The following is a 119,012-nucleotide window of genomic DNA, read 5'->3' on the forward strand; positions in this document are numbered from 1 at the left end:
ACGGTCTGTCACGGAGTCACAGGGGCGGGGCTGCAGGACCTTCGGGTGCCCGTCGGTCCCTACCCTGAGCCCAGCGCCCGCACGCTGCCCTGCGCCGGCTTCCTCTGTCCGAGGTGCTGAAGCCCCTTCGGGTTCCGGCTTCTCCCTCCGGGGGAGCGGAGAGGGTGGTCCGCGTGAGCGTGCCCAGGGCTCATTTGGCAGAGCCGCTGCTGGAGCCTAGGGGACACTTTTCCTTTGACCTGTCTGCCCTTGCGACGTTCCAGAAATGGGTCTGGGTAATGACTTGTCACTACCGGTGTGTTGGCCACCCACCGGAGGGCCCGGGAGCGCGCACCGCGCCGGGAGGCGGGTTTACGGGACGCTGGAAACGGAGTGGGTCGCGCCCTTCCGCTCGCCCGCCCTCTCCTTTTACCGAAGAGAACTGGAGCCCTCCCCCAAGAATAAAGCGGCTTTGTGTTTCTGTACTTAATTCACAGCGCGGAGCTCGGGCCGGATGACCTTTACCGTCCTCTCCGAGCGCGTGAACGGCAGAGCAAAGCAGTTTAAGCGGGTCCAGCGCCCGCGGGGAACGCGTGAGCTCACCTCCGCGGATGCCGCGGTTAGCTGCGCTGAGAGGGGCCCTGGCGCACTCGCAGACGGGCTGTCTCTGCTCAGACAGAATCCGCGCCTCCTCTGCCCTGCGACGGGGCTGCGCGGTGGTGGAATCCGGCTGCAAATACGTGCAGGTCTGAACGTTAGGGCGGGGCTTAGAGTCCCGACCGGTGTGGTCCGCCGCCTCCGCCACGCAGCAGCTCCGCCACTCCGCCTTCTCGGTGCCTTCCTGCGGGTTGGCTGGCCTCTCCGTGATGCAGGCCGTGGTGCCTGCCGGCTCAGCAGGTTGTTGTGGCGACCACACGAAGTCACACACACACGCGCTTTAAACTGAGCTGAGCTATGTCTAAGACATCAGCTCCAAGGAAGCAGAGATTTTTGTCCTATGCTTCCTGCCGTGTCCCCGGAGCCTGGGGCAGGGCCAGCTCAGCGCAGGTGCTCGCAGAGCAGCCGCCTAGTGACCGCTGGTGACTCGGGCAGCTCCAGACCCAGGCAGAGCGCGGCGCAGACTGCAGGTGCCCCCCCGCAACCAGGCGGCCGTGGGGCCTTCTCCTCCAGGACGCGGGAGTGGTGACGCCTGCACTGTAAGCTGTGCAGAGGCCCCCGGCACGTGACGGACGGTCAGAGGCTCGGGAGGGCCACGCCTGAGTGTGCTCCCCGGGGACCCCAGTGGGAAGCCAGTATTGACCCCTGGGGCGGGCTTCCAGCCTCCCAGCAGCACTGGCAGCCCCGGGGAGGACTGGGGCCTGGGTGCTGCTCGGGTGCTGCTCGGGTGCTGCTTGGGTGCTGCTCTCCGGAGGAGGCCCCGGTCTCCTCCCGCTCCCCCACGCAGGCGCAAGAGCAGACGTCAGCCTTGCTGCCAGACGGAGCTCCCTGCAGGGGGCCCCTAATGAAACTAGTTCCCGTCCAGAACCCTGCTGAGGGCTAATCAGGACGTGAACAAAGATGTTCGCTCGAGAGACGTGACTGGAGGGTGTCACAGCCGAGGAAGGACACGGCGGCAGCCACACCGTCCTGCTCGTGGCGGAGGGTCTGCCCGGCTCGGTCACCCCCACGGGGCCCTGCCTGGCCCGGGCTCGGGGTGCAGCGGGTGGCCGCGGACAGAGCGGAACCGAGTGACCCCTACTCTCTGGTAGAGTGGGCGTGCCTGTAAAATCAGATGTGGGAAAGCGTGTGCCTGAACATGGGTCCTTTTTTGCCTTGGACACCAGGAAGCTCACAGTAACCTTCTACATGTATTCCAGTCTAGGTGTCCGCACCCGTCTTTTCTGTTTCGTCTCTTTCGGTGTTTGGGGGGTGTTATTTGAGTCTCATTTTCCCGTGCTTCGTGGACATGTGTCCTCGGGTGGGAGCCGCCCCACACCTTCTGGAGAACAGTCAGGGGGATGAGTAACAGGTGCGCGTCTCAGTTGTCTCCGAGGTGGGCGGAGGGAGATCGGGGCGCAGGCAGGGGGCCGGGAGTCCAGGCGGAGCTCCGCCCGCCCGGCTCTGACGCGGGCACCGAGGGCTCAGTTGGCCTTCTGTGAGGAAGCCACTGTCCCCGCAGTGGGCGTTCCTGACAACTTGCCTCGTTTTGAGAGTTTTTGTGCCGATTAAGCCAATGGAAGCTCCTTCCACGCTGTGGCACTGCCCTGGGTGGAAAAGCAAGGGACCGTTTCACGTGTACTCGGATCCCCGGGAGCAAGCCCCACCGGAAAGCTCGAACTGGCCAGAGCAGTCTCATTTCGTCACTGGCCGCCACACCAGTCAGGAGTGCAGCTTCCTGACAGAGAGAGACAGAGAGAGAGAGAGAGAGAGGGACAGAGAGACAGAGAGACAGAGAGAGAGACAGAGAGAGGGAGAGAGAGAGACAGAGAGACAGACAAGAGAGGGAGAAAGAGAGAGACAGAGAGAGAGAGAGAGAGGGAGAGAGAGAGAGACAGAGAGAGAGGGAGAGAGAGAGCTCACGAGAGGGAGAGAGACAGAGAGAGACAGAGAGAGGGAGAGAGAGACAGAGAGACAGACAGAGAGAGGGAGAGAGAGAGAGAGACAGAGAGAGAGGGAGAGAGAGAGCTCACGAGAGGGAGAGAGACAGAGAGAGACAGAGAGAGGGAGAGACAGACAGAGAGAGGGAGAGAGAGAGAGGGGCTCCTCCACGGCTTCTGCCGAGTCCTCCCACCCAGGAGCTGGAGCTGGGAACTGGAGGAATTCCAGTGAAGCCTTTCATTTTGATTTCTCATTAGATCCTTAGAATATCCGCAGAAAATTAAACGGCGCTGCGGACCTCCAGCCGGGAGATGTATCTGATTTAATGTTTTGAAGGAGACTTATTATCTTGTCAGGACTAATTCAAGAGTGCACGCAGGAACAGCGGCGTCAGCACAACGCGGGCCTGGGGACCACAGTCAGGTTGCACGGCTGGCCTTGGCGGTCAGACCGCTGAGACGACGTTTCCCAGGCGCAGCCCCTCCCCGCCGGCCCCGCAGCCCCACCTGCCGAGGCGTGGGGGCTGCTATGAGGGGCCCACGTACGGGTCCCTCAGGCCTGCCTCACGTGTCCACCCCGATGCTGTGTTCTGATCGGGTGCCTCCCAGTTGCTGGTGTCCTCAGCTGGCCTCGTTCTTGAGTGGAAGAGCCAGGTCCCGGGGAGAGAGCAGACGGCAAGGGTGGGTGCGGGTCTGGCGTCTTCCTCCTGCCTCTCCCCACGCTCCCCAGTGGCATGAGGGGTGGGCGCTGCAGCCCACCCCTCCTCTGGCCCCGGGTCCTGACGATGCCCAGTCTCACGGCTCAGGCTGGACCGCGGGGCTGCGTCCTCTCTGCGTCGGGGAGGGGGCTCTGTGGCCCGGGACTGCTGGGCGTGGGAGCCCAGGGTGAGTGGGGACAGCAGTGACACGGGCTTAGAGTCCCCCAGCACCCTCACTGCACTTGCAGCCCGCCCCGCCTTCCGGGGGCAGGCCCCAAGCAGGGGTCTTCCTTCCAGGGCAGGAGCTGAGGGCCCTCTGGAGGAGCGGGGGCCAGAGTCTCACTGCCCAGCCCCAGGGGGGACGACAGGGACACAGGGCAGGTGACAGCCTCCCTGGGGAGGGGCTGGGCTGGCCCGGCAGGAGGGTGTGAGGAGGGCGACTCTGAGAGGGGCCCGGGGTCAGCAGGCTGGCGTCTGGAGAGGACTTTGGGGGCAGAGCAGAGACGTTTAAGGGACGCACTTGTGAACTCTGGCCACACGCTGTGAAATGGAATCTCCCTTGTGCGGGCACCCAGCCCCTGGAGATGTAACCTGGGGAGCTGGTTACACCCGCCACCCGGCACTGCGGTCTGGGCGGAGTTCCGGACTCCCGGACAGCCGAGCCCTGCTCAGGGTGGGCACGAGCCCTGCAGCCCCCCAGCTCCACCCGCCCCTGCTGCTCTCCCGCGTGTGCTCCGGGGCGGCGTCAGGTCTGCGCACCTCCCCCCCCCCCGGCCCCCCTCCATCTCCTCCGTCTGCCTTCGGGGCGAGGTCCACACTTTCTGTTGGGCTGTTTTTACTCTCTTCGCTCGTACTGCTGGTCATGACTTTAAAAGTCCCCTCTCCCCCTCGAACCAGTCAGTGCATGCCCACCCACTGAGGGCGTGCCTCCCAGCAGGCAGAGTTCGGGGGGCCTGGGAGCGCCCGGTGGCCGTCACCATGCGGTGTCGTGAGCGAGGCAGACAGTGACTCGGCAATCTGGGGGTTCAGTGGGCGATTCCACGGGTGGCAGGTGTCGCAGGAGAGGGGGTGCAGCGCCCCCTAGAGGGCTGAGCCGCAGAGTTGGCTTCCCCCAAAGGGCGGGAGAGGAGGCGTCTGCGAGGAAGGGTGTCTGTGTGCCTGAGGGGCCCTGAGGGACGAGCAGACATGATGGAGGGAGAAAGGGGAGGAAGAACGTTCCAGAAAGGGGGTCAATGAGCTCACAAGTTTGTAGGCAAGAGAGACCCTGGCCCGCCTTGTAGGACCTGGGCCGACTTGGTTAGAGTGCAGCAGGTGAGGGGGGTGGAGGCTGGACACTCGGCCACGCCCTATGGTGGTGGGGACAGGCCAGCACAGCGCGCAGTGTGTCAGCTGCAGGGTCACTCCGATCGCCTGGCCTCCCCCCCGCCGGGGGGGCCCCGGGGAAGGTCCTGACCTCTCCGAGTCAGTGCCGCCGGAACACCAGGGGATGTACCTGACCCGCTGGCTCAGGACGTGTGAGGACAGCGTGAGACAACCCACACAAGCCCCTGGGCACAGGGCCTGGCACCGGTGACCGCAGGGCAGACACTGCCCGCGGCCTGCAGGCCACGGCGCGGAATCTGGGTTAGATTTCAGGTGCGTGGGAACCCCCAGGGGCCTGAGGGAGCACTTCCTGCTCTGCCCTTGGTTTTGAAAGCGTTGTTCTGGCAGCAGGGGGAGGGGGGGGCGGAGGGGGAAGGAGACACTCTGGGAAGGTCGTGGCCGCTACGTGGGGGTGCCCTCCGGTACTGCAGAGGCTCAGGAAGGCCCCAGCTCAGGCCCGGAGCAGATGAGAGCCCCCCCCGTTATGTGCATCTCGGGGGTCGGCAGGTGGTGTCTGCCCCCAAGGCTGGCGGTGGGCACTGGCTCCCCTCGGAGCTCCGTGCAGTGTCAGGCACCTGCCAAGTGGTGACGGGGCAGCCTCTCGGGCTCCGGGGCCCCTGGGTCGTGCCTGGAGTGTGGTCCCTGGAGCCAGCGGCTTGGCACCGCTCCCTGCGTCTCCAGCATCCGGTGGTGGGCGGTCCCCGCCCCTGCATTCTGCCCCATGGGTCCCGCACGCCTCACCCAAGCCTCCAGGGTCGGCAGGCGCCTGGTGTTCTGCGTCCCTTCTTCCCTCTACACAGACACTTGGAGCCATTTCTGCTTCGAGAAGCTGCCCCCAGTGGCCACAGAGGTCACAGGTGCAGAGACAGACACGACCGCAGGGCTTCCGACAGGACTCGCTGGCTGAGCCGGGCCACGGTGGGCACGCTGCCGGGGGGGGGGGGGGGGGAGGGGTAGAAGGGGACCTGCTGGAGGGAGGTTTGGGAGACAGACTAGGGCTCTGACTGATGGAGTGGGAGACTGGAGAGGAGCAACAGCCGACTCATAAATTATTGACTCGAGAAACTGCGTGGTTGGTGGTGCTATTTTGTAAGGCTATCAAGACAGCAGGTGCAGCCGTTTAGGTAGAAACATTGATCATTTCATTCCGGGCGTACTCTGTTTCGGGCGTATTTAGAGCATCCACACAGAGACGTGGGGAAGTCATCGGATACACGGATCAGGCGTTCAGAGGAAGGCGGGCTGGGCTGGGTATTTAGAGTCCATTGTACGGAGGTGGTGATTAAAGGCTCGGAAATGCCGGCAGGTGCCGAGGGCACACGCAGAGCGAGAGATCAGGTTTCCGACAGCTTTCTGGGAGGGAGAGCGCCATGGAGTCATCGCAGGGAGGGGGGACTGGAACAGGAGCGGCGGGGCGGGCAGGGGGACCTCGGGAGAGGGAGCCAGGCAGAGGATGCACGAGGGCACGTGGGACAGCAGCTGGAGGTGTGTCAGAGTCACAGCGGGGAGGCCAGTGGGACGTGGCAGGGAGGACACCGGGCGGGAGGGCCTGGGGAGGCGGAGGCCAGGGCTGGGGGCGCCCCTCAGCCAGGAACGCTCCACTAACAGGGAGCGCAGCAGCTCCCCCCCATCTGGAAGGGCTCCCTTCCCACCCTCTCTCTCTCTCGAGTCCCCCCAAACCTCAGATCTTTCCATGGTGTGGACCCTTCACGCAGGAGAAATGTAACCACGAAAAACACGACTTAAAAACTCCAACCACTGAGTGCGGAGGTTCGGCTGTGGAAGGGAAGGGTGGGGGCTGGGAAGGAGCCGGGAGGAACAGGAAGGGCAGGGCTGCGGGTCGAGTCAGGCTGCTGGGAAGACGGCGGAGCCCAGGGCCAGCACGCAGGAGGGGGCGCTGGGCTCCAACAGGGAGGAAGGAGGGCAGAGAGGTAGTTACACAGGAGCGTGAGTGGCCCGCAGCACACCATTTGCACTTCTGTTTGGGACATGCAGTGGCGTCAACATTACTGAGCAGTCCTGGTAGCTCGAGGTTTGTCCGCACTGAGAGTGGACAGCGAACAAAGAGCTGTGGACTGTAAACGCCACCGGGGCCCTGGGGGTCCACGCGGAGCACCTGCCCCTTGCACACGGGGGCCTTGGCCTGGGGACCCCGGGCTGTCTGGGCAGTGGGGCGGCACCGGTGCTGCCGTGGCCCGAGACAGGAGGGTCACCACCGCCGCGTAGGCCTTGCAGACACTTCGTGCCGACACAGCTCCGCGGGGCGAGAAGCCACGGACGCCCAGGAAGGAGGAGGCGGTGGGGGTCTGCGCCGCGGGCAGCGGGCAGGGAGCAGCACGGGTGGCAGGGGCGTTTCCGGGCGCCCGTGTCAGGAAGGCTGCCTCTCCCACCTGACGGGCGTGCTGCCTGCAGGGCGGTCGGCACTTGGCCCGAGGACCCTGGTGGGGGGGCCTGATCCCGGAGAAGCAGCTGGCTGAGTGTGCGATCGATCCCTGGAGGGCGGGGGGCGGGAGACTGCTTCTCAGGAGGGTGTCTGGTCTCATCTCCAATCCTTCAGGGACTCAAGCTGCACCTCAAAGGCAGGAATCGCTATAAAAGGAAGGTCATATTTCAGAATAAAACCCAAAAAGGCAGGAAATCGCCTTTTTGAAGCCTACGGTGGTTTGATTTTTCTTCTCCCAGAACAGCTGTCACTCAAATCAGCCCACACACGCCGCTCATCCAAAGCACCCCCCACGCTGCCCCTCGGCACGGTGCTCCACCGCCCGGGGTTTTATTCATCAGCACCTGCCTCCCGGGGGTCCCGACCCTGGTCCGGCTCCGCGTAGCTCCCTGTCATCCCGTCACCCCGCGTGCCCCGTTCACACGGGGCTGGGAGAAGGCCGGCCACGGGGCTCTCCCGAAGGGGGACAGCGTGCTGCCCTCTCGTTCCGGCGGCGGCGGTGGGTGGGGCGTCTGCCCGCGCGCGCAGGGATTCGCCCTCCCTCCGCGGGTGGCAGCAACGCGTCGTAACGAGCGGCGTTCAGCAAACCGGGCTCCTGTCCCCGGTGACTGCTGTGACAGCCGCCGCGTGGAACCGTCATTCCGGGGTCCCGGGGACCTCCTCCGGTTTCTTGCTGCGGACTGCAGGTCAAAGCGGACTCTGCGGTGCGTGAGGTCGCCTCTCGCCCGGACGCTCTCTGTCGCCCCCGCTCCCCTGGGGGACCCTTCCGCGCGCTCGCCGCCGGTATTGAACCCAGACTCCAAGGAAGCTCTCCGACCTGATTTGTTTTGCCGCCTCTAGTTTTACTAACACGGTGGTGGGATTGATCCCCGCGTGTCAGCAGCTACACGGGCGCATTGATGGGGGGGAAGTTTCAGTTTAAAAAGCTTCACACTCGTCCCATAGGGTCCCGAAGAGTTAAAACATCTCAGGATGTCTTAAAACGAATGCGTGGGCGTGTGTTTTTTCTTCATTTGTTCCGGCAGAGCAGAGCTGAAGGTCAAATGCGTGAGGAGGTTTGGGATAAAGAGCGTTGCTGGAGACGGGAACAGGGGAGACCATTTAAGTCTCTACGTCTACAGAACCGGTTGAACAGACACAGCGGCCTCGCTGAGCAGCCGGCAGTGGACAGGGGGCAGCGGGCTGGGGGGTCCCGAGGGGCAGGGGAGTGTTGTGTCGGCGAAAACCGTAAGAAAGAAAATGTGGGATCTGAATCTTCATGAAGTAACCACGTAAGCAGGGAAAGGTCGTCCGCGTAGCAGAAATGCTGAGACACGTAGGAAGACTTTGATGGAAGTGTATTAGTGCCGGGAGGTTTTAACCCAGCCCTCTTGGAATGTGACAGATGGATTAAACAACACATTAAAAGGTATACACGATGTGAAAAACACGGTCAACGCACTTGAACTGTTCGGTATCTTATGGTGTGTGTGTGTCCACAAACCGTTTGTGAAAAGTCGGCAACCAGGTATGGGGTACCTGGTTGCCGAGGAACAGACAAAGGCCGAGGTCAATTCTCCGGCTATAAGCTTGGTAGGCCATAGTTTAAAACCACAGTGCAGTAAAAGAATAATAAAATCATAATTTGTAAAAAGCTGTCTTTAAAAAAATTTGGTGTTCAGAGAAAAAAAATCACCAAGTAATTAAAACGTATTTGAGACTGAAGATATGTACAGGCATACGTCAATTTTAGTGATCTTTTTCAAAAGCTGTCTCGCCCCGGCTGGCGTAGCTCAGTGGATTGAGCACGGGCTGTGAACCAAAGTGTCTCAGGTTCGATTCCCAGTCAGGGCACATGCCTGGGTTGCAGGCCACGGCCCCCAGCAACCGCACATTGATGTTTCTCTCTCTCTCTCTCCCCCCCTCCCTCTCTAAAAATAAATAAATACAATCTTAAAACAAAAAAAAAGCTGTCTCCCGGTTCTGCTGGTTTTCCCTCTTGTTTTCCTGCTGCCCGTTTCACTCAGCTCTGCTCTGCTCTGCAGCGTGCTCTCCGTCCTGCCAGCGTCAGCTTTAGCTTGTCCCTCTTGTTCTGGTTTCCGTGGGTGCAGCGTCAGGCTCTGGGTTGGGGGTCCTCCTCCCTTGTTAACGCTCGCATGTGCGGCGACCGGCGTCCCCGCGGGCACCGCCTGTGCCCTCAGGTCGGGCCTGGGGCACTTTCCTTTTGCTGTCCACGTCTCATTGTATCCCGGTGTGACCGGAGAGCACGTGTGACGCTAGTCTTCTTGTGTGTGTGTCGTCCAGGTGGCCCGTGGCCTCACGGGCGGCCGGCCCCGGGGGCTGGTCCCTGGGCACTGGTGGGGCCGCGCGCCGCTCCCGGCTGGGGAGCGCTCTCTGCAGGGCGGTCTCCTTGTGTTCACGCGCTGAGTCCCGATTTCATTTCACTGTCCGTCCGTCCGTCCGTGTTCTCTTTGAGCTCATCGCGCCTCTCCGTGGCAGCCGTTGAAAACTCCTTGTCAGGCAGCTCAGAGACAGACACGCACTTCTGTAGGGCCTGCTGCCGGAGGTTCTGTGCATCGGGTCACGTTCGCCCGTTTCTCTTTGTGCCTGGGGACGTGGGTGTTTGGACCGGGAGCCGCCCGCCCAGCCGCTGTGGGCTGGCTTCGTGCAGGGGGGCCCACTCGCACAGTCAGCCTGGCTAGAGTCCTGGGGGCCCTCACACCTTCGCGGGTCTGTTCCCCTCGTTGTTGCCTGGAGACCCACACGCAGTGGTGACCTGCAGTGCCCGCCTCCGTCAGGGCGGGGGTCGGGGTGGGGAGGCGGACACTCCTGGAAGAAGAGCCCTGGAGTGTGCGCGTCCCCCCTCCCCCCACCCCTCCCCACCCGGGAAGGAGCAGTGACCGCGCTGAGTGACAGGCCCTGAGCGGACCACGGGCCTGTCTGTATCCAGCTCTCCCGGGAGCCGACTCTGTCACCCAAGCAAGTCACTCGCCTCCTGAGCTCCAGTTCCCTCGTCTGTAGGACAGAGAAGCAGTGACCACCAGTCACCCCAGACCGCCCTCTTTCAGCTAAAGAAACAGAAAGAGCAAGGCTCCTTCCCGGGGTAATTATGGTACAAGCCCTAGAAAGGAGTCTGATGGGTCAGCCTTGGGTCTGGGCCCACTGATGAGCCAACCAGCGGGATGAAACCCTCTGATTGGTTAACCCAGAGTCATGTGACCGAATTTCTACGGTGAGCGGGGCAGTGCTGAAAGGCAGCCCCTCCGAGGGCAGAGCGAGTTGGTCCCTCAGGGGGAGGGAGGCCTCCCGGCGCAGCACCAGGGAAGGGGGCGCAGGTGTAGACGGCAGACCCTGCGGGGGAGACCACAGCTCACGCTTTTCTGCGCACAGTCTTGGGCGCTGTGAGCACACAGTAGGTGCTCAATAAATGGTTCTTCCTTTACCTTGGCGATCGCTGAGCCTGACTCATACCGAAAACTCCTTTTTGCTTTTTGGGCAGGAGAGCCTGGGGCCATACCTGTGTCCTGAAACACAGCGCAGACGGTTCTAGAACCTTTCTCTGACTGTTCGAGGGTGTGAACAATGTTCCTCGGGCTCCGTCCGCCTGAGCACACTCAGGCGGGCGCACGGCCTTCTCTATACACGGGGGGGCTGGTGGGCCCAGAGGTGTTGTTTTCGATGGCCTTCCCATGGACACCGTGTGGGGTCTCTGACTTCCCTGGCTGGCCAGCGAGCGTGACATTTCCGTGGGGACCCCTGTGCAGCCACAGCCGCAGCCGCAGCCACAGCGGGTCAGGGGCCCGGCCAGCCTGGACAGAGCCCTCCCAGGACACAGGCGGGGTTTGCTCTGCAGCTTATACGCCCTGGAGACGACGTGTTTGCTTGCCTGCAGGTCCGCTCTGCCCAGATGCCGAGGCGGCCCTCGAAGGTCAGGGATAATCTGACCAATATGGAGGCACAGACGGAGCCCGCCTGGTTAAATGTCACCAACACCGGGAGTCGGGGCAATAACGGGCTCGGGGAGGAGGAGGCCTCCCCCGGCTCCCTGCCGGCGGCTCCAGGGCTGCCCCCCCGACCCCGGGGGCTGCCAGCCAGGCTCGGGGACGCTGGCAAGGGCCCGCATCCCTCGGGTCCCACCGTGAGGGGCGAGTTTGGGGCAGGGGACCTGTAAGTGATCCGGGTCTCCAGTCAGCTTAAAAAGTACAAGAATGCCATTGGGAGGAAGCACAGGTTGAGACCCTAACAGGCCGCCTTTTGTCGGAAACAGAGAGGGACAGGGTAGGTGTGCACGTGGCCGGGCGCCGGGTAGATGGTGACTTCGTTACTTCCTGTTTCTCGCATGGAAAAGACGTCTAGAGCGGGGGGCGCCTCCAGGGGGTGGCTGGGAGAGAAAGAGCACTCGCGGGGCTTCTAAATACCCAGGCGGCTGCTGAGGAAGAGGAGGGAAGGGTGTGCTGGTGACGCCCCCACCCTGACCACCAGTGCCACGGACTCACTGCTGAGCCCTCTGTCACCTCGCCCTTCATCCATGCACTCGTCACGGCATCTGTCCTGATCTTACACGCCCCGCCCCTGGCCACAGCTGATTGGTCAGCGGCGGGCCTCTGACCCAGGCTGGGCCAGTGGTGGTCTCCCTACCCCCCGGCCACGGCTGACTGGTCCGGGCACGGCCCTCCGATCGGCGTGGGTCTGCAGGCCCTTCCCTAGGGACTCACGCCGGAGCCGCAGAGCTCCTCGGTCCGGCCTTCCCAGTGCATGCGGTTAGGGAGGGGCTGCTGGCGGCCACACTGGCCCGTGCAGGGCCGGGGGGCGGGGCTGCTGGGGTTCGGCCCCCTCTGCCCCTGAGGCCCAACCCGACCCTTCCGCGGCGGACAGCACAGCCCTCCTCGGAGTCCCTCGAGCCCATACATGTCCTTTGTTGCTTGGGCAGTTCCGGCGGCTCCTGCCAGTTACGGCGACACGAGGCCTAGCAGCGCAGACAGTGAAGCGGCCCCGGGAAGACAGAGTTGGGGGGGGGGGGGGTGGCCAGGGGCGGGGGGAGGGGCATTTCACGGGTGCAGAGGTTCGGTCTGGCCAGGTTGGGGGGTGGGGGGCTCGGGGGACCGGCTGTGGGACACTGTGGGTGTGTCTAGCACCCCCGACCGGCGCGCTGGGAAACAGTTACAGAGGCGGGCGGGGCATCGCGTGCGTTCTCCCGCAGTTTTTAAACGCCGGTCCTGAGGGGCACAGAAGCAGCCCCCCCCATCGCCCCCACATCTCTGAGTCGGGGTCGGCGTGGCCGTGGACTCGGCCAGCCCGTGATCCTGCTGCTGTCCGCTTTCCACCTGAGCTGTGGACTCTGCCCGCCCCGGTCGGCAGCCCCCCCACCCATCCAGACCTGGCCCCGGTGCCCCTGGCTTCAGTGACGTGGGGGCCGTGGGGCCAGGCTGTGACAAGGAGTCCAGAAGATACATGGGGTCCCCCCGAACCAAGTTCACACGCTCCTCCTGCGCCCTGAGGAGCCCCGTGGCTCCCGCAGCCCCCGGCCACCGGCCTCGGCTGCCACAGCACCCACAGGGGGGTGGCAGGGAGCGCTCCAGCCTGGACCTGGGTCTCATCCAGAGGCGGGGGGGGGTGGTTTCATCACAGCGAGATTTTCAGATCCTTTCCTGGGGTGCCGGGGGCGCTTCTGATGGACACAAACTGGTCCCCAGTCCATGCAGCACGCTCTCTGCAGCAGGTCGGCCAAGTGAGGGCAAGGAAGGGGGGCGGGGCAGCTGTTCCCACCTCGGGGAGCTTTCCACCAAAGGCCCCGCTGGAGGCAGGGTGGCCCCTGGCTGTGCCGGAAGGGCCCGTCAGACTCAGCGCACAGCTTTGTCCTCCAGACCCCCAAATACCCCGGGGGTGTGTGTGTGTGTGCGCAACACCCTCATCCACACCGGAGAAATCCCTTTCTTCTCACAACGGGCCGTTAAAAATGCACAAATCCCCCAAGTCCTTCAGAGGGAGTGGACTTGCAGAGACGGAGCTCTCCCGGGGGGCGAGAAGGGAAGACGGTTACGGAATCCCGTGGGGAAGGTTTGCGCGCTCACCGGTGCGGAGAAGCCGCGGGGCGGGTCGCAGCTCCGCTTGCATAAACCCGTCTCCTGTTCTGAGCTGCACCGGGAGGTGGTGAAGGTGCAAGGGGTGAGTTCCATCAAGTCCTGACTGCAGACATGTGCACCCGTGGCAACACCTGCCAAGCCAGCCCCGCGCCTGTGCTCACATTAACATCCCGGGTGGCAGAAAAATGATGGGATTTTACCAAATGGGAGAAGCTGTTAATAGACGCAGAGTTGGAGTCGCTCACCCGGCGGCCCCGCGGCTGTGCGCCAGACTGGGCGGGGAGGCGCGATCCGCAAGGTGTGCTGCATGGGGGTGGGGGGGCCAGGGCAGCTCCCTGCTGAGCCCGCGCCCCAACGCGCAGGCAGGGAGACCTCCGGTCCTCTCTGCTGGGACCCGCCGTCCCACCGGGGTGCAGAGGCTTCCCTGGACACTCTCGGTGCTGTGGGTTCTCCACAGGCCCATGGCCTGGCCTTACCGTGATTCTCTTTTTCTGTTTCTAAAAATGTGTGCGTGCACCTCACAGCCACTTCTGCGAACACGGGCTCTGCCGGTGCAGGAGGGCCGGCTGCTCCGGAAGGAGTTTCTTAAGGGCCATAGAAATGGATCGCCCTGGCTGGTGTGGCTCAGTGGACTGAGCACTGGCCTGTGAACCAGAAGGTCGCCAGTTCGATTCCCAGTCAAGGAGCATGCCTGGGTTGCAGGTCTCCCATTGGAGAAGACAATATTACAGGTCCCCAGTAGGGGGTGCTCAAGAGGCAACTAATCTCTTGCACATTGATGTTTCTCTCCCTCTCTTTCTCCCTCCCTCCCTCTCTTTCCCTCTCCCTTCCTCACCCGAATGCGAGGCCAGGGGGAGGCGTGGGCTGGCGTGGCGGAGACGAGCCGGGTCTGTTTCCTAGCGTTCCCCAAGTCCACGTCTAAGGGCTTTGCAAAGAGCAGAGCACGTGCAGGGCGGGGCAAGGGTAGGGCTCCAGCTGCGAGCACTTGAAACACGGAGTTCAGTCTTGGGTCATTGCTTCTTCATTCTTCCTTATTTGCCATACCAACAATTTACGTTTTCCCCTCCCTGTATGTCTATCATTTTTTAAAAAGATTTTATTCATTTATTGTTGGTCTTTGCCACCATCTGGCAGGGAGTCCGGGACTGAAACCACGGTGAGGACCCCGGGCTGGGCTGAGGGGCTGAGCCCCCGGACGCAGCTGTGCTTCGAGCCAGACGCAGCCTCGGGCCCGCGTGTGCTGTGGGCCCTGGGTCCCCGCTGCCCCTTCTGACGCCCCAGTTGGAGATCCCTTACCGAAAGGGCCCTCCTGTGGCCCCGCCTCCTCCGCAGCAGGCCCCACCCTCTCTGAGTGCGCTCCTCGGCTTCTCCCCAAGGGCTCCCCCCCTCCCCAATTGTGGGCTCTGAACGCTGACTCTACCGGATGCTAAGCGTGAGCCCGCAGGTCCCTCGGGCTCTCTGCGGTCCCCTGTCTGTGGGAGGGGCGTGTACTGCTATTCATCTCCTCGGGGCGTCGGGAAGGTTGCACGAGTTAGTGGGTGTCGTTGCCTGGAAGGGGGCTTAGCACCCAGTGAGCTGGTGGTGAGCATCAGCCTGTACGTCCCAGGAAGGAGATGCACAGCAGCCACCGCCGCCTGGGTCTCTGCCCACAGAGCCCGGCAAAAGTGTTAAGGAGTGGGACAGGTCCTGGGGGCGGCCAGCCGTAGCCGTGGCTGTGGGGAAGGCGTGGGCGCGACGGGTGCAGGCTGCCGGGCAGTGCTGCCCGCCCCGGGGCCTGCTCGGCACTGGGCAGGGAGACGCACCAGGGGACAGGGCATCCGCCGGTCCCCTTGTCCTCTGAAATTCTCCGAGGGGGTGGAGCTGAGTTCAGAAGTTTATTTGCGGGCCTTCTGCCTGCAGAGCGATGGGATTACACGCCCTGAGAATCCACTGGCCACCGTGGACGCTCCTCTTCACCTTAGTTTCTGAAGTCCTCAGTCGTTCTCACGGAAGGAGGCGACGGTGGACTGGGGTGGGGGGAAGGGGCCGAGGACCTCTGAGGTCTAACCATCCTCCCACCGGGCCGCGCCCGCGGTGAGGGCACCGTTCGCCTCTGACCTGTGGTGGGGGGGCCTGCACATGCCCAGGATTCATCTTCCATCTCCCCCGTGTCTGAGCCCACACAGCCCTTTCTTCATGGACCTGCTGCGCGGCTTATTGCCATAGAAACCGCTGCCTGTGTCAGAGCACCTCGGAGGGGGTGGGAAGGAGGCCTGAGCTGCTGCCATAGCAACGTGCCTCTCCGCAGCAGCAGCCCTCGCCGGGCGCCCTCTCCCAGTCCTCAGACTCTGGAGGGGGCAGTGGTCCTGGGGAAGGAAGGGGAGTTTCCCCGGCCGGGACAGGGCGGAAGGACCCAGGAAAGTTCACCTCGGAGTCCTGAGATGACCCTGTGGGCCAGGACCCACGGGAAGCCGTGCTTAGCAGTGAGGCCACTCGCCACCGTGGAAAAGTACCAGTCCTGGTGGCGTTCCCGCTGACGCCGTGTGACTCAGCTGGCAGGCACAGCGGCGCGGTCAAGGGGGCCGGCCCGGGCACCAGGCTCCCTGCCAGCAAACGCTGGCTTCCCCGCTTGCTGACCCCGGGTGAGTGAGCGAGCGAGCCTGGGCTGCGGCGTCATCTGTAAAACGGCAGTGACGGTCCCTGCCTCTCGGGGCCCCTGTGGGAACCCAGTCACTGCATTTACGAAGCGCTCTAGCTCCTGTCACACGGGCCCCCCAACAAGTGTCGGCGGTTGGGGCCACCATGCGTGAGACACAGGGGCACTTGCCCAGTGCCCCTGTGGTGCCCGCCGCAGTGCTCCACGGGGGGAGGGGCAGGGGCAGATCTCTGACGGTGCTTCGCTACAGCGTGGCCTTGAGTCCTCGCCGTGACTGTGCGGGCAGGGGCCGCTGCCCGGGCTGAACGGGCAGGCGGGCGGCTGGGGCCTCGCGGCCTGGCCTCCAGCACCGTCTCCAGGACCTCCGTCCTCCTCTGGGTTCTTCCGTCCCGCCCCGCCCCGCCCCACCCCGCCCCACCCTGCCCCACCCCATCATGCAGAGGAACGCCAGGCCCCACGGGAACCTCAGGCCCTGCACCAGGACAGGCAACAGGGCAACAGTGGCGGGCTCCCCGCACCGCGGTGGGCACAGCGCTAGGCCTTCCCGGCTGATCCCTGCGCAGCCCCAAACCACTCTGCTTTGAGTCAGGGGCCACCTCCCAGGGAGAGAGCTCGGTCTGGTCTGGGTGGCGGCTGCCGTTTGCAGACCCCAGCTCAGGGCCCGGACCGTGGGACATTTGCCACCGGGACGTGATCTTCTCCTGTCCACGGCACACGCCCAAGTGGGAAGCACCAGCCCCGCAAGCCTCTGCTCGTGGCCCCACCCACTGGCATCTCACTGGCCACAGCAGGTCACACGGCCCACTCCCTCCCCCAGCGGAGACGAGAGGAGAGGGGTGGGAGGAAATGTTTTTGAAACCACGGGATGCCTCGTTTCCCTCCCCACCCGGGCCTCCACGACGGTCGGTGTCAGTGACTCTGTGGTCAGGGAGTGGGGTGCAGGCCCGAAGGCCGGGGCCGGGCTTTCTGGACCCGGGAAGCAGCGGCGTCCCAGCTCCCTGTCCCCCTGACGTGGGCCCTGCACAGGTCGAGTCCCACCTCTGATCCCAGGTGCTTGGCCCACGGAGGAGTCCCATGTCCCATCACCAGGGTGGCCACCGGTCCACCAAGACCCTGGAGCAACGACCCTGAGCACCGGGGGCGGGCGCTGCCCCCCAGCTCAGCTCTCTCCCCGCATGCATTACAACAGGGCTCTCCCTAATACACCCGTCACGCCTCCATGGCCTTCCCGGACTCCAGAGCGTCCCAGAGTGCCACTCGGGCTGTGCAAATGGTGGCCGAGGTCAGCGGCACGGGAGTTGGGTGTGCTTCTGCGCCCACCAACCGTCCGTGTCCGGGCACCGGCTCTGCGCGGGGCGCGGTGGCGGAGAAGCGAAGGCAGGGCGAGCAGTGGGACGCAGCGCCCACCCACCCTGAGCTCGGAGTCTGGGTGACACGGACCAACCGTGTCCGGGCCCCAGTGCGTGCATGTGTCCAGTCCCATGGTCTCTGAAAGGGTCACGTTAAACCCCACTGCGGAGGCCTGGGGCCGGCGTGTTTGAGAACATACTTCTGGAGCCTTAGATCTCAGGGGGAAATGTGAAACTGTGGGAACCCGTCCGTTTCCTGACGGGAAGGGTTGAAACTCCCCATCCGCGGCCCCCCCCCCTTTCAGCTGCCTTCTCACCGCATGACGAGTGTCGTGCGTTGTCAACTTCCGAGCGCAGATGGACGGGTTGGATGCGGGAAGCGGGAGCCCCCGGGGGCGGCGTGCGCCTAGCGCTCAGGGGGCGTCTCACCGTGCCCCTGCCGCTCCTGCGTTAGCAAACCTCTAGGTGCATCGCTTCGGAGTGGAGACGAAGACGCGCCCTCGGAGCTGATGGAAAGTTCAGGGGTGCCGGAGCCGCACGGAACAGGCGCAGTCTGCCGCTGGGAGCGCGCTCAGTGAGGCGGTCCCGGTCGTCCTCCGCGGGGCGGACACGAGACTCCCCCGCTCGAAAACGGCTAACGTTTGCCTCCTGCAACTCCGAACCTGATGTTCCACCGTGAATTCTGGGGACACAGACCCCCAGCCCCCGGCCCCCTCATTGTTTATTTGCTCCACACTGACCAGCCTGCACTTCAGGAGACGCTGTGCTGGGTGTGAAGGGGTGGGGGCGGGGAGCCAGGGAGGAGTGAGACTGGGGTGGGGGGGCAGTGGCTCACACCTGCGGTTTCCAGGCCGCCCCGCACAGGGGGGCTGGGCAGGCGGAGGCCACGCCCCACGCCCCCTCACCTCCAGTCACCAGCGCCTGGCGCCTAGGTGCGCTGATGCGGTGTGGCCAGGTCATCCGGACTTTTTAAGGAAACCAGAAACCTGGGCCTCTGATGAAATCCCCTGATTGGAAAAACCCGTCTGTTGGCTTCGAGGTGACTCAGGGGCCCACCCCGGTCAGAGCCAGGACCCCTGCCCTCCGGGAGCAGAGGCAGCCCTGGACACAGGTCACTGTGACCCGGAGCAGAGTGAGGCCACCGGTGTGGCAGACATACCTCCGAGGGGCTAGAGGAGCGAGGGCTCTGGGAGAGGGCGGCGTGGTGCAGGGGGGCTCCCTGGCCTCCGGCTCCGGAGGCCCAGCCGGGCTGCCCTGCAGACAGGCCCTCCCTTGGGGGTGGGGTGGGGTCCAGGCGTGGGGCTCCACCGCCTCCCCCTTCCCTCCGGAAACCTGCGGGCCCGCCGCATAGTGTAATGAGAGTTTTCCCTTGTTCGAACCTGCACTTACGGCTCCTAATTGAATAATGACTTTCCCTCCGCTGCTCTGAGCCGCACGGCCCGTCCACTGCCCGCTGAACTGAAGTCCAAATTACAGGCCTGTCAGTCGCCGGGCTGTCTCCCGCAGGCAGCCGGCACCTCGCCCCTGCCCTCACCTGTTAGCAACTCTCTTTGTGGTGGTGTCTGATGTCTCCTAATAATCTCTTCAGCTCCCCGTGCCTCTCAGAATATTAATGAGTCCCACCCTGTTCTGGAGTTCCTGTCTGGCTTTCCCTCTAATTGCTGGCTAGAACATGAGTCTGATTTCTGTAGAGTCCCTTTCCCTCCTCTTCGGGGAAGGAGCCGAGAAGCACCTCTCTCGGGCGCCGTCGCTGTTCTTCTCCGAAGGGCGAGAACCTGCAGCGGGGACCACCTTCCGGGTTCCAAAGTTTGCAAACAAGGGGACAGGTGGGTCCTTCCTTCCGGGCTCCTTAGTCATCCTCTGCCTCTCGGTCACACACTTCGGTGACAGTGTGCATGTCCTGGGTGCTTCGTACGTGTTGACCCTTTCATCCTCACAGCCACCTGTGTCCCCGTTTTGCAGATGAGGACACCGAGGCAAAGAGGCCAGTGACCTTTCTCAAGATCCCCCAGCAAGTGCCAGCTGCAGACTGAGACCCGCAGTCTGGCCCCCGGACCCACGTGGCTGTCAGGGTTTTCCGAGGGACAGGGACAGAAGCCCAGCACGCATTAGCTAGGCAGAGAGGGAGGGTCTGTTTCCCACCAAACCGACCCTCGAAAGACCAGGCAGGGAGCTGCTGCTCCCCGGGAGCGGGGGCCGGGGACATCCCTGCCCCCCTGGCTCGCTGGCTGGAGTCCCCGGCTGCTCCCGTAGTTCCTCCGAGCTGGCGGCTTCCTCGGGTGTTTTTTAGCCGACACCCTGACACCCCCCAGCTTCACGAGGAGAAGGAGGTGCTTGACCCCAAGCTTCAGTTGAAAAAACAACAGCAAAGGAACAGGAAAGGATGCTCATTGGCCACTTTGGGTGGGTCCACGTGCTCAGTCCGTGGGCCAGTCGCCGGGGTCAGCAGGGCGAGGTGCCCATGCAGCCTGGGTGAGGTGCCCATCCCTGGAGAAGGTCACTCTCCCCAGGAGGAAGGTCACTCTCCTGAGGAGGAAGGTGGCTCCTGGTGCGTCGCCTGCAGAGCTGTGGCGTAAGAGGAAGACAGGACAACGCCCCCGGAGTTGGGAACCCGCGCCGTCAGGGCAGGGGGTCGTCGCTGCTCGCTGCACGTCCGCAGGAACGAGTCACCTCCCCTTCCTGCGTCTCTGCATCGTGTTGTCACTCCTGAACTGGAGGGAGCAGAGCTGTGGACCCGGGACACCAGGCCTGCCGGTCAGCAGTCCGCTGGACTGAGGGCCGGGGTCTCCGTGCAGGCGGGACCAGGGCCATCCCCTGTGCCAACGCCAGGGCCAGCCTGCGCTGCTCCGTCATGTGGGCTGCGGCCCTGCAGACACGGGAGCCTGAGGCGGGTGGTTCCGTGTGTCCCCAGACAGCATGTTCGGTCACTGGGACGGCGAGTGAGGGCGTCCGGTCCCTTCGTCAGGTCGGGCCGACAGCCGCTGAGGAGCGTTAACACTCGGAGGAAGGGAGCGGCGGGGCCGCGGGTCTGGCGGTGAACAGCAGAGCCTGCCTGACAGCTCGGCTTATGGAACCTGACAGGATTGTTCCGGGCACAGAAAAACACGTTTGACAGCACGTTTAGAGCAGAGACGTGTCTGTGGCACTTGCAGCGTCAGTCACCGCCAGCCTTCCTGTGCGGTGGGGGCGGCGAGGGAGGGGACGTCCCTCTCCTTCCTCCTTTCCACTTTCCACCCAGGGCCTCGGTCTGCCCCTGCAGCGGGCTGCAAGCAGCAGGCAGAGCCCTCCCCCTCTCGCTCCCACTAGTCCCTGGGGCGCGCTGCCTTGGCACCCTCGTGTGACGGGGCCCGGCCGCTCCTGGAAGGCCACGGGCCCTGGGCTGTGGAGGACCCCGAGCTTTCCAAATGGCAGTCCTGGTCCTGAGAGCCTCTGCAGCAGAAACCAGGATGTGTGTCCTGGAACCGCCGCCTGCCGAAGGCCTTCCAGGGCCTCGAGAGGGGCTTCCTCTCCCCGAGGGGCCGGGCGGAGAGGGCCAGTCCTGGAAACGCAGACGGAGCATGCAGCTCGACATTCAGGCTCCCTTTTCTCCACATCCGGGGCTGCGGGCTGTGCAGAGCCTCCGTGGGGTGCAGGGCACATGGGGAGAGCGCCCCTGAGCTGGGCGGGGCAGCAAAGACACCGCTGGCCCAGCAGCAAAGGGCTGTCCGGCCCCCTCTCAGTGGGCCGCAAGAGGACGGGTCTCTCACGTCCTCCTGCAAGGGGGTGGCTTCCGTCCCCGTGTTGGGGGCGGAGAGCACTCTCCAGGGCCAGTGCTTGCGTCGCCTGTTGCCGTCCCTTCCGGAATGAGAGCCCCGTTTGAGGGCTGGTTCCGTTTCCCCACTGCTTTGCTGCACCTCTGGGCACAGCTGTCCTGCCTGAAACCTGTCATCGCGTTCCTGAGTGATGTGTGTCATCGGTAAGCTTCCCGCTCGCTCCGCGGGGAGAGAAGCAAGTGTTTGCTGCTCCCTCCCTCTCGGCGTCCGCGCCTCTCAGCTCCGGCTGGGAGCTCGACTTGGGGCGTCTGACGCAGCCCCCCGTTGTGCTGTTTGCTCAAGGCAGGAAGTACCGCCTCCATCACACTCCGCTGGTGGCCAAAGTCAATGGGATGCGTTCTTTCTTTTCTTGTTTTATTTATAACCTTTGCTTAAGGTCATCCTTAACCTAAAAAGTGATTACCTGTCACATCAGATTAGTCATCTATCCATCCATCCATCCATCCACCCACCCATCCACCATCCATCCATCCACCTAACCATCAGTCTACCCATCCACCCATCCACCTAACCATATGTCCACCCATCCATCCATCCATCCATCCACCATCCACCCAACCATTCATCCATCCACCCACCATCCACCCACCCATCCATCCATCATTCACCACCCACCCACCCATCCATCCGTTTGCCCAGCCGACCCTTTAACAAACATTTTGAAGCGTGAATACTGCATGCCACTCAGGGACAGGTTTATTACTCTTCCCAGCTGCAGTTAATATTCAGATAAAAACATCAAGTCAAAAGCCCATCTCTTTTATATTTTAAAGCATCCCAGTGCCATATGGAGTCAGACGCACCACTAAACATGAGCGGTTCTGAAAGCAACCTAGGACGCAACAGCCCAGGCCACAGTGAAGTGTGTAACTGCACTTCTCTGGAGACGGGGATCCCAAATCTTTAAAAGTGGTTGTCATTGGTAGAAGTAAAGTAGGACCATTTTTTAAAAAAGAAAAACAGAAGGAAGGAAGGAGGGAGGTGAAGCGAGGAAGGCGACGTGAGAACGTGACAGATGCGCCCCTCTGCCAAGGTCCCTTTGCTTCCCACGCCCCCCTCGGACCCCCCCCCCCCCCCCCACAGGGCACCATGGTTCTGGGACGAGATCCGCAGACCCTCCTGGGTGCATTTATGTAAACATACAGCCGTATGATACAGTTTATATTAAAATACACAAAATAATGCCACAGATTTCTCCATGGGCAAGTGAAAACACACGCATTCTCTGATTTTTTTACGACAAGAAATTTCAAAGATTTCCCATAACCTCAGAAGCCGTGGACAGGGTGCTCGGGTTCATTACTCCTCGCTTTCGGGCATAAACCTGGGAGGCCCTGGTTGGACCTGGGTGTGCCGGGCGGCAGGGCCAGCTGGGCCTGCGCTGGGGGGTTGGCGGAAATTTGGAGAGCTCTAACTTGCCCGGATTGATTAAAATATAAAAGCACCCTCTTAAACAGAAGTAACTGCGTTAGCAGCTAACCTCCCCCCCTCCTGCCCCCTCCCGGGGCTGTTCCTCAGGCGGGGCCGGGGAATCGGGAATGCTGCCTTCCATCACCTCGGCTTCACGGCGCCTTCCCCCAGTGGCCCACTTGCTCTTCCTGGCTCACGCTCCCTGAACTGAGAGCAGAAAAACTGCCCCCCGGGGACAAATAGAGCGAACAGGAGAGCGTCTTAAAGCACAGGGCCTGTCACTGTACGAAGCCCACACTGGAGGTGGCGGCGGCGGCATGAAACAGGGTCTAAGTCACGATGTTAAACTCGCCCCAGCGGCAGGAGGGGTCCCGCAGCTCCTCCTCCGCGGCCCCGGTGGATGGCACATTGCTTCTGCCTCGCTCCGCTCGCGCCGGTAGCTAGGGACTCGTTTTCCTGTGACGCAGGCGCGCGTCCTCCGCCCGCCGCTCCAGCGTCATCACCAGTTCTGCGTCATCACAGTTCTGCGTCATCGCCAGCTCTGCGTCATCACAGTTCTGCGTCATCACCAGCTCTGCGCCCCAACCGTGAACTGAGGACGCGGGGGTGTCCTCCTTCGGCGACGAGGGGGCCCGGCGTTGACACGCAGAATCGGAAGTCTTTAAGCTTTGAAAATGTGTATCAGAGCGATGAATCGGCAGGGTTTACGGTACACTCAGGCAGTGCATGTGAGTGTGAACGGTCCTGGGAGTTACCCCCAGAGTCCGCATGAAATCATTCCTCTCGACATCGGGTTTTCCAACCAACTCGCAGGCCTTTTCTTCAAGATGCCTTTTTGGCCCTGGCTGGCGTAGCTCAGTGGATTGAGTGCCAGCCTGTGAACCAAACGGTCACTGGTTCAATTCCCAGTCAGGGCACATGCCTGGGTTGCAGGCCAGGTCCCCAGTAGGGGGCGCACGAGGGGCAACCACACATTGATGTTTTCCTCTCTTTTTCCTTCCTTCACCTCTCTCTAAAAGTAAATAAATGAAATCTTTAAAAAAAAAAACAACATGTCTTTTTGGAGATGAATGATTGTATTTGGGCTATTTTTTGTTTAACAGTTTGTATTTATTATAAAGAATTGGAGCAATGCCAAATCTGCAGGGGAGAAAGTAAAAGAATTACTTCAATCTAATCCCTAGAAATAGATATCATTAAATAATGTGGATACTTTTTAAATTACAAAAATATTATTCCAAACACCTCTTTCTTCTTGTGTATATACACGTGGGAGGCAAGATGAATTGAGCAGACTGTGTTTCTAGGAAGTGGGTCATACTGTACGTGCTATTTAAAAATAAATTTAGCCCTGCCTGGCGTGGCTCAGTGGATGGAGCGTGGGCTGCGAACCAAAGCATCGCAGGTTCGATTCCCAGTCAGGGCACATGCCAGGGTTGCAGGCCATGGCCCCAGCAACTACACATTGATGTTTCTCTCTCTCTTTCTCCCTCTCTTCCCTCTCTAAAAATAAGTAAATAATTATTGCCCTGGAGCCGGCACCTGTTGGGAGGGGACCTCCTGCCGTTGCCCTGGTTCTTTCCACGGACGCGCTCAGGCTGCGGCTGTCTGGTGTCGGCTCGTGGAAGTCGGGGAGGGCAGGAGGCGTGTCCCTCCCCACCCGAGGGCCTGGGACGGAGGCGCTGGCGACTCTTCCTCAACCTCTGTGGTCTCAGCGGTCCCCACGCAGTCACACTCAGAGGAGGAAACGGAAGAGGAAGAGGAAGGGGAAAAGTGCTGTGGAGGGTGGCCGTGGGAGGAGCAGATCCAGCCTGGCAGGGGACAGAGGGACCTTCTGCCCCTGAGAGCCATACCTTCCAAGGGGTACAGCTGGGCAAAACCAGTGGCAATACCCAGAAGTGGGGCTGCTGGACAAAAAAGAGAAGGAGGAAAAGAAAAAAGAAATGTGGTGTGGAGCGCCCGATCTCTGGAGAGGTGAATCGGTGTTGAAGGGATGGCTGTGACAGGCGGGGTGAGCTGCAGGGGAAAGGGGGTGTCCCAAAAGCACAGGGTTTGAGCTGGCCAGGTGGGGGGGAGTCGGGGCAGGAGGAGCTCCACGCTGCAGGGCCACCGCGGTCACATGTGCGGTCGCACACGCCTGTCTCCCCTCCTCCGCAAACACTTAGCACGGAGCGGGCACGTGGTAAATATTTGTCGGGTGTGTGCGTTAATTGCTTTCCTCGGGAACGAGGCGGCTGACTCACCGCCTGCTGCTTCGGAGAGAGCATGCGGACAGCTCCTGCGCGGGGCCGCTGGCACAGCCGCCAGACTTGGGGGCGGCGGAGTCACCTGTCGGGGCCGCACGCAGCTGGCACCTGGAGGGTCCTCCCTCCTCGCGGCTTCTGATCCATGCAGGCTGGTGCGGAGCCAAGCGCCCGCCTTCCCACAAGGAGATGGGGGACATCCCTAATGACGTCGGGGTCAGCAATCATTTTTGGTCAGTGCCATCTCTCAGAGGCCCTGAGTGCTGAAGCCGAGGACGCTGGCAGGTGCGACTTCCCGACACACAAGTCCAGCTTCACGTTTATGTGAATCCAGAGCTCTCTGCGTGGGGACCCGGGACCCACTCGAAGGGGAGGCCTGGGTCTCCGTGTGTCCCCAGCAGAAGAGGAGCGCTCCCAACAGCCGGGACGCCCCTGAGACGCTCAGCCTGCGTGCCCCGCGTCTCGCAGTCAGACCTGCCTGTCTCGGGCGTTTGAAACCTGCCGTGTGCCTTTCGAGTAGAAAAAACGTGACCCGGGTAGAACCCCAAAGACGTTTTACAGCCCTGTGCAGTCCCGAGGGCACCCGGGGTCTGCACTGGGCCTATAATCCGGCTGCCAGCTTCTCCTTGGGACGCCCACCGTGACGCCACCCCCGCACCCGGCCCTGGCGAGCCCAAGGACACCGTCGGTCCTCCAGCCCCATGGGCTGGCCATGCTGGCCGTCCTGAACCACCATTTTTCCATCACCAGAGGTCACCGGAGTGACAGCTTCCGGTTGGAAGGGTTGGCAACTGGGCAGGGAAGGGAGAAGATGGAAGGGCCCCCCCCCCCACCCCCCGGTTGAGCACCTACTGCGGGCCAGACAGCGAACCAGGCCCATCCATTACATTTCCCCCAGCGCTCACGGCACCCGTCCTTAGAGATCAGAGCAGGAAGAAGGGAGAAAAGATGTTTCCGGTGCCCACGGGCATCCGTGGTGGCGGCAGACCTGTGCCTCTGCCCACAGGTCCTGGGCAGAGGCCTTGACTGGGTCCAGAGATCTCCCACTGTCTTGGGGGAGGCGGGGGGAGGGGCGGGCGCAGGACCGACACCACAGCCCACCCAGGTCCAGGCCACTTGGCTGGCCACACGAAGAGAACCGAATGGAGAGTGTGTGCTGCCGGGAAGGGCTGCAGGCAGCAGGTGCAGGAGTCCTGCCCGGGCTCCGCCCTCGCGAGAATGACAGATCCCCCTGGAGCCTGGAGCGCCACCCCGCAGGGCGCAGCCCGGGCCAGACGCTGCGGCCCGCAGACCCCATTACTGATCCTGCCACTCTCGGGTCTTTTTTCCACCAGGGGACGCATCCGTTTCTGTTTTGTTTTGTTTCAAATTGAAAAGAGCTAAATTGATAAGCAACGAAGCGTGTCTTTTGCAGTCTTTCGCGGACAATTGCTCACGCTGGCAAGAAATGTCCGAGATAAGAATGACGAAAGTAATAATAATGGCAACAGTGCCACTGTGACCTTTCCGCAGCGCGGAGGAAATCGCTCTTCGGCAGGGACTCATTTCTCCGGCTTTCATGTGTGTAGCCACGGGGAATAAGGGCGGCGCCGCGCCCTGCCCTCGGATCCGGTGCTCCCGCCTCTCGTTCCTGTTTCCTGGTAAATCAAACGGGTGCAGCCTTACAGGCTTTTCTTACTGTCCTAGCTGCTGGGAGCTCGGTTTTCAAAGCCTCAGCTCTTCCCCTACACCTCCCCCCAAATCTCTAAGTCGGCTCTCCCTAGGAAAACTTAGGTAAACGTTGTTCAAGGAGATAAGGCCTTCTGCACATAGTAGGTGCACAGCTGCAGGAAGTGGCGGTGCTGACAGCCCCTCCTCTTGGTCCCAGCCCCACGGAGAAGACGGGGGATCTGGGGAGGTGTGCGGACCGCTCCCTTGCCCCCAGCCCCCAGTCTGGCTCTCTCTCTCCCATGCTCGTCACCCGAGATGGGCACTGGGGGTGCGGCCCCGCTCCGTGTCCCGGGAAGAGCTCTCTCCCACCGTGCGCTGTGTCGGGGAGGGAGCGGGGCCCAGCCCAGCCCAGCCCTGCCATAGCAGCCGTGTTGGGGGTAGCCATAGCAGCCTGCGTCCGTCAGCAGAAGGGACGGGTCGCATGGGGCCACCCTGCAGGGAAGGAGACACACACTTGCAGAGTGGAGGCCAGGGGCCCGGCACACTGCCCAAATCCTCCGAACTCTCCAAAATGCCCACAGACTGAAATCATCGCGGCTTTGTCCCTTTTTTCTCTTTTCCCTCTTTGTAAACAGCTCGCTCCCTTCCTGCTTCTGCGCCCCGACCACAGCAGCCCCTAGTGGCCGCCCGCGGGAGTGCACAGGGCTGCGGGCTTCAGGAGAACTGGGGAGTTGCGGCTGCTCTTCTCTCTTTATTTTAATCCCTTCCCTCCACCGCCCCCCCTCCCCCCCGCAACCTGCACCGTCCTCCCCTCCGACAGTGGCCAGTCTGGGGTCTAAGGGACTGTCCTCAGTGCGGCCCACAAGTCACTAGGAGCCTAGAACCTCCCACCCAGCAGCCCCGGCTCACCTTCGCCCTCGCCAGTCTCATTTTTATTTCCAGGGCCGAGGTGAGCCTTCCGGTCGGTCGACACCTGCTCCTCCCAATTGTGGTGGGGGAGGCATCCGGTCAGGGAGCCCCTGGGCGGGTGGGGGGTGATCTGTGCGGACACATTGCCTGTTCCTGGCCCAGGGTGGCCGAGGAGACAGAGAGGTGGCTGAGGAGTGGTTTCTGTCCAGGAGAATCAGCTGCCAGGGAGGGAGGGGCTCAGGATGAGCTTTCAGTGTCAGGAGCAGCAGCCAGCCAGCCGCCTGCCCAGGTGAGGAAAGGGGCAGAGCCCCCGTGAGCGAGCCTGTCCCCCCTGGGAGTGACCTCACCCAACCCCAGCACGACCCCGGGTGACAGTGCACCACTGGCTCTAGAGAAGCCCACTGAGACAGCTGCCTGGGCACGGCGCCCCAGGCAGGCGGATGCCAGCACCGCGACCGACCGTGGACGCAAAGATAGCTTTTCCTTGGAGGGGCCTGAGAGCCAAGTCCCCGTGTCCCTTGCAGCTCCTCTTCCTGCAGCCAAAGGCCAGTGCAGAGCCCCAGCCTCCTCCCCAGTCCCGGGCCCACTTGGAAAGGCTGGGGATGAAGGGAAAATGGATCTGGGGGTGCCCCCAGAGTGCGGAGCCTCTGCGGGGCGCTCCTTTCTCCAAGCCCAGCATGCGTCAGACTCACGCCAAGAGCAGCCGTGAGGCCCGACCCTGTCTTCAGGGCCTGCAGACGTCTCAGCGAATCCGGTGGGACTGGAACCGGGCTGGGTGATGTGGGCGTCAATTAACGTACTCCCGTAAGGCCGACGGGAGGGGTCTTTGGATTAGACTGAACAAAAAGAAAAGGAAAATGCAGCCCCTCTAGCTCCTGCTCTGAATCCTAGGCCCCTGCCCAGGGCACTTCCCCCAGGACTGACTGACTACAAGGACCCGGGAGATGTCAGTCCCAAAGAAGAAGCCCAGAGCTCTGTGTCTTGGAGAAGGTGTGAGTTAGTCTGCAAGGGGACAGGAGACCCTGTTCGCCCCGTGTGACCTCGCACTTGGTGGGGCGTGCCCCGAGCCCTCTGAAGGTCAGGCGTCAGAGCAGACTGGCACTAGCAGGTTAACCAGGCCAAGTTCAGGAGGGGAGAAGCCCTTCCAGGGGACCCAGGGGACCCAAGAGCCTGAGGCCCCTCCCCTCCTCATGGCTCCTCCTAAGTCTCCAAATGTAGCACTGTGAGCTGTTTCGAGCTGTTTCTACCACTCATCCTGCCCCCAGGCTACACACACTGAAACAGCTCTGGAGAAGCTCATCTGTTTGCAGGAGCTCACCTGTCAAGCCCTCTCAGCTTCCAGGTCCACGAACCCCCTCCCCGTTCCGAGGGCCCCCCCGTGAGCTCCTCCTGCACCTTCACTCCAACAGCCCCGCTGAGAGCAGAGCTCCCCAGGCGCAGCGGTGAACCCTGCCCTTCTCACCGGCCTGCCGCCGCCCTTCACCCGCTTAGCCACTGACACGCACTAAGCACCCCCACCCCACCCCCGCCGGCCAGGCACTCCCCCAGCGAGTGGACACAGCATGGACTGTGACAGACCTAAGCCCTGCTCTGGGGGACCTGGTGTCTAGGGCAGAGCTCGGCCGGGAGAGGGAATGGTGTCGGCTCTGCAGGCCGGAGGGGCCGCGGGCAGCTCCTGAACACGGGGATGTGGCTGCAGCCGGTGACACTCTGTCTGCAGAACCGGGTTGTAGGGGGAGGGGTTTGGCCTGTGGACCCCTGCGGAGGGGAGCTACAGCGCCCCCAGTTTCCTCTGTGCACACTCCCTTCTCCAAGTTCATGTTTGGGGGGTGGAGCTCACTCCCTGTGTGACCCAGGCTCAGTCCAGGTCACAGTGATGACGTCAGGGACGAGCCCCAGACCAGGGAGCCTGGGCCCCAGCCATCCTGGAGCCCCTTTTCTCCCTCCACACTTTCCCTGGCGGCCCCATCCCGCCCCCTGAGTTTCTGGGGTCGCCTCTGCGTAAACGGCACTTCCGTCTGTTTCAGCCCTGACCCCAGCGCCGGGCCCGTACTCCTCCTGGCGTCTCCGGTGAGATGCTGGCCCCAGCCAGTTCTGAGCCGCGGTTCATCGTCAGGCGGGTGCCTCCGTGCTGGGGCATCTCACCTCCACCGGGTCACCCGGGCAGGGAGGCGAGTGTCCCATCGGCCACTCCTGCCCAGGGACCCTTCTGTGTCTGGGCCAGCGTTCTCCTTCCTGGGGTGATGCAGCGGCCTTCTAGATGCCCCCTGTCCCCGGGTCCTCCCTCCGCTCCAGGCCACACCCCCAGTGGACGGAAGTCGGAAGAATCCCTGCACCGGCGCTCACCGGCTCACCAGTCGCCAGTCCTCTGATGCCCAGAGGGTGGCGGCCAGGCCCCTTTGCACAACATCGTATCGTTAACTAGGGGCACTGTGTTCCACTGCTGTACATTTCAGTCGTACACGGAGAGTTCTAGAAATCCGCCGCGCAGCAGCATCAGGGCCATTCCCAGTCCCGCCCACGACCGGCCTGTTCGGCCCACCCACCACCCACCACTTCCTACGCCCTTGACCGGCCGCCAGCCCTTCTAGAGTTCCGTCCGCTTTCCCGGAACCGTCGGGACCACTTCCGCTCGGAACGACCCCCTGGCGGTCTGCCTCGCAGCCCCCCCTCGATTCCTGGTCCTCCCAGGACGCGCCCGCCCCTCCTCTCCGCGTCCTCGGACCTGCGCGCCCCTCCCCCTCGTCTGCTGCTGCCTTGAACTTCTCTGGAGGCGTCGTCTCAGCGCGTCGGGCGACACACGAGTCATCGTGACCCAACTGCGTTCTCCCCCCCCCCCAGAGGCCGCGCGCTGCTGGAGCCCGGCTTCTTCTGTGTGATCTCTCCGCCGTGTCTAGCATGTTCCTGATGACAGCTTCGCTCTGCGTTGTCTGTGCCTTAGAGTTTCCTGCAGAAATTTATTAAAAAAAAAACAAAAAAAACCACAAAAAACCACAAATGCCAGGTCCCACAGCCAGCGACTGGAATGTAACTGGTTGGATGTGAGGTCCCCGCCCCGGTGTGATGATAAACCGTCCCAGGTGCCTCTGACCGTCCCAGGTGTCTCTGACATGCAGTCCACCTTCAGCGCCCACCCACGGCCTCCGGAAACGGTGGGCTGATATTTGATTGGTGGACTGGAGTCCGGGGTGGGGGGGGCCCATTTCATAGTCAGCTACTCCAAGTTTGTTGGGCCGCCGTCTCCAGGTGCCCACCCCGGCAGACTGAACCCTGCTGTCCGGGCCAAGGAGGGTTGCGTCGTCGGCGGTGACGATGATGATAGATTGCCCCAGACAGCCGCGCTCCTAGTCTCAGCGGCAGGCCGTAGCTCCCCGGCAAGAAATCAGGTCAGCCCCGGGTTGGTCTCTGCAAAGCCCCCCCCCCCATTCTGAAGAGGCGCCTCGTGACTCCCAGCAGGGCTCTTTGCCAGCCGGCGGCCGCCTTCTCGCCACCTCTCAGAGAATGACCCAGTTCCGCCCCTCCCCGGCCCCGCGGTGTGAGGAGCTATAGTTCATTTGTCATTTCGAGGGGCCTGACACAGCGCAGCTCTTGTCTTAACGAGGCCTGGCTCCCCGGGAACGGGCAGGGACTCAGCAGGAATGCCTGTGGCCTGAGACGTCCCTGCAGGGGAGGGCTCGCCACCAGTTAAGAGACGTGTGCTGAAGAGGCTGGGGTCAGGCTCCGAGGTCAGAGCGGGGCCTGACCTCCCCAGCAGCTGGGTGGGAGGGGGCATCTTTGTCCATGAGGCGGCCCCACAGTTGCAGCCGAGCCGCTGGGGGCCTGGAGGCTGTCTCTGCCACTTTGTGGCAGAGATGACTAAAAACTATCTCGGTTAGAAGCCACATGAGATGTGAGACGCAAAAACCAGGCATGAGTTTTCCTCTACCTTCCTTCAGCTTCCACGTGAAGCCGGAAGGAACCGGAGAGGGCTCAGCGGGGCAGGAGCAGAGGGTCCTGGGCCGTGTGTGCGGGAGGCCTCTGTGGCGGGCATGTCAGCAGACCAGAGGCTGGTGGTCAGGAGCCCGGCCCTGGGGTCGTCGGCAGACTGTGTGCAAGCCCCACGCTGGCCTCACGCCATTGCTGTCACCGCCCTCGGCCTCAAGTTCCCAGCCGGAGGGACAGGGTGACACTGGTGGGCACCCGTGACAATCCCGGATGCTCTGGGGCAGGGCGGAGGGAAAGTGGCCTTCGTGTGATCCTGAGTTTGACCCCGACCCTTGCTCCGGCAGCCTGGCCTCTGTGTCTCGCAGCTCCTCAGCGGGGACATCGGCCCCTCGCCCCCCAGGCTGGCTGCCCCCCACCCCCGGGACAGAACACCGTCTCTGTCGGCGCAAGGCACGAGCCAAGGGGCCCAGCAGGGGACAGGGGGGCCAGCCGGGAGGTAGTGATGGCAGGAAGTCACCGTCCTCTAAGGCCTGCGGGGCGGCGGGGGGAGGTGGGTCTGCAGAGCTCAGCAGCCAGGCCTCCGGCAGGGGCTGCTGGGAAGCCCCTGAGTCAGTGGAGGGAGGATTGGGGTAGACCCCCTTCATCCTCCCCGCCCCTCACCATAAACAGCGGGACGGGGAGCCCCTGCCTTGTCCCCTCTTCCCCTCCCTCCCGGGGGGCGAGGGAGTCTGCGAAGTGTGGTTTCCCGTGACGCAGGAACTCGATCTGAGGGAAGCGGGAAGTGGATGGGCATGGCCTCCCTCTCCTCTTCCTCAGCCCAGAATTCTGACCCTTTGGGTGACAGTGCTGGAGGGCGTCTCTCAGCGGGAAGCCCCCAGAGCCCCGTCAGAGGGATGCTGGGACCCCCGCACCCGGGGCTGAAGAACATGCGGGAGCGCGGGACCGGCGGTGCCACCAGCACCGGGGCATTCAACTGCCTTGTTTCCTCTCTTCGTTTGTCCTGGCAAGCGCCCTGGTTCCTTTTATTGTTAGTCTGGGGTTTTCTTTCGTGTGCCTTATGCGTCTCTGGAAGATGAATTTCAACCACACCTGCAGGTCTCGAGGGGCTAATCCACCCTCCAGACTCTCTGGACGGAGGACACCTGTTATTTCCCACCAGCAGCACCCGGCCCAGGCCTGGCTCTCCACCGCGCTCCGTGGTCCCGCCCCCCACCGCCCCAGCCAGATGTTGCCGGGTTGCCTTTGCTCGGAGTGAGGATGCAGAGGAGACGGGGCACGGGCCAGCGACCACTCCTCAGTCCCCTCGATGGGGGGGTGGCTGGGTCCATCGTTTCCTACGCCGCCCCGCCGTGTGGACGGTCTGGGACTCGCCGCCACAGGAGCAGAGACGCACGGTTGACTGGACGTGCCCGAGGGGGCCGGCTCCCCGTCAGTTCTTCTGCGCGCCCGGGACACGGCTTCCTGCTGCCGGGGCAGCAGGCCCGTCACAGACAAGGACCACATGTGACGGCTGCGTGTCACTGGTGGCACGTCCTCAGGATGCCCACCCTGCCCCGGGGGAGGCAGGTGGGGGCGGGAGCAACGTGGTGGGACCCACGGTGTCTGTCCCCGGAGCTCGTCGCATCGGCCCTGCCGCTGCGCAGCCCCGGTGCAGCCCTGCCTGCCGTCTCCCCCAGCCAGGCGCCCCCAGCCCTCCCCCAGCCCTCTACAGGGTCCCCCCTGTCCCTGGCCGCTTCCTGGCCCCCACTGGTGAGCACTCTCAGTTCTAACCTCTCCCCACGCACACTCACCGCCCCCTGTCTTTGTCTCGGGGAGAAGGGTCGGAGCGGGAGTGATCGGTGGGACACGGAGTAAGTGGCCGGGCTCACGTGGGCCCTCGCCCTCCGGCCTCTGGCCTCTGACCCTTGGCCGTGCGCTCTGCGGCACCTTGGGCTCGTCTCCCCAGCAACACCATCGGCTCGCCGAAGGGAAGGTCACTCTTTCCTTTCCTCTGTGGCTCGGGGCCCAGAGCGGGACCCCGCTGTGCGGGGTCGGGAGGACGGCCTGGACCGGCCACTGACTGGGTGGGGACCCGGGACCCCCGTCCACCCCTGTCACTCTCCGGACACACTCGAGTGAGCGGGTTCTCCGCCTCCTGATCTGAGCAGCGAGGGGCTGGACCCGGGGCGAGTGCGCCCTGGGGTGGGAGCCCTGTGTCCTCCCCACCTGCCCTCTGGGTGACGTGGGCAGACCGGAAGGGCCGTGCCCGCCCTGTGGGCCGAGTGCAGGGCTCACTGATTGCACGCAGGCCGGGGGCTCGGCCGGGGGCGGACAGCGAGAGCGCACGCGTGTCCCCGTCCAAGTTCCGACACGGGGCCCACACGCCCATGCCAGACGCCGGGGGAGCGGGGACTCGGGGCCGTGGCAGAGCAGCCCGTCCTCTGCCGAGACGCTTCCAGGGAACGGCCCGGAGGCGGGGGAGCCCTTGGAAGAACAGCAGCGGGATGGCCTTTCGGGGCGGGTCAGCGTCCCGCTGCCTTTTAATGACCAACCGGGGGGACGGGCACTCGCCGTTTACAGAGAAGGCCCGCCGCCAGCTGGCTCTCCGGGTCATCCGAGCGGGTCCCGTGGAACCTGCCACTGGGCTTTTTTCGGTTTCTCGCCGAACTCTGTCATCGGTCTTCCGTGCTAACAGTCCAGGGAGTGACTGCCCGTCACACGCTCAACACACGGTGCACGGGCGTTAGACGCGAGGGAACGCGGCCTCTTCCCTGGGACAGCAAGGCAGGAGCCCCACACGCACTCTGTCCTCGCGGTGGGCCCAGGGCCGCTGATCGCACTGGCCGGTGCGGAACTGATGGGCACCGCTTTCCAGGCACGGGGGTGTCACTGACAAGGACACAGGAGGGACCCTTGGGGTTTGGGGAGGCGAGGGGCAGTTTTGTGACCCACCGGCTCTGTCTGCCTCTGTTCACCTGCCAGAGCCGGCCCCAGGCCCACCCAGTGAGGTCGGGGGCCTGGACCAGGTGAGGCGGGGATGACAGCCCTCGTCCCTCGGGCTCGTCCAACACGTCCCGCCCTACAACCAGCTGGTGTGGCCCTGCTGGGGCCTTCAGAATTGGACTTTGTTTTCCGCTGCCAGCAGCATGGCAAACGCCGACTCCGGCTTCTCGGCGAGGACCTCGGGCTTGTCGAACTCAACCACCTGGGAGTCAGACAGGGGGAGCCCACGCCGTCAGAAGGTGTCCGCCACCGCCCTCCCCGGGGGCCCAGGCCGCTGACCCCCCCGCCCCCCCACCGCACCTTCCCGCAGTCCAGGACCAGGACGAGGTCGCAGTTGAGCACGGTGTTGAGGCGGTGGGCGATGGTCAGCACCGTGCAGCCCTCGAAGGCGTCCTTGATGGTGCTCTGCAGCAGGCTGTCGGTCTTGGAGTCCATGGAGGCCGTGGCCTCGTCGAGCAGGATGATCTGGGGAGGGGGAGACGTGTCAGCCTGGCACCGAGCCAGAGCTGTGCCGGGAGGAGGAAGACGTATCGCCTTGGCTCTGCACATTCCTTGTTGTTGTTGTTGTTTGTTTGTTTGTTTTTATGGGGGAGGGCTGGGAAGGAATGAGCCGGGGGCCCGCCGGAAAGCCGCCTCACACCACCTTCGCCTGCGTCAGAGGGCCTGCCCGGGCGCGGCGGGCTGTGCAGCCCTCACTCCTTCCCCAAAGCGGCTGGCTCGGGCCCCGCGCACTGGCCGGAAGCGGCACCAGGGCCAGCTACCACGGGTCAGCGCGGGGCGAAATAGCAACGCTTACGTCGGCCCTCTGCCGCCGCTGCCGCTGCTGCCGCCGCCACTGCCACAAGGTCGTGCACATGCCACGGCGTGAAGCAGCGGGCATGGGCTGCCTCCCGGTTCTGGACGCCAGCAGCCCCGACGCCCACAGCGTGTGGGCGGGGCCGCGTTCCTTCAGCGGGTGTGCGGGGAGAAACCGGCCAACGCCGAGTCCCGCTGCTGCCTGCCCCCCCAGGCGTTGCTCTGACCCCACTGCCGTGGTCAAGCCTCCTTGCCTTTCTGGCTCTCCGGTCGCTCTCTCACACAGGCCGTGGCCTGCCTGGGTCACCCCGGATAGTCCCCACGTCTCAAGACCCTCAACCTCATCGCCTCTGCCGAGCCCCCATTTCCTGGGCGAAATAACGCAGCCACGGGTCCCGGGCACCAGGAGGTGGACGCCTCTCGAGGGGACCGGGGGGGGCATCACCCTGCCTCCCCCAGTGCTGGCCTGTGGTCAGAGGGTGTGAGCCCAGCACTTGCCCTGCTCGGCCTTGGCCAAATTGCTTAACTTCCCCGAGGCCCCGTTTGTTTCCTTGTGGGGAGAAGAGGTCACAAAGCTGACCCCTTCTTTGTGAAGAGCATGAAATGCAAACACAGCACAGAGCTGCCCGGCAGTCAGCACTCCGGGGGGGGGGAGGGGGGCAGGCCGGCCCCCTTTCAGCCATCAGCTCGTCCGGAGGGTTCAGAGAATGAACTCCCTCCAGCCCCACCGTCCCCCTCCTGGACGCCAGGAAGCAAGGACGTCTGAGGTGTTCCCATTCTCAGATCCTACCTAGCCTTCCCGAGTGTCCCGGGGACTACTCCTCAGGCCTCGGGACTGCTCGGGGACAAAGGGGAGATGTTGAGAGGGACATTCCTCAGGCTCTGACCACCCAGGAGGACAGAGAGATCACCTGAGCAAGACCCCCCAGCGAGAGACGCGGGACAGGCAGGTGCCCTCGCTGCAAATGACGGTGGTTACTCGGTTTCTACCTCTCACAACTTTGTCGTGAAAGAGGGATCGGTTTTTAAGTGGCTCGATTGCGCTGTCTTTGGCGGAAGACAAAAACGGGCTCCACCCCCTGGGTCGAGTGGCCCTGCGGGGAAACTTCCAGAAATCGACCGGCCCTTCGCCCGTGCTGTTCCCTTACTTTCGAGTTCCGGAGGAGCGCTCGGGCCATACAAAGCAGCTGCCGCTCCCCCACTGAGAAGTTTTCTCCGTTTTCTGTGACTTCTGCCTCTAATTTCTCCGGGAGCTTCATTATCTGGAAAACAGAGCGCGCGGCGCTCACGCGGGAGATCTATGAGCCGGACGGGGTCCTCTACGCACCCCTCCCCCTGCGCCGGCAGCTGCCTCACTGCACCGCGGGGAAGGAAGCGCGAGGCAACGATCGGTTCCGAGTTGCCCGCGGGCACCAGGAAAAGACCAGGGAGGGGGCGGACGGCAATCGTTTAAAACCGCAGCGTGAGTTCTCCCCGCCGACACCTCCCGAAAAAAGACAAACGAGGCTCAGCGGGGGCTGGAGAAACACAAACAGTGCACGTGGCTTCCCGGGCCCTACTTCCTGGGCCAGAGTGGAGGTGGGAGGGGCAGTTTTCTGGTCGCCCAGAGAGGAGAGACGGGGTCCGGTTTATCCAGCAGGACACGTCCAAGTGGTACCGGGACATGCTCCCCTCGGAACCGAGTCCTGGGGGGAAGCTGCCCCACTGTGGGCCACACAGGTGCCATGATGCCCTGCGGGACCCAGCCACAGCCCTTGCAGGCCAGAGCCCCGCCCACCAGCCCACCTGCCACTCCGGAGCAGGCCACGCCCCTCACCTTCCTGAGGCCTACTGTTCCCAGACGCAAACCAGGCTGCGGGCAGAGCAGTAGGGCAGGGCCTGGGCTCCCAGCCAAGTGGACGTGGGCTCGAGTCCCCACTCCGCCCTTCACTAGCCTGCACCTGCCCCTCCTGGGTCTTAATTTCTGCATCTCTAACAAAGGAGGCAGGTGCACCAACCTCAGAGGGTCAGACCAAGCAGGGTGATAGTTACAGAGGTCTTGGCTGGGTCGTTGCTGAGACCCAGGAAACCTGACCTACTGCTTTTTAAAAACCATGACAAGTTAACAAGGATCGTGTCTTCTGATGCGTGTGGGGCGGTCAGATCAGCCCGGCCCCGTGCTGGCCGGGCATGTGCCCGGCCGGGGGTCTCGTCACAGACAGCCCCGGGACCTACTGTGTCTCTCATGAACGTCCTTTCCAGAACCTGCCAGAGCATCTCGTCTGTGTACCGCTCGAAGGGGTCGAGGTTGTACCTGCAGCGAAGGAGAGGAGGGGGAGCTGGATGGCTGAGGGTGAGGGGCCGGGGCGGGGCGGGGCAGGGGGGAGCCGGCCGTGGCTGTGACCCGGCAGCCCCCGGGGCAAGGCTCCCTTAGCCCAGGACTGTCGCCAACCCCAGGCCCAGAGACCCGGGGCCTGCCACTCTGTGACAGCATAGAGACCTCTGAGGCGGCCCACAGGCAGGGCCGCCCAGACTCGGCACTGCGCGAGGCGCTCGGGGAGACCCCCTGGTCCCCTCAGTGGCCCGGGGCAGCCACGTGCCGCTGACCTTCTGCGTGGTCTCGGCAGAGAGACAGGGACAGGGAGCACCGTGACGGGCCGTGGCACTCACCCGGCCTTCAGAGGCACGGGCTGCGCCTGCCGCTCCCGGGGCTCCCGGGGGGCACGCGGCTCGTCGGCGGCGGGGTGTGAGTCTGCACACGGAACGTTCTGGGCACAACCCTGAACACGGCCCCGGCGCCCGCAGGGGAGACAGCCCTCTTGGGAGAGGCCCGGCCGTTTACGGGACCACGTGAGGAACCGGCTTTCTCCTCGAGCCTGGACATCGGATCCTCAACCTTACAGAAGCTGCAACGCCCTGTTCTTGCACTTGAAGTTCTGTTCTGATGCACCTGCCGACAGGTGGCTGCCCCGAGGCCTCACTGGGGAGCAGGTGGCAGCCCCTTGGGCCGCTGCATCTCTCAGGGCCAGCAGCCCCGGACCAGCAGCCCCGGGCTGGCCACGCCGTGGGCGCGTCCCGGAGCCCCCGGCCAGCCTGGCTTCACTCTCCAGAAAGAGGAGTGCACAGCGACCGCAAACAGCTACCTTACTGTACCTACAAACAGGACAGGGTCCTGGGGGATCACGGTCAGCCTGGTCCGGAGGTCCTCCAGGCCGACCGTGCGGATGTCCACCTGGTCGATGAGGATGGTGCCGCCGGCGGGCTCCACCAGGCGGAACAAGGCCACTCCCAGCGATGACTTCCCTGGGGACAGTGAAAGCGAGAACGAGGCCAAGGTCACATCTAAGTACAGTTGTGTCGTCAAGGGGCTTCTGACGCAGTGCAAGTGTCTCCGTGAGGGTGACACGGTCCCCGCGCCCCTCCCCTCGGCCGCGGCTTGCTCGCTCGCACACACGCAGCACTTCCTCCAGGTCCCGTTTCATGGGAATGACCCTCACTGAATTAATTCAAAACCCACGTGTGTTTGCTTCCAACTGCACACACCCGTTCAACCTGAACTCCTAACCTATAGTAAAGAGGTTTGATACAGCCAGTCTGCCCCCCCACACACCACACACACACACACACACACACATACACGCACACACCCTGCCCTCCGGGGGTCTGCAGCTCCGCGGGCGGACCCAGCGGAAACGCAAAGAAAACCGCGGGAAAGAAAGGCAGGCGGAGCCCGTCCTCACCGGAGCCTGTCCTTCCGACAATCCCCACTGTCTGCCCGCTCTGGATGTCCAAGTTCAGCCCGTCGAGGACGAGGGGCATGTTCTCTCTGTACCTCATCTGGTAGTCTCGGAACGTGATCTCCCCGTGGCTGGGCCAGTCCTGCGGGCAGGTGCCCGCTGGGAGGGGCTGCGCGCTCTCCGGGACGCAGGTCTGGAAGCAGAATGCCCACGATGCGTGAGTTCGCACTCGCCCTTCCGACCCTTCACTGCGTTCGCTCACACGCGTCTGGGGTGCGTGTCCAGGGGGAACTAGACCCGTAAGGACCCGGCACGTGGGACACTCACACTCACGATTTTAAGCTAAAAGCACATGGCCTATGTGCGGCAGGGGGATGGCTGGGCAGAGGGAAGCCCAGTGGGTATTCGCAAGGGGGTCACATCAATCTGTGGGCACGCGTGAATCCATATTCATCAGAGCCACGCACCCTGGGGGGGGTTGGTCGGTTCAATCAGACGCTCGGGGTACTCACAAAGGAAACGTAATCGATCACATTTTAAAGTGCCGTTTTAACTGTTTTAAAGAGCCGGATTAAGTCTGTCAAGGGGCCAGCGCTACTCAAGGGCCTTTAAAGGTGTCTGCTGGGATCGGCAGCCCCCTTTGCAAAGCGCGGCAGGGTTTGTGAGGGGAGCAGAAAAGCCTTTCAGGAAACGGCCCCGGGGACAGGTTTGAAAGGAGAGCCTCGCTCTCCGCGTCAGGGACTCTAGGCTGCGTGGTCGTGAATACGGGGGTTTAAGGAGAGGGGCGTGGTCTGAGTTCGGTTGTGAAAAAGTTCCCTTTCGTGTGCACTCTGCCACGGGACGCGTGTGCGCGCGCGGAGCTTACCGAGATGTACTCCCTGAGCAGCTCCACGGAGGTGAACTTGGCCTGGGTCTCCGTCGCTGTCCGGACGCACACCTGCAGCAGCCCGCTCAGCTGCGGGACAGCGGCCAGCGCCGTCAGGGCCCCGCCCGCCTCCGCGGTCGAGCCCCGCCTCTGCGGTCCAGCCCCGCCCCGCCCCCGCCCGCTGGCTCTGGATCCCGCCGCCGCCGGCAGCCGACAGCTGGCCCGCCTTCCCAGCCAAGCGCCCAGAAGTGCAGCTCCGCTGGTGGGTGTTTTGCCGGTAAACACTTCCTTTGTTTTTAGAAACAAATGGTGAGCTCGTTTTCCCTGGCACTCCACGGGGTGAGCACAGCCCCCCGCCGCGCCACCTGCCACCGCCTCCTGGTCTGAGCAGCAGCTGTGAGCGGGGATGCCGCCCGGGGCTGCTGGGTAATGGCCTCGGCTGCCCCCCCAACCCCCACCCCGGGGTCTCCACCCTCCCTGCTTCACCCCTCCCACGGCCGAGAGGCACCCAGAGGACCAGGGGAGGAGGAAAGCCACCCAGCGCATCTGCTTGCTAGGCCCAGCCTGGGGCAGGTGGTTTGGTGAGGTCACGCCCTTAGGCCCAGGACCCCCAGAAGCCTGCCCTGAGCGTTGGGTGCAAGAAGTTGTGTCAGGGCGAAGGGTGTCCCCCAGAAGGCCCGTCCACGGGGGCGTCCCTGGGACTGCGGACGCCACCTCACTCGGACAAAGGATCTCTGCGGGCATCATCAAGGGTCTTGAGATCATCCTGGGTGACCTAGGTGGGTCCTAAATGAGAAGTGTCCTTACAAGAGACAGAAGAGGAGACACAAGAAACAGGACACGGGAGAGTGAAGCCGGGGGCGGGGGGGCCAGAGAGCGGGTGACGCAGCGATATGCCAGCGAGTGCCGACAGCGCCCAGAAGCTGGGGCAGAAGGAGCAACGCACGCCCCCCCCCCACCTCCACCCCCGGAGCCGTCAGAGGGAGGACACCTTCCGTTTGGGCTTTGCCGCCACAACCGTGAGGATCCACATCGAGGTTTCAAGCTGCTGGGTTTGGGCTGGTGCCACAGCCACTCTGGGAAGCGTGGCCGGGAGGCAGCCGGGAAGGCACCAGAGGGGCTGGGGGGCGAGGCCCCGGGGAGGGTAGCCGGGCGAGGTTCGTCTGCAGCAGTGGAAGCTCCGTCGCGCCGGGAGACGGCGCCCACACACGTTGTGAAGTTCAAGGGCATCTGCACCTCACGGCCTTGGGCTGCTGTCCACGGGTTTAGAATTGGCCCCCAAGTGTTTCCCCTCTGGGGGGGTATCCATGTCCCTTTGCATTCCCTTGCTGCTCTGCGGGGCTTCACCCCAGTTCTCATCCCCCCGGGGAGCCCGCTCCATCCCCGGGGGGATGTGGTGTCGCTCCTGTCCCGCGTTCTCCGAGGAAGCTCCCGCTCCGCGGCCCCCCAGGCCTCCGTGTGCACCGGCTCCCCCCGGCCGTACGGTGACGACTGCACACAGCTTCCCGGGAAGCTGGCGGCACCCCCCGAGAGGGTGACCTCAGCGGGTGAGGTCTCGGAATAAGAAAATCTCTCCGACATTATCTGCTTCGTATTCTGCCAGCATCAACAAGCGAGAACACCCAGCAACGAGGAAAACCCGTTTTTCCCACTTAAGCTAGAGTCCTGAGAATGTATTTTTGTTTCTTCTTCCCCAAATACCACTGAAATGGTGTCAGAGACTTTCAGAAAGGAAGAGGCCCCCGCCAGCAAGGCCGTCGGGAGCGCCGGCTCTCAGGACGCTGGGCAGAACGTGGGCAGTGCGCTGGGCCGGTGCCAGCAGGCCTCCGGTCCCCCCCCCCCCCCCCCCGCCCCGCAGCGCTCAGCGGGGGCTCCGGCAGCAAGGAGGGGCCTTGAGGAGGCTGATTGACAGGCTGTCCGCACACAGGACCCCTCTCGGACCCATCGACCCCACTCCCTGCTTGTTTCTCCAGACCCGGGGCGGCTGGACTCTCTACCCCTGGGCCAGCACGCATGGGTGTGTGTGCACACACTCCTCTCTGAAGAAGCTGGGTGCACGCCTGGGGCTCAGTGGGGCTCCCGGCATGGAACCCGAGAGTAAACGCCTTCAACTGTAGCTCCCGGGCTGCTCTCCGGTGGGAAAGCCTCCCCCACTCCCCCACCCACCGTGACCCGACTCCCGTCAGGAGAGAGCCCTCAGGGCCCGGGCAAAGGCGGAGCAAGCCCCGGACACCCCACCAGGCCCCGCCTCCTCCAGCACACCCGGACCCAGCATCGCACAAACAGAGGCCGCGGCACCGGAGGCCGGGGACCGGGCAAGCGAAAGGAAGAGCCGGCCCGGGAGAAGCCGAAGGTAGTCCCAGGAGAGACGGCAGTTTAAGGCAGGGCGGGGCCTCTGATCAATGCGCTCAGATTTAGAAGTATATGGGCATCCATTCAGAAAGGATTCTTTAAAAACCCGCTGAGACAGAGCTCCTGGAAACCGGGTATGTGAGCATGAGATCTCCAAACTGAAAATGCAGAGGAGTGGCTGGACGGCAAAGCCAAGGAGAATCCCCAGAATAAAGATGGGAAGACAAGAGCACAGGGGGTTGGGGTACAAAGAAAGGCCCCGGGAAACTGTGGGTGCAAGAAACTCACGCCCCCCAGCAGGAGTCGGAGGCGGGAAGTCAGGACGGGGGTGGGGTGGGGCGGGGAAGGGCACTGCCCAGAGGAGAAGAGCGGAGAGGGGAGCGTGTTCCCGGCTGGACGAGCTGACCCCGGTGCGGAGGGACCCGCAGCCGTGTGCAGAGCACAGGAGGAGAGCGCCCACCCGGACAGGCCGTCCTGGGGACTCAGCGCCCGGAGAAGGGCAGCGGCGGGAACGCCCCCCCTTGGGGAGAAAGAACTCGAGGCGCCTGGAGAGCGTGGGCCTCGGAGGGGACCAGACCCCGACGGCCGGCTCTCGCACGTGACGGACGGGCGACCCCAGGCCTGTCTTTCCCACCCCCGCCTGTCTCCTGTAACACGGGGATGTGGCGGTGCCTCTGTCGTGTGGCGGCCGTGGGGACAAATGACTTGCGTGTGTTAAAGGGTTGAGAACAGTGTCTGAGACACAGCAAATGGCACGCGACTCAGTATTGTTATGTTTCCAAAGAAAAAACCAAAGCAACCCGAAAGGGAGGTCGGCGATTATCGGCCACAGGCAGCAGGGCTGCCTCTCCGGCGTCCTTCCCCTTCTCCCCATGGGGGGCAGCCGTGCGACCTGGGGGGAGGACCGGGTGTGACTCCACCCGCCCCTTGGCCTACACCAGCGGCCCCCATCCCACCGAGCCACGGATGCGCCCTGGGGTGCCTGAGTTCCCCCAGTACGGGTATAGAGCCCAGGGCGTCTCTCTTCCTACCGTAGCCCTGGGAAGCTGCCGCTCACCACACCACAGCCATGACCAAAGTCACCTCGGAAGGAGGACACGGGGGGGGGCCATGGCCCAGCCACGCCGAAGCCCACCCCACCGCCAGACCCTGAGGGGTGGGAACCGCGGAACTCTCTGTATCGCTTAGACCCCATCGAGTTGGGTTCTCCATGGCGCCCCCCCTCCCTCACGCCCAGCCCCCCCCCCGCCCCAGCTGTCACCTGGATGATGTAGGACAAAGACAAGCCCTTGGACGAGGTGCTGATGGTGGGGAAGCTCAGGATCACCAGCAAGGCCACGATGAAGGTGACGACGTTCATGAGCACGTCCATCCGCAGGGCGAACCACCGCAGGGCGCAGTTGAAGTACAGGAGGTGGCTGGAGTTCTCGTCGTTCAGCACCTTGAACCTGGACGGGGGAGCCGGGGAGGCGAGGTCGGGGCGGGCGACAGCAGGGCGGGGGCGGGGCTGCCGCAGAGACAAGGCAGCGGGCGCTCCTAACCGTGGCCGCTGGCGCGCTCTCACAAGACAAGTGTGCACCCATGCTCCCTAAAACCTGCTGTGGTCGACGTCGTTGGCCTGCTCGTGTTTGGGGACATCCCCGGGGGCCGTGCGGCGTGCGCCGGGTGGGCCCTGGCTGTCTTTCCCAGAACGGGCACCTAGAACCCCAGCTGAGAACAGAAGGGGTGAGCACCCCTCTCTCTCCCTTCCAAGGATCCCTGCCTGTCCCGGTGTCAGCCACCCCCAGAGTCCTTGGGGAATCGACTGTCAGTTCCTTAATCTGTCGGACAGGGGTGGGGGCGGGCCGTGGAGGAGGTCGCCGTGTTGGGGACGACCCATATCTGTGGGGGTGGAGGACGGAAGAGAGGGCACTGCATCGGTTCCCCTCCCCAAGTGAGGGGAAGAGGCCCCCGGGCTGTGGCTGTGAAGCTGGGGTCCCTTCCAGAAGAGGACGCTGACCTGTCGTGCTTCTCCTGTACATCCGCCGCGGAGGGAGAGCAGGGCGGAGGGACAGAGAGGCGGCCGCCCCTGGAGTTTGGCCCCAGACCCTGCCCCGCCCTGCAGTGCCTGGTGTGGGTGCAGAGGGGAGGGGCCCCAGTGGCACAGCTGTGAACGCCTCAGGCTCTGCCGCTGGCTCTGTCCTCGGTTCCCTGGAGGGTTCTGTTTGGGAAGCACCTCCTCCGTAGCTACTCTTCCCCAGAGCGCAGTTAGAACATTCTGGCCAACACCGTGGAGTTCTAATCGTGTAGCTACAAAGCCTACCAGTAACCCAGCTGACAGTGCTAAGCGACTTAGAAGTCACCCGAGGTCTTATCTGTGAGGCTGGTTGGATTGTGCAGAACCCGGGCTTGGGATCACACTGGAATGCGACCTCTGACCTCTAGTTACTGCTTCTGCATCTTTGTCTGCTGGCAAAGGCCACAGGTGTCAGGAGCCCCGGCCCCCCGCCAAAGTCCGTGACAGGCAGGAATGTATTGAAAGAGGGCAGACCCGCCCGGCACGCAGGGCCCCGCCCTCCTCCAGGGCCCTGCTGGAGGCCGTGGTGGGGGAGACCCGCTGGACTCTGCTCCCCGCGTGGACAGACGCCGGGAGGAGCCCCAGTGTGTGACGCGGGGCTGCTGACACCCGACGGTCAGGCCACCCTAGGAACAGAACCGGCCGGTGCCGACCAAAGCCAGGGATGCCGAGTCCATGCCGAGATCTGGGTGGCGAAGGGCGGAGAGAGAGAGGGAACTGGATGCAAACTTAGAAGTGTGTGTTAGGTTTTTAAGGAAAGAGAAGAAAAAAAAAAACACAAAAAACTCATTGCTTCAGTATCTCTGAAGAGCGTAGCAGGCACTCAGTGCGTGTTGGATGCGTGGATAAATAAATGAGTAAAAAACAGCAACAACAAATCTGTGTGCCAGAGACGGCTATAGGTTCACCAATTTCTTTTCCTCTTGCGGGCACGGTGGGACTACATTTCCCAGCCTCCTTTGCAGTTAGCAGAACCCGTGTGACCGAAAGCTGGCCAGGGAAATGTGAAGAAATGATGGGCCTCTTCTTTGGGGTTAGGCCAATAAAAATTTCATGCGGGTCGCCCACCCAAACCTCTCCCCTTGGCTTCCAGGCGGACACAGAGGGCCCGGGAAAAGTCACAATGGAGAGAATCCCTAGCCCCGCCCCAGGGACCCCCATTCCACTGGGCCTCGAGGAGGGATAAGTGTGTTTTGTGCGACACTCCTACAACCCGGAGCTGCTGGTTCCCACAGCGAATCCGCTGCGATTGGGACCCAGAGGCTCCGTGTGATGGTGCCGTGCGTCCCAGGTCTGGGGCTGGGAGGCTCCAGAGGGATTCTCCAACCTGCTCCCCACGTGCCCCAGTGAAGGAAACCGGCCTGTCTGCTGAGCAAAACGTAACGTGACCTTTAAACGCGACCTTGACGAGGACTATGTAGTCATGGAAAAGACGCCACTTAAAAATCAAGCAGGACAGAAATGATCGCACGTACTTGGGAAAGAGGAAAAAAGACCGGAAGGAAGAGTACGTTCGTAGGATTTGGGTCGGGGGCCTACGGGGGCCTTTTCCTTTCTGTTCCCCGTTGTCTTCCATCCCCCTACACTGACCGCACCTTACCTTCACCCTGGAAGAGGGGAGCGCGCCCAGCCCCGCACTGAGGCTGCCGCGCAGTGAGCCCCGCTCGGGGGCCCCAGGCACCAGCAGGCCGGGCGTCTGAGGGGCTTCCCCCCGATTCTGTGTGGCCCCAGACGTCCCCCCTCGGCCCCGGCTGAGGCTCGGGCGGGCGGCGGAGCCGCCGCGGACGCACCTGCTGATGCAGTCGCCCCTCCGGCCGTAGGCGTGGATGACGCCCAGGCCCTGCATGCTGGAGGTGATGTGCGAGAACCAGGGCGCGCGGCTGATGTTCTCCACCTTCTTGAGCTCCTGCACCCCTCTGTGGAAGACGCTGCGGGGGCAGCAAGAGGGTGGCCCGTGGGGTCTCGGAGCCGGGCTCCCCTCAGCCCACGCAGATGCGGCCGTGCGCATCTCGAGACTAAGGTCAAGTCCGCTGGCGGCGAACTGGGGGCCGGGGTTGGGCCTCTACTCTAGGAGGGCCGTCCGGGGTGTGTGTGTGTGTGTGTGTGTGTGTGTGTGTGTGTGGTGGGGGGGGTCGTCCTGTAAACCAGGGTCTCACAATGGGAGCCGTTCCTCCCTGTGGTCTCGTTCCGAGTGCTCCTGGGAGCAGGAGTGGCTCGCCACCCGCCACCCGCGGCGCCATTCTCGTCCTAAAGACCAGGCCTTTCATGCGGGGCAGCCCGAGACAGAGCCAGCCCGTTTCGGGGTCCAGCCAAAGGAAGGGGGTCTTTTCCAGTTCTGGGGAGAATCCGACACTGGGCACTTGCCTGCCCGTCTCCCGAAGGGGTTTTGGAGCAAACGTCACAGGAGCCTCAGGAGCTGCCCTTGAACCTGAGCCCTCCGCAGGCCGCCCCCGCCCCCCGGGGGGCCCACGCTCGGACAGAGTCACCCAGACGCGTGTAGGTTTTGCCGGCCCCTTCGCAGGGGACGGGCGCCGACCCACCGGAAGAGAACGCAGAAGCCCACGGCGAGGCCGGCCAGCACGAGCAGGACGGCGGGGAACACGGCCCCCAGGATCAGGAGCACGGACAGCACCGTGAAGAACTGCTGCAGGAAGTTCTCCGTGTGGAACGGCAGCCGCACGTCCAGCTCGTCCATGTCCTTGGAGAACTGGTTCATGAGCCTGCCGCTGGGCGTCGCGTCGAAGAAGCTCATGGGGCTCCGCAGCACCTGCAGGTGCGGCCGGGGAGCCCGTGGGTGGGGGCGTGCGTCCGGGCGGGCCCGGCTGGGGTGCTGAGCGAGGGCTGGCCGTCCTGCCGAGGCCCAGTGAGAGGGGCCAGACGCTTGCCGGGGCCCCCTTGAACAAGAGTGGACACGGGACTCGGCCTCCGTGTGGAGCTTCCCTCCTCTGAATCCAGGGGTGCAGCCTGGGGCCCCTTTGGAGGATGGAGGGGTTTTGGGCCCAAGGCAATAAACAGCCAAGTTCCACTTAAATGTGGGCCACGCCTGAGCACGCTGGCCCCGAGCCATCCCAGCGAGCGGAGGGGTGCAGGGCACCTCTGAGGCCCTCGATGGGCTCAGGGCTCTCTTGGGAGCAGGGGACGCCCTCTCGGCCACTCATGTCTGCCCCAGTATGGCGCCCTTGGGGGACCTTCCTGACCACCCCAGCCTAGCCTGAGGGCCGATGACACCCCGCTGCAGCAGACGCCAGGAGACTCTCCCCAGACTCGACGGTGAGCCCCACGAGCGCCGTGCCTGTCCCCGGAGCCCAGCGCCGTGCGTCGGAGCCACAGGCGCTCCCCAAACCCCGTGGGCCAAGGAGCCGGCTGAGGGTGCAGCCCCCGGGGCTGTACCTTGTCAAACAGGTGGTCGTGCAGCCAGGAGGACGCCATCAGGGTGGTCTTGGTGAAGGTGAGCCCTTTGACGATGCCGAACACCAGCACGGACACCATGCTGCCGGCGTACACCCACGGGAGCATGCCGTGGCCCGTGTCGGCCAGCACGGCGCCCAGCTCGCACGAGCTCTGCACGCTCTGGGGCCCGCAGGTCACCTGGGCAGAGCAGCAGGGAGAAAGCACCAGGGGTCGGCAAGTGGCCGGGAGAGGCAGCATTTTCCAGGAAGAGGAAATCGGAGCGAGGTCATAATTGTTAAGCATGAGCCGGGTGGTCAAATCAAGTGGGTTCCCTCTAGGGGCCTCCGAGCTTTGCCTGGGTCCTCCTGCCAGTCCACGGTGACCCCAGCGGGCGAAAGGAGACCAGCCAGGCAGACACAGGGCAGTGGTCCTGGGAGCCACCTGAGCCCAGAGCACTGGAGGTGACACTGGGCCAGGAAGGGGCGGGAGCAAAGGAGACTGGAACTCCAGGGGCTGGGCTGAGCATCCGTCAGTCAGGGACCTGCCTCCTCCTGCCCAGCCACCTGGCCTTGGGGGAGACAGGGGCCCTCCCTCCGTGCGGCAGGGCGGCCCCAAGCCCCTCCCTCTCCTTTGCTAAGGCTCACCGGCCTGGAGTCCCTGGGGTGGGGGGGCGGGAGCCTGGAGACCCAGGGCCCTGGGACGTTCGGAGGGACCTCGGTGGCCGCACCCGCCCGGGGAGAACACGGTTGGGTTTTTTTTTTTTTTTTCTGCCAGCGTTTGCGGAGAGCGGCTGTCTCTCTCCCTGAGAAACCGGCCGCTCCGTTGTCCCCCGAGCCGGGCGCTGAAAGTCAGGGCTGCGTGCGCTCGGGGAGCCGACGAGCGTCTGCCCTCCGAACACCGGTCTGCTGCCGGCAGCTGCGGCCGGAACGTAAGCCCGAGGTGGCGGCTGACGGGTGAACGCCCATAAAAGCAAAAGTGTCCCCGGGGCCCCCAGTGACGGGAGAGGAGGCTGCTCGGGGCCTCGGCTGGGCCCTGTGACTGGGGGACAGGCAGACACGGGTCCGCCACCGCCGCTGCCTGCCCGCTAGCCAGCCGCCCTGCCTGGGAGGAGGCTGCACCCGGCCCGAAGCCTCGGGCTCTCTGTGAGCGGGCGGGTGGGGACCTGGGGGCACACAGCCGGCCGCCCGTCGGCTTCTGCCCTTGGAGATGGCCTCAGGAAGCCGCGCCCAACTCCTGGGGGACTGTCGCGCCTCTCTGCTGCCCACGCTTCCCCAGTGCCTCCGCACTCTGGTTGCCATAGCAACAGAACTGTACCAAAATGCAACCTTGGCGGATGGGCAGGCAACCCCTGAGCATTCCCTGGGCCTCCATTGGCCGGGAGCTGGGCGAGCTTCCAGCCTGCTCCAACGAGAGCTGAGTCATCGGTCCCCGCCCCCCAGGAGGGGCTCTGGCCCAGCGAGGGCCTCGGGAGGCAGAGAGAGAGGCACCCAGGGGCCCGCAGCACCCCTGGGGGCCAGCCCGACTCTCGCACGCCTCAGTCCCGCAGAGAGGCTTTGGGGAGCAGGGCCTGGAAGGGCAGAGCCCTCCAGCGCCAGGCAGGGTCAGTGGCTGGATGCAGGGGCAGGAAGACAGGGACCTGGTGGGCTTCCCCGGCCCCTCACGACGCAGGCTGCGCCACGAGCCCTGTGCTGTGTATCTGTGGCCCTGCAGACGGGCTGTATCCGCCTGGGACCATCGTTAGCCAATCCTTTCAAAACCGAAGGTGGCGAATGACACTCCGATGCCCCATTCATTCATCTTGAAACATTGAAGGGGACTCCTCCAGGGTCGCAATCGTGTGGCGTAAGCAATGGCTCCAGCCCCTCCGGCTGGGGCCCCCTGGGAGGCAGCCCAGCTCCCTGTGTGGCACTGGGTGGGGCGGGGCTCTCCGGGAGCCACGCCCTCAGTGCTTCCCAGGGCCGGGGGGGGGGGGGGGGGGCAGGGGGGGACACTCACCCGGGAGCCCAGGTCCAGCCAGTAGCCCAGCCACCAGTTGCTGAAGGCGGAGCTGCCAATCATCAGGAGGAAGAGCAACACGGTGAAGAGGGACAGGAAGTACCCTGCGAGAGCGGGGAGGGAGAGGGCCAGCAGGTTCCGGGCGCTGGGGCCCAGGCCTGATGGGAAATTCCAGACCTGCAGGAAAAGGGCCCCCCCCCAGCCCTGGGAACCCCCTTCCAAGCTGATGGGACACTTCTGGGGGTGCAGCCCCTGAACCCGCATCGGGGCGCCCTTCCCCCCGGTGGGAGAGCAGATCCAAGTTGTCAGCTTCTGGAAAACCACCACTACACGCGCTGGACGCGACCAGCTTTCTTGGGAAACAAGCCGGTTACAGCCGGGCCGTGCCGGGGAGAGCCAGGGAAATGACAGCGGCGAGCTGGGCGTCGAGCCCGGATGCTGCGCTGAGCCACTGCCGCGCAGCGGGGAGGTTCCGGGGACCGCGGCTGGGCTACGTCCCCGCTCGCTCGGCCCCCCTAACCGGAGCCCGGCAGCTTCCGTGGAGATGCAGGGCGGTCCGTTTCAAAGGCCCTATTACCAGACTTTGGGTTTTTAGGGTCGGGGGGGGGGGGAATTAAAAGCATTGATCAACAGCCCAGCCTAAAGAGAGGACTTGTTCAGGAAATCATGCAACGTGAACCCAGCAGTCTAAGAAGGAATTTCTTCTCAAAATGCAAAGTCAAATCAACTCGTGGATTGTTTGGTACCGAACCTCCAGCCGCCATAATGTACGTGTGGTACGTTTTCCAGGTCACGGTTCCTTCCCGGCGGCCTCCGGGCTGGACGAGCTGGTGCAGAGAGCCTGCGGGGCAGACACAGTGCTGCAGCCCCCGGCGGGGGGCGGGGGGGCCCTCCCACACACCCCAGGCCACCACTCCGGGCCGGGGTCCTCCCGGCCACGTGCCCCGGGCTTCCAAGTTCCCAACGCACATTGGTGATCTGATCTGGTCCTCGTGACAGCCCTGGGGGCAGCTGGCTTCTGGAAGTCTTTTCGAGAACTATTTGCTAAGCACCTACTATGTGCTCGGCCCCGGGGAGACAGGGATTGTCTGGCCGAGTTCTCCCCGAGCAGGTGCAAAGCTGATGCTACAGGTGCATGTGGGTTGGGCGGGGCCAGAAGGAGCGGGGGAGCCAGAGCAGGCAGCGGCAAAGGGTGCCGCACCGCCCCAGCCGCGTCTTAACCCCACACAGAGGGATCGCGCATCCGAGGGATCTGGGATCTTCCTGTACCCACCCCATCGGCCCCTGGGGGAGGGCGGCTCCCTTGGGGGTAGACTCCCAGCACTCTCAGTGTGACCTTCGACCCTGCCTCTGCTGCTGCCAGGGAGAGGCCCCAGGCACAGGAGAGCAGAGGGCACCCCCAGGCATCTGCTGCGGCGGAACGAGGAGGAGGAGGCCTGTGTTCTCAGAGCTCACGCCACACCCGAGACACCCCGGTGTCCTCCAGGGTCGGCCCCCCCCCCCGGACTCCTGGTCCCGCCTCATGGCTGTCCCAAGTCCTCTCCGAGGTCCCAGGGCAAGGGAAGTGACCAGCACGTTCTTGTGGAAGCCACGTCTGGGGAGCGGGTTGGAGCCAGCCCTGCAGCCAGGACAGAGCGCGGCTCTCTCCCCTCTCCTCCGGAGAGGCGTGAACGTGTCGGCCCCGAGGCAGAATCCTCAGCCTCACTCGGCCTTTATAAGCAGCGACGCAAACCAGAGCTAGACCCGGGGCTCCCGGCCCCGGGCTGCGCGCACCCTCCGGGCGGGCAAGCTCCTGGACCTCAGAGGCGCCTCCGCGCACACGGCCCTGGTTACCCCTTGCCGGAACCTCTCCCCTCTCGCCCCTGCGCGACCCGCCGGCCTGACTCCGGCTCCTCCCGTCTCCCCTGGGAGTGTGAACCCAGGGAGCCCCCTCGGCCAGGCTCCGCTCACCTGTGCTGTGCTCCCGCGGGTGCCCAGCCGAGGCCTGGCGGGCGGCTCCGCCTTCACCTGGTCCCCTCCCTGTGGCCTCGGGGGAGTTAACTTCACCGCTTTGCTTCGCTCTCCAGAGAGGGGAGTGGGGGGGGATGCGAGAACGGCCCAGGACCCCAGACCCCACGGGGGCATCCCGTGGGGGCCCTGGCAGCCTGCGGAACAGCAAGGACGCCGCTCTCCCCAACGCGCACGCCTCTGTCCCCAGCCCTTTCCGGGTGCCAAGTCTCACCCGCTGGATCAGAAGACGCGTTTCCCCCACATTTTCACGCCTCTGAGATCAGGCGTGCTTCCGCGCACCGCGGCGCGGCTCAGCACCTCACTGTGTCGCTGGCAGAGGCCTTTCTTTCTAAGCATGGGGGCACGTGCACGGGGGCGCCGGCGGTCCTAACATGGGTGGCCGCTGAGACCTGGTGACAGAGGCTCTGGGGTTTTTAGCTACACGTCATGGAGGGAGAGAACCTCAAACGCAGCGGGCGCTCTGAGGAAAGGGGGGGTGGGCTCGCCCCCCGTCCTCTCTCGCTGCCCAGCACAGGGCAGGGGCTCAGCCGTGTTGAGTGGATGATGGATGGACGGAGACAGGGTCCGAGGCCACAGAGAGGCCACCGGACCAGCCTGGCCCCTGCCGGGCCCATCCACCGCCTCGCTCCTCTCTGCCTTCCCGGATTCCCTCTCGGCCTCCACCCCAAGCCCTCCCCACCCCTGCCTTGTGTCGCTGGCGCACTCCTACGTATCCTCGAAGGGCCGGTCCAGAGGCTGCCTCCTCTGTGAAGCCCTCCCTGATTTGCTACTCAGACCGCAACTCCCCATTACTCTCGTCACAGCATCCCATGATGCCCCACTGGCCTGTGCCTGCCCCCCCGCCCCCACCCCAGACCCTGAGGACAGGGACGTACTGTCCCCTCTTCTCAGACCGGCCGGGGGCCAGCACGTAGTTGATTGCTTAGCCCTGATTTGTTCAAAGCGGGAATAGCCTGGCCGCGCCTGGGTCTCTTTTCCGCCGCCCTGTCCTTTCTCTGCAGCGCCAAGTGGCTGCTGCCTGGGCCCCTGCCTGCAGCGAACCTGACCGCGCCCCGTGCAGAGCTCGGGCCTTCTCAGCTAGCACCAGTCATCACGGTTGAGGGCCGTCGTGTGTCAGGCACTCTGCTCATTATTCTACGTGCAGCTTCTTAAATAGTTGTGCAAGAACCCACGAGGCTGGCACCCCTGCTTTCCCATTTCACGGATTGATAAGCTGAGGTTTGGGGTGGCCCCGTTATCTCGCTCAAAGCCGTAAAAACCGGTCAGTGGTTGAGGCAGGACGCGGACTCCGGCCCTGGGACCCCCAGGCTCGCCCTGCAGCGAACCCCAGGACCCTCGTTGGCCCGCAGGACGAGCACGGCGCGCCCACTTCTCTGTCCCGAGCCGCGGACGCTCCACAAACGCAGGGCCCGGCGGAAGTCACACCCGCTTGAGTGCGGTTGCCAGGCTGATCGCATGGGTGTCCTCATTTCGAGTTTCAATGTGAACATGTCACCTAAAATGCCCCACGGCGTGCTGGAGCGTGACACTGTCATGTTACCGAGTTATGTGCGTGTGATTGTATAATAAACGAGGGGCGTCATTTGTGCCGCGCCCTGTATCTCGGGGCGCGTACCCAAGGGAGGGAACGCTAGGTACCTTTGGCGTCCACGAACTCCGCGTGGGTGTCGGCTCCTTCCCCTTCCTGTGTCTCCTCTCCTGGGGCCGGAACTAGGAGGAGAAAGAGACAGCTGTGTGTCCGCTCAGGGGCCACGGGGCGGGCGGGCGGGAGGCGTGATTCGAACTCGGGGCATACCGGCCCCTTCGTCTGTGTCCTCGGGGCTCTCCTTGGGCGCTTCCACCATGGCCGTGTTGTAAATGTGCTCGGGGTCCTGGAGACGAGACGAAACGCCCTCTGAAAGCAGCGAGACGGGCCTCCCCGCGGGCCGGAGGCCGGGAGGGGCGCCCGGGTACCTTGAAGTGCAGCCCCTGGAGGTGGTGCACCAGTTTTGCGTAGCGCCCTCTGTCCTCCATGAGCTCCCTGTGGGTGCCCTTCTCACAGACCTCCCCGTCTTCCAACAGAACGACCTCATCGCAGGACTCCAGGAACTGCGGGACAGGGGCGCCGCTGCAGCGAGCTCCTGCCCGCAGTGGGAGGGCCTGGGCTCCCCGGGTCTTCTAGAAACTTCTCCCTTTTCCCACTGGAAGAAGGGTCTTGGCCCCACTGAGCCCGAAGTCAGGACCACGACAGGCCATGCGGACAGGACTGGGGTGGGCAGCGCTTGGTCGAGGAAGCCAGGGGCACGGGGGTCTCCAGCGTCTCCCCCCACCCGACCCCGCCCAGGTGAGGACAGCCCCGCCCAGCAGAGCAGGAGTAGGCAGCGGAGGAGGGGACTGGCATCGGGGGCCGCACCCACCCCGGGACCCCATGACCCCACGGGTCCTTCCAGTCCCAGCCACCTGCAGCTGGTGGGTCACCAGGACGACCGTCTTGCCCCGGAGCGTCTTCTTAATGCACTGCTCGAAGATGTGCTTCCCCACGTGGGCGTCCACGGCCGACAGGGGGTCGTCCAGCAGGTAGATGTCGTGGTCGGAGTAGACGGCGCGGGCCAGGCTGATCCTCTGCCTCTGCCCCCCGGAGAGGTTGAGGCCCCGATCCCCGATCTGCAGACGGGGGCCGAGGCTACTGCCTGCCACCGGGCCCCTCCCGCTACCCCACAGCCCTCGGGGAGCAGGAGCTTCTGGAACCTTCTCCGGTCTCCCCTGAAGACTGGTGGTCACCATGCCCCAGCTCCTCCGCCCCTTGCGGGGACCCCACAGCGCCGGATGCCCTGGGCGTGAGGACCCCACTGTGGCCGGGAGCCCAGTGGCCAGTGGCGACCGGGGACTCCCCAGTGCTGAGAGAGGAGCACCTGGCCCCCCATCGCAGGTTCAGGTGCCGTCGGCGGGGGCTCCGGCTTGCTCGCTCGCACCAGAGAGGACTGTGGAGCGACGCTCTGGGGAGCGGCAGGCTCACGGCGGGGGGCGCGGCTGGGAGCCGCTGGACAGGCACGCGGGGGCCGAGTGTGGAGGGGCCCTCGCACTCCCGGGCGCAGCAGAGGCAGTGCGGCGAAGGGGGCCCCGAGACTATGGCCACAGCCCCCCACTCGGGCCTCCGTCCCCCTGCCCTCGGGGTGAGGAAGCAGCTTCAGCCAGAACCTCCCCTGAGATGAGGGGCTGATGGGAAGCGGCCCTGAGTGTGACCACAATGACCCAACACCAGGGAGCTGGTGGCATCTCCATGGTGACGTCCCCCAAGGACAGACACAGACGGAGATTTCAAGGTGGGAGCACCTGACTCCCCCTCCTTTCCCAGGACTTTCTGTCCTCGGGGGCAGGGGGTGGCATTGGTGTGACAGGAGCCGGGCTGCGCCCCCACCCTTCGGCCCCGGGCAGTCGGGCTGCCTTGTGGCGGCCGTGGGACCGCGGGGCCGAGCTCCGGGCTCTGCTCACCTCCGTCAGGTCTCCGTAGGGAAGGTCGTTGAGGTCCTGCTGGAGGGCGCAGACCCGAACCGCGTGCTGGTACCTGGGGGGGGCGGAGGGCAGAGGTCGGCATGGGGAGGAGTGCCCCACCAGCCTGGCCTCCGGGGCTGCATCTAGGGACAATGCCATTGCGCGGGGCTGGGCGAGGGGGTGGTGGCTGCTTGTCTCTGATGTCCCAGGGCAGCTTCCCGGGACCCCTCACAGCCCCCGACCTGACGCGGAGTCCACCCAGGAGGGCCGCCTCTCCTCTCCGGGCCTCGGCCTCTTCACCTGTGGAACAGGGGGCCTGCGGCCTGGGTCCCGCTGCTGGGGCGGCTATGGACCCTGAGTGAGAGCCTGGACAGGGCAGCCCCCCAAACTCGGCAAAGAACCACGGGAGCCCGGAGCTAGGGGTCAGTGACCCGCAGTGCCTGCGACGTTGTGATGCAAGCGCCGTTGTCGTCCTATCAGATCACCTTGAGCACATCGACGGCAGCGTGGCCCGAGACCCTGGTGCCAGCTTGTGAGACTGCGGGGCCCGCTCGCTGCCCACGTGGGGCCCAGGGTTCCAAGCCCACTTCCGGGTGCTTGGCCTGACGCAGGCTTGCCAGACTTACCCTCCTCCAGCCTGACAACCCATGCACGGTGACAGGCCCCTGAATGCACAGTGACAGGCCCCTGGATGCAGAGTGACAGCCCCTGAGTGCAGAGTGACAGGCCCCCTGAGTGCAGAGTGACAGGCCCCTGAGTGCAGAGTGACAGGCCCCTGAGTGCAGAGTGACAGCCCCCTGAGTGCAGAGTGACAGCCCCCTGAGTGCAGAGTGGCAGGCCCCTGAGTGCAGAGTGACAGGCCCCTGAGTGCAGAGTGACAGGCCCCTGGATGCAGAGTGGCAGGCCCCTGAGTGCAGAGTGACAGCCCCCTGAGTGCAGAGTGACAGGCCCCTGGATGCAGAGTGGCAGGCCCCCTGAGTGCAGAGTGACAGGCCCCTGAGTGCAGAGTGACAGGCCCCTGGATGCAGAGTGACAGGCCCCTGGATGCAGAGTGGCAGGCCCCCTGAGTGCAGAGTGACAGGCCCCTGAGTGCAGAGTGACAGGCCCCTGGATGCAGAGTGGCAGGCCCCCTGAGTGCAGAGTGACAGGCCCCTGAGTGCAGAGTGACAGGCCCCTGGATGCAGAGTGACAGGCCCCTGGACGCAGAGTGGCAGGCCCCCTGAGTGCAGAGTGACAGGCCCCTGGATGCAGAGTGACAGGCCCCCTGAGTGCAGAGTGACAGGCCCCTGAGTGCAGAGTGGCAGCCCTTGGACACATGCAGCCCTGCGCTGGGATCCGTCCGTGCCCGGGGCACGATCACGGATCTGTGGGATCGGCAGGAGGTGCCGCCACCCCCGCACTCTCGGCCAGGAGACACCGACGCCCCTCGGGACCCGATCGGAGTGGCACCAGCCCTTGCTAGCGAGGCCCGCCTAGCAGCCGTGACCGACGGAGCCGCCGCCCGTGGCGGGAAGCCCCGAGCTCCCCAAGGCGGCGTTACCTCTGGTGGTTGTACTGGGCCCCGAACAGGATGTTCTCCCGCACGCTTCCGTGGAAGATCCACGCCTGCTGGGACACGTAGGCCAGGGTCCCGCTGACCGCCACCACACCGTGCTGCAGCTGCATCTGGAGACACCGGCCCCGGGGGCCCTCAGCAGCCAGCCGCGCAGACGTCTCCCCGGGGGGCCTGGTGGGCACTCGCCACCCCCCTCGTCCCGCGAGCACTCGTCCTGAAGGTGCCGGGGGCGGCAGGAGGTCTCAGCCCCGTCACTGGCACGTGGCTGCTGCGTCTTCCCGGCGACCTGCGCGGCTCACCTGCCCCAGGAGAGCGGCGATGAGGGAGCTCTTCCCGCTCCCCACGTTCCCGCAGACGCCCAGGACCTTCCCCTGCCGGAGAAGTGGAGAGAGGCCCAGTCATTCTCCCTGTCCTCACGGGGTCCGGGGACCAGAGGGTCCCCCCCGGACCGCACAGGCGGGACCCAGGGGTCACCGCTGGCTCCAGGAAGGAGGTGGCTGGTGCAGCCTCGCACCCCAGCCCGGAGCGCAGCGCAGAGGAGGCAGGGACCGAGTCTGGAGAAGCCGGTGCGGGCGCTGGCCCGGGGCACCGGGGCCCTGGACACGAGGGAGGTCCGGCGCCCAGGCTCCAGGGCCGCGAACCCGGTAGGGGTGACGGGCCCGTTGGGGGACGGTGGACAAGGTGGGGAGGTGAAATCTGCAGAAGGAGGTCAGCGGCGTGCAGGGAAACGGACAGAAGGGGCGGTGTGGAGCCGGAGAAGCTTCCTGGCAAAGGCCCAGGTCTGAGCGTGAGTCCCCTCGGAGGGGACAGACAGACGGACACAGGCCCTCGGGGTCAGAGACCAGGGTCAGACCAGCTTGTTCAGGAGGAGGGAGGGGTCCCACCGGCTGGGCAGGGAAGGGTGGTGCCCTGGGGTCAGCTCCCCCGGCAGGTGCGGGGAGCTTGGCCCCCTGAGGAACGGATCCCACCACCCCCAGCGGCCCAGGGAGTCTGGACGGATTCCTGACAGCCAGGGGTCGAGATCTGCTCCTCCCCTCCCACCCTCGGACGCCTCGGCTCCTTGTGGGGGATGGGTGGGCCCTTGGGCGCAGCGGCAGATCTGGTAGCTGGAGGGTGGGTCCCTGACAGTGTGTGCTACGGGTGAGGGTTGAGTGAGACCCGGCAGAGCGCAGAGGGAGCTGCACCGCAGCTCCCCCGAGCCCGCATGCGGGGAGCAGGGCACAGCGCAGGCCGCAGAGCTGCAGTGGGAACACCCGAGAACGTCCTCATTACCACCCGCTCCCTGTGACCCCTTAGAGCAAAAACGCCCTCCTGGGGACGAGGGTGGCTCCTTCCACACCCTGACGGGCCGCCAGGGCGCGTCACCTGCCTGCCTCCCCTAGCCCCTGAGGGCTGCTGCCTGTCATCACGAGTCCCGGTGACAGACTCTGTATGGAGCACCAGGCGCCCTGCCAAGCCCCGGGGGTGGGGGGGAACCTGCGCGGCCACCGAGGCAGATGCGGCCGCTGCCCCACGGGGCCCACGTTGCCATGGAAGCTGCAGGTGAGCGAGGCTGACCCGTTTCATCTCCACGACAGGACCTCAAGGGCCGGGGGCGTCCTGGAGACTTGGGCACAAGAGGCCACAGGCCTGGACGCGGCCTCCCCGGGCAACCTGGCTGTCCTCGGGGTCCGGCCCGCTGCTTGGGGCCCGGTCTGGGTTGTTCTAGATTCCTCCCTGTCCCAGCGGAAAACCCACGAGGCGCACACCCCCAGGTTCCGACTGTTCATTTGTTCGTTCGGAAGACAAGGCTGGGGACCTTCTCGGCACCGGGCGCTGGGCCCCGAGTACAAGGCCACGGCTGTGACCAAGGCCGACGCTCGGGCTGGCCTCCGGGGGGTCCCCGCCCCGTGGAATCACAGAGGGGCAGCGACAGCACCTGCCCCGCGGGGCCACGGGGGCAGTTACATGAGTTACTGACGTGCCTGCTCATAAGCGTCAGCTGCTGTCATCCGCGAGAGGACTCCAGCCTGACAATAAGAACAAACCTCGGAGCGTTTACAAAAGCCGGCCCCGCTGGGCCTCGGCCACCCCCTTCTTCTCTCAGCGGGGAGAGGATGTCTCCGCTGTGCCGGCGCCTGGCTTTAGCATTCGGGGACCGAGAGCAGCCTGGTTAGAGACACCCGCCACCGCCTGCAGCCCAAACAGCCCCTCGGGCGGCCAGGAGGCGGCCAGGGCTGCATGGCCCTCGGTGGGGGGTGCGCCCCCCCCCCCCCGGCGGGCTCAGACCCACCTTTCTCACGGCCAGGCTTATGCCGTGCAGGACCGCCTTGCAGCTGCCCTCCTGCCCCTCCGGGCCGACGAGGTCCTGGGCCGATGGGCTCAGGCTGTACGCCTCCAGCCGCTGGCTTTTGAGGAAACGTTTTTTTTTCGGGGTCTCCGCTCTCTTTAGGTCGCTTTTCCTGCCGGCGCCTTGCTCCCATGTCAAGGTGGCATTTGCTAAAAGCAAGACAGTGTCTGGGCCTTCCGGCTGGGTGATGTAGGAGGGGAGGCTCTTAGCTACGAGAATTTTCTACGATTAAAGAGACAGAAAGGAACTGGGTCGGCGTCGCCCGTTGGCGGGGACCGTCCCGGCACGTCTCCCAGGGGCCCCGGGGCACTACGGCAGCGGTGCCCCTGGAGACGCCCAGGAAAACCGTTCTGAGCACCTCCCCCGGGGGGACCTGCAGCGGAACCGGGCCCCCAGCTTGCCCTGGGTCGGACGGCGGCGCTGTGGCCACCAGGCTGTGCAGGTCACCCTCGAGGAGCACGCTGGTCCCCGCTACGCATCACCCTCATGCCTGGGACGGCGGCTCTGGCCCCTAAGTCTCGTGGTGGTGGGCTTCACGGTGTGGCACTGGAGCCTGTGACACTGAGGCCGCCTGCCCAGTGTCCACCGTGTCCTCCTCCTGGGCCCCCACTCCGCTCAGCTCCACAAAACACCTGCCAGGGGCCTCCTGTGCGCCAGACCCCGGGGTGAACCCCAGAAATGCGGATGTGAAAGGAGCACAGCTCCTGTCCTGGAGGGGGGCGCAGTCCGAGGGGATGGGGGACGGGCGCGGATCGTTTCTGCGAAGTGTGGCAGGGACAACGTGGAGCAGGGACACAGGGCCCCCGGTGCTAGGGCCCTGTGCCGGATGGCCCGAGCCTGGCTGGTACAGGGGCTGGGCGGCAGGACCGGGCATGGTGGAGTGGGGGGGGGGCTTCCCGCTGCGGGGCACACTGGGAAACGCGGGGTGCAGCCAGCAGCCCAGGGTGATGGAGGCCCAGAGCCCACGGTGGGGAGGGGACAGGAAGTGAGGCGGAGACACAGCTGATGGACAGCTCAGCCGCGGCGTGGCGGGGGACAGGGGCCCAGCCATGTCCAGCAGGTGGATGCCAGTGGGCAGGCCAATATTTTGGCCGCTCCCCGGGCACCGAAGGCGGCCTGCCTGTGAGGGGGACAGTGTCGGGGAAGGACCGTCGCTCTGTGAGTCCCACGAGAGTTCAGATGGGGGACACAGTGGGGCGCTGAGTGAAGGCCAGGGCTGTGGGGCGGGGGCCGGGGGGGCCAAGAAACAGCGCCGTCGCTCTCGTCTAAGGGACCCGGGGTCATTACGCGATGCGGCTGGATCGTGCGTTTTGTTAAAAAAAGGAAAGGGGTCATTCAAGGACGCGCCTCCTCCTCAATCTTGGAAATGGCGCCTTTTAGAACAGAGGCGACCCGGCGAGCGGGAGCGGAGCTGGCCGGGCTCTGGCGGGTGAGGAGTGGGCAGCGAGGGTGCAGAGGCGCTCGGGCACCCCGGGGTGCTGGGGCCGGCTCCTGGGTCTCTGGATCCGGGGAGCAGAGCCTGCCAGCCATTCACAGACACGTGGACATGCCCCCCCCCAACCCCCGCCCCTGTCCCGGCCGCGACTTCAGAGCCCCTTCCCCTGCCCTCCCCGTGCGCACTGATCCCCGCTGCGCACGGCGGGTACTGGGTCGCCTGGTCCTACACTGGCCCGGGGCTCCGAGAGCAAAGACTCTCCCTTCCCTGCGTTTGCGTGTCCCGCGGGCCTTGTGCACGGGAAGCGCACGGGAAGTCTCGGGCGGACAACTACACGAGGGAACGGAGTGACTTGTGCATAAACGGGTGCCCCGTCCCCCTGTCCCACACTCGTGACTGCAGACAGGTAGCCCCCCACGCCCGGGTAGAGAGGAGAGGGCCAGTAAGCGGCCTCTCAGCACGGAGACGCCCTCTCCGTGTCCCTCCGAGGGCGGACCACCGACAGCTCTTCGCCTGCCCCAGCCCCCACACGAGCACCCCTCCGGGTCTGCACGGGGGATCCCCCCACCGCCGCCTTGTCCTCCCAGCCCGGGACCCAGCCCCCCACCCGGGGGTTGACCTGGCTTCCCCGCACCTGGGAGTTCCTCCACCCTGCAAACAAGCACCCCCCCCCCGCCGCCCCACACCCTCCTCCTCGCTCCGGGCTGGTCATACCTTCATCCTCCGGAGAGAGACGCTGGCCTCGGCCGCCGCCTTGATGGAGAAGGGCAGGATGGCGATGGAGAACTTCATCACGTTGAACATGGAGATCACGCTGAAGGCCTGGGGAGGGAGGGAGGGAGGGAGGGAGGGAGGGGAGGCTTGGGATGGGGCGTGGCCTCGGCCCCGAACCCCAACATCCGCGGGCACCAAACTCACTGAGATGCAAACAGTGTGGTGTGGCCTGGGTTCTCAGACCAACAATTTTGTTCGTTTCATGGCTCAGAGACTTTGCTTTTGCATCTTCACCAGTGGCTGAGGTGGGAAATCTGTCCCTGTCTCCGGGACAACCAGGCCCTCGGGGTAGGGGGGGCTCTGACAGCCTGCCTTCGGGAGCCCCATCTGAACTGCATTTGAACTTGGCCTGCGCCGTGGACTCAGACCCCACACAGATCTTCCCAAACCGTTCCCGTCTCGTAGCTGCTTCAGACGCATCTGGCCCTTGGAGCCGAGCCTGCGGCTCCACACGGCACACGGCCCCGGGGTCCGGCTTCTGCACACACTGGGGACAGACTGAGCGCCCTCCTTCCCCTGCCCCTTCCCCCCCAACCAGAGGTCCCCGCCCCTCTTCAGCTGGGGCCTCCCCCACTAAGCCCGGCCCAGTGGGTTGGTCAACATCCCAGAGGCTCCACTGGGCATCCTCACTGGGGCGGTGCCCTACTGGGGGGGCGGGGGGGGCGGGGGGGGCAGCCTCGGCCCTGCGACTTCGTCTTCTCGTCTGTGCGACTGGTGGTTAGCAGCCGTCCCCGCACCACCCGTTTACGGTCACGTAAACAGCACAAGTTCCATACAAGTCCGGAAGGACCCTGCCTGCCGTCCCGGGAGCCCCCGGGCCCGGCGGCAGCTCATCCCCGTTGGTGCGCTGAGAGAGTGACCGAGGTGCTCCGCCCACCCCCGAGAGGGCCCGGCGCCCACAGGGCCCGCAGTGCTGTCTGGGCCCAGGAAACACAGGCCCCGGGGGACACCTGTTCAGCATTTACCGCGGGCCTCGCCCTGTCCCGGCGCTTTGCCCAAAAGACCTTCTCTGGCCCTCACGCCACGGACACTCTGCTCGCCCCACGGAGGGATCACAGAGTCCAGGCAGGAGAGGTTCCGGGGTGTGCCGTAAGTCCGGCCTCTCCCCGCACTGGCCTCAGGGACCCACAGCCCCGCCCACCCAGAGAGCCCCCCAGACACCGCCCCCCCACCCCGGGAGCAGTGTCTGGGGGTCTGTGAGAGTGAGACAGTGCACTCAAGCCCCGGACACACACGGCGCGTGTGGCGGCCAGAACCCGGCAGGGTGGGGGGATGGAGCAGAGACGAGAACAGGTCCCCATCGGGGCCGAGCAGTGGCCGCATGGGGGAGGGGTCTCATCACATCACCGGTGCCAGACCCGTCCCGGCCTGACGTTAGCTGCCCGGGGGTGGGGGGCCTGTTGGGGCTCTTCCTCTGCCAGACACAGGAGAACCAAGCCCCCCCACCCCAGGGAGACGGCACTTCACTCCGACTGGGGCGGCTGTCGTGACGACAGAGAGGACAGGAGTGGAAGTGCGGGCCACCGCGGTGCGAAGGGGGAGCCCTGGTTGGCACACAGCTGGGGTGTGGGGGGTCTGGCATTGCGCAGCCGCTCTGGACGGCAGACTGGCAGCTGCTTGTTTGGTCTCGATTTGGTTTTCGAAACATCAGGCATGTTCCTGCGACCCCTGGGACCCCTGGGACCCCTGGGACCCGGCCACAGACCAGGGAGGGTCTCGTCGTGTGGACTGAAGCAGGAGCAGGTGGTCCGAGGCCAGGGCAGGCGGAAGGGGGGAGGAGCCGCTGCCCACCTGGCCCCTGCTGGCGCCGGCGGGGTGCACGGAGGCCAGCGGGCGAGGTGCCCTTACCACGGAGGCAGTGAGCCGGTGGCGCAGCAGGATGTGGCCGGTGAAGGTCAGCACGATGGCCATGGTGGACGCGATGGGGGCCAGGGCTGAGTTCCCGCTCTGGACGAACCCGGCCTTTTCCAGCAGTTTCCTTTCCTTCTTCCGTATATCTGCAACCCAGAGAGCGGGCCGGGCAGGTTTACTCTGCATGTCAGGCCCCTGCCAGCTCCTCCTGCCAACGAGCCGAGGGTCCCTGCTGGGAGGTGTAAGTGCGAGCACGCAGAGAGCCCCGGGCACACAGCCAGCCCTTCCGGGAGCGCAGTGCTGGTCGGCTGCCGGCTGGAGGGTGTCCAGGGTCCCCTCCGAGCCTCCTCCTCCGTGTGTCAGGAGTCAACACTCAGATGGCTGCAGGGACCAGGCAGGTAAACACAATGACGGGCCTGGGCGGGGAGTAAGGCCAGAGGGAGCGTGCGCGGGCAGCCCCGTGTGTGTCGGGGGGCCGGGGGAGGAGGACGGCAGAGGCCGCATCTGGACGTCCCCGCCGTGGTCCAGGGGAGCACTGCGGCTGGGACCAGGGTGGGGGTGAGCGGCGGAGAGGCGGACGGGTCCCAGAAATGCGCTGGAGGCACAGCCAGCCGACTCAGAGCCGTTTCTGAGCTGGGTCAGTGCAGCCTCCCTGAACGTGACCAGCCGGGGCCCTCTCACTGGTCAGACAGTCAGGGCCTCCCAGAGCCTTGCGCGGCGACAGCGTGGCGACCAGTGCCTGCCTCCGCCTTGTGCTACACTGCGTTAAGCCAAACGGAACCAAACGCATCCACGTCGAGTCAGTTGTACGGAGGCGAGTTCGGGGTGTGAAAGGGTATTTCTGGGTCCTCCCAGAGGGCCCCCTGGGGTGGGGCGGCCGGCGACCCCGCCTGGGGCCCTTCCCCTGTCAAGCTCAGGAGAAGCAGGGTCCCTGCAGCCACTGCCCGCACAGCTTCAGGCCCGATTACGGGCGGGCCAAGAAGCGTAATTGCCCGTCCGGGGAGCCCATTGTAACGGCGGTCAGATCATTAACCAGCCAAGCACCTGAGTCTCCGTCCGCGACTGTGTAAACGGTCCTGCAATTAGATTTGCATTTGTATTTGATGGAAATGGTGCTCACGCCACCTCTAACACAGAGGAGATGCACGCACGCTCCCCTCTGTGCCAGGGGCCCGCCTGACGCCCATGAGGCTCCTGCAGGCCGGGAGGGGGTTTCTGTGCGCGTGTGAGTGTGCGTGCGTGTGTGTGCACGCACACGCGTGTAGACGTCTTCTAAGTCAAGCGGGCAGCTGGGGGCAGCTGTCTGCCAGCCTGCACCGTGTTAGCGGACTATTTTTGCTGACCAGCACCGGTGTCCTGAGCCCCGGTGAAGGCTGTGCCGTGTGGCGCTGAGCCCCGGGTCCGCCAGAACAGGTGCTTCTGTTGTAAAGTCTCCCCTCCCCTTAGAAAAGCCCGCGGGGTGGCTCAGGGGGCGCCCTCGGCCCCCTGCTGGGCCGCCTGACCCCGGGAAGGGCCGTCCCAGCAGGTCGGCGCGCCCCTAGGCCGCCGCACTTCCTACCTCGGATGGTCTTGGTGAAGGACCTCTCCCAGGCGTACATTTTAATCAGCTTGATGCACGTCACAAACTCATTCATGGTCTGCACCCGCTTGTCCGTCATCGAGATGGCTGACCTCCGGAAGGCAGAGTTGAGCTTCGCCATGAACATCTGGAGTGGAGGCGTGAGCCCCGGGCGGGGGGAGGGGTGCCGGGATGCGGCGGCCTGAGAACCCAGGACGGGGGCGGGGGGCGGGGGGTGGGGGTGCAGGCAGGGGAGGCCCTCGGGCGGGCCGGCCTGAGGTTCTCGGTCGACCCTTCCCTTCAGTGGCGGCAGCCAGTGTGGACGGTGGGGGGCACTGGGGGTGGAGCAGGTGGTGGGTCCCGGCCGTGTGAAGACAGTGTCCCCTCCCCGGGGCCCAGGCAAACCGGGGGAGCACGCCCCAGCCCCTCCCCCGGGCCCTCAAGCTCAAGTTTCTTCAAAAGCATCAGCGTGCCCAGGCAGGAAAGGGAGCACCCCTGTGACCCGCCCCCCGCGGGGGTCCACGCCCCAGAGACGGAGCCTGGTCTCTAGTCCGGGGACCGGGGGTGTGAGACGCCAGCGTGCGGCAGCTGCCGCTGCGAAGGCCGGCCGTACCTGGATGGGGATGAACGTGACGTACACCGAGATGCCGATGAGGGCCGTGGGCCCCAGGATGAAGAAGGAGTACACCGCGCACACGACCAGGAGGATGGGGATGGTGGCTGGCAGGGGACAAAACAAGGCAGCTTCGAACAGGGAATAGCTGTCGCTGGACAGTGTGTTCACCACCTGGAGAGGAAGCACAGGGGTTCAGGCTGGGGGCGGGCGGCCGGCGGGTCTGTCGGAGGCCGGCGGGGCGGCGGGGGGAGCCGAGGAGGCAGGCAGACTCTGCCTTAGAGGGCTCGGGGGGCCTCCGGGGACCAACGTGGGGGTTCTCCGGGGGCCAGCGCGGTGGGTTTTGTGAGCCTCGTCCGGGTCTGACTGGGAGGAGGTCAGTCTTTGAGGGCAGGGAATGCTAACGAGGAAAGACAGAGAGGGGTGTCACCACGGGGCAGCACGCCCGAGAGACTCCCTCCGTGTTGGCACGGCCCTGCCGGAAGAAGCATGTCCCACTCCCTGCTGGGGAGGGCGTCTGGCTATGGGACCACGTTAGGGGCGACGAGATGGAGCCCCAAGCGTCCGATCGATGGGACTTCGGGGATGAATCCTCGAAGGGAGCCAGCTCAGCCCAGAGGACACTGCCTTCTGGTCCTTGGGTCCTTCCTCCCACCAGCTCCCTGGGGCACGGCGGGACAGACGGCTCTCCAGCACCCACCTGGGACCCTCAGGGAGCCCCCGGGAGCCCCCAGGGAGCCTTGGATCAAGGGAGGAACGGTAGAAAGGTGCAGAAGTCCGCAGGCCAGCCCTGGGTGGACCCCCTCCAGGCTGCTTTTAGACACGGGGAAAGAAATTCGCTTTGTTAATCCGTCACGTTCTGTTCTCGGCAGCAGACTCTAATCTTAAGGGATGCGGGATGCTTTGAACATACGTCGCGCCATCTGGGGTTCCCTCGGCGAGGGGAATTTTCCTGCGTACGCACACGGCGAGGGTTTCGTTGCTAAGGATTAAGAGCTTAAGAAAACGTTAACTCAGAGGGTCCAGCAGGCTCGGTGCTTATTTCGGCGTTGGCACCCCGCGCGCTCCATAAATGGAACCCCCGGACGTGTGGGCCACTCCGTTCTGTCACGTGGCTATGATATAACCCCGTAGCACCCTGCACCCTCACTGGAGTTAAGGGGTTGGCCCGAGGTCGCCCCCAAGCCCAGCTGGCCCCAGGGGGACACGTCCCAAATTCTCCAGCTTGAGGGGAGCTCTCCTTCCCCTGGGTGATTTGAGTCGGCGCCACCTCACCGAGCCCGGGGAAGGGACCGGATGGGCGGGACGGCGGCAAACCAGAGGGAGGCAGCTGCACTTCACCCAGGGGAGCATCTCACCCACAGAGAACTTGGCGCGCCGCCCCCGGGATCGGACTCCCCCGGACCCGCCTACCTCGCCCACGGAGACGTGCGTCAGCATCTTGAAGGACACCAGGTGCTCGAAGACCAGGGTGGACACGGCCACCTTCAGCCGGATCGCCGTGCGGTAGTTGATGGCCCAGGCAAGGGCCCAGAAGAGGACCTTGGTGAACTCGGTGGCGAAGAGGGCGAGGCACAGGCCGACGCCCACCCAGATGTTCTTGGCGGTGCTCTCCGTGTGCCGGAGGATTTGGTGAATGAGGACTGTCTGCAAAACAGCGCGGCGGGGAGCGGAGAGGCCGCTGGGGCGGCAGGTCGGGCGGGGGGCCTCCGAACGTGTCCGCCAGCCGACTGGAGGGGGCGGACTTCCTAATTAATTCCGGGGGCCGCCGCTGTGCCCGGCGGGGATCAGCTTCGTGAGCATGCACCCCCAAGGAGCTCGGGGATAATGGCAATGCACTGACCCGCCGGCGTGTGGAGGGAGGAGCCGATGGCACTCCTGCCGGTCTGGGGGTCGGCGGTGGGGGGGAGGGGGCCGCCGCACTCACCGGCCCCACGGCGGCCATGACGATGCACAGGATGTTGGCCACGACGTCCATCAGCACGCGGGTCCGCTGGAACTTCCAGACCACGCGGCCCAGGGAGGCCCTCTCGGGGCCCTCTCTTTCCACCTCCTCGTCCCAGAGGACTCGGAATCTGCGGGGACAGCGGAGGGCGGAGAAAGGGGACTGACGTTCGCACCTGCTGCTCCGAGCCGCTCCGGGGCCGCCCCTCGAGAGGGGGCTCCGCACGACCCTCGGCCCGGCTGGGGAAGCGTGGGCCGGGCAGCGTGGTCTCCCCGTCCCCCTTCATGGGGGGGGGGGGACGGCAGGGACTGGAGGATAGGCTGGCGCCCCGCATAGGCTGGGGGGGCACTCCCCACGCTTCATCCCCTGCCCCGCTGCCCGTCTCTGGGGCACGAGCAGTTCTGAGCCAAGACAGAGGCGGTGGAGACATCAAGAGGACAATCTCCTCCGGGGCGGGAGGAACTTGTCCCTGTCACAGATGAGAGAGGACAGTGTGACAGGCGGGGGGAGCGCGGAGGAGAGGGCTGGCGCGGCACTGCTGGGGGCCGGAGCTCCCGGTGCAGAGGAAGGCTTTCGGGCTGACTGCATACCATGATGCTACGTATTTAAAAAAAACGTTCTGGTCGCTGGGAAATCGTGGATCATGGGGGAAGCAAAGGCAAAGGCAGGGGCACCACAGAGAGACACTCGGCGTCCAGGCGAGACGCAGCCTGACACCGGGTGGGGAGAAGGTGGGTTTCGGCAGGGATGGACAGACAGGCAGCAGGACCAACAGATGAGGGACGTGTGCGTGCAGAGGGAAGGGGGCCGGGGCCCCGGGTGTCTGGCCCGGCCAGGTGAGTGGACGGAGTTGGCAGGGACGGGCAAGGAGCGAGACACGGAGATTTGACCGGGTGGGGCTGAGGATGAGCAGCACAGCTCTAGGCAGAGCCGCTTTAGCTGTAAGACACCCCCCACCCCCCCGCACCGGCACGCACACAACAGCCGCTCAGCGGATGCTGGGCACGCAAACCAGAGTCTGGAAGAGAAGGTAGCGCGTGAGGGAGGTGGCTAGCTCTGTTTGCTGTCCGGGCCTTCGGAGTGGACGGACCACCCGGGAGCAGAGCGCAGCCGCGAGACAAGGGGCCTGGGTTGCCGTCGGGAACCAGGCCGGGGACGCTGAGGGCAGGAACGGCCGGGCAGGCCTCCTCCTTCCTGCCGTCACCCGAGGTTTTCCCCAGACCACAGGCTTCGGAAACCGCCCCGGACCGCGCTCTCTGCAGGACACGAGTGGGGGCAGTGCGACCGCAGGGGCCACGGCCAGACCGAGATGCGAGCTCCCAGCCCTCGGAGCAGGGCTCCAGATGGCGCCTTGCACCTCACCCCTGTGGCCGGAGGGAAGGAGGCTTCCAGAAGAAACCAAGGCAGAGAGAGGGCTGTGACTCTTCCCCCGCCTAAAATTCGGCTGCTCCCCGTTTTTGTAACGGCCGGGAACGAGGTTGAACCAATGCAAGGGACGTTTTTGCCAGACAAAATTGTTTCACTGGGTTCAGTCTAAACCTACTTTGTAATGTAAATGTCCCCCCACGGTATTTAAAGGGAAACACTACGTGCTTCGTGGAACTGTGGGCAGCAGCCCCAGGGGCGTCCAGCCAGCGCATTCTGGCCCCTCTCGTCCTGAGGTGCCGCACCTACAGACTGGCGTGCACCTGGGCCCCTGGTCCTTAGCCTCAGGCCGTATCCCCGGGCAGTCCCTTGTCCCCACCCACCCTGCCTAGGCCTCACCTCCCCGGAGACTCGAGCAGCCAGCCCGGTCCCCGTCTCAGCCACTGAGAAGGGCCACCAGCACCCATGTGCGTTGACTTCCACACCCGAGCAGCGGGAGCACCCTAAAGGGCTCCAGGTCACCTTCTGGGGGCGGGGTCCTCTCCAGAGGCGACCCAAGGGACTGCTGGTACCTTTTGGAGTTGACGTCGGACGAGTCGTACTGGGACAGCGGGGGCAGGGAGTCCACAGTCAGCTCGCCCTTGTAGCCTCGGACCATCACGGGCGTGAGCCAGGAGAAGGTGGCGAAGGACAGCAGCCCGGCGTCGTCCATGGGGTTGGGCGCCAGCCTAGGGCACAGGGGACACGCGGGGTTCCAGGGTGCACCTCGGTCCCTGGCTCGGCGTCTGAACAACGGTGACGACCGCGGCCGAGCTCAGAACCTGCGACTCGCACCCAACTGTCCTTCGACCTGCTGCTGCTCACAGAGCTGGTGAGCGCGGTGGTCAGATTTGTAGGGATTTTGCAAGTCGGTCGTCAAACATGGATGATATTTAAAATCAAGTGACAAATTTAAATACGTTGTTTAAAGACAAAGGTGGTAAGGACTTGAAATGCGTCCCTTTCTGATTATTTTTTAAATAGTGTTAGTATCTAAACTCTTTAGATTATGTACATTCTCGTGTGTGTGTGCGTGTGTGTGTGCGTGTGTGTGGTCAACACCACATACAACAGGGCGCTACTGAGCACCTCCTTGAATTCAGCTGTTGTCTCCCTCTCACCCAAGGGTGGGAGGGTCAAAAGTGGGGGGCCCATCAATGAATAATGGTGGATGGATGATGGATGGATGGATGATGGATTGATGGATGGATGGATGATGGTTAGGTGGATGATGGGTGGATGAATGGTGGATGGATGGACAGATGATGGATGATGGGTGGATGGATAGATAGATGGATGATGGATGGATGATGGGCGGGTGGATGGAAAGATAAACGGACCAGCTCACAGAGGACAGACAGCGTGGGGAATGGGCCGTGCCCACTCTTCTGACGGACCAGAAACCATTCCCGGAAGTTCCGGCCAGGCCTTCCCTCTGACCCTCCCCCCCCAGCTCACCTCGCGTAGGGCCTCACGGGGATCATCGTCCTCAGGCTGGGGTCGTATCTCTCCGCGAAGGACCTGCGCTGGCCTCGCCGGTCCAGGTCGGAGATGAGGTAGGGGCCCTCCCCCACCATCATGGTGGCGGCGGCGGGAGCCCCGGGGCTTGCTCAGCCGAGGGGCTTGCACTCTGTAGCAGAGGGATGAGAGGTTTCGCTGAGGGACACGGGCCCCCTCGCAAGGCCGCCCGCAGGACCAGGTGCACGTGGACGGGCTCGCCCGGCCCCACTGCCGTGGCCGCTGCCCCCAAGGAAAACCCACGGTCCAGGCGGGAAGACGCTGCGGAGGGCCCGTCCCATCCACACGCCCGCCACCCCGTTCACCGGTCCCCTAAACCCAGAGGCCAGAGAGCCACCCCTGAGGCTCGTCCCTGTCCGGACCTTTCCTGGGGTGTCCTGCAGCCAAAGGCCTCCTTGTCAGGGGCAGTGACATTCCTCTGGAAGTTAGCGTGGCTAGAAGCGTCACAGAAACCAACCCCCTCCCCCGTTTCAGAAAAGTGAAACCTTTTCCAAAGAAGTGGCCTTCAAGGGTGTGACTCGTTTTCCGCTGTGGGCTGAAGGTGACGTTGCCCAGCCGCTCCGCTCGGGGGTGCGTCTGCACCCACTTGTCGTCACGTCCCTGCTCCCCAGCAGCCCGTCCATGTGAGGTTCCCCTCGTGTCCAGCCACGCGTCTGGGGGGCTGGGCCTCCTTGTCCCCGGGGGACGCTCACCTATGACCTCTGTGACGCCCCTGTTCTCTAAGGAGGGTCCAGACTCCAAGATGCCCAACACAGGAGACAGGCCACCCTGGCCTCCTCCGGGGACGCAGAGGGCCCGGGAGGTCGGTGGGGGGGGTGATTCCCTGGAGCACGCCCTGGGGAGCCTCAGTGGCCCTGGCGGCCCGGACACCCAGCGGCAGGAACGGCACCGAGCTACCTGTGGCTCTCCCAGGGAGTGAGGCTTTTGAACCAGGATGTCTGCTTCGGCCGACATCTCTGTCCTCAGTGTCACCCGGCCTCTGCCGGGGGGGTGGGGGGCGGGTGCTGCCCAGAGTGAGGTCTGCCTACCGGCCGCCACCGTGGGGCGGGGCAGGGGCTGCTGCAGCTGGGAGGAGGGTGGCCCCGGTCAGGCCAGGACCCTGGCCCCAGGATTCTGTTCCACCCAGAGCATTCGGGGGCTGGCGGGGTGGGAGCAGCTTCCCCCCTCCCAACCCCTGTTCATCCATCTGCTGGCTGGAGGGGTGGCCTAACCCGCCGTAAACAGAGGGACGAGGGCTGGGTTCAGAGCGGAGGTTACAGGCTGGCCCGTTCTGGACCACGCTCAACGGGCAGGTCTGTTTTCTCTGGTCTGCACAGCTGGGTGTGTGTTTGTTTTTAATTCTCACCTGAGGACATGCTCACTGGTTTTTAGAGAGAGGGGGAAGGAGAGAAAGAGGAGCATCGATCTGGGGGAGAAGCATCGATCAGTTGCCTCGAGAAAGCGCCCCCACCAGGGATCGAACCCACAACCCAGGCGTGTGCCCTGACCGGGGATCGAACCCACGACCTTTTGGTTACAGGACGACACCCAGCCCACTGAGCCAGGGCACGCACAGTGCTTTCAGTTGTTTGAACCTGAGTGAGGAGGTGTCACAACAAAAATCAGGGGCCTGTGGCTGTTCCCACCGGTCGGGAGTGCTGTGTGCCCTGCGGCTGCCGTCCAATCGAGCCGCGCACAGTCAGCCCCTCGCGGGCGGGACACACAGGCCGCGGTTTGCCACAGTCCCTGCCCTGCCTTCGTGTCCCCCGACGCCGGGGCTCTGCGGGACCTGCCCCCTGGCACCGCCTCTGCGCTGCGGTCTCCCTTGCAGCAGCCCCGTTTTCCGCTCCCCTTGCCCCTCTCCAGGGAGGGGCACGAAAGATACCCAGAGGGCGTCTCGAGAAGAAACACTCTCCACTTCGCTCGATTGTGTTCTATTTTTGCCTCTCTAACCCAGAAATGAGGGACGAGCGGTATCTCCTTTGAGAGCCGATTCTGAAGCCTTCCACGGGGCTCCGCTGCACCGGCCACTGCACCAGTGATTTAAGGTGCACTCTTGGCCACAAGCCTCCTGCTCCTTTCTTAGTAGGGCCGTCCTTCCCTTAACGCCACCCCGTCCAACATCTGGCGGTCCCACGCCCTGCCCCCAGCTCTCAGCCCTTCCCTCCAGGCCCTGTGACCAGCCCCCGGCTCCGAGGAGAAGCCACGGGAAGCGTTCCTCAGCCCCTGTCCCTCACCTCCCTGGCCTGTCCCCCCGGCTGTCCGCAGCAGCCGTGTGGACGGCCAGACCGGGGGAAGGACCGGTGAGTGCCTGCAGCTGGTGTCAGAGAGGGCGCTGGGCAGCGGGTGCGGGGGAGAGGGTGCAGAGCACGGGGGGGGTGGGGGGCGGGGCTTGGCTAGAGTGCGCTCATCCCTAGAGGTCCCAGACGGTGACCAGTGACCAGTGACCAGTGACTAGTGGTGGTACCTCCAGATGAGGCCACCCATTCAGTTAACGAGGTTCAGGCAAGACAAGGAAGAAAAATGAGGACCCCCATTTCAGACCTGTGCGAGCCACACGGTAGTGGACTCTGGAGTCAAGGCTTTTAAAAATGAATCCTGTGATTAAACTGTGTGTGTGTGTGTGTGTGTGTGTGAGAGAGAGAGAGGGGGGGGGAGGGAGGGAGGGAACTTCATTTGGTCACTGTAGGCCTTCGTGGGTCGGATTTGGAAAGCCTGTGGTTGATGTTGCTACCCTTTGTTTTATGGAGGTGCCCCCCACCCCGCCCCGTGTGCCGGGAGGCCCCTGCCTCTGCTTCCTCCCCCACGGCCGTGCTGGAGTGGGTCCCCCAGCACAGCCTGCCCCGGGGGTGGGTGACGAGGCCCCGGACTGCCCGAGGCCGGTGGCCGCAGAGAGGACCTTACCTGGGCGGGAGCACTCGTGCCCCAGGGAGAGGGAGAGGAGCTGTGGGTCAGCAGGCGGGCGTGGGGCTCTGCGGGTGCTGGCTGGGCCCCCTCTCCGCGGCCTCAGGTCCGGCTGCTCGCCCCACCCGCCTGGGGGCCTCCTGCCCAACCGCCCGGGTCAACTGCCGCTCCCCCCGCCCAGCGCCTGCGGAGGGAACTCTGGGGGACCAACATTCCTTCCGCCCTCACACCCTCCCCGGAGGGCGCTGCCCCTCCCGGCAGGACTCAGGCACCGTCGTCACCCCTTCCCTAGCCTGTCACAGCCCAGCCCCGCGCAGAGGACGGGAAAACCCTTCCCTGGCCCCCGATCTGCCCAGCAAGGAGACCCGGAGGCAGAGGGCTTCCGGGGACGGGCCCAGGGCCAGGCTGGGGCAGCAGCCCAGGGTCCTGCTCCCAGAAGGCTCGCGTCCCCGCTCTGTGTCCCTGCGAAGGGGACAGCTGTGCCACCGGGGTGGGGGGGGGAAGCCCATCTTCGAGGCAGACCCATCCGGTTGTTCCCGTGCACTGAACCAGACGTGGACAGCCGTGGGGGCCCGGTTGTCTCAGTTAAATGGGAGTCCCTCACCAGTGCCCGCGGCGGGCTCGCAACTGTGAGACGGTCCCGTGAGTCTCGGGGCCAGGCCCTCACATGTGAGACGGTCCTGTGTGTCTCGGGGTCGGGCTTCCCTGACCCAGGAGCTCAGGCCTTCCCCGACGTCGCGAGTCCCATGAGGTTCCTGGCTGCTTCGCTCAGACCACGGCCCGAGCCCGGAGGGGCGGCGGAGCCCGCGGTGGCCGGTGAGTAGCTGGAAGGGAGCGACACGTCCAGGTTCAGATGTGACAAATCCGGACATGTCTTCAAGATTGTTCAGACACCTTAGAAGGCCGTTCTCACCCAGCTCCCGTGAGTTTGGGACAGCTTTTGAAGCTGTGGTGTTTTAAACCTGCCCAAGGCCTCTCTCTGCTCACAACCTGGCCACCCCCTCCCCCTGCCAGCTGCTCTGGGGACGAACTCACAGAGGAGGGAGGCGGTGGCTGGCCCGAGAGGGCACTTCTCTTCCTGCCCAAAGGGGAGGTGGGGACCGGGGAGGCCTGGGGACGGCCACCGGCCAGGGCCAGCCGTGGGGAGACAGCCCCTGCGGGGACGGTGCCTGGGTCTCTCTGTCATTCTTGGGTGTTCCCTCCCGGAATAGCGGCCCTAGCGAGTAAAATAAAAGACCAAGGCTTGCCAAGAAAACCAGTTACACTAAAACAGGGTTACCAGAATATGCATTAAAAACCCACAATCGAATATGGTAACACGTGCTTCCTTATCGTCGCATGAACAACATGATGAGCGGCACGTGGTCCTTAGACTTAGTAACTGCCCTCGTCCTGCAGCAGCGAGACGCAGAGGCCACCATTCGGGAGGTCCGAATCGGCGGGAACGCGATCTGGGAGTGTCCGCGGTTTCGCTTGGGGACCCAGTCACAGCACCGCTCCGGCTGGTGTTGTCTGCTGCCCCATTGGTGACCGACAGCTGCACAGGCTACATCTCCCGTTAGCAAAACCAAAGGCGCCATTTCGTCCCGGTCACATCGCGAGCGGCTGCCCTGCGCCTAGCCCGGGAGTCCGCAGGCCGGCCCACAGGCCAGCACATCCGGGAGGGAGGCCCGTGTCTGGAGCTGCTTCCCACTCCCACGCAGCGGGATTCCAGCGTCATTGAATGAGATGGGGGCAGACTGGGGGACACTTAGGGTAACGGGGCAAAATATTACAGTCTTCACAGCTGGCGCCAGAGCGTAGCGGAGGGTGAAACGGGGGGTTTAGAGAGCGGCTGTGGTGTGTCTCTTGGGGTACACAACGAGGCCCCGGGACTTGTCGGCAGGAAGAGGCGCCCCTCGTGAGAACGGAGCTGCCCTCTGCGACTCGGGTCCAGGAGTGAGGAGGTGGGGGCCGGGACGACCCCGGGGGTAACGGCAGGGAGGGACCGGACCCTGAGGGTGGAGATGCAGAGACCCCTTAGGAAAATGGGTGCTCAGTGTCAAGTGCAAGTTGTTGGATTACCGGGGTAGACACCCCTCCTTTGGTCCAAAACTTCCCTGAGGTCGTTGACACATAAAAAACAATGAGGATAATAAGGAAGTTCTCTTTCCAGGTCAACGTGAGGGGGAAGTCGGGGGTGTCGTGGCTTAGGAGACGCTCAGGGCGCCTGAACCAGGATGCCCAAAACACAGAAACTCGGGGGTGACATGAGAATGGGGGTTTGAGCCCTTCCCCTCTAGATCGAGTGGGACAGGCCCATCGGGCTCACCTGGGGGTTCCCAGAGTGGGGCCCCAGATCAGCAGCACCAGCAACAACTGGGCAGTCGTGAGAAAGGCAAATTCCTAAGCCCCACCAGGGACCTCCGGAGGAGTGGGAAAGCCTGGGGGTGGGGCCGTTGTGATGCTCCGCCCACTGAGGGGCCCTCCCCACAGCGTCCTGTCCACGCTGCACCCAGAGTCACACCCGCTGCGAAGACACCCAGTCCAGTTTCCCGCCTGTGCAGACTCCCAACGCCACTGGGCCTCGTGGGACCACTCATGGAGCATGAGTCCTGCCCACCCCCACCCAGGGGAGGGCGTCCAGAGCCCGCTGAGGCCCCTCCCGCAGCCCCTCCCTGGGAGCCATTTCCAGAAGACGTCTCCAGGAGAGCCGAGACGGGCTCTGAGCCCTTCCTTCCAGTTCCTCGCACAGCAGGTGTTCAGGCCCCCCCTACTGGTTGTCCTCGGAAGAGCCTGTGTTTGCAGGGTTCTCTTAAAGGGCGTCCGGAGTGGGGACAGAGGGGAGGCGGGGGCGGGGGAGTGTCACCCATGGTCGCTGTGGGCCAGGGTCCCAGAGCTATGCTGAAGGCCTTGACCACGTGGAGGGCCCGCCCCTGGGACAGAGGGGGGCGCAGAACCCCCAGCACCCTCCCCACCGGGTGCAACTGGAAAAGCAAGCGCGAACCATTACATAAAACTAAGGACCTAGAACCAAGGCCCACATTCTCTTATTACACTTATTTTTGTATTATTTTTTAGATTGTATTACAAAATAGTCCTGGTGCCCCCAAATATGTAAAGAATTATTTAAAGGAAACAAACTCCTATCTCATCGCTCAGGTTAAGAAATGAAATATTGCCAATGCTGTGAAATATTTTTATTTTTTTAAAGATTTTATTAATTTATCTTGAGAGAGCTAGGAAAGGAGGGAGAAAGGGAGGGAGAGACACATCGATGTGTGAGAGATACAGTGACCGGCTGCCTCTCACATGAACCGAATCCGGGACCTGGCCTGCAGCCCAGGCCTGTGCCCTGAGTGGGAATCGAACCACCGACCCTTGGGTTTGAAGGCTGGCACTCAATCCACTGAGCCATATCATCCAGGGGGGGAAAAATGCTGTCTTTTTGTTTTGTTTTGTTTTGTTTTGTTTCCCGCTGCTGGAAGTGGAGGTTCTCGAGTTCTGTGGACTTCAGACCCGCCTACGGCTCCCCAAATTCAGTCTCCACCCCAAACCAGGGAGACCAGACCCTCTGGGAACGGACTCCAGTACTTTTTAAATGTGCGTCACTCCAGTGTGCAGCCAGGGTTGTGAGGGGCTCGGGGAGAGGCTGCTGCGAGGGGCGGCGGGGCGAGGGGCGGGGCGACCTGAGGATGGAGTGGAAACGGGGCCTGTTTCCCGGCCTCTTAACTCAGGGGTCAGCCCTCTCCTTGGCGGAGGGCAGCGGATCTGGATTTCTGGGAAGAGCCTGCCATCTGCTGGCCACCACAAGGAACACACGTCTGCCGAGCGTTTTCTCAGGGCAGCTTGTGGAGGGGCCTGGCCAGGTGGGTAGGGTCCCCTCCAACCTGCAGACCCTGCGGGGCTGGGTTGAGATGGGGCAGAAGGAGCCCCCAGGCGCCCTTCAGGACCCAGGAAGGACAAGCAAGAACTGAGGGGAAGGGGGCCCACCCGGGCAAAGGGCCCTTTAAGAGAGAGAAGGCATTTGCCCATAAACACCCTAGGAGGAGACACAGGTGCTGCCGAGGAAGCCCAGGTGAGGACAGAAGTGAGGCGCACCTGTGGCTCAGCAGGAGGGCTCCCTCTGCACCTGGTCTGCTGCCAGAGCTCGTTCCCACGGGGACTGGTTTGCTGCTCTCCGCCTGGAGCTCTTTGCTGCCCCAATCCCTTTCACCTGAGCAAATGCTTGTTTTTCAGGTCTCAGTAGACCACAGCCTCCCCTCCTCCAGGAAGCCTGCCCAGACTGTCCTCCCCTCCTGTGGCTTGGTTCTGTTTACTTGTCCACTGTTGACCCAATAGGGCAACTTCCATGAGGGCGGGGCCATCCCCACACCAACCCCCTGCCCTGCCCTGCCCCCAGTGCAAGACACAGCGTAGGAAATATTTGTTTACTGAACTGATTTTTCTCCTGGCAAAACCAGACCCCATAATCTGAAAACAAATGAAACAAAAATACTTTGAAACTTGTTTCCCCACAACAATGAGGTCTCCCTCACTGACAAGCGAATGGAAAATAATTACCTTTTTAATTATCTATTTATAACCACCGGGGGAGGGGCGGCAAATGGTCTTATTTACAGTTGTCATATGTCCCCAATGAACGCTTCACTGCACCCATCCGGGTGGGACAGGCGGCTCCTGCTTGGGGCCCGCCCCGCCTCCAGGGCCACTCCTCCCTCTGTTGTAGGCGCGCCCCGAGGCTGTTTTGCAGAAAGAAGCCTTTCTGTTCTCGGTTTCTGGGATTCAGGGCAGCTGAGCCCAGCCCCAGGCCCAGGTGTGGGCAAGTGAGCTGTATGGCAACAGCCTAGCACATGATTGGTTCAAGGATGAGCACGTGACCAGAAGAGATTTAGCCCTGGAGCTTCTGCTGGAATCTTGGGAGATTCCAGATCTCAGGATGTTGGGCTGGTGGGATGCAAGCCTAGGGCTGCCGGCAGCCATTCTGCCACCATGAGGAGGGCGGGGCGGTGGCCAGAGAGTGAAGCCAAACAAAGGAAAACAGACGGAGAGAGGGAGAGAGGCAGGGTCGGCAAGTCAGGCATCCTTCTCCTGGGCCTTCCTGATACCTGAGCCAGTCAAGCTCCCTCTCCCACAAGTCAGTTTCAGGGAGTTCCTGCTCCTGGCACCTGAAGGGACGTTAGCTCGAGTAGAAAGCAGGACGGAGAAGGAGACTTCTCTTTACAGAGTTAACACATCATTTGCGACTCTTCACACAGATCAGAAAAGTATAATCAGCTTTTACATTACGATGACATTACTCAACACATCAGTCAAAAAAGAGACACAACATCATCTGACCCCATGGTCCCCAAGGACGCTGGGGTTCTCAGCATCCCCAAACCACCCTCAGTCTCCTCGTGTGTCCCCTCCCCAGCACCCCTCGACCCCCATCAGCCCGGCTTTCGGGAGGAGTCTCGGCTGCCCCTGCCCCTGCCCCTGCAGGTCACAGACTGCGCGGGGCTCACAGCGGCACACCCGGCGAACCGGGGTGATGCGCTCGGCCCCCGGCCCCCGCGTCTCCCGAGCTCTGTGACCGGGCCATCGCCAGGAGGGTTGCGAACATGGACCCGGGCTGCCTCTGCAGGACCTCGGGCCTGTCGAACTCCACAACCTGGAGGGTGGAGAGAGGGAGGGACAGCGACCTGGCTGGGCTCAGACTGGAAGGACCGAAGGCCTCCGGGGTGCTGGCGTGCACGCCAGCCCTCCCCCCGCCCGGGCTGCCGCCCTCACCTTCCCGTTGTCCATGACCAGGATGCGGTCGCAGTAGAGGACGGTGGTGATGCGGTGGGCAATGACCAGCACCGTGCAGCCCCGGAAGGCTTCGCGGATCGTGTGTTGGACCAGGGCGTCGGTCTCCAGGTCGATGGAGGCTGTGGCCTCGTCGATGAGGAGGATCTGGCGGACACAGATGGGGGTTGAAGGTGAAGGTGGCCTTGGGCCCCAAACCTGGGTCTGGCCCTGGGTCGGCCCCTATTCCGCCGAGACCCTGAGCTGCACATTGAGAGTCTGAGACTGCCGTCCAAGCCCGCTGTGAGCTCTTGTTACTGGCTGCGTTTTGAAGACACTGTGAGGTCGCCACCAAGGGCTAACTCTTTTCTAGTTAAAATCTTTTCCTAAATTTACCGGTTAGAGAGAGAAACATCGATCTGTTGTTCCCCTGAGTCCCGCACTCATGGGTTGACCCCCCTGTCTGTGCCCCGACGGGGGCTGGGACCCTCAACCTTGGCGTGCTGGAATGCTGCTCTGACCAACCGAGGCCCCGGCCACGGTGACAGTGAAACTCTTGAAAATGTCCCAGGGGCCCTTCTGCTTTTATGAACCGCCTTCCTGCTCGCCGAATGGACGCAGATTGATGAACCGCAGGGCGGGGCAGGCACTAGGCACGGGGTGGCGGGGCAGAGAGGGACACCTCGCCAGCGGGGAGAGCCCCTCCCCCACCCCCAGACCACCGTGCTGTCTACTGCGGCGTTTTTGAACTTGTTTCATGAACCACCTGCGTTAGGGAGCTGTCACGAGCACGGGGTGTGACTTCACGAATGTCACCGTTCACGACGAGACCCTTTGTAAAAAGAGGGCATCGTGAGTGAATCACAGGGCACCCAGACACGACGAGATCGAGTACGTGCACACGTGCGTGTGGGGGGGGCGCATGTGGGCGTGCTGTGGGTAGCTCGTGAGAGAAAGCTAGCCGCTCACGAGCCCAGGGGGTCCGCTACCCGTATTAACTGGTGAGATTATTTATTAGAAAACTCCAAGAAACACTGTCAGATGAAATTCCTCAAACCTCTATAGTTTTGCCCCGGAACGGCCGAGCTGTCCGTCTGGGTCCTAATAAGGACAAGGGAGCATGCTGCCCCCACGTTTTAGGAGAACGTGCAGCGAGCCACTTTTACATCAGTCAGCTCCTGACCTCTGAACCTTTCGGTTCTGGGGCCCGCGCCTGGGCTCCGGTGCGGGACGTCGGGGCTGAGGGCGCAGGTGCGCCCCCTGCCGTGCGCGGGCGGTCCTGCAGCCGCGGAGGGAGACGGTCCGCGAAGGGAGACGGTCCCCGGAGCCGCCCGGCCTCACCTTGGAGTTGCAGAGCAGGGCGCGGGCGATGCAGAGCAGCTGCCTCTCCCCCACGGAGAAGTTCCTGCCGTTTTCCAAGACTTCGGCCTGCAGCTTCTGGGGCAGCTTCGAGATCTGTCACGGCGGGGTGGGCAACAGGAGGTCAGGCGGGCCTGTGCACGCTGCGGAGGAGACCTACGCTGACCCCCCTAGGGCTCCGCCCTGTTCTGCCCCTGTCCTCCTCCGCGCTCTCTGCACTCCACCGCGGGGGGTCTCCTTCCTTGCCTGCGCCCGCCCGTGAGTGTCCAGTCTCAGCTCCAGTCCTTAAAGGGGCCCTGCCTGGCCGGCCCAGGCACAGGGGCTGCTCCCCCACCCCCACAGAAGTGCTGGTGGTCTCGCTGCGCCCCTTCCAGCCCCGGCCGCCATTGGAAAGGATCTCTGTGGTCGCAGGCTGGTTGCCTGGTTGCCTCCCACCGAACGCTGGAGGATAAACACCCCACCTGCCTCCCCTCTGCTGCGTCCCCGAGCCCAGCATGTGCCGGGCGCACTGTCCGTGCCTGGGCACCAGCAGCCCATCCCAAGGCACTCGGGTCACGCCATCTGCAGGAGGCGGCCCCGCCCACGGCCCAGCGCGGCCCCCTCGGGAGCTCCGTGCGGGAGGCCCCCTGCGGGAGGCGCAGGCTCAGACCCGGTCGGGCTACTGACCGTGTTGCTCAGGGACGTCTTCTCCAGAGCACCCCAGATCTGCTCGTCCGTGTAGTTGTTGAAGGGATCCAGGTTCCACCTGCCCGGCAGAGGAAGACCAGTGTTCGGTGACCATCTCGGCCGCCGAGCGGTCTGTCCTGGACACTGTGGATGACCAAGGACGCTAAGAACGGACACTGGGTGTACAGAAGCCCACGGGACTGCCGTTCGTGGGCACGTCTCATGCCGGTCAGTACCCGTTCCTTCTGCAGACAGCACCCCGAGTTTGGTTTGGGTGCCCCCTGACCCCCAGCCCCCAAGCCCAGGCGGTCCCGGTGGGGCTCTGTCATCAACCCCAGGAGTGGACGGAGCAAGTGACTCGGGTACAAGCAGACCATATGCGACCAGCCCCCGGCCAGAGCGGTCAGTCGGGGGTGGCGGGTCACCGTGCAGAGCGCGTCTCAGGACTTGTAAGGCATTCTCTGGAAAGGAACTCTCTCCGAGTGAGCAGGAGAGGCTGCGACCGCCCTGCTCCGGCGGGGGGGCACACGGAGCCCCCCAGGGCCCTCCCTGGGGCCTGAGAATGGAGCCAGAGCAGGGCTGGGTGGACCCTGGCCCTGGAATCAGCCCGGGCCTTCCTTGGGTCATGAGGCAAAAGAGGACTTTTTCGCTTAAGCCATGTGCGGGGGGGGGGGGGGGGGGGGCAGTGTGTGTGTGTGTGTGTGTGTGGGAGAGAAAATGTGTATAACATGCTCATCACTGTAACCATTTCCAGCTATGCAGCCAGTGGCATCCAGTGTATTCACAATGTCCTGTAACCATCCGCTAAAATCCATCAGCCACAACAAAATTCCTTCCGTCCAACCGTCTCCCTCCCCGCCCCAGCCCCTCCGAGTGAGCGTCAGTTCTACTTTATGTGTCTGTGAATTTGCCTGTTCCGGGCACCTCGTTTAAGTGGAAACATAGTATTTGTCCTCTCTGCCTTGGGAAGCACAATGTTCCCAAGGCCCAGCCACGCTGTAGCTTATGTAGCTTTGTGTACATAGAGATGCATAGCGCAAGTAGGGTACTTTGTTCATAGCCCTGACCGAGCAGTTAGCTCCCGGTATTATAATGTGTCAGGTCCTGCGTCTCTGCAACACCCCCATCCCCCCACTGCTCTGTGACCCTGGGGGTGGGGGCAGGGGTTGTTCATGTCCCCAGGCCCTAGCCAATGTCTGGACCTGGCAACGTCTCAGAAAAGACAAGCCGATGGATGAATGAATGAATGAATCAATCAATCAATCCTCTGGCCTCTGAGAATGCCCCGGAACTAGACCTGAACCCCAAGGCCTCAGGCTTCACGTTCAGCGCCTCAGCCCCCTCAGTCGCCAGCCCCTGGTGGTCCCACACAGCCAGCATGCACGATGGTCAGGCGGGAGCTCTCGGTGGCTGAGGTGGGTCCCTGAGCTGCCTTCGGGGGGCTACAGCCTGCGAGTGCCTCTTCTGCCTGTTCACGAAGTGGCCGCCAGGGCTGCTTCTCCTTCCCCCACCCCGCTTAGAATGTGTGCCCCGGGGGGAGGGACCCCTTGCTAACTTCCAGTGGAGGCTGGGTGGGTGGGGAGACGAGACTACACTGCCCAGACGGGGAAGCGTGTGGTCGCCACGGCACACGCGAGGGACAGTGAAAACGGCGCCTTGCTCTGGTTTGGATGTGGTGGGTCCCCAAGAAAGAGGCCTTGTGTTTGCTGGGGTCTCCTTCGACCCTCCAGGACAACTCGGTGCTGGGGGGGGAGGGGCCTGCCTGGAGCCCCGACACCAGTCCCCGCCCCCCGCTGCCCCCTGGCCCAGCCCCCACCTGACGGTGCCGGAGAACAGGACAGGATCCTGCGGGATGACGGACAGCTTGGACCGCAGGGCCTCCAGGCTGATGCTGCTGATGTCCACGCCGTCGATGAGGATCCGGCCCGCGGCAGGCTCCGCCAGCCGGAAGAGCGCCACCCCCAGGGAGGACTTCCCTGCCGGGCGAGAGGCGGGCGGCGCGTCTGTTCCCCGAGTCTGCACGGGGACCCCGGCTTGCACGCCGGACCCGCTCCCCGCCGCGGCCCACTCTTGGTGAGCACAGGCGCACACGGGGCACAAGAGGGCTGGAATCTCCGCTGCAGGGGGCGTCCAACGAGCAGCTTCCTTAGAGCCGGGAGCGGGAGCGGCAGGGGGGCGGGGCCACCGCGGAGCCAGTGTATCCGATCCAGCCACGTGTGTGTTTCGTTTCACACACACAGTGTTACTGTTATTTTTAAAAATTCTCTGCCAACACTTCAAACAGCCCAAGGTCCTATACATAACATTCAGACCGCACGCTCCTAGCCCCCCGGCCCCGGGACCATCGGCAGCTGGAGCTGCTTTCCTGAGAAAGCCCCGGGGGCTCCCGCTCAGCGCGTGGCCTGCCCCACCCCCACCCCACGCATCCACGTCACTTGCCAGGCCCCGGCACACTTGAGCGGTCAGCCTCTGCTCGAAAAGACAAGGTCAATGCTTGTTCTTGTTCACCTTGGCGTTCCTATCGCCGCGCTCACTGATGCTCAGTGAGCGCCAACGGAGCGAACACGGGCCTCTGGCCCCCGGTCCACTGAGAGCCTCAGCTCGGAGTCAGTCCTCCCGGGCCCATCCCCCGCGAGTGCCCTGCAGGGTCTGGCAGGGCTGTGAGCCCTGCAGGGGCCTGAGGAGGAGCGCCCCGTGAAGGCCGTGCTCAACCCTGGGGGGCTTCCTGGAGGGGGCAGCTCCAACGTGCACAAAGTCAAGGCGAGAACCAAGTCTGAGTGGCGTCTCTGAACAAGTGGAGCTCAGGAGGGAGTGACCTTGGGTGGGATCTCCCAAACGTGCCGGGAGGGAAGGGAGGAGAAAGGAGAGGGGAGGAGGAGACTGGTCCAGGTCCAGGAAGGGAGGGCGGGGTGGGCGGAAGGAAAAGGGGACCCCGATTTCACTGCTTGGCCTGCTTACCCCCTGCTTGAAGCGCTCCACCCCTGCACACCCTGGTCTTCCTGTCTCCGCTCCAATGCGGACCTCAGGGCCCAGGGCACCATGGCTTCAGGACCCCCAACCCATCACCAGCTGGACCCCACCCCTCCGGTTTCCTCCACACGCTCACCACACCCGTCAGTATCTCGCTTGTTTCCCGTCCGACCACTCACGCTCAACACCCGCCTCCTCCACTGCCATCCCCTGACAGCAGGGACTGGGGGCTCCATCCGCCAGCATGCGGGACAGGGCCCCGCGCAGGGCGAGGGTCAGCGAACGTCTGTGGGGTCCCCGAGCAAACCCATGCCCCCAGGTCGGCCCAGCACCCCGAGACCGAAGCTGAGGACGGGGCGTGCGGGACCCTCAGCTCACCGGAGCCTGTCCTGCCCACGATGCCCACCACCTCCTGGCTGCGGATCCTCAGGTTGATGCCTTTGAGGACGATGGGCGTGTTGTCCCGGTACCTCATCTCATAGTCCTGGAAGGTGATCTCCCCACGCTGCGGCCACCCGTGGGGACAGCTCACGCCTTCCATGTGCAAAGGAGCCTCGGGGACACACATCTGGTTTGTGAAGAGAGAAACAGAAATCGGCAGTTACCACCTTCCTCCGCCCCCCCACCGCCCACCCGCCGGCGCCAGCCGGGGGGGGTGTGTGAGTCACAGCAGGCCACCCTGCGTCGCGGGCCAGCCCCCGGCTGGGTGAGCGCACAAACACTCCAAATGGGGCTTCTCTCCCGCCACCTGAAAGGCACACGGTTTCCCCCCAAAGACGGAGAAGCCACACAGCCGGCCCCCTTGTCTCTGACAGAGAGAACTCTTTCTGATTTACTGTCTGAGGTCGGAGAGAAATGGGGTCCAGGGTGAGAATGGTGACAAGGGCGGCAGGCAAGCACGCCCCCTGCAGGGCGAGCTGGGCAGCTCAGGGCCCGCGGCAGACGCGACCCCGGGCGCGGTTTACCCACGCGTCTCACGGACGGGCGAGGAAACCGAGGCTCAGACCGCGCCCACGGCGAGCTTGAGGCCACACAGCCGGGGAGTGGACAGGCGAGGACTCCGGCCCAGGGCTGCCGGCTCCAAGGCCACAAGCCCCGTTGGGAGGAAAGGACGACGGAGAGGAAACCAGTTGCTCAGCGCGGTGTCACCGCAGCCCGCCACAGGGGGGCGCGCGTCCCAGCTGTGCGGGTCATGGGACCCAGCAGGGGCCTGGCGTCCGGGGGGCTCTGCCGGCCCCTGGCCGTGCGACCTTCGGCCAGATGCTCCGCACGGCCCAGCCTCGGCGTCCTCTTCTGGATGACGACCCGCATTCAGTCGACCTTCTACCAGGGGTTTCTGGCTCTGCTGACCGAGGCTGCCCTGCGGCCAGGCTCCGCTCGGTGGTGCCTCGGACGCCACGTCACTTAACCCGCGTAGGAGTCCAATGACGCGGCGACGGGGGTCCCTCCCGTTCCAGAGGGGGGGGGGGGGGGGCAGCGTCGGTTGTCCCCGGCTGCATAGCTGATTGGGGCGGCTCCAACGCCTGTGTGCTTTGCTACTGTGACATAGATAGAGCAGCAGCAAGGACTATTATTATTGTTGTTGTTGTTGAACTCGGGCAAACCTCTCGTCTATACAGAGGGGAGATCATTCCTTCTGCCCCCAGGCCCGCTGGCGCGGGGACGGATTGGTCGGTGTGAGCCAGTGAGTCTGGAAGGGCTTCGGAGAGGGAGCTCTCCCGGGAAGACAGGGGGTTTTCGGGGCGGGTAGCGGCCTGAGCCCCGGGCTGGCGCCAGGGCCAGACCGTGCCCACCTTCATGTACTGCAGCATCCTCTCCGCCGCCGTGAAGTGCGCCTCCGTCTCTGAGGCCAAGCGGCCCATGGCCTGGAAGTTGTTCGCCAGCTGGAAGGGAGGGCGCACGTCGGACTGGGTGGCCGAGGGGGGTGTGCCCAGGCTCCCCACGCTCCTGAGACCTGGTGCCGCCGAGCCCCCGGGAGCGGCGCGGTGCTCCCGAGTGGAGGCGAGCCGTGGTGGGCAGTTCCAGGTGAGAGCCCCAGGGACGCCTCCGTGCCCGAGGCCCTGGTGAGGGGCGACCCTCCCCGAGTGAGGACAGGGGACAGGGGATGGGGCCCCGTTCCCTCAGCCCTCGGGGACAACCCAGGGAGCGTCCTGTACGCTGCCAGGGGACCCCAGTCAGTCCTGTGCCGGGGCCCCGGGACCCGAGAGCTCGGTGACACGCCCTCGTGATGCAGTTCCTCGTCCCTGCCCCCCAAGGCCTGCCTGCCTGCCTTCCAGAAGCATCCCCTGGACAATCTGCCCGCACCCACGGCCTTGCTGTCAGGCTCTGCCTTCAGGGGAGCCCAGGCGAGGGAGTCCTGGGGGCTCCCCAGAACTGGCCGCACCACGGAGGAGGAAACGGAGGACGGGAAAGAGGACGGGACCCTCACGGCGCCCCCGGGAGCCCGAGCGGAGCTGGGAGGGGCCCTGCCTCCACGCTCCAGGCCTGGGCAGACAGGCCGTGCAGAGCGCTGGGCGACCCCTTCCCGGTGCGGTCGGTCACCAAACCCCGAGGCCGGGCTCCGCGCCCCTGAGAGCAGAGGACAAGGGCCTGCCCATCAGGAGAATCCCGTCCAATGGGGAGAAAGGACAGGTCGACAGAGAATGGTCCTCTCCACGATGCAGTCGACCTGGAGAGCCATCGGGGCCCAGGGGACAGCCACCCAGGCGGGGGTCGCGGGGAGGGCTCCCGGAGGAGTTGGCACTAGAGGTGCACTTTTACGGAGAGGTGGGAGTTAGCAGGTGAAAAGTGGGCGGGGCCAGGTGTTGCAAACAGGGGGCAAAGTGCTAAAGGTCATCAAATAGCAGGATGCACCCAGGCCCCGGAAGTCCAGGGTCCGGAACGGGGCGGGAGAGCCGTCCGTACATGAGAGAAGGGGGACCCTGTCATGGCGTGGCACTAGGCTGGGAAAGGAGGTCAAGGGTGGCTGGGGGACTGGCTCTCCTCCAATCAGCAGATCAGACACGCTGCCTGCCTAACCGATAGCTGAGCCCTTCTTTCTCCTGCTGTGTTCAGGCAGGCAGCGGTTGGGGGCTCCAGGGGGCCTGGGTAGTTCAAACCAGTCACATGAACCCCACTGCTGGAGTGCCAATAAAGCCTAAGGAAGAGTCAGGTAGGAGCATTCTGCAAAACTGCTCCTTGCTCTTAAAAAGGGACCTGTGGACAAAGCCGTCTCCTCTCTAGCCTTGGACAGATGTTGGATGAGGATGTGTAGGTTGGGGCTGCGGCAGCTGTTTTGTGGACTTGAGTAGATAGGCTGTGGATGCCAGACAGCACAGACACAAAACAACCACGGGTTCCTGCTAGGCCACTAAATTAACCAACAGAGCACAGCCCTGCCTCAGCCCTCCCGTCACATCAGGTAAGCACCTGGACTGCCACGGCCCCTTTGATTTGACTCTGTGGCTTCGTCTGGCAACCAGAAGGTTCTCCAGTATTTACTGAGGAGCCTCTCAGGGCTGCGGAGCAATGCAGCCTGAGGCTCCTGCTTCCCAACGAGGGACCGTGGCTTCCTGGAGCCGCACACAGCAGTCAGCCGGGGACCCATGCGGGCAGAGGAGAGAGTGTGTGTTGGGGTCATGGGGTCAGATTTGAGGGGCCTAGACGGCAGGGCAGAGCTCAGGAGGAGGCAGGGGGCCTCCGGGGGCCCTGAAACAGGCAGTGACGTCAGAGCCACTGAAACTGGAGATCGCTCTGGGGAGGGGGCGGAAGGTGGGAGGGGAGGGTTTTGAGGGCAGGGGGCAGGAGGGAAGGCAGGCAGGGAGGCTCCCCAGGACACGCATGGGGCAGGACAGCTGACCTCGAGGAGAAAGGGTGTACCCGGGGCTGCTATGTGGCCAGGCCAGGCCTGCAGGCGGAGCCCCTCCCTGGCCCCTGCGGGACGGAGCCAGGGGTTCCTGGGAGCAGGCGCCCTCTGGGACAGGAGAGCCTCTGCCCACGCTGCCCTGCGCCGGCTTGGGAAGGCCTTCCCCCCACCCTGGCCCTCCCCGCAGCCGGGGGCAGTTTCTGGCCTTAGCGACTCTTAGGTCCCCGGGGACACCCCGTGGCACCTCGCCCTGCATCCTGGAGGGCTTGGCAGCAGCCGCGCTCCAGGGCGTGTGTGCCCGCGTGTCGGGGACCAGGACGGAGACCCTCAAGGCTGCCGCCGGCCGTGGGGACACGCGCTCTCACAGCCGTCCCCTCTCCTCGCGTCGGGGAGGGTGCAGGTCTCCCGGGCGTTTCCCCCACTCTGACCCGCACGCTCACGCACACTCCTCCCCGGGCTGGGAGGCGTCACCTCCCTTTGGCAGGTGAGGAGTCCCGGGCAGGAGCATAACACACTTCCCCAAAGTCACGCTGCAAATGGGGGCCAAGCCTGGGCCGACGCCGCCCATCCGAGACCACACGCTCTGTACCACTCCGCTGTGCCCCTCAGCGCGTGATGAGGGCACCGTGGAGCAGAGGCCAGTGGGCGCCCAGCCCAGCCCAGCGCCAGCCGAGGTCCGGCTCCCAGAAAATCCCACGGTGGACGCACCGTGTGGCCCGTGCGCCAGGGAAGGGCCTGCGCACACAGGCGTGGGTGGTGCCGGGTGCGTGTGCAGACGTGCGTTTGCTGCGCTGCCTCGCCCAGCAGCAACACGGAGCCCTTGGCTCGCCCAGAAGGAGGCGCCAGCACTGGGGCGCTCAGCTCTGAAGCCAGTTGGAGAGGAAGCTGCACGGCTCAGGGGACGGTTCATGAACTCTCCGGGCGGTGGGGGCCGGGGGTTTCAGGGACCGGGACCCGGCAGCCTGGGCTCTCGGAGGTGGCTGCTGAGCCGGCCTCTGGCCTCGAAGCCCTTCAAGGGCAGACAGCCCTTCCGCAGGAATCTGTGGACGTGAACCCTGACCACCCAGTCCCCACTCGCCCCCAGAGCCCCGGGAGGCAGGCAGACCACCACATCAGACCACCCCCCCTCCAGGCAACCTGGCTTTAAAAGTAGATCCCAGGCCCCGCCCAGCCAGGACTTGACTCCGCACCGAGCTGGCCTGGGAGCACTGGGACCCCTCCCCGTGTCACCTCCCCCGTTGACTCAGACAAGTTTGCAGGGCGTGACCGGTGACGGGACAAGAACCAGCCAGGCAACCGAGGGGGTCAGCGTTCTCGCCCTGGCTCTGCTTCTAACGCTCCGTCTGTTCGAACGACTCCTTTCCCTCCCTGGGCCTCAGTTTCCCCGTCTGCGCAATAGAGGGCTGGCTTCCCCTTCGATGCCAATATTCTATGATTCCATGTGACACCTTTAAATACAGACTTCCCAGTTCAGAAGTGACGAGGAAGCAGCAACAGATGCAGGAGGCCAAGGTCACGGTCCCTAAGATCACATGTGGCCCAAGGTGTGGCCACAATCCCGTGCCCGGGGGCCTCAGGCTGAGCGCCCTGCCTCACCTGCAGGATGAAGCTGAGAGCCATGGCCTTATAGGGGTAGGAAGCAGAGGAAACGCCGAAAGCCACAAACAAGGCCACGGCCAAGGTCACCAGGTTGATCGTGAGCTCCATCCTCAGCGCCAGCCATCGTGTGGCGGACAGGAACATCAGCAGGTAGTTACTCTGCATGTCGATCAGCCTTTTAAACCTGAGGGAGAAAGGACCGCCTGAAAGCCACGCACACACGTGTGTGTGTCTGCCCCAAGGCTTCCCAAGGGCGGGCACTGGCTGCGTCCCCCACCCCAGCCAGCGCCCACCCACACAACCTGACCTCTCTCTGGGGGACTCCTCCCTACCCCTTTCCCAGGCCACGGAGTCGACCTGACCCCACATCTGCGAGTAGGGCTCTGGGCAACGTAGGCCTGTCCACACACGCTCCTCCCAGCCTTGGTGTCAGGTTCAAGGGCGGGTAAGTGGCCCTCGGGGGGCCGAGGAGGGGGAGTGGTGAGTCCTGGGATCTGTGAGCGAGGGGAGGCCCGACTCCGTCCTAGCCACCCCCGAGCGGGGCTGTGTGTGCCTGGGCCGCCGAGTGTCTCCAGTGGGTGCTGAGCACCACCTGGGCTCCCGGGGCCGACGGCCCGAAGGTGTCGCCCCAAGGGCCCCTCAGCCCTGCTGCCTGCACCGCCCTCGAGGGCTCTCGCCACCACCCCTCCGATGTGCCACCAGGTGACTGGGCTCGCGCCGTCTCCCATGCCCACAGCGCAGCAGGCTCCGGAGCTGGCTCAGACGCCGCCTCCTCCTGAGAGCCTTCCCTGATATCCCCCGCAGGCCGCCTCGTTTGCCCCCGAGCCCGTCTGGCGCTTCACCTGCCCGTCTCCTCGGCTGTCTGTCGTAGTCAGGGAGCCCTGGGTTATTACGAAAATAGGCCCTAGTGGGTGTCTGCTGCCTTCCTCCTGTGTGTGAGCTTCCTGTCGGTCAGGGCAGACCGCGTGGGGTCCGTCTTTGCAAGGAGCTAAGCTCAGAGGGCACGATGAGCCCCCGGCAGCCACCACTGGGCTTTTGTTTGTTTGTTTCAGCCGACAGTTTAGGGGGCAAATCGGCGCGTGTGAACAGTAATGGAACTCTGTTCCTTAGAAAGCTCTCGTCCCTTCCTCTTCTCAGAAAATGAGACTCCTGTTTGGAAGAGGAAGGGAAAACCAGGAGAGCAGCGCGGCCCCAGAGAGACTTGTCCCTGCCACCCTACGACTAGAGGCGTCCGCACCCCCCCCCCGGGGGTCAGGGTCACAGACATTTTCTGTGTCGCTGTGCGTGTCGTTCCTCTGCGGGTGGTCTGAACAGAGGCGTCGCGGGAGGCTCGGAGGAACACACGGAGCAAAGCCAGCGTTTCCCTGGTCCTCCTGCAGATGGCGCTGTTCCCGGGGCTCTCCGCACCCTGCGCCCGCCGCCCCCACCCCCACCCCCACCCCCGGCGGCGGCGTCAGGACTCACTCGCTGATGAAGTCTTCGGTTTTCCCGTAGACGTGGATGGAGCTCAGGCCCTGCAGCGAAGTGAGGATGTGGGAGAACAAAGGGGAACGACTGTAGTTCTCCAGCCTCTTGAAGACGTTGACGGCCCTCTTGAACTTCCTGCATCGAGAGGGACAGGGAGTGGCCCGGGCCGTCCGCCGCGGGGACCACCCAGGTCTGGCTGGGCCCCCACCTCGAACCCCCAGTCGCGAAGCCCATCGGTAAGCACGAGAAAGCCCCTCACGTGTGACCGATGAGGCACACCACTATGAGCACGACGCTGATCAGCAGGATAAACAGGGACACCACGCTGGACACCGCCAGGTTGAGGACCACCAACACGAACAGCGTCAGGAACTCTTCTGCCACCATGGGCAGCAACTGGTCCAGCTGGTCCAAGTCCCCCACGAAGCAGTTCAGGAGCCGGCCTGTGGGCGTCGTGTCGAAGAAGCTCGCGGGGCTGCCGGTGACCTGCGGGGACCAGGGTGCCGGGTCCTGAGCGGAGCTGCGGGCCTCACCCAGGCGCCGCGCGGCTGGAGCCCCGCCTCCAGCAGGGGGCGCTTCGCCCCACCCGCTCTGACCTGCCTGCATCCGCCTGGTGGCGCCGCGCCCCCTTGCGCCCATGTGACACTCTGGGAAAGGCAAAACTAGGGAGACAGCCCAGGGATTGGTGGCAGCCAGGGGTGGGAGGTGGAGAGGAAGGAGCAGGTGGGCCGGGGGGAGGGGGGGGCCTTAGGGCAGAGAAAATAGTCTGCACGATACTACGTGGCAGGTCCACGTGGGCGTACCTTCCTCAAAACCCTAGAACGCACAGCGCGGAGAGTGAACCTTAATGGCAACAGTGAGCCTCCGTTAATAACACAGCAATAATAGACCCGCGCTGGCTCCCCGGCTGTGACAGATGCCCGCACGGCTGCAGGAGGTTAGTGGGGGGGGGGGGGGGGGGGCTGCTGAGGGGCGAGTGAGAACTCCCTGTCCCTTTCACTCAGTGTCTCTGAAACCAGAAACTGCTCAAAAAGTGAAATCTAGAAAGAAAAAGAGAAGCCCAGGTCGAGTCCAGCCTGCGGCCAGGCCCCTACCCGGTGTAAGAGCTGGTTGTGCAAAGTGGTGGACGCCTTCCGTGTGACCTTGGTGAACACCAGCGAGGAGCAGCACCCCACTAAGGTCAGGGCCAGGGTGCTGAGGCCAAACACCATCTCATAGAAGGACAGGTCAGGGTTGTCCAGGATGTCGCCTGGGTCCGCGGTGGTCACGTTGGCCTCCCGGCTGCTGTTGGTCTTGGGGAGGGGACAGGGACGCGGCAGGATGACGCCTGTGTTTGGTCTCCGCCCCCGGCCCTGACACAGAGGTCCTGCAGCCCTCGGCATTTCCCCACACGGGGTGGGGCTGCGAGTTTCTTTGGCTCCAGAACTTGGACTCTGACTCTGGTTCCCCATACAGAAGTGTCTGAGCCCCCTGGTGTCTCCAGAACAGTAAGAGAGACTTTGTATCTGATGGGCCAGCAGGGGGCTGGGGCCCCGCCTGGCCTCAGGGTGCAGCTGGTCGCCAGGAGACCAAGCCATCAGTAAACACCTGGACCCTCAGCCCCACCTCAGCCTCGTGCCAGTGGGGGAGGGGCTGGCGATGTCACTAATTGCCTGTGTGACCCAGGCACACGAGCATGGATTCCAGCGGCTTAAGGTGTGTCTGTAGGAGGACCCCAGCCCCCCAACTAAAACGCCCATCCGAGAAAGCCGAGGGGTGCCCCGAGAATTCCCTGGTGGTTCCAGCCAGCACCTCGCACGCTCCCCTGAGCTGCCTCTCCCCACTCACCGAAAAGGGTCCGGGGTGGGCAGGCTCCAGCCCGCTGGCATTGAACGACACCTCCCCTACAGGTGTCACTTCTCTGACTGCAGAGCCCCGCCCACCCGCTCCCTCCTGCTCCCTCTAAAACCCCAGCCAGAGTGGAGCTCAGCCCTTCCGCCCGCCGCCCGAAGTGACCGGATAAAACCTGTTTTCCCTCCTTCGCTACGTTTCTCTTCCATGCGGCCTCCCACCCACGGGCACCCACCCAGGGCAGGGCCAAACACTGCCCCCCGAGGACACGGTCCCTGGGGTGGCATGGAGAGCAGACTTGGGGAGGTGCCAGCGGACCGAAACCTCGTGCTTTTGTCCCCAAAAGTCTGCACGGGTGACGGCTCATTTGGGGAACACCGGTTAGAGCCAGGACAGAGCAGCCCCGGACGCCTCCTCCCAGAGGCCCTCCCTGGGGTTCCCCGAGTCATCTCCGCACTGGTGGCCCCGGGCAGCTCGTGGGGTCCCCAGCCTGTGCTCTGGTCATCGGAGAAGCCGCTTGCTCCCACCACGGCACTCACCCCTGAGCCCTGCTCCATCCAGTAGCTCAGCCACCAGAAGTTGAAGACCGTGAGGAAGACGAATGTCACCATGACCAGGAAAACCAAGAGGCAGACGACGTACCCTGCAGGGCGAGGGGCAGTGACACGGGCACCCCGAGACTGTGCACAGCAGCTGCGGACAAAGCCACTCATCCGCCCCAGGCCCTCGGCTCTCCCCGACCCCCTCCCATCTGCCTGGGACACCGAAAAGGACCAGAAACAGCTGGGCTCTGAGATTGGACAGCCCTGGGTTCAAATCCTGGCTCTGCTTCTTACAAGCGGTGTGATCCCAGGCAAGGCACCAGATGCCAGTGACCCGCCACTTCCTCAGCTGGGAAATGGCAACAGTAGTCACAGCAGCCTCCAGGGTTGCTGTGACAAGGACATGGGATGATCTGGGTCCTGGCTTGAGCCCCGTATCCGGCCCACGAGCAGCGTCCTGGAGAAGCCAGCTCCCCCTTATGCAGGGCCTGGGGCTCAATTTTCAAAATAGCGACACCAGCCCCCACTTCTGCGGTGCGAGCTCTTGTGTGTGACCCGCCAGAGGTGGCCCCCCACACGCGTGCCGCTTCTGAGTTAGGGGTTCCTCCCCCCACCCCCCATTCACTGAGTCTCCCAGAGAAGACCCACCTCTCACAGAGTTCCCAAGTCGGGGGGCGTGAAAAGTTGCCACAGAGTCAGAATTGCTCTCAGAATCTCATAAGTCACTCGAAGAATACAGACCTGGGCCCCGGTTTGGGGGATTCTAACGGGGTGCCGTGGTGCGCACATGGATTGGACAGCCCACGGGTCCCAGGACTCCGGGGCTCTGAAATTTCTCAAAGCCACCCGCCTTCAGAAATGCAATCTAATGCCATCGCAGTAAAAGCTGCACCCCGTCCCAGCATGCAACGGGCCTGACGGGTTCCGTCCTGCTCCATCTCTCCACGCTGCTAAGAACTCAGCCCAAGCGAGTGTGTAGCCCTGCAGCTTGGAAATCGCCGGAATGCGGACAACTGCGCTAAATACCATGCTCCCTCAGATCTCGAATCCGGGTGCTTCGGAATCGGGGCCTCGGGCCCTGAGAGGCCGCCCTTCCGGGGTCAGCCCGTGCCTGGAGCTGGCAAGTGACCCCCGTGGGCCCGCCCACAGCCCACACACCCCGCGGTCTCACTCGTCACGCTCTCGCCCACCACGCCAGGGATCCCCCTGCCCTGCACGCCCCAGGGCCAGCTACCTGACAACGAGGGGACACCCCGAGAGCCCAGAGCCTCCCGGAACCACTCCGGCCGTCCAGCCGACCCTAAGCTTGCTCAGTGTATCCGCCCTGCCTTGGCCGGCTGTTTCCCACGAAGACCCCAGGAGGGGCTCTGGGCCACGCTCTCCCTGTGCAGCCCCCGGCCGCCTGACCGGCGGAGGGGCCTCCCCACGGGGCTCCACACGGCCTGGCACGCCGGCTGTTTCTGGGGACCCGTGAGCACACACCTCTTCCTTCGAGACTGTCACTCCTAAGTCTGCGTGTCTGACCCCACCCGCACAGGACAAACCCGGGTCCATCGTAACGCAAGGATGCCCGGAAGCAGCTCCCAGCACGGACTGGGAGGGCGGGGCTGCCAGAGCTGAGGGCGGCCAGGACTGTGTGAGGACCACGGCTCCTCTGTGCCGCTGGACCGCACGTGGCCTCGCGGGGCAGGGCTGGTCCCACAGAGCCCGGGCTGGGCAGGGGGCAGCCGACAGACCGCACCTCCAGCTGCCTGGATGTAGTCACGATAGACACGCCACCTCAGGGACCCTTCTTTTATCTCCTCCTTCGTGGTGAGCTGGTTCTCCAGCCCTGGGGGTGGGGGAGAGAAGAAGGAACCGGTGTGGTCGCAGGCTCCGTCCCGCTGCACGGGGGGCTCCTGCAGACCCGCCTGCTCCTGCCTCCCCCGCCCCCTTTCCCAGTTCCCTCGCCTCCTAGCTGCTGTGTGCCACCCCGCCTGACCCGAACTGGCTGGCTTTCCACAGAGCACTCTGGACTCGAGTCTGGAAAGGCAGGGTCCACCCCCAACTCTTCAGTGAACCCTGGAGGGCCTGGAGCCCCCCCCCCCCACCCCGACGGCTAGATGGACTGAGAGAGGCAGGTGGAGAGAGTGGGGAAAGCAATGACCTTGGACCTGGAAACTGGGTTCCAGCATTGTCCCCAAAGGCTGGGCAACCTCAAGCAGATCACTCAACCTCTCTGCGTCCACATCCGAAAACTGGGAGGAAGGGTCCCTGCTGCAAGACGCTTCTCGGACAGCCCCCGCCCCCCAAACCTCTGCGGCACCCGCCCGGGGCAGGTTCTGGGCCCAGAGCAGGGCTGGGGGCCGGTGCCTGGAGACGCCAGCAGGGGGTGCTGACGGCAACCACCCGGGAAGCAGCACGTGGAGAAGGTCTCCTATCTCTGCTAGATGCCCCTGGTCTCCCTACAAGAATGCCCCACGTCTCCTGGGGGAGAAGGGGCTCCTCCTGGAAGATTTGAATTTTGAGGGGAATTATACCAGCAAGGAAAATATTCGGGGTAGGTTTCCTTTCTCTTCCTTCTTTTAAAGATTGTATTTATTTATAGAGAGAAGGGGAGGGAGGGGAAAAGAGAAAGAAACATCCGTGTGTGGTTGCCTCTCACGCGCCCCCTACTGGGGACCGGCCCACAACGCAGGCCTGCGCCCTGACTGCGGACCCTTTGGCTCGCAGGCCGGCATGCAGCCCACTGAGCCGCACCAGCCGGGGCCAGCGCCGGTTTTCCCGGATGGATTCCGCACCTGCGCCGGCTCCGGAGCCCCGGCGGAGGCCCGGCGCTCCAACGTGACTCTCCATTCTGTGCTCTCCGCCCTCGCCTTCCAGCTAGTTTTCCGCCCCCCTCGGTTTCCGTCCGCCACAGCCGAGGCCGCGCCGGGCGACAGGGGCCTGCGAGGGGCCGGTCTTCTCGGCACCTGACCTCCTGTAACCTCCGCGCTGCAAAGTCAGCCCTGTGACCTTCCCTGGTTGTGCCAGGGAGGGGTCGGAGAGGTTAGGCCGCTGGCCGAGGTCGCACAGCTTTGCAGGCGGCAGGTCCCCAACGCCGACCCGGAGCGTGTCTCACTTTAAAACCGGGGTCTGCCTGTCCCGCTGCGCAGGCGGGCGCAGAAAGGAGCGACTGGGCCTTGAGGGTCCGGGCGGCGGGGGCGGGGCCCAGGGCCGTTCCGATTTAGTTCCTTTGTTTTCCACGTTTGCTTTCCACAAACGCGGGATGATTGGCAGTCCAGATGCGGCGTTTTCCACGCAGGCCACTTGGAGCCAAAGCGATCCCCATCCCACCGCACCCCCCATAGCACTCACGTCCTGGACCCTCTGGCCTCCTGACCCGCACCCCCCGGCCCTCCACCCGTAGGGCCCTGCAGCCTGCTGTGTGCATGGTGTCCCGGACCCCCGACCACGAGGGTGGTGGCCCAGCCTGGGGCCTCCGGGGGGGCCCGGCCAGACACAGGGACGTTCCGGCCTGTCCCCAGCCTGCTTACCGGCACTGTCACTCTGAGAATCTTCCTGGCCGAGGGCCTGGGCCTGACCTGGGCCCTGATGTTCTGCAGCCGCCTCTGCCACATCCTGAAACACGTCCTGGGGGGAGGCAGGACCGTGAGCGCCGGGGTGCTCCCACCTGCGGGGCATGGGCTGCGGGAGCAGTGGGGGGTTGGGGCGAGTCACCTGCTTGTCTTCCCCGTGCATCTTCTGGATGAGGTGGGCATACTGCCCCTTCTTCTGGACTAACTCCCTATGAATCCCTCTCTCGGAGATTTCACCACCTTCCAGCAAGATGATCTGGTCACAGAACTGTAAAAACTGAAGAGTCAGAAGGAATGAGGTTTTCAGGGTGTGGACAGGGATGTCCGACTTCGCTATTCAGAAGGAAAACATAGATTCGCCTTGTGATAAAGTATCGTGATGTCATGCCGGACAGCCCCAGGTAGCGGCAGTGACTGGAGGTTCGGGGGACACTCCTAAAATGTTGGGGTGCAGGCTGGGATGCGGGTTGTAGACCAGTACGACCCCTTTGGAAAATAATTTGACCGCCTCTAGTCAAACGAGAGGTTTCTGAAGAATTACAAACCAGCAGTCAAACTGTTAAAACCCTGTCCTAAAACAAACAAACAAACAAAAAAACCTCTCAGGAGCTCACAGAGGGACCCGGAGACTGGCGCACACTGAAGCATTTTTTTTGTAAAAGTGAAAAACGGGGAGCAAACCCCAAATGTCCGCCTTAGAGAAACACACCCCAGGGGTATGTTCCGGCGCTGGAGCACCTCACCAGGGAGAACTCAGGTTCCCCGCGCCAACAGGGGAGATCTCAGAAATGCGGTGCTCAGCGAAAAGGTGGACTAACCCAGGACTCGGAGAGTAAAATATCAACTGGACGAAGATTTAAATGGATGCGGGAAAGGAGATGAGACTCCGTCGGGCACAAAGACCCACGTATGTGTGGTAAAGGGACGAAGACACACCAGGAGCCATGAACAGCGAAGCCGGGAACGGTGGGAGGGGCCGGAACGCCCCCTGGGAGGACCCGTGTGTGATGAGGTCCCCTGGGGGCCAGATGCGTGGGTTGTTATTAGAGTGCTTCCTAAAGCTTTTTTGTGTGTCTTACATATTCTACCCCAGAAAAAATCGTGAAGCCGAAATGCAAGATGAAGAGGGAGAAATAACAATAATGGGTTAAGGCCGAGACCAAATAGGAAACTACCCAGCAGGAAACACCTGTGAGAGGCAGCCCCGGGCTCGGCGTTGCACTTGACCCAAGAACGGGACACCTGGGGCGTCCTCCCCTGAGGGTCATTGTTTCTCCACCAGCGCTGGCCCACCCAGATGTTTGGTTGTGGTTGTTCCCAGCCTGTCTTCTTCATAGGGAGAGCAAAGGAAGTCCAAGCTGTTTCCGACACCCCCTGCATTTGGGGGTCCAGTCCGAACTGAAAGGGCAGCTGCTATGAGGTGGTCATGAAGTCACAACCGGGAAGGGCGGTCACCTGCAGCTGGTGGGTCACCAGGACGACCGTCTTGCCCCGGAGCGTCTTCTTAATGCACTGCTCGAAGATGTGCTTCCCCACGTGGGCGTCCACGGCCGACAGGGGGTCGTCCAGCAGGTAGATGTCGTGGTCGGAGTAGACGGCGCGGGCCAGGCTGACCCTCTGCTTCTGGCCCCCCGAGAGGTTGAGGCCCCGCTCCCCGATCTGCGGACGGGGCCAGAGGCACCGCGTCTAGCAGGGAGGCGCAGCCGGGCGTGCTCACGCCAGCCCAGCGGGCAGACGGGGCAGGCTGAACCCCCACCGCACGTATGCCTGGGCACCCCATGATTTGGCATCCCTGGCATTTGAAAAACGAGTTTCAAAGTTGGCGTCGTGGCCGGTGTCCCCCCGTGGGTGACCGCACAGAGAGGGTGTGGCCAGTGCATACAGTGGAACCCCACTCAGCCACAGCAAAGGGTGCGGTCCCGCCATTCGCCGCAACAGGGGTGGGCCTGGAGAGTGCCCGGCCAGCGAGGGGAGTCGGACGGAAAAGGGGCAAAAACACGTGGTTTCACGCGCAGGTGGGGTACGGAACAGAAAGCAAAAAATAAATGAGCACAACTAACGAATGCGTGCGTGGACACGACAGGACAGAGGCTCTCGGAGGGAGAGGGGGTGGGGCGTCTGCAGCCCCCCGAGGCAGTGCCCCCAAGTCGCCGGAGCAGCGCTTTGCGCAGGGCAGGGGGCGCACAGGCCGTGCCGTGGTCGGGCAGTAAAACCGAGACCACCACCCCGCCTCTACCTCACCGGGGGGGCGTCTGTGGGGCGAAGGCGGCCGCAGGTGTGAAAGGTGGTGAATTAGCCGGAAAACGCAAGTCAGAAGTCAGAACCCACATCGGCCCTCTGGGGCCGTGGCGGGTGTGCCGGCCCCCCGGGCGAGGGGAGTGGGGGCCTGGGGGGGCAGTCGGGTGGGGGGCCAAGGGGGCGGGCGGGAGGTTTCTTATCTCCTCACTTTTCCCTCCTGATGGGGAGGCTCTGCTGTAGCAGCTCAGGCTGCTCTGTGAAGAAGCTGGGGTCCCCAGGCTTTCTTTCCCCAGGGAGGCAGCTGGGGGACCCCGGAACATCCCCGCAGAACTGGGAGAGGCCCACCTCGCACTCACCTCTGTCATGTCTCCGAAGGGCAAGATGTCCAGGTCGCGGTCCAGGGAGCAGCAGCGGATCACCCTCAGGTACCTGCCAGGTTGGGGGGCAGAGGGGACAGGGCGGGGGGCCCTACGCTGAGAGGGTCCGGTTTGGTCCCCTGTGCGCTGGCTACCATGGGGCGGGGCTCTATGCACGCCCTCCCATCTTTTTCTGCTTTCAATCTAATGCGGATACTTCGTGAATATTTGAGCAGAACAGAAAGAAGATACGGTGGGAACTCGTCTCTCTCAAGTCTTTGACCTCCAGGGGCTTCTCTTAGAAGCCGCACCACCCTTGCGCTCTCTCGTGTGTTTATTGAGAAGCGGCCTCTCCCTGTCTTTCTGCGCAGCGAGCACAGGCTTCTGCCACCCTGATGCCGCCACTTGGCCACGCCGTAAAGGTTTTAGCCCGTGCTCCGGTGGGGACACTTGGGTTCTTTCTGCTCATCTGCTCCTGTGGTCAGTGTGCCGTGAGGACACTCTCGCCCACGGGGCTTGGTGTGCGAGGGCGAAACCATCTGCCCACTGAGCACCCGGTGTGGCTGAGCTGCTGTGATTTTGCAGAGGTGTTTCCACACGGGCCTGTGTCGTGTCCGTCTGAGGGCAGAGCCACGGCCGGAGGAGACCGGGCGCCAGGGGCCAGGGCAGGAGGACAGTCCCAGCCAGAGACCACAGCCCCAGACTGGCTGCAGAGACACAGCCAGAGACGCTGGGAGGAACCCGGGAGAGGGGAAGGGGGTGGGGCTTCCCAGGGCTGGTGACCAGTGAGACGGGAGGGAGCTGAGGAGGGGCCGGCAGGCTGGCTGCAATGTCATTACACTGCACTGGGCAGTTGGGGGGCTGGGCAAAAAGGGGGTTCACCAGTTGGTGTTGGGCCCGGCCTCGAGGAGGCCGCCGGACATCCAGCCGCAGCTGGCCAGTGCCAACACCTACGCGTCTAGGCCCCTGGGGCTGCTCCCGAGGGGGCAGGGGCAGATTGCAGCACTGAGCCAAGAATCCACGGAGGCCTGTGCCCCCCAGCCAGAGGCCAGCGGTGACATTCGGACCCCCCTCTGAAGAGACCTCACTGCGATTGCCACGTGACTGGTCCCGGCAGGTGCCCCCGGCGCCCAGGGAGGAGAGGCCCCCAGGCCGTGGCCCCAAAGGCGACCCCTCCACACTCACAGCCTCATCCCCTGAGGGACTAGCCCTGAGACCTAGAGGTCAGGAGCGAATCGGCACAAAGCTTTAAACGAACCCTTTGGACGGCGAAGGTTATTTTGGTCCCGATAATAACGTAGTGAAACATTGAAATTTCTGAAAGCGACTGGGTTCCATGCCGGCCATTCCAAACGCCACCAGCTGCGTGCCTTTGCGCCAGTTAGCTAACCTCCTGGGGCCTCACTGGCTCCCCCGGGAAACGGATGTGATGAGAACCTGTCTTTCACGGCCAGGAGGACTGAGGGCCAGGCCTGCCCGTGGGCTCGAGGAACATCGTAGCTTTAAATTACACCCCCCCCACCCCGAGCCCCTCCCCAGAGGCTCACCAGGCTTCCTCGAACTTCCTGCCCATGAGGATGTTGTCCCTGATGCTGCCCGGGACGATCCAGGCCTGCTGGGGCGTGTAGGCCAGGCGCCCGTGCACCCCCACCGCGCCCTCCAGCAGGTGCATCTGCGGGACGGGGAGCCCAGCCTCAGCATGACCGGCCCTGGGGACCCTGGGGCCGGGCCGGGCCAGACCCTGTGTCGGTGGCCGAACACCCCAGGCTCTCTCCCCTCTGACGTCCCAGCCCCTCTGGGGCCGCCCCGGCACTCCCCAGAGCTGCTGCTGATGTGACGATGTCAGGGAGGTGAGAGGGGAAACGGCCCTCAGGGTTGGGGCTCCACGAGGAGGTGGCTAGCGGGACAGCGTCATCGTCTCTGCCGCTAAAAATAGTCCCGCAAAGTACGTGTCTGCACAGACGCGGCTGGGGGGGCGGGGCGGGGCGGGGCGCAGCGAGTGCTGCAGACCGGTGTCTGGGCACTGGGTGTGCGGGTCTTCAAGGCGGTGGCTCCGCCCACTTTTCTGAGCGCTCGGTTTACAGACGCCGGGTTGAAAAGGTAGAGACCTCGGCCCGCACGACCTCACCCCGGCCCAGGGCCCAGCACCCCAGCACCCCGTATGGCTTTCTCTCTCTCATCCTGGGCACCCTGCTCCTGATATGGAAGAACAGATCTTTCAAGTGACTTCTTTCTCTTCTCCTTGCTTGGCGTGAAAGCGGCTGGGGCCTTGGCAGAGGAAACAACCCCTGGCCACGGAGGAAGGCGGCCCTGAACAGAAGTTCAAGGTCAGCTGCCGGGAAATGCAGCTGTGATGAGAAGCAAGGCTCCGACCACCTCCGGGCGGGGGACCTGGTTTCAGCCCTGGGCCCAGGCCTTCCCCACTCCGTGACCTTGGGCAGGGCGCCTCTCTGACGCCCCTCCCCCCGGGGGCCCACACAGCTGCTTGCAATTAATCGAGACAAACGTTTGGTTGGCTCAGACCCCTCTGAGGAAGGAAGTGAGGGAGCCACTCTCTGGGGGGACTTGAACTTGGGTGGCCCTGGTCTGCCTGAGGGTGGACAGGCACGGTGAGGGGTCACTCACCTCCCCCAGGATGGCCGACAGCAGGCTGCTCTTGCCGCTCCCTGTGTTGCCACAGACCCCTAGCACGGTCCCCTGCAAAGCCAAGGAGGACGGACAGGCGTTGGGACAGCACAGCGCTCCCCTCACCCAGCGGGGTCTGTTGTTTGAGCACGGTGACAAACAGAAAACGGAATAACCACACACACACCCCCAAAGCCCCTCAGACCAGCAAAGCTCAGGAGGACATGTGCGGCCAGTCTGCCGTGGCGGGGTGGGACCGCCACAAAGCCAGGCAGTCCGGGGGGCGGGGCGGCACAGAGGAACTGACGGATGGGCGGTCCTGTTAGGGGCAAACCCACAGTCCAGTCCTGCCTGCAGTCTGCGCTGCGGCTCTGGGCACGCCGCTGAGCCCCTCGGCTCCTCCGTTTCTCCAGCTGTGAGGTGGGGCGGCAGAGCCGGCCTGCACCCACTCGCTCCCTCCCTCACGCCTCCATCAGGCAGTCAGCCGAGTGTCTTCCAGGTACTGAGGAGTGAACAAGAAGCTCTCACTGGGCTTACATTCTGGTGGGGAGGGGGACACCGTGACACAAACAAGCACCCACACGAGCCGTGGCAGGTGGTGAGAAGCGGCAGGAGCCAGATGAGAGTGGCTGCTGTTTCAGACAGTCGGGGGTCAAAGCGACTGGGGGTGGGCTGGCTGAGGGGCTTGATGTGTGTGAGCAGCAACTCATGGCAGGTGCCGCTGCTGCTGGGACCCAGTGACCAGAAGGAGCAGAACACAGGAGGGCCTGGAGATGCTGTGGGAACAGCAGGCGCAAAGGTCCAGAGACAGGAACGAAGCCGGCTGCCGGCACGCAGGGCCGGGGTAGGGGTGTGCGGACAGTCAGAGGGAGGAGGAGGCGGCAGCAGGTGGGCAGGGTGCTCAGCGACCCGGGATCCCTCCCGTGTGCAGTGTCACCGAGGCGTTGAAGCAGGAGAGAGACCTGCACGGGCGTGTGCCTTAAAGAGATCCCTCCGCGTGTGGTGCGTTGGAAAAGGGCACAGGGGAGCGGAGAGGCTCACTGGGGGCTCCTGGAGGAGCTGGGAGCGGCGTGGCGGGGGCCGGGGGCTGGGGCGCTGGAGGGCGTTGGAGGGCGCTGGGTGGGAGGTGGCGGCTCTGAGGTGTGGAGGGGGAGCCGACCGTTGTCAAGGACGAGTCAGGCTGGTGGGAGGGAACGGAGGGATTGGACTTTGACTTCCAGGTCCTCCGCACCGGCTCCCGGGAGGGGAAGGAGGGGCGAGGCGGTCTCGTTGTGTTGGGAATGATGGTGATCCTTGCAGAGGAGAAAGTACATGAATCGCCAGTTGAGTCTGTGGCTTGGAGGAGGCTTCAAGGGTGCAGAAAGCCGCTCGGAGACAGAGTTTAAGGTGGCGGGCCGCAGGGGACCGCCAAGGGGGGGAGCAACATGGGTGACAGCTGTTAGATGGTGCCGTCTGTGGTTACTAGAGGCTGACCCTGATTCCTATTGAACACAAGCGTCTATTCAGGCACCTCTACCCTGAGATGTAGCTCAGTGTCTACAATTCTACAAGCTCTCCTGGTATCATTCTTATATGTCTATGTTACCTGACACAAGGCATGAACAGACCACAGAGAAGCGCAGGGCAGAAGCAAGTGAGCACGGAGCAGGGAAGCCGGCCCTTGCCAGTATGACTCAGAGAGGAGGCCAGGAAGGGGGGTTCATAGGCGGGGCGGGGCTTGGCACATGCCAGGAACTTGTTGCTAGTGTGATCTCCTTCCCCATCCCTCCCCGTGTCCTCAGTCCCTCCGAAGACCAGCAGGCATGCAGCCTACTCTTCCAGGTTTTTCCATTACAGAACAATTTCAGATGGCCAACTAGTTCACACTAAAGTGTGAAAGACTGCCAGTGTGTGCCTTCCATGAAAACTCTGTTGACCTCAGGCCCCAAAAGCCTGGCAGACAGCCTGCCCACACGGCCAGGAGGAGGTTACCTTTGACACCACCAGGTTTATCTTGCAAAGCTCTGGGGCCAGGCTCTCCCCTTTGCCCTCTGGCTCGAGGGCACCCAGACGTGGCTGGGCCCTGGCTGTCCCCTTGGGGGAAGCGTGCCCATTCCTCTCCAGCTCCAAGGCTCTGCTGGCAACCGCAGGGCAGGTCTTCCTCCAGGACAAGGTGGCGTCCTCCAAAACCAGCGCTTTGCTGGGGTCTTCCAGGGCCTGGACGTACAGATCGGGGCTCTCCTGCAGGAAGAACCTCTGTGCAGACAGAAGAAAGGGGGAGAGGAGGAACTGGGGTCCCCACTCCAGCAGGAATGCGGACCCCCTTGGCTGGACAGGCCCGGAACCAGTTTATGAACTCACAACCAGGGAAAGTTGGAAAAAACTACCATCGATGGAGAGGAGGCTCATTCACAGCTGAACACGCCCCGCCCCGTCCATGGTTTTCCAGGACCGGGGCAGCCGGGACCCGCGCCTGTCTCTGGGGTCCCGCCCCCCGCCGGCTCAGCCCCCCGCAGGGGCGCACCAGGGGGCTCCGTGCCCTCCAAGCACCGCCTGTAACCACTGACCCCACGTCCGGGGAGGAACGTCTGGAAGCCGAAGGCAAACACCACCCCGTGCCGAGGGCCGCACCGCTGGCCCCACGCCCTCACCTGGAGCCTCTCCACCGCAGACTTGGAATTGCTGAAGCCTTTGACCGAGAAGGGCAAGAAGAACATGGATAGCCGCATGATGCCCCAGGTGGCCGTCACGGAGAAGGCCTGGGCGGGGGGGGGGGTGCTGGTGAGGGTCCCGGCCCTGCCCCGCTCCCTCCGCCCCCCCAGGCCCCCGTTCCGACCCACAGCTTCCCACAAGCGGGCCCTTCAGTTGGCAGGGGCCGGGCTGCTGTCTTGGGGAGACCAAAAACTGGTGAAGAAGAAGAGCAGCTGGTGAAGAAGAAGACCCATCTGAAGGGCGGGTCCGTCTAGTTGCTCAGCCGATGGGGCGCCCCCGTGGACACAGTGCCAGGGACCCATAAATCCAGGACCGGAAGGGGTTTGGGCAGCAGGAAGGAAATACAGGTGAGACAGCGTTGTCTGCTGTCTACGCAGCGTGGCCCTAGTACCGCCGTCAAGAGCCGATTTCTTCTTCTTCGCCTTCGACATTCTGTTACTCCCTGTCATCCAAAATCTCCCTGCACGTCAGGCCTGATCCGTGCCTCCCCCTTCCCCAGGGAGCCTCCCTGACTGTCGCAAACCACCTCCGGCTTTCAGGATCCCAGAACTCGGGGCGCCTGCCTCCACCCTCTGACTCCGGGCAGGCGCTTTCCCGGGGCGAGCCTGCACCCAGCACAGGGGACTGCTGTGCAGGGGCGGTGAGCCCTTGGCCGTGGGCTCCCAGGTGACACCCCTGTTGCTTTGGGTGCAGGCTCCCGGCTGCCCCGGCCGATGCCAGCCTCTCGCAGGTCAGCACCCTGTCCTGTTCTCCTCAAGGACCTGGGATCCCTCGCCCGAAAAGGCAGTGGCTCCGTCCCCCGGCCAGGGTCAGGCCGCAAAGGGAAACACAGAAGAAACTAGACCTTTCCATTTAAAGGGCATTTGGGGGGCCCTCTCGGGACGTCAGAGGAACTCATCGGTTGCGGGTTCCCGACCTCAAGACGTGTATCAGGATCGTTGGGGTTAGAACTACATGTTCTGCCTCCCCTGCACCCCAAGATGACTCATCCCCTCCCTCCCTCCTGGGGCTGCCGTCCAAGGGATGCCAGTGTCTCCCAAGGCCGGGATGGAAGAAAGCCTGACCCCGCTCATGCCTGGAAACTTTGAGTGAACTGCTATTCTCCATGTGCAGAGCCCTGGGATCCCTGAGGGGCGTGAGCTGGGAGGAGGCCCGAGAGAAAAACCCGTCGACGAGGGGAGGGAAGCCGCAAGGGCGCACGCACGCACCACCGGGGCCGTGAGTCTCAGCCGCAGGCCCAGGTGGATGAGGAAGGTCACCACCATGGCCACGGTGGGGCCCATGAACAGGATGGCGGTGCTCAGGCTCTGGGTCAGCCCGTTCTTCTCCAGCATCGTCCTCTCTCTCCTCCTGAGATCTGGGAGCGGACACAGACATGCCCGAGGGAAGACCCGGCACCACCCTCAGAGCACAAAGGGAGCCCCCCCCACCCCCGAGCAGGGAGGCTCAGCACCCCCCACCCCCGGGCGGTCCGCAGGCTCCGAACGGAAAGCCCGATTCATTCTGTACCTTTGATGATTTTTGCAAACGGCTTCTCCCACGTGTACATTTTGATCAGCTTGATGCTGGCGAGGACTTCGCTGGTCACCTGGATGCGCTGGTCGCTGATCACGGAGGCTTGCCTTTGAGTCTTCACCTCCCCGTGGCTCAGGAGCCCCTGCGGCCGGCACGCGGCGGGAACGCCCGCTGAGGAGGGCGGGGAGGGTTCCCCGAGGGACGCTCCAGCCTTGATGGACCGCTGGGTGCCTCCACCCCCCCCCCCTGCACTGTCCAAATCTGCGGAGACTGAGTCCAGGCCCCCCCTGGAGGCTTTCCAGGAAGGCCCCCTCGCCCACCCTCGGCCCATCATGCCCCGGGGCGTCTGCCTCGCACACCCTGTGCCCGTGGGCGTCTCGCCCTCTTGGGTGCCCAGCCAGGCTGGGGCTCACTAAACAGAAGTCCGGCACCTCCGGTCTGGGGAATCCCGACCCTCCACCAGTAACGGCCACCTTTCCCGAGGGCCTGTGCACCGAGGGAGGGGCACATTCCGTCTAGTGGGTCAGAGCGCCGGTCATCCAAGCGTCGGCCCCTCCCCTCAATTTCCCCTGAAATGTAGGCAGTGCGTGGGCCTGGCACCGCCCACCCCCATAATATGGGGCTCAGCCTGCTGTTAAACGCTGGGTGTGTTCTCACATGGGCTCGCTCCAGGCAGAAGGGAGGGGGCGAACGTGCAGGAGGCTGTCTACCGGGGGAAGCGTGAGACAGACCCCCTGCCAGAGAAGGCTCTGCGACAGGCCACGCACGCCAGGGTCACCTCGGAGTCCCTGGGCTGACCAGGGCTGTGGCCGGAGAGCCGTCTGAGGTGGGAGCGGAGGCTGAAGGGCCAGCGTCTCCGCTCAGAAGTGCCCCCCGCCCCCCGGTAGCGCTGGAGGTTTCTGGGGCGCATCCGGCCTCACCAACAGCAGCAGAACCAGGAGAAGGCAAAATGTGGTGATGAGCCCGGTGGGGCCGAGCAGGAGGCAGGAGGAGATGCTGCAGCTGACCATGGCCGTGAGGGAGATGAAGATCATGGGGCCGTAGTAGACGCCTTCAAACAGGTAGTTGATGTCGGTCGTGAAGAAGCTGATGGCCTGGAAGACACGGAGCCCCGAGCACCGGCGTCACCTCCCCCGTCACCCAGACGGGGCTCCGCGCGTCCCTGGCAGGCGCCTCCCCCAGGCCTCCTCGCGGCAGGACGGCCCGGGAGGCAGGTGGGCGGGCAGGGACGGACACGCCGGGTCCGCAGCCCTCACCAGCCGCGGGAGCCTGGGCCCCGTTCCCCGGAGGGCTGCGATAATCGCGCCTGCCCGGGCGAGACTCCCCAGTAGACGCCGAGTCCGCGCTCGCGGGCCGCGCTGGAGGGGAGCTCTGTCTGGCGATGCTGCGGCCGCCAATGCTCACACCCAGACCCCAGGGAGCACTGGGGTCTCCTGTGCCTCCCTGTCCCACTCTGCTCCTGCCGCTGCTAGCGTTGGTAATGACTGAGGGTTTTTAGGCGGGACCTGAGGTTTTTTACCCCGACACGCACCGCTGAGTTCGGGGTTATTCAAAGGCCAAGGTTCTAACTCAGGAAATATTTAAGGACCCCATTCATGAATGTCTTTCAGGATGACCCATCTGGATCCCTTCAGAAGTGATTTCGTTTGAACTTGAACCCGATCTCCTTCCAGCCGCTGGTACGTGCTCCCCGCTGAGCCTTTTTATAAAAATGCTCAGCGCATGAGGGGATGTGACTTGGGGGACAGCCCCCGCGGAGGGCAGCTTCGCAGCGTCTTTCACAGTGAGATGCTTCCACAGGCGGGGCGGGGGGGGGGCCCTGTGAGGCGCTCGCTGCAGCACCGCCCACGGCGGCCAGACCTTGGGAACGTCCCAGACCCTCCCCGGTGGGAAAGGCCGACAGCCCCGCCCAGGGAGGATCGGGTACCATGGGTCCCAGGCCTGTCAGTGACCAGCTGTGCAGCCACGGCCACACTACTCGGCCTCTCTGGGCCTCGCTCACCTCCCCGGGAAAATGGGGACGGCAATACAACCTGTGTCGTCGTGCCGAGGGGACAGCAGACGGGGACACTGCCCACAGAACCGTCCGGGCACATCAGAAGTGCTTTTCGGGGGTGGGGGAAGGGGGTCAGAGGTACCAACTTCTAGTGATGGGACGAGTCAGCCCCGGGGATGCGGTGCACAGCGTGGGGCTGGGGGTCGAGGCAGCGCTGTGTACACCTGGCGGTTGCCGGGAGAGTCGGCCTTCCAGGTTCTCACCAGATACAAGAAGAAACGTGGAACTCCGCGTGGCGATGGGTGTTAACCCACTCACTGACGGGTGTTACCTAGACCTATGGTGGTCACCGTGTTGCCGCACAGAGGCCGCATCGCGCCGTTGCGTACCTCGGACCAACGCCACGCCACGTGCCCATGACGTTCCAACAGAAACGGGGAGGGGAGGGGGGCAGGGCTGGGCCCCGAGGAGGAAGCCGCTGTGTGTGAACGTGGAAGCTGGGACGTGAAGGGGAGGGAGAGAAAGCCACAAACAGACCTAAACCACGCGGACCCTTCGATGTGAAAACGGACCCCACAGACGACACCGGGCGTTTCCCGCGGGTAAAACCCGGGTGGCAGCCGGGGCACTGGCCTCTCCGCCCGGCACTGACCTCTCCTGAGCCGATGTGCGTCAGGGACCTGGAGCGCAGCAGCCTCTCGAAGCAGAGGACCAGGGCGGCCGTGCGGAACCGGATGCCCGTGCGCTGGTTGATGACCCAGCTGCTGCACATGCCCAGGGACTTCAGGCACTCGGTGAGGAACAGGGCGAGGCAGAGGCCCACGCCGTAGCCGACGTCCGTGGACGACCCCTGGGAGTAGTCCAGGATCCTCGGTATGATCAGCACCTGACACGGAAGCCAGGGGTGTGGGTCACTCGGACCTCCCGATCCTCCTTTCGGGTGAGGGCTCGAGCGGCGGCCAGGCGCCAGGGTCTCGGGCCGAGGCCGGGGCTCGCCGAGTGACTCACGCTGACGCCGTGGGCGCGGTCCTGCCTCGGGGTCAGACGGTCCAGAGTGGGGGAGCTTCGGTCAGCCGGCCCAGCTCTGGACTCCAGCTCTGCCACTTCCTGGCCGGTCCCGGCAGGGAGCCGAACACACACACGCACACACACACGCACACGCACACGCACTCGGGGTAATCGCGAGTTGATGGACCGTTGCTGAAGGTGTGTGCAGGATTGAGGCAGCCCACCAGGGCCAGTGGAGCACCTCGGGGCTGGGGACAGCAAGGGTCACTCGCCTCCCCAGGCCTGAGCACAGAGAGGGGTGGGTTCCCGGAACCCAGCGGAAGAGCCACTCGGAAAGGCCCCTCACAAGACTCCAGTCGCCTCCTGTGAAGGTGGACCTGGGAGGCGGCCCGGGGACCATGCCCTCTGCCCTGACTTCCCTCTCCCGTCTGGTCTCCCGTTGGCGCCCCCCACTGGGCGCACCCCACCAGAAGCCAGAAGGCGAGGGGACCCCTTTCGTGTGCTCCGTCATCTCTGGGGTGACATCCACTGTTGTTTCTTCCTACGTCCATTCTCCCCTTAGCCGGTCACAGCACTTCCGTTTTCTCGGGGGGCACCGTCACCTGCCCCAATGCCTGCTGTTCAGGCCGAGCTGCCCTACCCTCTGGTGGCCCACAGAGACCCCAGCTGGGACAGCCCAGCCCCTCTTTGCGATCAGATCTGGGGCCGAGGAACTGGAGGTCCCAGAGCAGCCTCAGCCGGTACACCCCAGCAGGGTACGCGGGAGAGACCACCGGGGCCCGCCACCTGCCCCCCCCGGGGCGGCTCGGCCATTTCTACAGCGGCTAGCGTGGGATGTGCCAGGATACACTCTGTGCACGTGCAGACTTAGCCCACCTAACGTCACCCCCTGAAGCAGGTGACACGTGAGCATCTCCAGGACGTCTATCCGTGACGAATGAAGGCACAGAGAAGGTCAACAAAGTGCCCAAAGCCGCCCAGCATCGAAGCAGAAGGACCAGGCTTTGAACCCAAGCGAGGGCTGCAGAGCTCACACTCTAGTTATTAGCTCTCCTACCCACACACCCCCCACCCGAGACCATCACGTCTGGGACAGCACCTGAGAGACAAACGCCTCCGCGACTCCTGGCACAGACTGGCGCACACGCCGACCCCCAAGCCCAGGTCCCCCGCACGTCACCGAGCCTGCCACTCACCGGCCCCAGCACACTTATGACCGACAGGTAGACGCTCAGAAGTATGTAGAGCAGAACCCGAGTTCTTTGGAATCTCAGCAGCACTCGGAGCAGCGAAGCTTTTTTAACCCCACTCCTTGAGACTTCTTCTTCCCAAAGGCGGTGGAGCCTTGAAAAGAGGGATGTGGAGCCACGTGACATCCCTCCGCCTGTGTCACCCGAATGTCCCCGGTCTGGCTAGCACAGGCTTCGTTACAGAACTTCTCAAACGCAGCCAAAGGCGGCCAGAAGAGGGGACCTCCCCCAAACACCCTTCAAGCATTATCGGCACTATGGGCGGTGTCTGTTTCTTCTCTCCTCCCCTCCACTTCTTTTCTTTTTTTTTTTTGCTACATTCCAAGCAAATCCCAGACATATCTCAGCACCTCAGTATGTATCTCTCCAGATAAGCCTTTCAAACCTCCCCCACAGCAGCTATAATAACAATACTTATTCATCATCATTAATAGTTACATGTGAATGACATAATAACAATACTTTCTTTATAGTGTTGAATAAACACCTGGTCTGGATTCAAAGGTATCTCATTATTTCCAAAGTATCTCCTCGCAGTTAGCTGGCCTAAAGCTGATGTTAATTTTTAAGAGACACATCTGAGAGGCCTCTCCCGTCTCACTGTAACCTGCGGTGGTTTCTCCTTCTCTGCACTTCCTGCCGTTCTTCTGGGAGACAAACAGGTTTTATCCTGTAGGGGAGGGGTGTCACCCTCATTGTCACGGGGCCCACATCAGCCTCGCGGTGGCCTTCAAAGGGCCAGCTGTGCCTTTAGGACTGTGTGCAAATGTAACTCCTCCTTAACTGGGGGCCAGGAGCTCGGCGCTGCCGCCGGGCGGAAACGAGGCGCCGGGCCAGATGAAACAAGGTGGGGGGCCGGGTTCGGCCCGCGGGCCTCGTGTCTGCCGCCTGTGCGGCAGAATGTCCTACGTTCTGGATTTGGCTGAGCGCCTCCCTGCGAGGTTGTGGCAGTTTAACCAGGTTCTGACTTGCTCTGCCGACCCCCGAGGCCTGGCCGCAGCGTGCGACTCGGCCTGCCCCCTGAAGGCTCCCCTCGGGGGGGCCCCTGGGGCTGCCACGGCCCGGAACGCATCTGGAGCGGACACTCCGCGCCCGTGGACTCTCGGGGAGTCGCTGGAAGTGGGGACGTGTGTGCAGAACATTTCCGGTCACTTCGTCCCCCCCTCCACCCCCGTGTCACCTCGCAAGGCGGGTGACACAGGAAAGTGAATCCCACAGCCGGCTCATGGCGACTCAAGGACTGAGAGGCGAGGCCGCCGGCCCCAAAGGGAAGGCCCCCGACGCCGGTCAACCCCTGACCCAGGGGGAAAGCGAAGGGACTCGAGGCCGTCGTGTTCACCTTTCCTGGGGTCCCGGGCCCTTAGGCAGATCTCATAAAAGATGCGAATCCTTTTCTAAAAAAATGTTTACCCTGACTCGAGGACATGTTCTGTCACTGCTCTTAGAGAGAGTGGAAGGGAGACGGGGAACACCGATGAGAGAGAGAGGGACGCCAACCGGCTGCCTCCCGCCCACGCCCCGGCTGGGGTCCTGGCGCCGGGCCCAGGAATCCAACCCGCAACCCTGCGGTTATGCGACAACCAACCCTCCAACCCACCGAGCCACGCCGGCCAGAGCAAAAGATGTGAATTCTTGCTCCAGAAAAAAAAAATCTCTAGCCGTACGCCTCAAACATGTACGCCATTCCTGGAGAGTCCTGAGCCCCAGGGGACAGAGGGAGGCCCTCGGTGCAGAGGAGGACCTGATGCAGCCGCCGGCCTGGGGGCCTCACCGACTCCGGGCAGCTCTGGTCCCCGTCCCCCCAGGACCCGTCCCTCACCGCCCCGGCGGCCGCCCGGCGGCCCTGCACCTTCTGGAGTTCTGGGCAGAGGCGTCGCGCAGCGACAGGGGCGGCGTGGAGTTCTCGTCCAGGCGTCCGCGCAGGCCGCGGACCATGAGCCCGGTGATCCAGGACACCGTGAGGTAGGAGAACAGGCCGGCGTTGTCGATGGGGTTAGGGGAAGGAGACCTAGGGGTCACAGGCAACGAACGTGGTCACCGGGAGGGTGCCGGCTCCGGACGGGGAAAGTGAGGTCCAGGGCGAGGTCCCGCGCTGGTGAACAGTCACTCTGTAAAAGCCGCCGCGTGGCCATCCAGGCGTACAAGCACGCGTGTGTTCCCGTGACTGGGTTACGTGTGGTGGTGGGGGACGGGAAACCGCCACCGCACCCGCGGCGAGGGGGACGCGTGCCAAAGACAGGGGACCGTGTCCGGGAGAGGTCGGCCCCTGCTGCCCCGCCGGGAGCTGCCCCTCGCCCCCCAGGACTCACTTTGGCTTGAGCCGGAAGGGCAGCATCACCTTCCAGTCCCTGTCCTCCCCCGGAGGGGGGGTGCCCGCGCTCCCTGGCGCCTCCTCCGGCTTCCCCGCCTGCGGGCTCCAGGGTCCGTCCTCCAGGGCGAGCGTTTTCTTGGGCGGGAAAACCAGGGAACGTTAGTTTCAGCACCGCCGTCCCGGGAGGCGGGGGGGGCCTGGGAGACCAGCCACCCCAGGGGGACGGCCCCGCCCACGCCCAGCTCCGGGGCCAGGCAGATGACCGCTGCATGTCCTCCCTCACAGGCAGAATCTTGAAAAGAAAAAAAAAGATCGCTCGTGGGTGCAGAAGACACATGGTGGTCGCCAGGGACGAGGTGGGTGAGTGGGTGAAGGTCCAAAGGTGTGAACTTCCAGCGACAGAATCAGAAAGCACTGGGGCTGGAACCCGCGGCGCAGCGACTGCAGGCCACGACGGTGCACTGGGTCTGGGGAGCCACTCGGGGGGGCGATCTCGGGGCTTCCGGCCGTGAGAAAAGCATGCGCGGCTCCCTGGGGCGGCGGGGCGGTTGACTGGAGTGACTGCCGCGAGCCTCTCACAGCGGAGGGGCCCGCCGAGCACCAGGTTGCACACCAGAAGCTGACACACCGTTGTGTGCCAGTGCCACCTCAATGAGAGTGAGTGAGTGAGTGAGTGAATGAATGAATGAGTGAATGCAATGCTGCCAGGCAGAGCGTGAGCACCAAGCCGAGAGTCAGGAGAGCCAGGCCCCAACCCTGGCTCTGCCCCGAAGTCGCTCGGGGACCCTGGGCAGGGCGCTCCCCCTCCCCGGATTTTCATCGGTCGTCACACACCCCGAGTCGACAAGAAGAAGAGGGGGCGGCGGTTAGTCCCCCGCAGAATGTGAGGCCCCGCCGCCCTCCGAGGGCCAGCCTCCTGGAACCAGTAAGTAAAGAAGTGAATCCCAAGACACGACGTCACCCTTTTGAGGAAGTGGGGCATGACTAAAATGGAGAAAGAGATACATTGTCTCTAGGGCTTCGTGTGGAATGAGTGATACGACCTTCAAAGCCCACCACGGATGGAGGGGAAGGGGCTCCGAGAGGGACTCCTTCAGGGCGGGGGGGGGGGGCTGGGGGAGGAGGAGGAGACCAGCATCTGGGTGTGGCGGTCACGGTCCTGGCTGGCACGCTGCTGACGGGTTTGTAGGCGCTTGTACATTACGAGTAAATACATAGATACATAGGTAATAGGTGATACATACATGTGTATGCAATAAACACATAGATACATAGGTAATAGGTGATACATACATGTGTATGCAATAAACATAGATACGCAGGTAATAGGTGATACACACACACACACGAGCCGTGGAGGTTGGGTCGTGACCAAGGGTTATGGCTCATCTAGCTATAGAAGCCTGGGGTCCATTAAACAACGCCCAGGTTGAATAAACACAGACACCACTCCTTGACCCGAGTCCTGAGCACCGAGAATCCCCTGCCACCTCCGTTTCCAGGCGTTTTGACGCAAAAGCGATGGATCTACTTACATAGCTGAGTCCCGAAACCACATCATCGCCCACGTCCAGGCCGAGATTCACGACACCATTCGAGGACCTGGGCACCCGGTGTTCCTTCTTCCTGGGCATCTTCAGTTGTCCTGCCAATCCTTTGTTTTCCAAGGTCAGAGAATCTGCAGACGCAACAGGCGGGAGCAGCTCAGCTCCGGACCTGAGCAGGCGGGAGAGAGGACGGTGCCCAGCCGCGAGCACGCAGGGCCGTGGTGCACAGGGTGGGCCATCGTCCCAGCCCCCGCCCTGCCCTCTGCCTGGAACCGACTCGGCTCCCTCTTCTCAAACATCTACTCCGGCCTCGGCCCCACATCCCTGGGGGAGACCTTCTCTGACTGCCCCCTCCCAGCCCCACGCCCTGGCGCCGGTCTGTCTGCGTGGACTGACGGATCTGCTCACGAAACCACGCTTCTTCCCTTCTCCCAGGCTGTACTGCACGCCCAGGTCCATTGTCACTTGTTCCGGGTCGTTTCCCGCACTACACAGAGGACAGGCACGTGTCCGCTGTGCTCACCGTGGGCGGGGTCCCGGGGCCCGGGACGGTGCGAGGAGCACAGGCCAGGTGCTCAGCGGCTGAGCGACAAACGGGCGGGTGAACGAGGGAAAGGCTTGCGATGTTGCCACTTTGTGACTCTTGGTTTTCAGACTCAGGGCAGGGGGTCCGGGCAAACTGGGTAGCCTTGAACAACCAGGCATTTTTACCACGTACTGACGTGCTTTTGGTTTTCGGCTTTCTGAGGGTGTGCCGTTCCCCCAGCGGGGCCGCTGCCTGGGGGAGGGGAAGGGCGGTGACGAGGAGTTGTCTCTGGAGGGACGGAAAGAGAGCTCGGGGCGTCCCAGAAGCACCTGGGTGGCGCGTGGCCAGTGTCTCATGGGGCCCCATACCCCCAAGGGCCCCCGGCTCAGGTTCATGCTCTGCCGCCACCAACTTGAAATGCTTTTCTTTTAAAGATTTATTTTATTTTATTTTTAGACAGAGGGGAAGGGAGGGAGCAAGGGAGGAAGAGAAACATCGATGTGTGGTTGCCTCTCATGCGCCCCCTACTGGGGACCTGGCCCGCAACCCAGGCAAGTGCCCTGACTGGGAATTGAACCGGTGACCCTTTGGTTCATAGGCCTGCGCTCAATCCACGAAGCCACACCAGCCAGGGCCCAGCTTGGAGTTCTTACTAATTTCTGACAAGGGGCCCCACACGTTCACGCTGCCCTGGCGTTGCGACACAGCATGTGACGCTCACATCAGGGACCATGCTTCGCGTCAACAGCCTTGCAGGCCGGCCTGTCATCTCGGGACAAGATTTACTCCATTCTTTTATCCCTCCTCCCCACCCCCCGCCGCTTTTTTTTTTTTTTTTTTTGGCAATTTTTTTTGGGCCCAATTTGGTGGACTTGGTTTCTGGAATGTTCCTGTAGAGGGTACAGGTACATCGACTCCCCGGGAAGGCTCCAGGCCACGAGCTAGACTCACTGAGCCGTGGTCGAAGTGGGCCTTTCAGGGCCGATGCAGAAGGACAAAGAGAAAGAAGGAGGCGCGTCAGGTAAGAGGGTGTCGCAAGCTCCTTGTGGGAGACTCTGGAAAGAGGCCAGGCTTCCGGCTGCCGTGAACCAGCCTGGCTCCTAGACACGTGCCAGCACGGCTGGCAGGGCTCCGTGGAGAGCGGCCCGGGGCAGAGGACCCGGTGTTTGCTGCTGTCCACTCTGTTTCCTGTGCAAAGTTCCCCCGGGGAGGGAGCCGGGGAGCGGGGGGCGGGGTGGTCAGCACACTCTGGATTGCAAGTCATGCGCCCTGGCACTGGGCCGCGCCCACGGGTGCCCGTATGTCACCAACCTCTCGTTGGGGCCGGTGAGTCAGCACGGCGGCAACATGAAAGGTGCTCGGTGCTTTGCTCTGAGCTAAGGAGCAAGAGGAGAGGGAAACTGCTTGCCAACCCCGTCGGTGCTGTGGACGCTGCCCGCATTCCTTAGGCCTAGATACCCCATGAAATAGCGACAAAACGAGCCCTGGTCTGCTGTTTTTGTTGATTTCCGTGGTGAAAACACTCCCCCCGAGTGACTGACTTCCAGCCTCCGGCACGGCAGGCCGTGGAGTCGCAGCGTTTGGAAGAGGGGTGTGGTCAGACGCCGGGTGCCCTGTCCGCTGTGCAGGTGCAAGGTGTGTGAACTACCTTGAGGGTGCACAGTGACGTGAGAGAACGGGGGAGGGAGAAGCCTGGAGCCCCCCCCTCTGTCTTTGACGGAGTGCATTCGGAACGTGTGTCTAACGTGTTTCTCCTGATACTTGCATTTCACAACGGGGCTCTCCACGTCCCTGAGAATTTGACAGTCGGTCTCACAGACCCGAATGAACAGACCGCTGTCACATCCATCTGGAAAAAGTGATGCTTTTTAATTAATCTTCTCCGCAGGAACATCTTTGTCCAATTCGCTCTTGTGTGCTCTACAGGCTTCTTTTGGCTGCACCTGGGGGCCGCTTTCCTGGCTCATCCCAAGATGCGGGTGGGAGCAGGAAGTCCGGGTGAGGGCCTTGCCCACGAGAGCCTAGTGGCCCACCCGGGCTGCAAATAAATGAGAACCACAGGAGGGGAGTGTGGTGCCAAGAGAAGCCAGGCCACCCTGGAGACACCACCAGGCCTTGAGCAGGCCAAAAGCATTGCTTGGAGGCTACAGCAGGTCCTCCAGTGACAGCAGGTCACGCAGTGACCAGGTGGACAAAAGACGTCGTTTGGGAAACCTGGGAGCCGCGTGGACAGTGCACCCAGGACCCCGAGTCTGAGACGGAGCCTCCACTGAGCGCTGCTTGGGGAGCTGTTCCAACGACCAAATGAAAGCAGGCCTCACCATGGGGGCGAGTGTCAACATCTGCTTCCTCCTCACTGAACAGCAAGGAGGTTCTCAGGAGCAAGGTCGGGTTCTTAGGGAGCAGCTCAAGAAACTCCCTTTTCTCCCTCCTTTCAGCTGCAGTGTGGTTTCTTCGCCTGGTTTCTTGGGGTTCCCGGGCGAAGAGAGGCAGGGAGGCTGTCCAAGGTGGGGCGGGGCGGGACTGGTCCGGGAACCAAACCCCAGGGAAAAGCAAACTGAGGGACAGAGAAGGTGATGTGAACTTGCGCAACGGCTGTGTTTGCAGAACACCGGCTGCTCTCACCCCAGTGTGCCTGGGGCTCACCCCACACTAGCTCGGGCCGCCTTCCAACCCTCGGGGGCCCAGCTCCGCTCCCTGGACTGGCCAGAGAATTCCCTCTGGAGCTTCCTTCGGCCGTTCTTGAGAAGTTCCCTGGCCGCCCGGCTGCCTCTCTGGAGGAAGTCAGGGCTGAAGGTCATTCATTCTACTTAGTGGCAAGGCCATCGTTGCAGGCGGGGTGGGGACCAGGACGTGGCTGGAGATGAAACAGAGAGGGACCACGCTTCCAGCCTGTGCCCTCCCCAGTTCCCGGGGACCACAGTCATGGCTGTACACTTGGCTTGCACGTGGGCTATTTGCATATGTTGAAACAGCCTGCAAACAGGAAGGGGGCACCGGAGCAAGGTAAACTGTGGTCCAGGTCCAAAGCCAAAAGGCGCCCAGGGCTGTAGGGCAGAGCCACCCGCCAGCCAGACCCCGAAAGAGTTTGAGATCCGACCTTTCTCCTCCTGTATGTCTCTCACCCAGGCAGGTCACACCCCGTGCCGGTTACCCTCCCGGCTCCCCTCCTGCCTCTTAGCTTTACTCCCTCTGCCAGTTCCAGTGGCTTCTGGAGGCCATCGCTGGCCATTTGTTGAGTGCCGAGCCCCTACATCCCAGTGCCTGGACCTTTCCTCTGTCCCAGACACTGGGAGACTCCTGCCCACCTTTGTCTTTGCTCTGGTCCTACTCTCTGCCCAGAGCATTCTCCCGCCAGCTCCTTGCAGAGCTGGTCCACGCTCGAGCCTGGAATAGCGCCAGCACGCAGCAGAAGCTCAGCACACACATCTGCTGGTTGCTTGTGCGAAGCAGACGCAGAGCCCGTTGAGGCAGGAGAGCCGCGTGCGCACTGTAGGCCTCACGTCTAGATTCTGAGGTTGGCCCCAGTGGGCTGACCCCCTCCCAGCGCAGAGACGCACCGACGTGGTGGAAGGGAAGCGTTCACAGCAATTTAAACACAGGCCCACTCTCACTGCACACCTCCTGGGGTGGGGTCTGCAACTGCATTTCAGAAAGTAAATCCAGCCATCGTTACGGGATAAAACACTCGGAAGGTTTGTTGATGGTGGTGGCCGGGGTGGGGAGGGTGGGGATGCACGTTGAAAGCATTAAATGTAAGTGTTTAAAAAAGACATTGCGAAGTTGGTAAGGTGATGTTTGAAGTTCTTTGTTAAAACACTGGGAGCCTCAAAAATGCTGTCTCCCGACCCCGTGCCCTGGGAGAGACCTGGATGAAAAGGGGAGCCCCCGCGGTCCCGGGCTACCCCCGGCATCTCTCAGAGGAGGGTGCACGGCGCACATCCGGGAAAGGATCCAGCATCTTCAGTCGCCCCTGAACTTCCCTCTAAGCCCCAGAGGCTCCGCCCCGTCCGGGAGACACCCTTGACAAAGGCTGTCCTTCCAAGGCTGTCCTTCCCTCCTGACGTCCAATCCGCCAGCTCGCTCTGCTGCAGCAGCTACACGTGAACATGGCCTGGCCCCTCAGCTCCAGTCTGCGTCACTCTCACCTCTGGCCTCGACGGGCGCAGCCCCCTCCCCACTGGCGTCCCTGGGTTTCCCCTTAAACCCTTCCGCTCCATTCTTCACGCTGCAGCAAAAACGCTCTTTTGAAAGCACAAGCTGGGCAACGTTTCCCTGCAAGTTGGAACCTCCAGTGGCTTGCACCAGGCCTGGAGTAAGAGCCCGGCTCCTCGCCAGAGCCTCCTCGACGTCTAGAGTCCCCACACCACCTCCAGGGTCTCCCTGCCCACACTGCGTGTGTTTTCTCCTGAGCCCACAGAGACAAAACATCCGGTAAACCCAAATTGAGGAACATTCTACAAAATAATGGACCGAAAACACTTTAAAAGTACCAAGGTTTTAAAGGTTTTAAAAGGAAAAAAAACCTAATTGCGGAAACATCACAACTAAATGAAATGTGAGTCCTCAGCCAGAAAAAAAAGCACAGTAGCCAGAAAACCAGCAACAGTTAAGTACTGTCGGCCGCTCGGACAACAGTGACGCTGAGCTCCTGGTTGTTCTCGTTAAACTGTGACTTTGTGAGATGATTGCAGCGGAAGTCGAACGGAAGGTGCATGGAGGGACCTTGTCATCAGATTTCTGCAACGCTCTTGCACATCTGAACTCGAATCAAAAGTTAAAAACATTTCCTTTTTAAAAATTTTTATTGTATGTTTT

General features: G+C 63.7%; 2 protein-coding genes across 2 annotated transcripts; both read right to left on the reverse strand.

Moving 5' to 3' along the window:
- Window positions 1-33,871: 33,871 nt before the first annotated feature.
- On the reverse strand, window positions 33,872-69,938 carry ABCC12 (ATP binding cassette subfamily C member 12). The gene is made up of 29 exons (XM_028501908.2): window positions 69,607-69,938; window positions 68,682-68,837; window positions 66,727-66,874; window positions 66,213-66,446; window positions 64,800-64,973; window positions 64,187-64,334; window positions 62,626-62,774; window positions 60,718-60,825; window positions 58,512-58,790; window positions 56,539-56,610; window positions 56,225-56,349; window positions 54,685-54,757; window positions 53,653-53,856; window positions 53,167-53,301; window positions 53,009-53,084; window positions 52,852-52,923; window positions 49,955-50,044; window positions 49,204-49,307; window positions 47,209-47,406; window positions 46,359-46,585; window positions 45,609-45,746; window positions 43,024-43,210; window positions 39,411-39,500; window positions 38,549-38,738; window positions 37,952-38,111; window positions 37,044-37,122; window positions 35,978-36,091; window positions 34,335-34,499; window positions 33,872-34,236 (listed from the first exon to the last, which is right to left on the reverse strand). Exons 1-29 carry the CDS (start codon window positions 69,726-69,728, stop codon window positions 34,144-34,146), a joined length of 4,110 nt encoding a protein of 1,369 aa, XP_028357709.1. The 5' UTR covers window positions 69,729-69,938; the 3' UTR covers window positions 33,872-34,143.
- An 8,083-nt stretch (window positions 69,939-78,021) lies between these two features.
- On the reverse strand, window positions 78,022-113,782 carry ABCC11 (ATP binding cassette subfamily C member 11). The gene is made up of 29 exons (XM_028502075.2): window positions 113,657-113,782; window positions 112,120-112,256; window positions 111,660-111,818; window positions 109,757-109,904; window positions 108,205-108,438; window positions 106,477-106,650; window positions 105,551-105,698; window positions 105,250-105,398; window positions 103,981-104,088; window positions 103,322-103,585; window positions 101,351-101,422; window positions 100,273-100,397; window positions 98,726-98,798; window positions 97,587-97,790; window positions 96,274-96,408; window positions 96,090-96,186; window positions 94,316-94,405; window positions 92,572-92,675; window positions 91,286-91,494; window positions 90,462-90,677; window positions 90,200-90,337; window positions 88,733-88,919; window positions 85,086-85,175; window positions 83,671-83,860; window positions 82,139-82,298; window positions 80,323-80,401; window positions 79,639-79,752; window positions 78,301-78,465; window positions 78,022-78,181 (listed from the first exon to the last, which is right to left on the reverse strand). Exons 1-29 carry the CDS (start codon window positions 113,753-113,755, stop codon window positions 78,032-78,034), a joined length of 4,218 nt encoding a protein of 1,405 aa, XP_028357876.1. The 5' UTR covers window positions 113,756-113,782; the 3' UTR covers window positions 78,022-78,031.
- Window positions 113,783-119,012: the final 5,230 nt, after the last annotated feature.

This window comes from Phyllostomus discolor, chromosome 12, assembly GCF_004126475.2.
Source record: "Phyllostomus discolor isolate MPI-MPIP mPhyDis1 chromosome 12, mPhyDis1.pri.v3, whole genome shotgun sequence".
Classification (NCBI taxonomy): domain Eukaryota; kingdom Metazoa; phylum Chordata; class Mammalia; order Chiroptera; family Phyllostomidae; genus Phyllostomus; species Phyllostomus discolor.

Bases quoted from the DNA above. Each gene is read 5' to 3' on its own strand.
- ABCC12 (XM_028501908.2), bottom strand. From the start codon at position 69,728: ATGATGGTGGGGGAGGGCCCCTACCTCATCTCCGACCTGGACCGGCGA. The intron at 60,826-62,625 runs GTAAGGGCACCT...CTCCCTCCCCAG, and splicing joins ACCGGCTCACTGCCTCCGTG to GCCTTCAGCGTGATCTCCAT. The intron at 50,045-52,851 runs GTACCTAGCGTT...TCTGCCCCGCAG, and splicing joins GGAGTTCGTGGACGCCAAAG to GCTCTCTGCACCAGCTCGTC.
- ABCC11 (XM_028502075.2), bottom strand. From the start codon at position 113,755: ATGCCCAGGAAGAAGGAACACCGGGTGCCCAGGTCCTCGAATGGTGTC. The intron at 109,905-111,659 runs GTGCAGGGCCGC...CCTCTTTTCAAG, and splicing joins TCTGCCCAGAACTCCAGAAG to GCTCCACCGCCTTTGGGAAG. The intron at 78,182-78,300 runs GTGAGGGCGGCA...TCCACCCTCCAG, and splicing joins TGGTCATGGACAACGGGAAG to GTTGTGGAGTTCGACAGGCC.